General features: G+C 48.1%; 1 protein-coding gene across 3 annotated transcripts; it reads left to right on the top strand.

Annotated features, from left to right (window-relative positions):
• Positions 1-9,158: 9,158 nt before the first annotated feature.
• On the top strand, positions 9,159-117,027 carry ILDR1 (immunoglobulin like domain containing receptor 1). Of its 3 annotated transcripts, none has more exons than XM_063956723.1 (8): positions 9,159-9,486; positions 63,238-63,408; positions 64,489-64,638; positions 107,728-107,847; positions 109,071-109,217; positions 110,704-110,835; positions 112,020-112,798; positions 115,451-117,027. In XM_063956723.1, exons 1-8 carry the CDS (start codon positions 9,441-9,443, stop codon positions 115,490-115,492), a joined length of 1,587 nt encoding a protein of 528 aa, XP_063812793.1. In that variant the 5' UTR covers positions 9,159-9,440; the 3' UTR covers positions 115,493-117,027. The 3 variants fall into 3 exon arrangements, with proteins under 3 accessions (XP_063812793.1, XP_063812794.1, XP_063812792.1); XM_063956724.1 differs by lacking the exon at positions 9,159-9,486 and adding an exon at positions 9,646-9,655; XM_063956722.1 differs by lacking the exon at positions 9,159-9,486 and adding an exon at positions 9,975-10,041.
• Positions 117,028-122,330: the final 5,303 nt, after the last annotated feature.

Below are 122,330 nucleotides of genomic sequence, written 5' to 3'. Positions count from 1 at the left end.
CCGAGCAGGCTGAATGAAAGTCTTTTTCATAGATCTTTAAAGGAGGTTCCACAGGTGCCCTAGCTGTTTACTTGTTAGAGCGGTTGCGTCGGCAGGACCTGTACGTCTGTGGACGAACGTCTGGCGGAAACCCGGATAGGAAGACTGTAGACTGGGGTAACTGAGACTCGCTGAGAGGGATGGTGACTCGGAGAGGTCAGCATGCGAGGAGAAATAACCGGGTGTAGATCCAGCAATCCAGGTGAGAACTCAGGAAACAGGATGCTTTAGAAGCAATGCTGTGGAGCACAGGGAACTAGCACACACAAGGCTGTGTGAGAGACGTTGCACTGGCAATTTGCTTATCCAGAAATCCCTAGATTTATACCTGCAGACTGTTTCCCATTGGTTTTGCAAACCTTGCAGGTGACTGAGTGTTTTAGATTAGCTGACCCTTCCAAGGCGGCGACGCCCATCCCGGACCTCTGCAGCTGGAAGCTGCACAAACGTTTGCTGCTGCCTCTGAGACCTCTCCTCCCAGACATGCCTGCAAGTTGTGCCCCTCGCCAGCAGCCCGCACCCCCACCGGAGGGACCGCGCCAGAGCATCCGGACAGGTAAATACCGCTGGTCCCGGAACCCGATCCGCCGGACCGTGACAGTATGGACAGAATTTGTCTATATAACCAAGTGGTAATCATTCGGCCAATCACGTTTTACCATCTTTGATAATCAGATCTTGGAAAATGAGACTACAGACAGTTCAACAATGAGGCTCAGCCTGTATGTAATATCACTGTAGCTGGTTAGTACATTAATGCTGACATTCTGTCTAATGCGCAGCTTTCATATTAATTCCGTCCAAGTGTTCCACTCAATTTGGATCAAGAAAAATAAAGCTCTTTATACCACTTAACAACTGAGCGAAACATAAAAGAATTGTCAAGTTTTTTTTATGACAGCAATTATTGCAAAGTCATTTCCATTCAAACAGCTCCCGTAACAGTAATAGCTTCATGTCTGGGAATGGGCAACACTTTACAGTAGTTTGGTAGGGAGCTGGTCTGACTGACGTCAAAGGCAGCGGTGACTCTTTGCGGGTTCCTGACCTCACAGAGGACTGCTGATGTTCCAACAGAGCTGTAACTAGACAATTTTGTGCTCTGTGACAAAAAGAGAATTTGTGCCCCCCATATTTGTAAAAGGGATGTGGCTTTGTACACATTACGCCACACAGTAGAGCCCCTTAAACACATTACGCTAAATAGTAGAGTCCCTTATAAACGTTACACCACACAGTAGTACCCCTTATACATGTTACACCACACAGTAGTATCCCTTATACATGTTATGCCACACAGTAAAGCCCCATATACACATTACATAATAGTAGAACCCCTAATACATATTATGCCAAACAGCAAAGCCTCTTATACATGTTACGCCACACAGTAGAGCCCCTTATACATGGTACACCACACAGTAGTACCCCTTATGAATGGGACATTTTGTTTCAAGGACAAAATACTACGGAGAAATGGGAGGGATTAAAATCACTCGCAAATTTATTCCCATGGGCAGCAAATTTATTCCCATGGGCAGCAAACAAAGGACTAAAAATTCCAAACCAATGTGGCTTAACAAAAATATTAAGGAACTAATGGGCAAAAAGAGGCGAGCATTCAAAAAATACAAATCAGACGGGAATGCGGTATCATTCCAGCAATATAAGGATTGTAACAAAATATGCAAAAAAGAAATACGAGCGGCTAAAGTAGAAACTAAAAGCAAATCAAACCCCATTTTTTTTTAAATATATCAACAGCAAAAGATTTAAAAAAGGAGAGTATAGACCAGTGGTTCCCAAACTTTTTTGAATAACGGCGCTCTAGAGTATCAGAATTGTTTTCATGGCACCCCTATGCCAAAACTTTTTTATTGAGAGATTTAGAATAAATATTAAATAAAGTAAATTGTGTTTATATGTCATCCTTAGGTTCAATTGTGTGGTGTGGGACAGGATTTGCTTCTGTTTGTCCACATATTGTCTGATTGGCAGCTACCAGCACTGGTTTTGCCTATTACACTGATCATAAATAATTTACATTTGTCCTGGACCACCAATCCAAGGCACCCCTGCAAGTGTCCTGAGGCACCCCAGGGTGCCTAGGCACACAGTTTGGGAACTACTGGTATAGACCCTTTAAAGGACAAGCTGGGAGTCTTAGTCAAAAAACGATAGTGACATAGCGGACAAATTAAATGAGTTTTTCTCATCGGTCTTCACAAGAGAGGACCAGATGCAGGGATTAACACACAATTTCAACAAAGATAATGTCCCACTGCTAAGTGCTTATTTAAGTGAGGCGGTAGTCTGTGACCAATTAAAAAAAATTAAGATTAATAAGTCACCTGGTCCCAACGGAATTCACCCAAGGGTTCTCATGGAGCTTCACTCTGAACTAGCAAGACCACTATTATTGATCTTCAGTGACTCACTTATATCAGGCATGGTTCCCAAAGATTGGCATATAGCGTAAGTAGTGCCGATATTCAAAAAGGGAAGTAAAGCTGAACAGGGTAATTATAGACCAGTTAGTCTTACATCTATAGTGGGGAAAATACTGGAAGGTATTCTAAAGGACAGTACACAGAAGTTCCTTGAAGCCAATAAGGCTATTAATAGGAACCAACATGGATTTGTGAAGGATAGGTCATGTCAAACTAACTTACTAGGCTTTTATGAAACAGTTAGTGCGAACCTTGATCAGGGTAAAGAGGTGGATGTAATCTTTTTAGACTTTGCTAAAGCTTTCACCACAGTACCACACATGAGACTTATTTATAAGTTACAAGAACTAGGGCTAGGGAGTACAATATGCACTTGGGTCAGAAATTGGTTAGATAATAGGGAGCAGCGCGTTGTGGTAAATGGAACTTTTTCAAATTGGACTGAAGTACTAAGTGGTGTGCCGCAAGGTTCTGTACTAGGACCACTATTGTTCAACATTTTCATTAATGATCTAGCAGTAGATCTAGAGAGCATGGTGTCAATTTTTGCAGACGATACTAAACTGTGTAAAGTTATAAATACGGAGGGGGATGCTGAGTCTTTCCAGAACCACTTAGTTAAACTGGAAGCATGGGTAGCAAAATAGAGAATGAGCTTCAATACAGACAAGTGTAAGGTAATGCACTGTGGTAGAAAGAACAAAAATAACACCTACATACTAAATGGGCTAACATTAGGGGATTCTGTACTGGAAAAGGACTTAGGTGTCCTCATAGATAGCAAACTAAGTAGCAGTAACCAAAGTAGGATTGCAGCAAAGAAGGCTAACGAGGTATTAGCATGTATAAAGCGGGGAATTGATGCAAGGGACGAGAGTGTCATACTCCCATTATATAAATCACTAGTGAGGCCACATCTCGAATACTGTGTACAATTTTGGGCACCATACTACAAAAAGGATATCCTGGATCTAGAAAGGTTCAGAGGCGGGCGACCAAACTAATTAAGGGGATGGAAACGCTGGAATACGAGGAAAGGCTTGCAAGGCTAGGCATGTTCACATTGGAAAAGAGGAGACTAAGTAGGGACATGATCACGACACACGACAGTAGAGCCCCTTATACATGTTATGCCACACAGCAATACCCATTATACATGTTACGACACACAGTACAGCCCCCTATACACGTTACGCCACACAGTGGTACCCCTTATTCACATTACGCCAAATAGTAGAGCCCTTTATACACGTTATTCCACACAGTAGTGCTCCTTATACATGTTATGCCACACAGTAGAGTCCCTTATACACATAATGCCACACAGTAGATCAACTTATACACATTGCCCCACATAGTAGAGACGCATACACGTTATGCCACACAGTAGTGCCCCTTATACATGTTACGCCACACAGTAGAGCCCCTTATACACATTACATCACACATTACTACCTATTATACATGTTATACTACACAGTAGAACCCCTTATACACATTACACCACAGTAGAACCCCTTATACATGTTATGCCACACACAAAGCCCCTTATACACTTTACACCACACAGTAGATTCCCTTATCCACATTACGCCACACAGTAGTACCCCTTATACATATTACACCACAGTAGAGCCAACACATTACACCACAGTAAAGCACCTACTCCTCATTCCTCATCCACACTCCTTCCTCATTCATTATCATTCCTTCTCCACATTCCTAATCATCATTTCCCCTCATTAATCCTCCTCCTCATCATCATACCTCCTCATTTCTCCTCCTCGTCATCATCATTCATCCTCTACATTCCTCCTCATCATCGTACTCCCCCCTCCTCCCCCCCAAGGGAGCTGCTATGATGCTTATATTTTCAGTTCATCATGCCCGGCAGGAGTCACTCTGGATAGGGGTGTAGTACGGCTGACCGGTGGTCTCCTGACCGCCGGTCAGCTTACCGACGCCGGGATCCCGGCAGCATACCGACGCCGGGATGCCGGCGGGGAGGGGCGAGTGCAGCAAGCCCCTTGCGGGCTGGCTGCGCTCGCCACGCTGCGGGCTCGGTGGCGACCTGCGGTCGCCACAGGTTCTATTCCCACTCTGTGGGTGTCGTGGACACCCACAAGTGGAAATAGTCCCTGTTGGTCGGCATGCCGACCATCAGGATAGTGACCCGTCGGGCTGGTGGAGGAGGTCATGTGACTGTCGGTCAGCTGACCGGCGGTCACATGAATACCACCCCTGGATAGATGTCTTCATGTCTCTTCCTTCAGACTGCGGGGGTTGGGGGAGGCAAGGCTCACTCAGCACAGCCAGGACGGCTCACTGCACACATAAAGAGCCAGGCGCCTGCGCTGAGTTGTATATTAGTACTATACTTCACATCGGGTGCTCAACAGATTGTAGTGGCTGGTTTCACTAGCAGAGCATCTGCGCTCTGTGCAGGGGCACCGGCCACACCGCCTTAGTTACAGCCCTGTGATCCGACCTCTAATACCAGATTAGTGTTACCTGCAATTAAGAGATTGGAAGACATTTTTGTTTCTTAAATTATGGATTGCTGTTCCTAAGAATTATATCTCATTTTGTTGCATTTTCCCCAGTATTGTGTATGTTCTCATTTATGTCTGTTTTATCTTTTTTTTGCATTTCTACTACTTTTGTATTGTTATTTATCTTATTATAATTCTTGTACGATGTTGCATACACTTTGCGGCACCATATAAATATATAATAATAATAATAATAATAATAATCATGATGATAAATTGAAAATCATTGCACACTTAAAATAATAAGGTGCATGTCAACTGTAAAATGTAAATGTAACGGTCACCCCTTTTTTACATTTGTTTATTTTATAATTCATGCACCTGATCCCAATCCATATCGGCCAGCAAATTCAGGCACATAACCTCACAAACGAGCAGTTTTCTACTTTCTACAGTCCCTCACTATGGGCCTCATTCCGAGTTGATCGCTCGCTAGCGACTTTTTGCAGCGCTGCGATCAGATAGTCATCGCCTATGGGGTAGTGTATTTTCGCTTTGCAAGTCTGCAAACACTTTTGCAGCCGAGCGGTACAAATTTTCCCAAACACTCCCAGAAAACGGTCAGTTGACACCCATAAACGCCCTCTTTCTGTCAATCACCTTGCGATCGGCTGTGCGAATGGATTCTTCGTTAAATCCATCGCCCAGCACCAATCCTCTTTGTACCCGTACGATGCGCCTGCGCATTGCGGTGCATACGCATGCGCAGTTTTGCCGAGTTTTAACCTGATTGCAGCGCTGCAAAAAGTTGCTAGCGAGCGATCAACTCGGAATGAGGCCCTATCTCCATACATTTGCTTTTCTGACGCTGTCCTTATTAAACAGGCGATACTGTAGCCAGCTATCGCTGGAGATACTTCTGTCCTTTGATAAATATGCCGCTGGACAAAGCTTCTTCGGGAAGCGGCCTAAATATAAGCCCACGTCTATCCTTATATGGTGTTATGGAATAATAATTATCTACAAAATATACGTATCGGTCAGTGGAGTTACCTGAATCTGGGAAAGGGTGGTAAACGGCAATCTGCATATTACTACTACAGCAAGGAGAAGCAAACACTGGAAATCGACACAAATATAGAGCAATAAAGACAAATACATAAAGTGGACGCTCTGCAGAAGTGAAATGAGAATTGTCTGGAAAGTATAACTCCATTGGGTTCTCCTGGGAATAAACTATGATTTGGGAGCCTGCGTATGCAGTGCCGAGATTATCGGTCTGTATTGTGTCTTAATTTTTAACAGCAATATCCTCTATATACAGAAATCAACTCACAGGGACAGTGGTAGCGATAACCGCAGTCCCCAAGTTACATCCCGGGCACATCGGAGGAGTCCTTTACATCTTCGAAAATCTGACACTGCGAATGCGCACAGAGCTAGATGAGGCTGCGAAAATGCCTCCGTAGACAGAAATGGTCTACCGCCATCTGACTACATAGGGGTCTATTCAGAGGCGTCACCAGGTGTGGTGACACCCGGTGCACACCCCTGATGTACTGCCGCGATCGCGGCAAAAAAGGGGGCGTGGTCTTACAACTAGGGGGCGTGGCTTCGCGGGGATACTGGTATCGTCACTCTGGGGGCGTGCCCAGCATCTCCGGAGATGCTGGGCTTCCCCCAGAGACGGTCTCAGTGTGCTGTCGGCTCCTCTGCTATGACAGGAGCCGGGTGCTGTAGCGGAATTTCACACTGCAGCACCTGGCTCCTGTCACTACGGAGGAGCTGACATTTGGTGTCACCCCCTCCAGGTGTCACACCCGGGTGCGGGCCGCACCCCCCGCACCCGCCTTGTGACGCCACTGGGTCTATTCATGAAGCAGTGAAAACAGTGGAGAAGTGAGCCAGTGGAGAAGTTATATAGTATGCAAATTATAAATGTTACTTCAATGCTGATTGGTTGCCATGGGCTCCACTGGCTCACTTCTCCACACTTTTCACTGCTTCATGAATAGACCCCATTGGCTTAAACCAACAGGGGTTCATGGCACATAGGGGTAAGACCATAGCCCTCCCTTGATAATAATGAGGACTGCAGTCTGCAATGTTAATTAGTCTTTTGTAGGAGAGTTCTGTGAAATATCCTGCATTAGGCTCTTAGTACATAGGAACGAGACATACAATAATGCAGAAACTGCACTTTCTACACAAAGGGGGTCATTCCGAGTTGTTCGCTCGCAAGCTGCTTTTAGCAGCTTTTAGCAGCTTTGCACACGCTAAGCCGCCGCCTACTGGGAGTGAATCTTAGCTTATCAAAATTGCGAACGAAAGATTAGCAGAATTGCGAATAGACACTTCTTAGCAGTTTCTGAGTAGCTCCAGACTTACTCGGCATCTGCGATCAGTTCAGTGCTTGTCGTTCCTGGTTTGACGTCACAAACACACCCAGCGTTCGCCCAGACACTCCTCTGTTTCTCCAGCCACTCCCGCGTTTTTCCCAGAAACGGTAGCGTTTTTTCACACACTCCCATAAAACGGCCAGTTTCCGCCCAGAAACACCCATTTCCTGTCAATCACACTCCGATCTCCAGAACGAAGAAAAAACCTCGTAATGCCGTGAGTAAAATTCCTAACTGCATAGCAAATTTACTTGGCGCAGTCGCACTGCGGACATTGCGCATGCGCATTAGCGACTAATCGCTCCGTTGCGAGAAAAAAATACAGAGCGAACAACTCGGAATGACCCCCCATGGACCTAATTCAGAGTTGATTGCAGCAGCAAATTTGTTAGCAGTTGGGCAAAACCATGGGGGTCATTCCGAGTTGATCGCTTGCTGCCGTTTTTCGCAGTGCAGAGATCAGGTCTCTACTGCGCATGCGTATGCACCACAATGCGCATGCGCGTCATACGGGTACAAAGCGCATCGTTGCTGAGCGATGGATTTAACGAAGAATCCATTCGCATGGGCGATCGCAAGGAGATTGACAGGAAGAGGGCGTTTGTGGGTGTCAACTGACCATTTTCTGGGAGTGTTTTGGAAAACGCAGGCGTGTCCATGCGTTTGCAGGGCGGGTGTCTGACGCCAATTCCGGGACCAAAAACACTAAAGTGATCGCAAGGGCTGAGTAAGTCCAGACCCACTCAGAAACTGCACAAAATGTTTTTGCAGAGCTCGGCTGCACAGGCATTCGCACACTTTCAAAGCGAAAATACACTCCCCCGTGGGCGGCGACTATGCGTTTGCACGACTGCTAAAAGTAGCTAGTGAGCGATCAACTCGGAATGAGGGCCCATGTGCACTGAGATGCAGATGTAACATGTGCAGAGAGAGTTAGATTTGGGTGGGGTGTGCTCAAACTGAAATCTAAATTGCAGTGTAAAAATAAAGCAGCCAGTATTTACCCTGCACAGAAACAATATAACCCACCCACATCTAACTCTCTCTGCACATGTTACATCTGCCCCACCTTTAGGGGGTAATTCCAAGTTGATCGCAGCAGGAATTTTGTGAGCAGTTGGGCAAAACCATGTGCACTGCAGGGGAGGCAGATTTAACATGTGCAGAGAGAGTTAGATTTGGGTGGGGTGTGTTCAATCTGCAATCTAATTTGCAGTGTAAAAATAAAGCAGCCAGTATTTACCCTGCACAGAAATAAAATAACCCACCCAAATCTAACTCTTTCTGCACATGTTATATCTGCCTCCCCTGCAGTGCACATGGTTTTGCCCAACTGCTAACAAAATTCCTGCTGCGATCAACTTGGAATTACCCCCATAGTGCACATGGTTTTGGCCAACAGCTAACAAATTTGCTTCTGCGATCAACTCTGAATTACCCCCAATGTTATAAAAAAAAGCTTGGAAATCTGTTCCTGGGTCGCATAATAGGCAGAAACCGTCTGAATAACTAGTCTGAGGCTGATCAGTCCTTTGTCTTGCACACAAATAGCACAGACAGTAGGAAGGGGGATGGTGGAGCAACAGATTATTGTGTAGGGACAGAGGCCACAGTGTGTGAGGGAAGAAGTGGGAAAAGCAGAGGTCTGTCCCTAGCAGCAGGTGGTTGCTGTTACCTGGACAGGGAGCCAGTGATCTGCACCTATGACAGACTAGGGCTGCAATCCAGGAACTCTGAACATTGTGCAAGAACAGGTTGGAGCAGCAGAGGGAGAGGGAGGTGGTTCTGTGCTGGGAGGGGCAGAGGGTTACCCTCTGCTGCCAGTCACTGGGGGAGGGGGAGCAGGTTTCTGGATGGGACTGATGAAGTTTCAGTCTGGGTGTTTTGGTGTCTGAGCACCTCTGATGGTTAGGGGTCCCTGGAGGTCCCAGTCTGCTCTATACCTGGAAGGGGTGTGTGTGCCTATGGAGTGCTATATACTGCCAGGAGGGAACTCTCAGGTTTAATCAGAGGTGAAGGAGACGGATGCAACAGGCTGCCCTGCTATCATATGCTGCACCATGGCACTGCTGGGACTGCTGTTTGTGTCTACCTGCATGTACTCAGGTAAGGGTGGGGGTGCTGTTGCCGTCTACCTGCATGCATACAGGTAAGGGTGGGGGTGCTGTTGCTGTCTAACTGCGTGTACACAGGTAAGGGTGGGGGTGCTGTTGCTGTCTACCTGCGTGTACACAGGTAAGGGTGGGGGTACTGCTGCTTACCTGCATGTACACAGGTAAGGGTGGGGTTGCTGCTGCTTACCTGCTTGTACACAGGTAAAGGTGGGGGCGCAGAGGTGCAGGTCTCTTTTTTTTTTTTTTTGTATATATAAACATATCACCCCACTCCCTAAACCTGTATTTATCAGTGGGGGCCACAGAGACAAGGCGCAGGTGTAACGCAGGTGTGGTAGATGCTGCACTGAGACACCTGCAGCATGGTCACGTGTGACTGTCCCCCAGGCCAGAGCTGTGTCACGTTAGCACAAGGCTCTATGGGAGCAGCAGCTTCTATGTAATGTAATGTATCCTATTTCAGCTGTGAGCTGCAGGCGGTACAGCACTGAGACCATGTTATTGTACCTGGAGGGATATTATATGTCAGGTGCTGGGTATACTAAAGGTCAGCAGTGTGGGAGCATGAAACATATTTTATATAGCAAATGCAGGCTTACTACTGCTGGGGGATGTCATTGCCATGGATTGCTGTTCCGGGTTAGTTTATGTTTTTGGCTCAGGTATTATTTATCCAGGGCATGCTGGATTCTGTAGTTCCACAAGTCATGTATGGGCACAGGTTGTCCAAACGTAGGCACATAATAAACTCTGTAAACTGTTTGTAGCTGTTGGCGGAGGTGACAGAGTTCTCTTTCAGACAGGAAAAGTTGTATTTACGCTGCTACTCCCTTTTTTTGGATGAAAGGAGCCTTCACATAACCATGTCCTGTTACATCAGCAAAAGGAGTGATCCGCCTGAAAACAGCCCTGTGTGCTCCATTTCCAGCCTGTGTGCTCTATTTCCAGCCTGTGTGTGCCAGCCTGTAGCACCCTCATACCGCTTTGTCTTTCTGTTTATTCCCAGTCTTGTTTTATTACAGAGTTTGTTTCCATTTGTAGCTGGTGTGAGGAGGTCATTAAATTGGGCCTATAAAGTAAACACAGTGGAGGCCTCCATTTTGTGGGGGGATCCACCCTGGACATATGACATCATACAGCAAGTGTTGGGGGGGGGAACACAGGAAGATGGCTGCCGGGCATGTCCTATTCCCCACAGCTTTCCATGCAGAGGGGTACCTGTCCAAAAACGGGTGACAGATGCTTCTTCAGGTTCTGTCACCATAGCGACCATGCCGCCCCCTCAGCCTTGCACCCTGTGCAGCGGCACAGGCCACACACGCCTCTTGTTACGGCTCTGTAAACAGATAACTTATTTCTCCTCGCGTAACGTGCTGTGTTGTTTTTTAGCCACTTGAAGAGATTTAGGGATCTATGTACTAAGCCTTGGAGAGAGAGAAAGTAGATGGAGATAAAGGAATCTATTTACTAAGCCTAGGAGAGAGATAACGCACCAGCCAATCAGCTCCTAACAGTCATTTTTTTCAAACACAGCCCGTAACATGGCAGGTAGGAGCTGATTGGCTGGTACTTTATCTCTCTCCACTTGATCTCTTTCCACGGCTTAGTACATAGACCTGTTAGAATTGAGAAATGTGAATTTGTCGGGTATTGCTCAATTAGTGAGCAGTGCATTGGGTTTACATAGGATTTGCCGGCGGACTGGATGCCGGCTGTCAGAATCCCGACAGCGGCATCCCGCCCACCAGGATGCCAGCAGTGGGGCGGGCGCTACGAGTGGCTTTCTCCACTCGCCACAGGATCTGTTCCCATTCTCTGGGTGTCCACGAATGGGAATAGCCCTGTTGAGCCAGTACTCCGGCTGCTGGGATCCCCACATCGGTATCCCGACAGCCGGCAAATGAAACGCATCCTGTGCATTGAAGGGTTTGACAGTGTTCTTGGAGAACATTATTCCTGAAAGCAAAAAAGACATCGGATTCGCCTAGCGGCAGATATACCACTAGCTACAACTTTGATTCCACAATAGGACCTGATTATTTTCGACATAGGAAATGTGCCGCCCCTTTGTGGGACACTGTAAAACATTTCACATTTATTCTGTACATTAACGTCTCCCGTTGTTTTATAGCATGCATAGATATAATTTATAGTAACCATTCTCTTGTAATGACCTGTAAATGTAATAATGGGATCGCCAGTAATGTGCAGATGTGAATCGTTTTCATGCCTGGAGGAATTGCTGAGTGGACAGGTCTGTAGGAGCCATGTGCGCAGTTCTGATACACAGATTATAAGAATGCCAATCGCCTGAGAAAGGAAGAGATAGATCGTTTACTTATTTCATTAAACATAAGTCATCTCCTCCTGTCAGTTGTTATTAATAAGCTGGCCGGTTGGTTGTTTCATGTACATGAATTACACCTATAATTACGGAATAAGGGTCTTATTGGTGGCCCATAGTGATTATACCCTAGGAAGCCCCATTTTTGTGTCAACTGTGAGCACACATACTGTACTTTAAAAGGATTATACATGGAAGACATGCTGGTTTGTGTTCTGTGGTCAGAAATCCTGCCATGCTGAGCTGTGACTGGACCTTTTTGTACCCTGGGCAGAAGAGAACATTGGTTCCCCCTCATCTTAGAGTAGGTGTTGCCTGATTAAGCTTGGGAAGCATACTGTGGAGGTTGTGCTGTCTTATTGATCTCTTTGCTAGGCTGACCCCCTAACCTTCACCTTTAGCCCCTTCAAACACACTGCTGATCTCTCCTACCTGTCCTCGCAGATTGTCTGCTGGCGTTGCTGCTGGTGTTACGATCAGTTGCTGTTTGGTCAGATCTTGCAATATTGGGGCCCTGTTTGGAAAAGGGTTAGATGCTATTCACCTACACAGTACGGATGGTGTAATGGATCGCATTACTACCTTACAGCACTGAGGTCATGGGTTCGATTCCCACCATGACCCTAACTGTGTGGAGTTTGTATATTCTCCCTGTGATGAGTGGATTTCCTTCGGGTGCTCCGGTTTCCTCCCACAGTCCAAAAATATACTGGTAGGTGAATTGGCTCCCAACAAAATTAACCCTAGTGTGAATGTGTATGTGCGTATACATGTCAGAGGGAATATAGATTGTAAGCTCCACTGGGGCAGGGACTGATGTGAATGGGCAAATGTTCTCTGTAATGCGCTGCGGAATACTGTATGTGTGCGCTATATATTAATAACTGGTAATAATATTCAAATCCTGGATAGCTGAGTAAAAAGTGAAGCCGCCCTCGCCCAAACCAGCTCAACATTAAATCTATAACACCCATAATTAGACCACTCCCCCCTCAACCTTAAATTAATATCATCCCCATGTACTAAACATAGTTATTTTCCCCAATAGCCCCAACTTTAAATTAATAACATTCTCATTTAATTATTAGGCCTTTTTCCACCAACCCATTGTCAAGTTAGTAGTATTCACATTATTCCCAGTGAGTCCCCACTTCTTTAATAGAAACCCCTTATTGGGTTAATAGCCTCTACAATATATTAATACGTTTCCAGGGGAGGGAAAGGTTACGCAGCACATAGGCCCTCATTCCGAGTTGTTCGCTTGCTAGCTGCTTTTAGCAGCTTTGCACACGCTAAGCCGCCGCCTACTGGGAGTGAATATTAGCTGTGCAGAATTGCGAACGAAAGGTTCGCAGAATTGCGAATAGAATAGCGATTAGAAATTTCTTAGCAGTTTCTGAGTAGCTCGAGACTTCTTCCTACACTGCGATCAGTTCAGTCAGTTTCGTTCCTGGTTTGACGTCACACACACGCCCAGCGTTCGCCCAACCACTCCCCCGTTTCTCCAGACACTCCCGCGTTTTTCCCTGACACGCCTGCGTTTTTTCACACACACCCATAAAACGGCCAGTTTCCGCCCAGAAACACCCACTTCCTGTCAATCACACTCCGATCAGCAGAACGATGAAAAATCTTCGTTAAGCCGTGAGTAAAATACCAAACTTTTGTGCTAATTTACTTGGCGCAGACGCACTGCGAACATTGCGCATGCGCAGTTTGCGACTTATCGCACCGATGCAAAGAAAAAGAACGAGCGAACAACTCGAAATGAGGGCCATAGTTGGGGATGGGTCAGCCACCCGATGCACAGTGACCATTACAGTATGAGAAAAGAGAACTCTGGGAAAGAAATAACACAGGGGGACCCAGGACGTCACCTCCTGCAGTCCAGGGCCTCCGAACCACTCCGGCTGTTAAGGTTCATACTCACTGAGCCTTCACACTCCTTACTCACTGGGTCAGCGCCTCCATCAGGTTTGCACCCTGGTAAATAATGCCTGAGAATCTTACCTGACCCTGAACCTGTTGTGGATGCATGTTAGGGTCATAATTGCTGAGTACAGTTAAAATGTACACAAGCTGCACATGGGAACCCAACTCAGGATCACAATCTTGACCTATGACCTCCTGTAAACACACAGGAGGTCTTATATATGATGATTACAAAAACTTATAAACCTATTAGAATATAGGGGGAGATGTTCAAAACAGAGAGAGAGAGAGAGAGAGAGAGAAAGTACCAACCAATCAGCTTTTGACTGTCATTTTCCAAACTACCATGACAGTTACAAGCTGATCGGTACTTTATCTCCGTTCACTTTATCTTTCTCCAAGATTCGATACATCTCCCCCAAAATAATTGATGTAAAGTCTGGGAACCAGCGTAGGAGATCCCAGTATGAGGCTGCAGCATAATTTAAGCAAACATATTTGTTGTTAGTAAATCATAGTTGCCTACCCTCCCTCATTCTGCAGGAGACTCCCTGAAATAGTAGCAATCTCCCTGACTCCCTGAAAAGTCCCTCAATCTCCCTGAAAAAAAGAGAAATCAGAGAGACATACATTCAAATGGGATCATCAGTGCCATTTCCCTGCCCTGAGTATAAGGCACAATGATCCCTATGGCTACATGCATTTTAAAGGTTTATTGTGGCCACTTACAGTATATGGAACCTCTTGTAAAACACAATACACAAACAAATCCTGCAAAATATGAGTATTTTCTTCAACAAGTAGAGCTTACTAACTTTGGGGCTCATTTACATTTGGATGTAAGTAATTTTCATGACACGTCCCTCAGATGTAGCAGTACACGCCCGCGCTGATAGGTGTTACTTTCACAATCTCCCTGAAATGCTTTTTCAAAAGTAGGCAAGTGTGTAGTAAGTAAATACAATAATATTACTAATTACCAAGTAACTAAACTGCTCATCGCCATAAAGATAGTAACAAAACTAAAACTACCGGTAACAAAGTACTTTAATTGCACCTAGCAATAGAAAAGGGGGAAGTTATTATATGTATATATATATATATCTCCTATATAATAGCCCTATTCTGTGACTTTGTGATTCATTTGCTAACGCTGGGCGGAGTCACAAGACTGGGCGGAGTTGGTCAAATGAGTCGCAGATCTGGCCAAATCTACAGGAGACTAGGAGCAGAAGCAGATAGTATGGGCATGGCACAGGCAGGGGTGCATACCTCCCAGCTTTCTGCAGGAGCTGTCTTCAGGCAGAAGGAGGGACACACACACACACACACACACACTCGGCGAAAAGGGGGCGTGGCTTCACGGGAGGGCCCCGTTTTCGTCAATGAGGGGGCTTGCCCAGCGCTCTGTGAGCTGCTGGCATGCCCCCAGGGGCTGATTATGAGTCCGGGGGGCCCAGGGCACTTGAGACAGTGGAGCCCTATCTCATTGCTGTGCCTGCTGTGGGATTAGGGGCGTGGCCTAATCGCGGGACGCGCGGCCACGCCCCCTTATGCAAATTCCGATTTTTATTTTTATTTTTTAAATGGGATTTTGGCCCCTCAGCTAGGGCTAAATCCAGAGGGGGTGGTCGCTCCCCCCTACACACCCGCACAGGCAGAAGAAAGCAGGGAGACTGCTGCCTCCCTGTAACACCACAGACCTGCCAATACACAGCAGCGTGTGCTGACTGTAGCACAATGCTGCCGCTGTTACCGCTGTTGCTGGTAGGACGGGGGAGCTTCTGAGATGGGACAGAGCTACTCGAGCCGGGGGGCCCCCTAAAACTGTGGGGCCAACGGTACGTACCCCCTACACCCCCCCCTCCCTAATCCGGCTCTGCACCGGGGGGGCCCCCTAAAACTGTGGGGCCAACGGTACGTACCCCCTACACCCCCCCCCCTTAATCCGTACCCCCTGATGCCCCCTCTCCCTCTGTCTCCACTATTCACCGCTGCTCTGCTGCTCTGCTAAGCAGAACAACGAGTACAGGAGCTTTCCAACTGCCCCCCCACCGCGGGACACTGCGACCCGCGGGTGGGACAGCGGGACAGACCCCCAAAAATGGGACTGTCCCGCGAAAATCGGGACATTTGGGAGGTATGGGGGTGGGTGAGGGGTATGTCATACAGACAGACGGGCACCGGCTCACTGTGTGCTTGACCCCCCACATCGGCATACTCAGCAGGGTCTCTCTGGCGCGGAGGAGCGTCACTTTCTAGCACACTATACGCTTCTTAGCTGCAGTTTTGTGGGGCACCTGCCGCTGTGCAGGTTCCGTACTGCCTCTGTTATCTCCAGCCCCGGCAACCCCACCGCTAGCTGCAGCGCTGCCACCCGCAGTGAGGTGCGCCCAGCTCATTCACACACTTTAGCTGGCGGGTAGCGCTGCAGAAATCCAAGCTGCATGCTATGACCCCCTCCTCCCTCCAGCCGCAGCATCTCCTGGGGGCTAACCAGTCATTTCCAGTCTCACCTTACCACAGTGCCCGGCAGCTGCGCGAGGTCTGCGGTGTGTGACTGAGGAGCGGGGGAGGGATGCGGACGGGCAGAGGAAGCAGGACTCCAGCCTGAGAGAATCAACCATGCCAAGTCTCCAGCAGCAGCAGATCCCAACAGGTTGGAGTGGAACAGCAGCAGCCAGCAGCAGTGACTCCGGTAAGACACATCTGTCTGTCACCACTGTTTTGTCCCTAATACCAATCTCTCCCGTGCCCTGTGTTCTGTCATGTCCCTGTCACCCCTGGCCTTGCCCTGCCACCCTTATCCTGGCCCTTTCACCCTTATCCTGGCCCTGTCACCCTTATCCTGGCCCTGTTACCCCTATCCTGGCCCTGTCACCCCTGTGCTTGCCCTGTCAACCCTATACTGGCCCCGTCACCCCTGTCCTGGTCCTGCCGCCCCTACCCTGGCCCTGTCACCCCTATCCTGTCCCTGTCATTTCTGTCCTGGCCCCGTCGCCCCTGTCCTGGCCCCGTCGCCCCTGTCCTGGCCCCGTCGCCCCTGTCCTGGCCCCGTCGCCCCTGTCCTGGCCCCGTCACCCCTGTCCTGGCACCGTCACCCCTGTTCTGACCCTGTCACCCCTGTTCTGACCCTGTCACCCCTGTTCTGACCCTGTCACCCCTGTCCTGGCCCCGTCAACCCTGTTCTGACCCTGTCACCCCTGTCCTGGCCCTGTTACTGCATACCCTCCAACTACCTTTTATGGCATGTACAGTACCCGCAGCGCCTCCAGACCTCTCCCCAATGCACCACACCTCCGCACCTTCCCCTCCACCACATGCGGCACTCCACCCCTCCCCCACATGCTGTGCCTCCAGACCCCCTACACCACCCGCGGCTCCCACTCCTCCGCCCCTTCACCACCCACAGCACCTCCAGGCCCCCTCCACCATTCACCCCCCTTATATGTCTCCCCCCCACACCTGCCCCCCTCCACCCGCAGCATCTGCAGACACCCTCCTCCATCCGCGGTCCCCCCCTCACCCACCCCTCCCCCACCAATGGCACCCCCGCACCTGCCCCTCCACCACCTGCAGCACCTCCGGACCTCCTTTCCCATCCACCGCACCACCCGTACCTGCCCCTACCCTACCCATGGTGCCTGCGGTCCCCTACCCCACCCCCGGCACTCCCATCCCTTCCCATCCCACAGCACCTCCGGAACCCTTCACCCATCCACAGCATCCCCACACCTGCCCCTCTCCCACCTGTGGCACCCCTGCCCCTCCCCCACCTGCAGTGCCTCCGGACCCCTCCCCCATCTGCATCCCCCACTCCTCTGCCTCTCCCCCACCCGCAGTACCTCCCGAACCTTCCCCATCCGGGCCCCACCCCCACTTCTGCCCCCCCTCCACCCACAGCATCTACATACACCATCCGCAGTCCCCCCCGCACCCGCTACATTCTGTACATCGTGCCCTGCAGGTGCTGTTCACGCTGTCGCAATGGGCTGTGCCTCCTTCACCATCGCACGCCCTTTCATTGTGCAATATTTAATCACTAACAAAGGAATGCAGGTAATACTCCATATAATACAAATATTAAACCCCAGAAAGGCATGCAAGGGTTAAGGGGGCGTAGCCCCTTGCGACGGTGTGAAGAGCGCCCGTAGGGCGCGATGAAGCACCTAGTATATATATATATATATATATATATATATATATATATATATATATATATATATATATATATATATATATATATATATATAGAGAGAGAGAAAATGTCCACAAAGTGGGGATGCACTCTCGCTGTGTAGAAACCAATCAATCAGAACAGTCACATGTCACCGTAGTTTTTAATGTCGACGTTTCGGCCTGTTGACAGGCCTTTCTCAAGACCGGTGAAACAGCAGATCAAATATTCAATAGTAGTAGCAGAAAAGAGATAAATATCTGTAAGGACAATAATAACAATCAAAATCACAAGCCTCGCCGGTCCCTGGGAAACCACACACCACAATATTAAAACAATATAAAAATTGTCACCAATTAAAATAAGTGTACACTATATTAGATTGTCACCCATGTGAATATCCTCCACCTAATAAATTGCTGATAACCCATACCTGTCACATATCATCCAACCTCATACAATATCAACTTCATATGATATCATATAGGGACGTCTCAGACAAGCGACACAGAACTCACTGTCCATACCGCTGGGATACAAAAGGGGCATAGAACCTAATTAGAATTACCACTCTAACAGCACCAGCTGATGTGATGTCAACCTTATATGTAAACAAAGGAAGAAGGAGATTACATAATAAACAGTCATCCTCACACTTGGATGCAGCCAAAGCTGTAAATATTCACAATGCTGCAAAAAAAATCGAAGTCAATCTCAGACAAATATGTATAATCAGAGTTAACCATAAAGACAAGCTAAGGGATAATCACCAACTTACTCAGGACTGGAGACGTCATGTATGTGACTGCATGACTCTCCTGACTCCAGAGTGTGCTTAAATACCGCGCCGACCGGAAGTGACGCGGTACCAGGAACTTATTAACAAAACTCCAAACAAATCCTCCAGGGCAGATAAGACTATTATCTATAGTCACAGTGCCCATCAGCGGGATCAAATCCACAGCCAGCATGGGTCTCACGGTCCCCATAAATCATCTACAGCCGTGGGTAACAAACCCGCGGGTCAGGGACAGGAAGTCGCGTCATCGTGCGTTCCACCAAGGCGGAAGTGCCGAAAATCTTCTCGATAAAATAAAAAAATAGCTTAGTGTGTAGCTTAACAGTTCATGTTTTCTAGATGTCCTTGCTGGAGCACAGGTGTATTAATTACTGTGTGATAGATCTCCTCTCTTTTTCTTACATTGTTATCCAGATTGTATTTTTATGTAGTCGCATTGTCGCAGGATTGTGTGTGTGACAGCGACACAATGGAAGGCTGTGTAACTCCTAGGGCGAGACACAACGGTGGGAAAACTACAGGTTCCGACTTTGCAGATTTGCAGAAGTTCAGTGATTTTGGCATTGTAACCCCCCCTCCCCCCAACTGTCCTGTTATACCCCTTTCACACCGCACAAATAACCCGGTATTGACCCAGTATATTGCCGGGTCGACACGGGTCACTGTACGGTGTGAAAGGGCCTATAGCAAATTCCTGAGTCACCTGACTCGGTAATGCCACCTGGGGATAAAGCAATGTTAATTCCAGGTTGAATACCGGGTCAGTGGCGGCGTGAATGGGTTGCCGGGTTGATCCGACCTGGGACCCGTTCACTACATCGGAAGAGGCGGCACAGAGATGAGCTCATCTCCCAACACCACCTCCGCCCCCACTGCCGGCTCCGCCCCCCGACGCTATGCCGGGTCAGGAAGCCAGTTGTTAGGGTCCAATTCCCGGGTGGGATCCGGCCTTTGCGATGTGAAAGGGGTATTACTGTGGCACATTTGTGGTCAAGATAGACAAGAAGTTCCAGGCCCTTGGTAATAAGGGAGGCACCATGTCCCCTCCACACTGTGTTGCAAATATGAGGCACCGTCTGTAGAAGGGTTTTGCCCGTACCATCTTTGGCATGGCCGTGCCAGTTTGGGGGGACGTGTAACCTTGGACACCCCACCTACACGTTCTCTCCCCCTGATAATGGTAACGTGCCTGGTCTGTGGGGTAGTAAGGGATATTTGGGCCTGCACTTGTAGCTCGGCCCAGGAGCGGCCATCATTTTCCTGCCACGTGTCTGAAACCATCCGAATACATCGCAACAGCAGCTTTGTGCATAACGCATGCGTTGCAGGTTGTTCAGTCGCACATAACGCCTGAACTGTCTGCGCATCGGCACTGCGCTGGGATTGCGTGCGCCAGGCCGCTAATGTTTTCTTACACATATTATGGTTTTCTACACTCCTACAATGGGAGGATTATTAAATGATTTATCGGTGACGTCTTCAGGTCGTACAATATATTTGCTTTTCTCTATCGTCCTAGTGGATGCTGGGGTTCCTGAAAGGACCATGGGGAATAGCGGCTCCGCAGGAGACAGGGCACAAAAAGTAAAGCTTTAGGATCAGGTGGTGTGCACTGGCTCCTCCCCCTATGACCCTCCTCCAAGCCTCAGTTAGATTTTTGTGCCCGGCCGAGAAGGGTGCAATCTAGGTGGCTCTCCTAAAGAGCTGCTTAGAAAAGTTTAGCTTAGGTTTTTTATTTTACAGTGAGTCCTGCTGGCAACAGGATCACTGCAACGAGGGACTTAGGGGAGAAGAAGTGAACTCACCTGCGTGCAGGATGGATTGGCTTCTTGGCTACTGGACATTAGCTCCAGAGGGACGATCACAGGTACAGCCTGGATGGTCACCGGAGCCTCGCCGCCGGCCCCCTTGCAGATGCTGAAACGAGAAGAGGTCCAGAATCGGCGGCAGAAGACTCCTCAGTCTTCTTAAGGTAGCGCACAGCACTGCAGCTGTGCGCCATTTTCCTCTCAGCACACTTCACACGGCAGTCACTGAGGGTGCAGGGCGCTGGGAGGGGGGCGCCCTGGGAGGCAAATGAAAACCTTTTTTGGCTAAAAATACCTCACATATAGCCTCCGGGGGCTATATGGAGATATTTAACCCCTGCCAGAATCCACTAAAGAGCGGGAGACGAGCCCGCCGAAAAAGGGGCGGGGCCTATCTCCTCAGCACACAGCGCCATTTTCCCTCACAGAAAGGCTGGAGGGAAGGCTCCCAGGCTCTCCCCTGCACTGCACTACAGAAACAGGGTTAAAACAGAGAGGGGGGGCACTAATTTGGCGTTAGAAATATATAAAAAGATGCTATAAGGGAAAACACTTATATAAGGTTGTCCCTATATAATTATAGCGTTTTTGGTGTGTGCTGGCAAACTCTCCCTCTGTCTCTCCAAAGGGCTAGTGGGTCCTGTCCTCTATCAGAGCATTCCCTGTGTGTGTGCTGTGTGTCGGTACGTGTGTGTCGACATGTATGAGGACGATGTTGGTGAGGAGGCGGAGCAATTGCCTGTAATGGTGATGTCACTCTCTAGGGAGTCGACACCGGAATGGATGGCTTATTTAGGGAATTACGTGATAATGTCAACACGATGCAAGGTCGGTTGACGACATGAGACGGCCGACAAACAATTAGTACCGGTCCAGACGTCTCAAAAACACCGTCAGGGGTTTTTAAAACGCCCGTTTACTTTAGTCGGTCGACACAGACACAGACACGGACACTGAATCCAGTGTCGACGGTGAATAAACAAACGTATTCCTTATTAGGGCCACACGTTAAGGGCAATGAAGGAGATGTTACATATTTCTGATACTACAAGTACCACAAAAGAGGGTATTATGTGGGATGTGAAAAAACTACCGTAGTTTTTCCTGAATCAGATAAATTAAATGAAGTGTGTGATGATGCGTGGGTTCCCCCCGATAGAAAATTATGGGCGGTATACCTTTTCCCGCCAGAAGTTAGGGCGCGTTGGGAAACACCCCTTAGGGTGAATAAGGCGCTCACACGCTTATCAAAACAAGTGGCGGTACCGTCTATAGATAGGGCCGTCCTCAAGGAGCCAGCTGACAGGAGGCTGGAAAATATCATAAAAAGTATATACACACATACTGGTGTTATACTGCGACCAGCGATCGCCTCAGCCTGGATGTGCAGAGCTGGGGTGGCTTGGTCGGATTCCCTGACTTAAAATATTGATACCCTTGACAGGGACAGTATTTTATTGACTATAGAGCATTTAAAGGATGCATTTTCTATATATGCGAGATGCACAGAGGGATATTTGCACTCTGGCATCAAGAGTAAGTGCGATGTCCATATCTGCCAGAAGATGTTTATGGACACGACAGTGGTCAGGTGATGCAGATTCCAAACGGCACAAAGGTGTATTGCCGTATAAAGGAAGAGGAGTTATTTGGGGTCGGTCCATCGGACCTGGTGGCCACGGCAACTGCTGGAAAATCCACCGTTTTTACCCTAAGTCACATCTCTGCAGAAAAAGACACCGTCTTTTCAGCCTCAGTCCTTTCGTCCCTATAAGAGTCATATCTGTCCAGGGATAGAGGAAAGGGAAGAAGACTGCAGCAGGCAGCCCTTCCCCAGGAAAAGAAGCGTTCTACCGCTTCTGCCAAGCTCTCAACATGACGCTGGGACCGTACAGGACCCCTGGATCCTACAAGTAGTATCCCAGGGGTACAGGTTGGAATGTCGAGACGGTTCCCCTTCGCAGGCTCCTGGAGTCTGGTTTACCAAGGTCTCCCTCCGACAAGGAGGCAGTATGGGAAACAATTCACAAGCTGTATTCCCAGCAGGTGATAATCAAATTACCCCTCCTACAACAAGAAAAGGGGTATTATTCCACACTATATTGTGGTACTGAAGCCAGAAGGCTAGGTGAGACCTATTCTAAATCTAAAAAAAATTTGAACACTTACAAAGGTTCAAATCATGATGGAGTCACTCAGAGCAGTGATAACGAACCAGGAAGAAGAGGACTATATAGTGTCCCGAGACATGAGGGATGCTTACCTCCATGTCCCAAATTTGCCCTTCTCACTAAGGGTACCTCAGGTTCGTGGTACAGAACTGTCACTATCAGTTTCAGACGCTGCCGTTTGGATTGTCCACGGCACCCCGGGTCTTTACCAAGGTAATGGCCGAAATGATGATTCTTCTTCGAAGAAAAGGCGTCTAAATTATCCCTTACTTGGACGATCTCCTGATAAGGGCAAAGTCCAAGGAACAGTTGGAGGTCGGAGTAGCATTATCTCGGATACTGCTACAACAGCACGGGTGGATTCTAAATATTCCAAAATCGCAGCTGATCCCGACGACAAGTCTGCTGTGCCTAGGGATGATTCTGGACACAGTCCAGAAAAAGGTGTTTCTCCCGGAAGAGAAAGCCAGGGAGTTATCCGAGCTAGTCAGGAACCTCCTAAAATCAGTGCATCATTGCACAAGGGCCATGGTAAAAAAATGGTGACTTCCTTCGAAGCAATTCCAGTCGGCAGATTTCATGCAAGAACTTTTCAGTGGGATCTGCTGGACAAATGGTCCGGATCGCATCTTCAGATGCATCAGCGGATAACCCTATATCCAAGGACAAGGGTGTCTCTCCTGTGGTGGTTACAGAGTGCTCATCTTCTAGAGGGCCGCAGATTCGGCATTCAGTTTTGGATGTTGGTGACCACGGAGGCCAGCCCGAGAGGCTGGGGAGCAGTCACACAAGGAAAAAATTTCCAGGGAGTGTGATCAAGTCTGGAGACTTTTCTCCACATAAATATAGCTAAGGGTAAATTTATAATGCTCTACGCTTAGCAAGACCTCTGCTTCAAGGTCAGCCGGTATTGATCCAGTGGGATAAAACATCACGGCAGTCGCCCACGTAAATAGACAGGGCGGCACAAGAAGCAGGAGGGCAGTGGCAAAAACTGCAAGGACTTTTCGCTGGGCGGAAAATCATGTGATAGCACTGTCAGCAGTGTTTCATTCCGGGAATGGAAACTGGGAAGCAGACTTCCTCAGTAGGCACGACCTCCACCCGGCAGAGTGGGAACTTCATGGGGAAGTTTTCCACATGATTGTAAACCGTTGGGAATTACCAAAGGTGGACATGATGGCGTCCCGTCTGAACAAAAAACGGGACAGGTATTGCGCCAGGTTAAGAGACCCTCAGGCAATAGCTGTGGACGTTCTGGTAACACCGTGGGTGTACCAGTCGGTGTATGTGTTCCATCCTCTGCTTTTCATACCTAAGGTACTGAGAATTATAAGACGTAGAGGAGTAAGAACTATACTCATGGCTCCGGATTGGCCAAGAAGGACTTGGTACCCGGAACTTCAAGAGATGCTCACAGAGGACTTATGGCCTCTGCCGCTAAGAAGGGACTTTTTTCAGCAAGTACCATGTCTGTTCCAAGACTTACCGCAGCTGCGTTTGACGGCATGGCGGTGGAACGCCGGATCCTAAGGGAAAAGGCATTCAGGAAGAGGTCATTCCTACCCTGGTCAAAGCCAGAAAGGAGGTGACCGCACAACATTATCACCACATGTGGCGAAAATATGTTGCGTGGTGTGAGGCCAGGAAGGCCCCACGAAGAAATTTCAACTCGGTCGATTCCTGCATTTCCTGCAAACAGGGGTGTCTATGGGCCTCAAATTGGGGTCCATTAAGGTTCAAATTTCGGCCCTGTCGATTTTTCTTCCAGAAAGAATTGGCTTCAGTTCCTGAAGTCCAGAAGTTTGTCAAGGGAGTATTGCATATACAACCCCCTTTTGTGCCTCCAGTGGCACTGTGGGATCTCAACGTAGTTCTGGGATTCCTCAAAACACATTGGTTTAAAACCAGTCAAATCTGTGGATTTGAAGCATCTAACATGAAAAGTGAACATGCTCTTGGACCTGGCCTGGACCAGGCGAGTGTAAAATTGGTGGTTTTTTTCTCAAAAAAGCCCATATCTGTTTGTCCATTCGGACAGGGCAGAGCTGCGGACTCGTCCCCAGTTCTCTCCCTAAGGTGGTGTCAGTGTTTCACCTGAACCAGCTTATTGTGGTGTCTTGCGCCTACTAGGGACTTGGAGGACTCCAAGTTGCTAGATGTGGTCAGGGCCCTGAAAATATAGGTTCCAGGACGGCTGGAGTCAGGAAAACTGACTTGCTGTTATCCTGTATGCACCCAACAAACTGGGTGCTCTTGCTTCTAAGCAGACTTTTGCTAGTTGGATGTGTAATACAATTCAGCTTGCACATTCTGTGGCAGGCCTGCCACAGCCAAAATATGTAAATGCCCATTCCACAAGGAAGGTGGGCTCATCTTGGGCGGCTGCCCGAGGGGTCTCGGCTTTACAACTTTGCCGAGCGGCTATTTAGTCAGGGGCAAACACGTTTGTAAAATCCTACAAATTTGATAACCTGGCTAAGGAGGACCTGGAGTTCTCTCATTCGGTGCTGCAGAGTCATCCGCACTCTCCCGCCCGTTTGGGAGCTTTGGTATAATCCCCATGGTCCTGACGGAGTCCCCAGCATCCACTAGGACGTCAGAGAAAATAAGAATTTACTTACCGATAATTCTATTTCTCGGAGTCCGTAGTGGATGCTGGGCGCCCATCCCAAGTGCGGATTATCTGCAATACTTGTACATAGTTACAAAAATCGGGTTATTATTGTTGTGAGCCATCTTTCAGAGGCTCCGCTGTTATCATACTGTTAACTGGGTTCAGATCACAAGTTGTACGGTGTGATTGGTGTGGCTGGTATGAGTCTTACCCGGGATTCATAAATCCTTCCTTATTGTGTACGCTCGTCCGGGCACAGTATCCTAACTGAGGCTTGGAGGAGGGTCATAGGGGGAGGAGCCAGTGCACACCACCTGATCGGAAAGCTTTACTTTTTGTGCCCTGTCTCCTGCGGAGCCGCTATTCCCCATGGTCCTTTCAGGAACCCCAGCATCCACTACGGACTCCGAGAAATAGAATTATCGGTAAGTAAATTCTTATTTTTTGTATTTACATTTGGATGCCTTTCCTAATGGATAAGGAATGGATTACGTGCGTTAGTTCTGCCACATTGCGGCGTACGCCTGCGGTGTGTTCCTCGCTGCAGTAACCATCTCCTGGCTGTGAGCTATAGATTGTACCTGGACCTCGTACAGTGCATCCATTACTGTGACGCTACGCGCTCGGGTCAGGTGACTATTATGTAAGTTGTGAAGCCAAATCTGGGGGTGATTACTTCTGCATGGAAGACATTGCTCCAGTCTGTGGGGTTTCTGTACACCCCTGTCATAGCCTTATGTCATTCCCTGTGACAGATACCTCCTAGAAAGACATGCTACTGTACAAGAGTCCTGTTCCGCTGTCTAATTAGTCAGGGGGTGAAATGCATTAAATACAAAAATGAGGTGCATAAAGGATTGGCGCAGCCTTTCATCCAGAGTATATGTTGTGTGTAGCTACAGGAATCTGTGTTATAATGAGCTATTCTAGCACCCACTGTGCTAATTAGCTTGGAATGAATCCTGAATGTGTCGCACTCAGGTCAGAATGCAGCTGCATTGTACAGGTTGAGTATCCCATATCCAAATATTCCGAAATACGGAATATTCCGAAATACGGAATATTCCGAAATACGGACTTTTTTGAGTGAGAGTGAAATAGTGAAACCTTTGTTTTCTGATGGCTCAATGTACACAAACTTTGTTTAATACACAAAGTTATTAAAAATATTGTATTTAATGACCTTCAGGCTGTGTGTATAAGGTGTATATGAAACATAAATGAATTGTGTGAATGTACACACACTTTGTTTAATGCACAAAGTTATAAAATATATTGGCTAAAATGACCTTCAGGCTGTGTGTATAAGGTGTATATGTAACATAAATGCATTCTGTGCTTAGATTTAGGTCCCATCGCCATGATATCTCATTATGGTATGCAATTATTCCAAAATACGGAAAAATCCGATATCCAAAATACCTCTGGTCCCAAGCATTTTGGATAAGGGAGACTCAACCTGTATTTGTATTAATGAACTGCGCTGTAGCCACCATAATACACCTTTGCATATGTCCACGTGACTCTGGGTTCACTGCACCTCACATTGGGGGTAATTCAGACCTGATCGTAGCAGCAAATTTGTTAGCAGTTGGGCAAAACCATGTGCACTGCAGGAGGAGGAGGGGGGGGGGGGGGGGCGGCGCAGATATAACGTGCAGAGAGAGTTATATTTGGGTGGGTTATATTGTTTCTGTGCAGGGTAAATACTGGCTGCTTTATTTTTACACTGCAATTTAGCTTTCAGTTTGAACACACCCCACCCAAATCGAACTCTCTCTGCACGTGTGATTCAGACCCGATCGCACGCTGCATTTTTTCGCAGCCGTGCTATCGGGTCTGAAAACTGCACATACATGTGACCCGCAATGCGCAGGCACGTCGGCCGCCGGCGCCGGCCGTCACCGGGCATCAACAAATCTTACGAAGAAAGCGATCGCACCGGTGATCGCAAGAAGATGGACAGGCAGAAGGCGTTCATGGGCGGCAACTCACCATTTCCGGCCGTTTCCAGGGAGGGTTCCTGACGTCAGAGTAAGTTATGGGCTGTGCACAAACTTTTGTTTTAGTGCAGTCCACTGCACAGCCAATTGCACCCCTGCAAAGCGTTCACCCCCTTCCCTGTAGGTAATCGCCGCCTACAGGGGGGGGGGGTAAACGCTTTGCAGCAGTGCAAAAAATAGCCTGCGTGCGACCAGGTCGGAATTAGGCCCATGGTTTTGCCCAACTGCTAGCAAATTTGCTGCTGCGATCAACTCGGAGTTACCCTCATTAAGTGAAAAAAGTGGGAGATTCTTGGGGGGGTATTCAGTTGTTTGAAAAGTCGGCTAGGTGTCTGTTTTTTCCTATCTAATAGATAGGGAAAAAAAGGAACCTAGCCGACTTTTCAAACAATTGCATTCCCCCTTAGAGTTGGCAGGACTGAGGCATTTCAGGAGTGTTGCGGCTGTCTAGCAAGAGTTGTCTCCTATTCTGAGTCATTAGTCCGCCAAAGGGGACGCCTGTTCAGTGGGACCTCTTACACCCAGTAAAAGCGCACGGGAAAAAAAAAATCTGCTAGCCTTACTCAGCATTTACTGGACTACATTTGTAAGCCCTCACGCAATCCTTTCCCCCTTACACCTCTAACCTCCCTGCATATGCTTGTTCTGCCAATGACAGCCTGTCCCTGCCTCCAGGTTTTCTCCTGCGCCGCTCCTCACCGCTGGAACTCTCTCCCTAGCTAATTCTACAGCTCTCTCAAAAGCTTCAAACAGGCTCTCAAAACTTATTTATTTAACCATGCCTTTTGGTGCCTCACACGCTGACTCCTCTGCATCACCTGTGTTATATCATTGTGTATCTATCTATTCCCCGTCCTCTCAATAGACCCTGGGCCTAACCAAGCAACCTGAGTAACCTCTATCTGAAAGTACATCAAAGAATGATCAGACTCTGCAGAGGTCACATTTCCTGTACGTTGCGGATGACCTTTGTGTTGCGGGATAAATAATAAAAAATTGTGTTAAATATCAATAAGAGGTCTGACATGTCCCATAGCGGAATGTAGTCATGTGACCGTAAACTATACCCAACCCTCCATATCTCTGCATTTACATTTGGTAACAGGGATTGTCACCTGTGTTTTTATGTGGCGTGTTCTGACTAATGGATAATGTGTGTGTTGTGTTTTATCCAGCACATCTGTCTATTCGCGTATATTGTACTTTATTCCGAGCGTGCCCCGTTCCACGTATTATTGGGGCAAATTCATAAAGTTTAACGCTGATACCTCCCCGCTCCATGTAACAAGCTCCGAAGAAGCTTTGCTATCATTACAGTATTGTGCAAAAGTTTTAGGCAGGTTTGGAAAAAAATGCTGCAAAATAAGAATGCTTTAAATTTTCATCAATTAACAAAATGCAAAGTGAATGAACAGAAGATACATCTAAACAAAATCAATATTTAGTGTGACCACCCTTGGCCTTCAAAACAGCATCAATTCTTCTAGGTACACTTGCACACAGTTTTTGAAGGAACTGAGCAGGAGGTTGTTCCAAACATCTTGGGAGAACTAACCACAGTTCTTCGGTGGATGTAGGCTTGCTCAAATCCTTGAGTCTGTTTGGGATTACGACAGGATGTTGAGATCAGGGCTCTGTGGGGGCCATATCATCAATTCCAGGACTCCTTGTTCTTCTTTACACTGAAGATAGTTCTTAATGACATTGGCTGTGTGTTTGGGGTCGCTGTCCTGCTGCCGAATAACTTTGGAGCCAATCAGATGCCTCTGTGATGGTATTGCATGATGGATAAGTACCTGCACAGGTTGTGACCGGTGTAGGGTACTAGAATGAACACTAAATAAGGCCATGGAAGTAGTGATTGGTGCACCTCCGCAGTATTTTTATGCCTTCATTCTTTGGTTCTTTTGCATAATGCTGGATATAAACTAGTTTTGAGCATGTGAATATCTTCTGTTATCATACCTTTCAACTTTTGGTACTGTAGATGGAGATTGTGCAAAAGGGGTCGTGCCCTTGTTGCAAACGCTGTGCCCTATTTTTGTCATGCTGTGGACATGCCCCTACTCAATCTCTCCACTGAACAGAAGCTTTACATGCGCATGGCATCTATTCACTGCAGTAGGTAAGAGGGGAAACTCCCCAGAACCACGACCGCAGGAGACCGTGTCCCACGGTTTGTACAACGAGACAGTGCCCGAAAAGTGTGACTGACTCCCCAAAATGGTGACTGTTGTGAGGTATGTATTATAAACCTCTTACTGCAGATCTGTCTCACAAGCACAAATTTGTCCCCACATATCTTGACCCATGCAGCATACAGAGGCCTATTGGTGAAGGAGATTGGGTCCATTATACATGTGGACCCTTGGAGGCAGAGAACCTACCTCTGGTGGCCGACAAGGGAACTGCAGGCTCTGGGACCTAGATTCCGAGCGGACGTCTCCTCTCCTCCTTGTGCTGTTTGGCAAAATAAAACCCTGGTTATACACCCGTGGCGCACACAGGGGGGGGGGGGGGGGGTTCCGAGCACCCAGAAACCCCCCTCCACCCAAAAATTTTTGTTGTTGTTGCTGCTGCAAGAGTATTTTTAATGGCTGTCTAGCGTCCTCTGCAGCCTGCTGTCTTCCTGGTGGCACTTGTAAGTGATTAATAAAAGTTTACTTTATTTTAAATATCTCCTATATATTTGCCTTAATCTGTGACTCTGTGCCCGTAACGCTGGGCGGAGTCACAGAGCTGGGCGGAGTCAACTGCATCTGCTGCAGGGAGCTACCCCATACCCAGCGCCAGCAGCAGTCAGGTGCAAGACCCTACCTTACAGTATAGGAGATGAGGATGGCCACTAGCTGCCGGCTGCTGTGCCTGTCCTCCCCCCCCCCCCCCCCCCCCCCCCCCCCCCCCCCAATCACCTGTGACAGCGGGCTGTGTGCTGTGCAGTGTGGGTCCCGAAAAGGGGGCGGCGCTACGGCGTCACGAAGGGGAGGAGCTACACGGAATAGAGGGGCGGAGCTACACGGGACCAGACAGCTGAACAGTGGTGGAATCCGCATTGCAGTGACGGCCAGCCAGACTTGGTAAGTGGAGGGTGAGAGAGAAATGTGTGTGCGTGTGTGTATATATGGTGGGGTGTGTGTGTTTGTATATATGTGTGAATTGTGTTTGTGTGAGGTATGTCTGTGTGTGCGCACTTTATGGACGCCACTGCTGGGGGGGCCATTACATGCAAGGACGCTACTAATATAGGGGGGGCATTACGTATAAGGACGCTACTAATACAGGGGGGGCATTACGTATAAGGACGCTACTAATATAGGGGGGGCATTACGTATAAGGACGCTACTACTATAGGGGGGCATTACGTATAAGGATGCTACTACTATAGGGGGGGCATTACGTATAAGGACGCTACTAATATAGGGGGGGGCATTACGTATAAGGACGCTACTAATATAGGGGGGGGGCATTACGTATAAGGACGCTACTACTATAGGGGGGGCATTACGTATAAGGACGCTACTAATATAGGGGGGGCATTACGTATAAGGACGCTACTAATATAGGGGGGGCATTACGTATAAGGACGCTACTAATATGGGGGGGCATTACGTATAAGGACGCTACTAATACAGGGGGGGGGCATTACGTATGAGGACGCTACTAATATAGGGGGGGCATTACGTATAAGGACGCTACTACTATAGGGGGGGCATTACGTATAAGGACGCTACTAATATAGGGGGGGCATTACGTATAAGGACGCTACTAATATGGGGGGGCATTACGTATAAGGACGCTACTAATACAGGGGGGGGCATTACGTATAAGGACGCTACTACTATAGGGGGGCATTACGTATAAGGACGTTACTACTATAGGGGGGCATTACGTATAAGGAGGCTACTAATACTCGGAGGGCATTACATATAAGGACGCTACTACTGGGAGGGCATTACATGTAAGGATGCTACTACTACATGGGGGGCATTATGTATAAGGACGGTACTACTACTGGGGGCACATTATGTATAAGGATGCTACTACTACAGGGGTGGCATTCCGTATAAGGACGCTACTATTACTGTTGTGGGGCATTACATATAACTGCTACTACTACTGGGGGGCATTACGTATAAGGACACTACTACTATTGGGGGGGCATTATGTATAAGGACGCTACTACTACTGGGGGGCATTATGTATAAGGACGCTACTACTACGGGTGGGGCATTACGTATAAGGATGCTACTATAACTGTTGGGGAGCATTACATATAACTGCTACTACTACTGGGGGGGCATTACGTATAAGGACACTACTACTATTGGGGGGGCATTATGTATAAGGACGCTACTACTACTGGGGGGCATTATGTATAAGGACGCTACTACTACGGGTGGGGCATTACGTATAAGGATGCTACTATAACTGTTGGGGAGCATTACATATAACTGCTACTACTACTGGGGGGGCATTATGTATAAGGACACTACTACTATTGGGGGGGCATTACGTATATGGACGCTACTACTACGGGTGGGGCATTACGTATAAGGATGCTACTACTACGGGTGGGGCATTACGTATATGGACGCTACTACTACGGGTGGGGCATTACGTATAAGGACGCTACTACTACGGGTGGGGCATTACGTATAAGATGAATAAGATTGTGCTACATTGTGGCGTAATTTTAAATGGGGGTACTATTGTGTGGCCATGCCCCTTAGTTGTGAGACCACACCACTTTTCCCGATGCACAACAAAGGAATATTGGAGGGCGCAAAATTCATAGTTTGCAGGGGGGCGCCGAACACCCTAGCACCGGCACAGACCACCAGTAGCAAAAGTACACCACGGCCACTGACACTATCTGCAGGGAGGGGAACAGCGCTGATATGGAGGGTACTTGCAGGCAGCGAGTCGCCGCCCGCAGCTCCTCTCCCACCTACACACCATACCTGCCGCCTGACACCCACACCCCAGGGAGAGGGCGCTAGCTCAGGCACCGCTAGATCAGCATCTGCAGCATACACACAAGGGCTGCCATGCTCAGCGGCAAGCGGTGCGGAGCATGTGCAGCGGGACAGCGCCAGGACGGGACACGCACTAATCAAAATTGCTGCTGGGCCGGAGCTCCCCTCCGTCTGCAGCCTAAGGACGCGCGCCGCACCTCTCCAGGGAAACACCATGCCTGCCCGCCCACAGGGCTCCGGACGCTTACCTATGCTCCGCGATCACAGCAGCTGACGCTGCCATGCAGGATGGAGGAATGACGCCCGTCAGACGGGGCGGACAGTGTGCGGCGGAACGGGGCCAGGAAGGAATGCTGACCACGACCCATTGCTGCTGGGTCGGAGTTCCCTCCCTCTGCAGTCACCATCTCACAGCAGCAGCCTGGACGTTAGTGGCCACCACGACCCGCACATCCTTTCCTCACACATACCTCACACATACCTCACATATACCTCACATATACCTCATATACCTCACACATGACAGCAAAGGTACACACACTGTGACATCACACCTGTAGCCCACCCCTATATCTGCTAAGTACTCCCCCGTCACTATGCCCTGTCACCCTCATCCTGCTCTCTAACTGCCTGTCTGTGTACTGGCCTTCACCCCTCTTACACCATCACCAACCCTCACTAACTACCACAGAGACTATGTGCACTGATATCTGCTCCTCCACCACCTGCAGCGCCCCTGGACCCCTCCCCATCCCCCGCACCTGCCCCTCCACCACCCGTGGCACCCCCACCCACTGCGCCTTCGGACCCCCTACCCCACCCGCAGTGTCTTCCAAACCCCTCCCCCATCTGCAGCAGCCCCTCCCCCATCCGCTGCACCCCCCGACCCATCCCCTGCACCCCCACCCCTCCAGCAACCGCAACACTTTCGGTCCCACTACCCCACCCGCAGCACTCACCCCACCACCAACCACTCCACCTGCGGACCCCCTCCACCACCTGCTCCTCCACCACCTACAGCCCCTCCCGATCCACCGCACCCTCACCCCTCTCCCTACCTCCCCCACCCGCAGCGCCTCCAGGCCCCCTACCTCACCCGCAACACCTGCACCCTTCTCCACCAGCAGCGCCTCTGGAACCCCTCCCCCATCCGCAACAGCCCCTCCCCCGCCTCCCCCACCCACAGCACCCCCACCCCTCCCGCATCCCCTGACCCCCTCCCCACCTCTCCAGCAACCGCAACACCTTCGGACCCACTACCCCACCCTCAGCACCCACCCCTCCACCACCCACTGCACCTCCGGACCTCCTCCACCACCCGCTCCTCCACCACCTGCAGCCCCTCCCCATCCACCGCACCCCCACCCGCAGCGCCTCCAGGCCCCCTACCTCACCCGCAACACCTGCACCCTTCCACCCTGCAGCGCCTCCGGAACCCCTCCCTCATCCACAACAGCTCCTCACCCGCCTCTCCCCCACCCACAGCACCTCACCTCTCCCACACTCCCGGACCACCTCCACCATCCGCTGCACCCCCGCACCCACACCCTATCCCACCCGCACACACACCCCTCCACCACCTGCAGCACCTCCAGACCCCCTCCCCCATCCACCGCAAATCCACACACCTGTCCCTCCACCACCCGTGGCACCCCCACCCACAGCGCCTACGGACCCCACACCTCAACACACACGGACCCTCCCTCCTCCGGTCCCCTAACCCCATTCACTGCACTCCCACCCGCAACACCTCCTACCCACCCGCCACACCCTTTCCCACCCGCAGTACCTCTGGAACCCCTCCCCCATCCAGCCCAGCATCTGCCCCTCCCCCACCTGCCCCTCCCCCACACACAACGCCCCCCCGGCCCCCTCCCCGGTACCCACCCACGGCGCCTCCAGACCCCCTATGCCACCCGCCCCTCCACCACCTACATCACCTCCGGACCCCATCCGCCACACCCCGCATCTGGCTCTTCCCCGCCCGCTGCACCTTTGGATCCCCTACCCCACCCACGCAGCAGGCCCTTCCCAATCCGCATCGCCTACACCATTCGCAACAGCACCGCACCCGCCGCTTCCCCACCCACGTTACCCCCGCATCCACCCCTCCCACACCCACCGCGCCCCCTGGACACCTCCCCCATCCACTGCACACCCGCACCCACCCCTTCCCCATCTGCAGCGCCTTTGGAACCCCTCCTCCATCCGCAACAGCCCTGCAGCTGCCATCCCCCACCTGCGACACCCCTGCTCCTACCCCACCCACAGCGCCTTCATACCCCCTCCCCCATCCGCGGTCCCCACTCCTCAAACCCCTTCCTGTTGCAAGGGACTACGCCCCTTTCACCATCGGAAGGCCTTTCATTGTGCAATATTCAAACACTAACAAAACTAGGAATGCAGGGAATACTCCATATATTGAACCCCAGAAAGGCGTGCAGGGGTTAAAGGGGCGTAGCCCCTTCCGACGGTGTGAAGAGTGCCCGTATATGTGATGAGCGTTGTTCGGTTCCTCTGGATCCGAACCCCCCCGAACTTCACCCATTTTACACGGTTACGAGGCAGACTCTAATCTTCCTGCCTTGCTCGGTTAACCCGAGCGCACCCGAACGTCATCATCCCGCTGTCGGAATCTCGCGAGATTCATATTCTATATAAGGAGCCGCGCGTCGCCGCCATTTTCACTCGTGCATTGAAGATGATAGCGAGAGGACGTGCAGCGTTTTCTCAGTTTCTGTGCTCAGTGTGCTGCAAATATCTGTGCTCAGTGTGCTGCAAATATCTGTGCTCAGTGTGCTGCAAATATCTGTGCTCAGTGTGCTGCAAATATCTGTGCTCAGTGTGCTTGCAAATATCTGTGCTCAGTGTGCTTGCAAATATCTGTGCTCAGTGTGCTGAAAATATCTACGTTCTCTGCCTGAAAAATGCTCCATATCTGTGCTGCATTGTAGTATATAGTAGGAGGACAGTGCAGAATGTTGGCCGTACGGTACAATAGTCAACTGCTCTACCTACCTCTGTGTCGTCAAGTATACTATGCATCCATACCTGTGCTGCATTTTAGTTGTGCGCAGTATATAGTAGGAGGGGACAGTGCAGAATGTTGCTGTAACCACTGGCCACCAGTATATAATATATATGGCAGTACGGTACAGTAGTCCACTGCTCTACCTACCTCTGTGTCGTCAAGTATACTATGCATCCATTCCATACCTGTGCTGCATTTTAGTTGTGCGCAGTATATAGTAGGAGGGGACAGTGCAGAATGTTGCTGTGACCACTGACCACCAGTATATAATATATATGGCAGTACGGTACAGTAGTCCACTGCTCTACCTACCTCTGTGTCGTCAAGTATACTATGCATCCATTCCATACCTGTGCGGCATTTTAGTTGTGCGCAGTATATAGTAGGAGGGGACAGTGCAGAATGTTGCTGTGACCACTGACCACCAGTATATAATATATATGGCAGTACGGTACAGTAGTCCACTGCTCTACCTACCTCTGTGTCATCAAGTATACTATGCATCCATTCCATACCTGTGCGGCATTTTAATTGTGCGCAGTATATAATAGGAGGGGACAGTGCAGAATGTTGCTGTGACCACTGACCACCAGTATATAATATATATAGCAGTACGGTACAGTAGTCCACTGCTCTACCTACCTCTGTGTCGTCAAGTATACTAGTAGGAGGGGACAGTGCAGAGTTTTGCTGTGACCACCAGTATATATATATAGCAGTACGGTACAGTAGTCCATTGCTCTACCTCTGTGTCGTCAAGTATACTACAAAAGTTCAGTAAAATGACCCAAAAATCAAAATTAAAAGCGTCTGATGAGAAGCGTAAACTTGCCAATTTACGACACGGAGTGGCAAGGAACGGCTGAGGCCCTGGCCTATGTTCATGGCTAGTGGTTCAGATTCACATGAGGATGGAAGCACTCATCCTTTCGCTAGAAAACTGCATTGCCACTCCTAGAATGGCCAGGTGTTTGTGTCGGCCACTTGGGTCGCTTAGCTTAGTCACACAGCTACCTCATTGCACCTCTTTTTTTCTTTGCATCATGTGCTGTTTGGGGACTATTTTTTTTAAATCTGCCATACTGTCTGACACTGCAGTGCCACTCCTAGATGGGCCAGGTGTTTGTGTCGGCCACTTGGGTCGCTTAGCTTAGTCACACAGCTACCTCATTGCACCTCCTTTTTTTCTTTGCATCATGTGCTGTTTGGGGACTATTTTTTAAATCTGCCATCCTGTCTGACACTGCAGTGCCACTCCTAGATGGGCCAGGTGTTTGTGTCGGCCACTTGGGTCGCTTAGCTTAGCCATCCAGCGACCTCGGTGCAAATTTTAGTACTAAAAATAATATTGTGAGGTGTTCAGAATAGACTGGAAATGAGTGGAAATTATGTTTATTGAGGTTAATAATACTATGGGATCAAAATGACCCCCAAATTCTATGATTTAAGCTGTTTTTGAGGGTGTTTTGTAAAAAAACACCCGAATCCAAAACACACCCGAAAAATTTCAGGGAGGTTTTGCCAAAACGCGTCCGAATCCAAAACGCGGCCGTGGAACCAAAACCAAACCACAAAACCCGAAAAATTTCCGGTGCACATCACTATATATATATATATATATATATATATATATATATATATATATATATATATATATATATATATATATATATATATATATATATATATATATATATATATATATATATATATATATATATACACACACACACACACACACACACACACACACACACACACACACACACACACACACACACACACACACACACACACACGGGGGGGGGGGGATATAGCGACCAATGGTGTCTTGAAAAGATAAAAGCTCACAATGCATGAGGTCACTGCCAGGTTATCCAACGCGTTTCGTCACTCAGACTTCATCAAGGGGTATTCTGAGTGACGAAACGTGTTGGGAAAACCTGGCAGTGACCTCATACCCAGTTAAGCCAAAATCTTCTTACTGAGCTGGATGGCCTTAGTGTGGCGTTCCAGCGCCCGGAAGTGACGCACCAAGTGCGTTCCACCGGCCGGGGGAGACCAAGTGGAACGCACTTGGTGCGTCACTTCCGGGCGCTGGAACGCACGCCGCTCGGATGAGCGACGGCTCCTAGTTTGTACCTATTGGTTTTGGTTATTGTGACATTGGATACATAGGTGCTAGACCCACGGAGCAGTGAATTGTTGGGGACCCTATTTAGTATTTAATCAGGGTGACCGGCCTATTATCATGTGTTTATTGTGTGTTGATTGCACTTACGGTAGTGTACCCTTATAAGGCGCCCAGTGCTCATTATGAACACACAGTCACACTGAATGGACGTCCAGCATTAACCTCCAGTGGTAAGAGCTATTTTCCTTTTTTCCCTGCAGTCTGCCTATATATACCAGGTCCATTTTTCTTGAAATGTGTCATGATTTACCCTTTATGTTTCAGAGGGCTCATTGACTGTTGTATCCCTTTATGGATTATTCCTTTTGAAAGCCAGTGTGTAGTAAGTAAAGCACACATTAGTCCATTTCTTTGATTCACCTTGATGTATTTTTCAGATTTAAATTATTGGGAAACTATAATACGTTTTATTCCATTAATAGGGCTCATATGCTGATCTGGTTGTCTGTTTACTACAGTGTGACACTGTTGAATTATTTGATTCTAGTAAGTAGGTTGACAGTTTCCTTCGGTGATGGGTCCTCGTTAGGATACCTTAAATTACTTTCCCTTGCTGTACTTGGCATCTAGGGTGTATATGTATATGTCTGGTTACACTCCCCCTGGTAATTTGTCACTTTATTGGCATATTGCACTCAGTGGTGTTTTCTGATTGGGCCCGTGAGACTGATTGTATTTATGTGTTTTACTTATTTTATGTATCTGTTATTTGGACAGGTTATGACTGTTTTGCAACATGAAATTGTATATGGCTTGTCTTGATAAAGGCTCTGACTGTTGAGCCGAAACATCGACCCAATAAAGCCGATTATGACCTTAGAGAACCCGATTGGACTTTATTTGTGACGGAGAGTGCCCCCCGGGAAACTGGAACTATGACTCTATGTGTGGACCCACTGTGAAAGTGTGGATTCTACTGGGTGCACCCCAGGGACGTGCGGTGAGCCCCACTGTTGACCTCACATTGATGTGAGTACAGGACTTCCCTGGATATATATATATATATATATATATATATATATATATACACATATATGATTTATATATCTCCTATATAATAGCCCAGATCTGTGACTTTGTGCTTCATTTGCTAACGCTGGGCGGAGTCAAAACAGTGGGCGGAGTTAGTCAAATGAGTCACAGATCTGGGCAAATCTATAGGAGACTTGGAGCAGGAGCAGATAGTATGGGCATGGCACAGGCAGGGGTGCATACCTCCCAACTTTCTTCAGGCAGGAGGGACACACGCACAGCAAAAAGGGGGCATGGCTAACGGAAAAGGGGGCGTGGCTTTGCGGGTGGATGCACGATCGCGAGCCACGCCCCTGTTTTCGTCAGTGAGGGGGCATGCCCAGCGCTGTGAGCTGCTGGCATGCACCCAGCGGCGGATTATGAGTACGGGGGGCCCAGGGCACTTGAGACAGGAACCCTATCTCATTGCTGTGCCTGCTGTGGGTTTGGGGGCGTGGCCTAATTGCGCCCTCGTGGCCACGCCCCCTTATGCAAATACCGGGATTTTTTTTTTTTAAATGGGATTTTGGCCCCTCAGCTAGGGGTAAATCCAGATGGGGTGGTTGCTCCCCCATACACACCCGCACAGGCAGAAGAAAGGGAGGCTGCTGCCTCCCTGCAACACCACCGACCTGCCACAGACCTGCCAACACGCAGTAGCACAATGCTGCCGCTGTTACTGGCAGGACGGGGGAGCTTCAGAGCTGGGACAGAGCTACTCCAGCCGAGGGGCCCCCTAAAACTGTGAGGCCCGGGGTAGGTACCCCCTGGGCCCACCCTTAATCCGTACCCCCTGATGCCCCCTCTCCCTCTGTCTCCACTAAATAGACGCTGTGTGCATGCTAAGCAGAACAGCGAGTACAGGAGCTTCCCAACTGCCCCCCACCCCCACCCACTACGGGACACTGCGGCCCGCGGGTGGATAGTGGGACAGACCCCAAAAAATGGGACTGTCCCGCTAAAATCGGGACAGTTGGGAGGTATGGGGGTGTGTGAGGGGGTATGCCATACAGACAGACGGGCACCGGCTCACTGTCTGTGTACTTGACCCCCCCCCACATCAGCATACTCAGCAGGGTCTCTCTGACGCGGAGGAGCGTCACTTTCTGGCACACTCCACGCAACTTAGCTGCAGTTTTGTGGGGCACCTGCCGCTGTGCAGGTTCCGTACTGCCTCTGTTATCTCCAGCCCCGGCAACCCTAACGCTAGCTGCTGCGCTGCCGCCCGCAGTGAGGTGCGCCCAGCTCCTTCACACACTTTAGCCGGCGGGCAGCACTGCAGAAGTCTGCGCTGCTTTCAGGCTCCAACCCCCTCCTCCCTCCAGCCGCAGCATCTCCTGGGGGCTAACCAGTCACTCCCAGTCTCCCCTTACCACAGTGCCAGGCAGCCGCGAGGTCCGCGCCGCATGCATGCTATGACCCCCTCCTCCCTCCAGCCTCAGCGTCTCCTGGGGGCTAACCAGTCACTCCCAGTCTCCCCTTACCACAGTGCCCGGCAGCCGCGCGAGGTCCGCGGTGTGTGACTGAGGAGTGGGGGGGAGGGATGCGGACGGGCAGAGGAAGCAGGACTCCAGCCTGAGAGCGTCAGCCATGCCAAGTCTCCACCAGCAGCAGATCCCAACAGGTTGGAGCGGAATAGCAGCAGCCAGCAGCAGTGACTCCGGTAAGACACATCTGTCTGTCACCACTGTTTTGTCCCTAATACCAATCTCTCCAGTGCCCTGTGTTCTGTTATGTCCCTGTCACCCCTGGCCTTGCCCTGTCACCCCTGGCCTTGCCCTGTCACCCCTGGCCTTGCCCTGTCACCCCTGGCCTTGCCCTGTCACCCCTGGCCTTGCCCCTTCACCCTTATCCTGGCCCTTTCACCCTTATCCTGGCCCTGTTACCCCTATCCTGGCCCTGTCACCCTTATCCTGGCCCTGTCAACCAAATCCTGGTCCTGCCACCCCTATCCTGGCCCTGTCACCCCTATCCTGTCCCTGTCATTTCTGTCCTGGCCCCGTCACCCCTGTCCTGGCCCCGTCACCCCTGTCCTGGCCCCGTCACCCCTGTCCTGGCCCCGTCACCCCTGTTCTGAACCTGTCACCCCTGTCCTGGCCCTGTTACTGCATACCCTCCAACTACCTTTTTGGCAGGTACAGTACCCGCAGCGCCTCCAGACCCCTCCCCAATGCACCACACCTCCGCACCTTCCCCTCCACCACATGCGACACTCCACCCCTCCCCCACACGCTGTGCCTCCTGACCTCCTACACCACCAGCGCCTCCCACTCCCCCACCACCCACAGCACCTCCAGACCCCCTCCACCATCCACCCCCATATATGTCTCCCCCCACACCTGCCCCCCTCCACCCACAGCATCTGCAGACACCCTCCTCCATTCACGGTCCCCCCCCTCACCACCCACGGCACCTCCGCACCTGCCTCTCCACCACCTGCAGCGCCTCCGGACCCCCTTCCCCGTCCGCCGCACCACCCGCACCTGCCTCTCCCCCACCGCGGTGCCTCCGGACCCCCTACCCCACCCCCGGCACCCCCGCCCCTTCCCATCCCACAGCACCTCCGGAACCCTTCACCTATCCGCAACATCCCTGCACCTGCCCCTCACCAGTGGCACCCCTGCCCCTCCCCCACCTGCAGTGCATTCGGACCCCTCCCCCATCTACAGCCCCCACTCTTCTGTCTCTCCCCCACCCGCAGCACGTCCCAACCCTTCCCCATCCGCCCCCCCCCCCCGCATCTGCCCCCCCTCCACCTGCAGCATCTACAGACACCCTTCCCCATCCGCAATCCCCCCCGCACCCGCTCATTCTGTACATCGTGCCCTGCAGGTGCTGTTCACGCCGTCGCAAGGGGCTGCGCCTCCTTCACCATCGCACGCCCTTTCATTGTGCAATATTTAACCACTAACAAAGGAATGCAGGTAATACTCCATATAATACAAATATTGAACCCCATATAGGCATGCAAGGGTTAAAGGGGCGTAGCCCCTTGCGACGGTGTGAAGAGCGCCCGTAGGGCGCAATGAATCACCTAGTATATATATATATATATATATATATATATATATATATATATATATATATATATATATATATATATATATATCCAGAATTGGTCGCACTCACATCTTCAGGGGGGACAACAACTGGGGTGATCACTCCAAATGCCAGGCATTTAAATTATAGAGAAAAAGGTAGAGGCACTCTCCAGATTTAATAAAGATGCAAAAAGTAAATTTATTGATACGTTACACAGTACACCCGAACGGTGTTCCTTGAAATGTCCTCAAGCGCTTTCGGCCCACAAAGGGCCTTCCTCAGGAGGCAGTATACAGCAATAATTTCATCAGAACATAAGACCAAACGCAGGGTCTACCCAGATATCCAGCAGTAAGCTGGGTCATGCCTGACAGGCTCTATATACACCAGTGGTCAATTAGGCTTTGGCGCCAAACACGCCCCTAATGTGACCTCATATCGAATGCGACATTGTTATGCAGACTAACATCTAAAACAATCACAACAAACAGTGCATCAGGATTTCCCAAACAAGAAAAGGAATGTAGGGCACACTTATTTCAAATAGACAGGTTCCATGTTCCCAGACGAGCAGCAGCCGCTGATCGTGTACATACTTCATTCACGGCAACTGACTTATAGACGGACCTAGGTAGCGTGCGTAACTAAGCAACAAGCCGCACTTCCTGTCTGTGGAACGCACGCGTCACAGACACGGAAGTCTAGCTGGAACGCATATCGGGACTCTCCTAAATAGAATCAAAACATCCAGTCTATCAAATCCACAGTAATGTTGTATAAATTCACTCCACCACAGGGTCTGTGTTAGCATGTTCAAATTAGGGAGCATGGAACCTCGCCTAACAAGTGTGTCCCTCATTGTCCGGTGTCAAGAGCCAATCAGTTACAGTTAAAAAAACCCCAAAATTAAGTAGCTAAAAACCCAATACAAGACATAAGAGAATTACACTAGAGAATTTAGTATTGGCCAGACCAAACAAGGGTGAACTGCTATGACTATTAGATTCCGTATACATATACTGCTATATTAAATCTATACATTACTTTAGACATATATATATATATATATATATATAAGAGATATAAGAGGAGCACCTCTCTACTCCAAAAAGGGGGAATCCTCTAGATCAAATAGCAGTTAACCCCGGCAGGTCAATACATAAAATAAAAAACGACATACTTAAATATTTCTAAACCAAAAAACATAAACATATACATATATATATATATATATACACACATGTAGGTGTCGGTCAGACTATATTCCACCCATCCAGTGGAATATTAAATGGAAAATATAGGTCCAAAGTACTATTACACAGTCTGTGTCCATCGTTGTCAACGCAGAAAAAAGCTTAGAGGGTTAGATTCATTAAGTCCATAAGGAGCCACTGAACCCAGTCTGTGGATCCACCTCGCTTCCAATTTCTTTAGTAAGAGTGATCGATCCCCACCCCTCTTAGGAACTGGAACCCAGTCAATGATCCGGCATTTCAAAGACGCCACTTGATGTCCTACCGTCAGGAAATGTTGAGCCACCGGTTTGTCAGTCTGCCCTGTCAGCAGCGCCTTGTGGATTGAACTCCGGTGGTTCGCCATCCTCTCCCTAAAGGTGCATGTGGTCATCCCCACATAAGGGAGGCCACAAGGGCAGAGGAGCATGTAAATTACATGATCGAGACGGCAATGCAGCCGAAATCTGATGTAAATCATTTTCCCACTTCGGGGATGCGGGAATCTGTCTCCGGCCAGCATAGAACGACATGTCACACATCCCAGACATTTCACACAACCCTTCTTTTGTGGTTGCAGCCAACCACTCTCTTCCTTAGTCGGTTGTTTTGCTGGGTGCATGAGGAGCTGTTTCAGACTACGGCCACGTCTGTATGCCATCATGGGCGGTTGTTCGAACAGTCCCTTCAGTTTAGGGTCAGACTTTAATATTGGCCAGTGTCGTTTTAATGATGATCCAATGTCAGTGGATTTACCATCATACTGTGTAACGTATATCATTCGTGCCTCCTTTGATGTTACAGACTTTTTGCATTTTGTTCGAGCCCTCATCAGGCAATTATCAATTGTACTCTTTTTGTACCCCCTCTCCAAGAAGCGGCTCTTCATCTCCAGAATTTGGGTTTCAGCATTTGCTGGGTCAGTATTATTCCTCAATACCCGCATGAACTGGGAGAGGGGTAAGCTTGATTTCAATGCCGGTGGGTGATTACTTGTTGCGTGTAAGATCGTATTCCGATCCGTCTCCTTTCTATATAGAGTAGTTCCTAATTTAGTTCCAATACGGAAGATTGTGAGGTCCAAAAAATTAATAGAATCCCCACTAATCTGACCAGTGAAACGTACTGTGGACTCCAGACTGTTCAACTGTTCCAACATACAGAAAAACTCAGACTCAGTGCCGTCCCATAGCACAAATATATCGTCTATAAAACGCTTATAGTAAATGATCTTACTGCCATATATGGGTAAGATGTTAGACATCTCGTAACGATGCCCAAGGTACATAAATCCTTGAGCAGCCCCCCTGGCAGGCCTATCATATCAGCCAGAGGGTCCCTTCTACAACCACTGGCGATGTTTGTAGATTCCTTTTTACAGGAATTGACCCCATTTATCTCTAGCTATCTGAAGGATACGGGGGATTTCCTTACTAAAATTATGGAACTTGGTGACATAGACGAAGGAACTATGTTGGCAACACTTGATGTGTCATCGTTATACACCATAATCCCTCATGATTTGGGACTGGAAGCAGTAAGGGAGTTACTTATCACTGCTGGGACTCTGGCAATCCCCATTGAGGGGTTGCTGGAATTCTTGGAGTTGATTTTGACGAATAATCACTTCATGTATCAGAATGAATATTTTATGCAGTGCTCAGGGACGGCCATGGGCTCGAATGTGGCCCCTATATATGCAGGCATCTTTATGCATCGTTACGAGATGTCTAACATCTTACCCATATATGGCAGTAAGATCATTTACTATAAGCGTTTTATAGACGATATATTTGATATATTAGGAACTACTCTATATAGAAAGGAGACGGATCGGAATACGATCTTACACGCAACAAGTAATCACCCACCGGCATTGAAATCAAGCTTACCCCTCTCCCAGTTCATGCGGGTATTGAGGAATAATACTGACCCAGCAAATGCTGAAACCCAAATTCTGGAGATGAAGAGCCGCTTCTTGGAGAGGGGGTACAAAAAGAGTACAATTGATAATTGCCTGATGAGGGCTCGAACAAAATGCAAAAAGTCTGTAACATCAAAGGAGGCACGAATGATATACGTTACACAGTATGATGGTAAATCCACTGACATTGGATCATCATTAAAACGACACTGGCCAATATTAAAGTCTGACCCTAAACTGAAGGGACTGTTCGAACAACCGCCCATGATGGCATACAGACGTGGCCGTAGTCTGAAACAGCTCCTCATGCACCCAGCAAAACAACCGACTAAGGAAGAGAGTGGTTGGCTGCAACCACAAAAGAAGGGTTGTGTGAAATGTCTGGGATGTGTGACATGTCGTTCTATGCTGGCCGGAGACAGATTCCCGCATCCCCGAAGTGGGAAAATGATTTACATCAGATTTCGGCTGCATTGCCGTCTCGATCATGTAATTTACATGCTCCTCTGCCCTTGTGGCCTCCCTTATGTGGGGATGACCACATGCACCTTTAGGGAGAGGATGGCGAACCACCGGAGTTCAATCCACAAGGCGCTGCTGACAGGGCAGACTGACAAACCGGTGGCTCAACATTTCCTGACGGTAGGACATCAAGTGGCGTCTTTGAAATGCCGGATCATTGACTGGGTTCCAGTTCCTAAGAGGGGTGGGGATCGATCACTCTTACTAAAGAAATTGGAAGCGAGGTGGATCCACAGACTGGGTTCAGTGGCTCCTTATGGACTTAATGAATCTAACCCTCTAAGCTTTTTTCTGCGTTGACAACGATGGACACAGACTGTGTAATAGTACTTTGGACCTATATTTTCCATTTAATATTCCACTGGATGGGTGGAATATAGTCTGACCGACACCTACATGTGTGTGTATATATATATATATATGTATATGTTTATGTTTTTTGGTTTAGAAATATTTAAGTATGTCGTTTTTTATTTTATGTATTGACCTGCCGGGGGCTATTTGATCTAGAGGATTCCCCCTTTTTGGAGTAGAGAGGTGCTCCTCTTATATCTCTTATATATATATATATATATATATATATATATATATATGTCTAAAGTAATGTATAGATTTAATATAGCAGTATATGTATACGGAATCTAATAGTCATAGCAGTTCACCCTTGTTTGGTCTGGCCAATACTAAATTCTCTAGTGTAATTCTCTTATGTCTTGTATTGGGTTTTTAGCTACTTAATTTTGGGGTTTTTTTAACTGTAACTGATTGGCTCTTGACACCGGACAATGAGGGACACACTTGTTAGGCGAGGTTCCATGCTCCCTAATTTGAACATGCTAACACAGACCCTGTGGTGGAGTGAATTTATACAACATTACTGTGGATTTGATAGACTGGATGTTTTGATTCTATTTAGGAGAGTCCCGATATGCGTTCCAGCTAGACTTCCGTGTCTGTGACGCGTGCGTTCCACAGACAGGAAGTGCGGCTTGTTGCTTAGTTACGCACGCTACCTAGGTCCGTCTATAAGTCAGTTGCCGTGAATGAAGTATGTACACGATCAGCGGCTGCTGCTCGTCTGGGAACATGGAACCTGTCTATTTGAAATAAGTGTGCCCTACATTCCTTTTCTTGTTTGGGAAATCCTGATGCACTGTTTGTTGTGATTGTTTTAGATGTTAGTCTGCATAACAATGTCGCATTCGATATGAGGTCACATTAGGGGCGTGTTTGGCGCCAAAGCCTAATTGACCACTGGTGTATATAGAGCCTGTCAGGCATGACCCAGCTTACTGCTGGATATCTGGGTAGACCCTGCGTTTGGTCTTATGTTCTGATGAAATTATTGCTGTATACTGCCTCCTGAGGAAGGCCCTTTGTGGGCCGAAAGCGCTTGAGGACATTTCAAGGAACACCGTTCGGGTGTACTGTGTAACGTATCAATAAATTTACTTTTTGCATCTTTATTAAATCTGGAGAGTGCCTCTACCTTTTTCTCTATATATATATATATATATATATATATATATATATATATATATATATATATATATATATATATATACATGCGTATATATACGTGTACTGTATGTGTGTGTGTGTGTGTGTGTGTGTGTATATATATATATATATATATATATATACACACACACACACACACACACACACACACACACACACACTGCTCAAAAAAATAAAGGGGACACTAAAATAACACATCCTAGATCTGAATGAATGAAATATTCTTATTAAATACTTTGTTCTTTATATCGTTGAATGTGCTTACAACAAAATCACACAAAAATTATCAATGGAAATCAAATTTATTAACCCATGGAGGTCTGGATTTGGAGTCGCACTCAAAATGAAAGTGGAAAACACACTACAGGCTGATCCAACTTTGATGTAATGTCCTTAAAACAAGTCAAAATTAAGCTCAGTAGTGTGTGTGGCCTCCACGTGCCTGTATGACCTCCCTACAATGCCTGGGCATGCTCCTGATGAGGTGGCGGATGGTCTCCTGAGGGATCTCCTCCCAGACCTGGACTAAAGCATCCGCCAACTCCTGGACAGTCTGTGGTGCAACGTGGCATTGGTGGATGGAGCGAGACATGATGTCCCAGATGTGCTCAATTGGATTTAGGTCTGGGGAACAGGCGGGCCAGTCCATAGCATCAATGCCTTCGTCTTGCAGGAACTGCTGACACATTCCAGCCACATGAGGTCTAGCATTGTCTTGCATTAGGAGGAACCTAGGGCCAACCGCACCAGCATATGGTCTCACAAGGGGTCTGAGGATCTCATCTCGGTACCTAATGGCAGTCAGGCTACCTCTGGCGATCACATGGAGGGCTGTGCGGCCCCCCAAAGAAATGCCACCCCACACCATCACTGACCCACTGCCAACCCGGTCATGCTTGAGGATGTTGCAGGCAGCAGAACGTTCTCCTTGGCGTCTCCAGACTCTGTCACGTCTGTCACATGTGCTCAGTAAGAACCTGCTTTCATCTGTGAAGAGCACAGGGTACCAGTGGCGAATTTGCCAATCTCGGTGTTCTCTGGCAAATGCCAAACGTCCTGCACGGTGTTGGGCTGTAAGCACAATCCCCACCTGTGGACGTCGGGCCCTCATACCACCCTCATGGAGTCTGTTTCTGATCATTTGAGTAGACACATGCACATTTGTGGCTTGCTGGAGGTCATTTTGCAGGGCTCTGGCAGTGCTCCTCCTGTTCCTCCTTGCACAAAGGCGGAGGTAGCGGTCCTGCTGCTGGGTTGTTGCCCTCCTACGGCCTGCTCCACGTCTCCTGATGTACTGGCCTGTCTCCTGGTAGCGCCTCCATGCTCTGGACACTACGCTGACAGACACAGCAAACCTTCTTGCCACAGCTCGCATTGATGTGCCATCCTGGATGAGCTGCACTACCTGAGCCACTTGTGTGGGTTGTAGACTCCGTCTCATGCTACCACTAGAGTGAAAGCACCCCCAGCTTTCAAAAGTGACCAAAACATCAGCCAGAAAGCATAGGAGCTGAGAAGTGGTCTGTGGTCACCACCTGCAGAACAACTCCTTTATTGGGAGTATCTTGCTAATTGCCTATAATTTCCACCTGTTGTCTATTCCATTTGCACAAAAGCATGTGAAATTGATTGTCAATCAGTGTTGCTTCCCAAGTGGACAGTTTGATTTCACAGAAGTGCGATTGACTTGGAGTTACATTGTGTTGTTTAAGTGTTCCCTTTATTTTTTTGAGCAGTGTGTGTGTGTATATGTATGTGTGTATATGTGTATATATATATATATATATATATATATATATAATGTATATATATATATATATATATAATGTATATACACACACACACACACGTTTTACGGACCCAGCATATATATACTGGGACACCTCAGTCCCCACCTCTGTGCTTGGCTCCACCCAGTTCTGGAACCCCCCCACCACCACCCCCATGCAAATCCTGCGTATGCCACTGTGCACAGAATAATTTTTCTTCCTCTTCCCTTATTACGCATGAAGTCTAAACCTCGCTAATCCAAGGCCGACTGCACCTCTGCTTCCATGGGCGCAATGAATAACAAATAGCCTAACGCTTCATCTACTGTGTCTGCTGATTAATTTAGCAATGTCCTGCTGACTGTGAGTCGTCACAATGACCTTGACGTGTCCAAGGGTTGGGGACTGTTACAGACGTGGCTCGTAAGTATTGTAAGTTCGGTTTCTCATACTTGTCTACTATTGAAAAAAGCATTTCCGGGAGATTGAGAAATCAGTGCTTCTGTGGTGGTGTACAAGTGGGACTTGTACCGCACCTGCTGAGAGGCATGCATAATAGTGACCTACGTCCAATAGCAAATGAGCCCCAAAGCAGTTACATCGTTTGGTACATAATGTATTTTCCAAGTTGCATCACATTCTGGGTAATGGAGGTAAGGCTTCAGTTTTGCAAATTATGTGCAGTTGTAACAGTGAGCACAAAAATCAGCATTGGTCAGAGCCTACACAAATAGTCTGCTCTGTACACAATAACATGATGTGTTTTTGCCATAGGTGTGACTGCATTAAAATGTGCTGCATTGTAATATTTCCTGGCAAATGACCCCCTCGGTCTCTTTCGCTTCCATCAATTCGTCACACATGCCCTGTAATGCCCCACATCTCCAGTAAATTAGCACATGGGCACAAATCACCTGTCATTCATGTAGCCCATCAGAGTGCTGCATAGTGGCAGCCATTTTCTTGTAGCACACAGCCAGATTAACAATGGGGCAGATGGAGCTCCAGCGTCAGGCATCCACATAAAAATAGTCCCAGGTACGCACCTACATGGCAGTGACCACACCCATGTAGAATTGGTAATAGCTCCTCCCCTTCTCACTATTGGCCCGTAAAACATTTTCACCCTCAGGTGGCCCTTCATCCAGCCCTGCCAATTTGCAAAATGCAGTAAACCTTTGGGTATAGTCTTCACTCTTCTCACCTTCAAAAATGTTGGATGTTGCCTCTCCGGCAAATATACTACTTGCAATCACCGCCTGGCCGAATTGGGATAAACTATCCCGTTCTGCAGTAATTAGTTGTTTGTGATGGCCTGGTGTGGTGTGAACTGTACTGTCCTTTAACATTGCAGCGCCTGACACTAGGAAGTTGAACAGTGGTTTCCAGCTCCATCTTTCCCACTGCTGCTGGAAATGGAAGTGACAAACATGGCCGCAGTAACAGGAAGGAAATGCACCTTGCAGCTCCGCGGTACTTTGTGTGAGGTTGGGTGCAATAAGCTGCTTTTGTCAGCAGTATCTGACCAATCCATTGTATGAGAAATACCAGCTCCTTAAGGAAACAGGAGACGTCAAAGGCTGCATGTCTCAATATGAATATAGAATGCAGAATAAGCAGCTTTTATCATAGTAGCTCTGGGGCATATTTATTAAACAATATTTGTTTCTGGGCGTCATCTGCAAATATGTAGGGTCTCCGATATCTGCCTCAGTTCCTCAATTTCCGACGGCAAGCAGCCCTAGCTGCTAGGTTATTGGATTTACCAGGATCCGGAATGCCTCTGGGCTGCTGTAATGCTGTTATTGCTTTGCTTCCAGAGCCTGTTATTGCCCTGCTTCCAGAGCCTGTTATTGCTCTGTCTGCTTCCAGAGCCTGTTATTGCTCTGTCTGCTTCCAGAGCCTGTTATTGCTCTGTCTGCTTCCAGAGCCTGTTATTGCCCTGCTTCCAGAGCCTGTTATTGCCCTGCTTCCAGAGCCTGTTATTGCCCTGCTTCCAGAGCCTGTTATTGCCCTGCTTCCAGAGCCTGTTATTGCCCTGCTTCCAGAGCCTGGTATTGCCCTGCTTCCAGAGCCTGGTATTGCCCTGCTTCCAGAGCCTGTTATTGCCCTGCTTCCAGAGCCTGTTATTGCCCTGCTTCCAGAGCCTGTTATTGCCCTGCTTCCAGAGCCTGTTATTGCCCTGCTTCCAGAGCCTGTTATTGCCCTGCTTCCAGAGCCTGTTATTGCCCTGCTTCCAGAGCCTGTTATTGCCCTGCTTCCAGAGCCTGTTATTGCCCTGCTTCCAGAGCCTGTTATTGCCCTGCTTCCAGAGCCTGTTATTGCCCTGCTTCCAGAGCCTGTTATTGCCCTGCTTCCAGAGCCTGTTATTGCCCTGCTTCCAGAGCCTGTTATTGCCCTGTCTGCTTCCAGAGCCTGTTATTGCCCTGCTTCCAGAGCCTGTTATTGTTTTGCTTCCAGAGCCTGTTATTGTTTTGCTTCCAGAGCCTGTTATTGCTTTGCTTCCAGAGCCTGTTATTGCCCTGCTTCCAGAGCATGTTATTGCTCTGTCTGCTTCCAGAGCCTGTTATTGCTCTGTCTGCTTCCAGAGCCTGTTATTGCCCTGCTTCCAGAGCCTGTTATTGCTCGGTCTGCTTCCAGAGCCTGTTATTGCCCTGCTTCCAGAGCCTGTTATTGCCCTGCTTCCAGAGCCTGTTATTGCTTTGCTTCCAGAGCCTGTTATTGCTCTGTCTGCTTCCAGAGCCTGTTATTGCCCTGCTTCCAGAGCCTGTTATTGCTCTGTCTGCTTCCAGAGCCTGTTATTGTTTTGCTTCCAGAGCCTGTTATTGTTTTGCTTCCAGAGCCTGTTATTGTTTTGCTTCCAGAGCCTGTTATTGTTTTGCTTCCAGAGCCTGTTATTGTTTTGCTTCCAGAGCCCGTTATTGCTTTGCTTCCAGAGCCTGTTATTGCTTTGCTTCCAGAGCCTGTTATTGCTTTGCTTCCAGAGCCTGTTATTGCCCTGCTTCCAGAGCCTGTTATTGCCCTGCTTCCAGAGCCTGTTATTGCCCTGCTTCCAGAGCCTGTTATTGCTCTGTCTGCTTCCAGAGCCTGTTATTGCTCTGTCTGCTTCCAGAGCCTGTTATTGCCCTGCTTCCAGAGCCTGTTATTGCCCTGCTTCCAGAGCCTGTTATTGCTCTGTCTGCTTCAAGAGCCTGTTATTGCCCTGTCTGCTTCCAGAGCCTGTTATTGCTCTGTCTCCTTGCAGAGCCTGTCTTCGCTCTGCTTCCAGAGCCTGTTATTGTTTTGCTTCCAGAGCCTGTTATTGTTTTGCTTCCAGAGCCTGTTATTGTTTTGCTTCCAGAGCCCGTTATTGCTCTGTCTGCTTCCAGAGCCTGTTATTGCTTTGCTTCCAGAGCCTGTTATTGCCCTGCTTCCAGAGCCTGTTATTGCCCTGCTTCCAGAGCCTGTTATTGCCCTGCTTCCAGAGCCTGTTATTGCTCTGTCTGCTTCCAGAGCCTGTTATTGCTCTGTCTGCTTGCAGAGCCTGTTATTGCCCTGCTTCCAGAGCCTGTTATTGCCCTGCTTCCAGAGCCTGTTATTGCTCTGTCTGCTTCAAGAGCCTGTTATTGCCCTGTCTGCTTCCAGAGCCTGTTATTGCCCTGTCTGCTTCCAGAGCCTGTTATTGCTCTGTCTCCTTGCAGAGCCTGTCTTCGCTCTGCTTGCAGAGCCTGTTATTGGAGCCTGTGTCCAGGCAAGGATTCTTTGCTAAATTTGCGTAAACCATTTATTTTCTTTTTGTGAATCTAAGTAATAGTCACATCTTCATTAAAAACCCGGATTGTGATAAATAGGCCCCACAGAGACCTCTCACATATGCAGGAACATGTACTTAGGAAAAACAAAATGTGCACTGAAAGCAATTTGCATTCATTATAACCAGCAAAACCATGCTGTAATTAATGCTAATTTGCCAATGCGATGTAAGATGCTGATTTTTCAGCGCACATCCTTGTTAAAGTAGGATTTCTGCTCATGTTACTCCAGGAAAAGAAAAATAAGCACTTACTGTAGTAACTTTAAAGAGGCGCATTAACCCATTCATACATTCTCAGCGCATATTTATATGACTTTAGCCTAGGTCTGTGTGATCATCAGTATGAGAGAGGGCTTGAGGGGGCTCTGAAAAGACAAGAAGAAGGAGTTGATTTTTGCATTAGGCCCTGACCATTCCCTCGGAGCTAGTAGGGCTGTTTCCTGTGCGGTAGGTTATTGTATCTGCAGCAGCAGCTGACTGACGTCTGACGTTCCCTGCCAGGTTACCCTGTGACTGCAATGCAGGCTGCTCGGCCAGTGTGGCTGCAGTGATTCCGTGCAGTCTGAGGATGCACTGAGCTGCAGCCAATTTAATTTGGCTTCACCCTGATTGGTCACGGGTCCTCTGACCCCATAAATATAAATACAGACATACCTGATCCCACGCCTGCGCTACAAACCTACCAACATCAGTGTCCCTGATCTTAAAGCTGGGCCTTATGCCATTCGGGCTTTTTTTTTCTTTTTAATTAATACATTTAGTGTTTGGATGCATTACTTTATAATGTATCACACTGCTGGCAATCCAGCATAACTCATTTCTACTCCATGCATACAGACAGTGGGAGCACGTTAGTGTAAAACCATTTCCGTGTGCGCGTATAAGTTGAAGGAGTTAATATGAAAAACTACAAACCCTGGATATTCCATTCACTGTGGGGGAATTACCTTGTTTTTGGACGCCCCTAAGAGTAATGGCCGCCTGACAGGAGAGATTACATTTTTTGACGATGGGTGCGAGTGCCACTATCCCTTGTCACGCACAAATGCACCGGGTATAGATGTGTAAAGTGTTAAACTGGTGTAAAGTAGAGAGGTGCCGGGCCGTACCCTCTGTAATAGGTCTAGTTAAGCGTCGAAAAATGGTTTTGTCTGCCCCAAATGATGGCTGAAGGCTTGATCGACACATTTTCCTAGTCGACAAAGGGTTAACGCCTTGCCCTACTGCGCTTCACGAGGTATACACAGAACTCTACTGAGGCGGCGCCTTTGGTCAGTGTCCTTTGTTCCCAGCAATGGCGACATGTGAAGCCTGAGAGGTTTCGCTGGATCCCTGCCGGGTCAATATTCTATGCTCTGGCATATCAGTCTAACCCTTTGCCAGCATCCGTAGCAGCCAATCAGCATTGACGTAACATTTATCATTTGCATACTATACAATTATACAGAGCTGCTGATTGGTTGCCATGGGCAACTTCTCCACTGGTTCACTTCTCCACTCTTTTCACTGCTTCATGAATAGACCCCTTAGTGAGCAGAGGACGCAGGTTTTTGCTGGGTCTCTCAGATGTAAGTGTTGGGGCCCCCGAATCGCTGGCTGGGATATTTGGGCCACTGTCCCTGTAAATTTATCATTCATGCAAATGTCAGATTGGGATCATTATAGTCAATGATGAGAATCTGGCGAACGTCACATACCGTACATTGTATATTTGTTTCCTTTGAGCGGAATTAGCCTTTAAAATCGAAGCAAAATATAAACGACTTTCATTAACAAATTGAGCAAAACTTTAGGCAATGGGAGAATAAGTGTGAAGACTGGAATTGGCAGTGGATTGTTCCTGTGTTTGTACTTTCTGTTATCAAGGAGTCTTATCATTGTTCGATAAAGCAAAGTTATTTCATGTTTGTCTGTGATTTCACGTCAATGGGATTATTTACTTTCTCTATCAGTCTGTAGAAACCTATTGTCACCTTACATATACAGAGAACCAGCCAATGATATCACGGCTCTGTTACCGTTATTTCACCAGTAGGTTCTATAATCCCCCTTTTCCACTGCCGCAGTGACGCAATAACCCAAGCGCCGGTAGAACAGAAACACACTGCACATCTGGGTCTAGGCGGCGGTGTAAACTGGGTCTGCACCAGGTCACCCCCCCTCATAATCTGGACCTGGTGTCCGTCATTTTGATGTACAGATGTGTGTTATGGATGGTTTAATACAGATGTAGCCATGATCATCTCACCGCAATGCGGCAAGCTGCATGGTATACCGGGCTGTGACTATTCACAGCCGGCGATCGCGCCATTAATTCCATTATAATAACATATTAATAGTGCGATCGCCGGCTGTGAGTAGTCACAGCACGGTATGCCATGCAGCAAAGATGAGCATGGCTACATCTATATTATTATATTTAATATTTAAAATATTGATGGTGTCCATGACAACGTAAGAAAAGCTATAAATAGCACTGAGGCAGAGACCATGTGGCGGTGATGGTTGGTCTGAGGTAAATGACTGGACAGGAAGAGGCCTGCTGGCTCCCTACATCTGGTGCGGGGAAAGAGGGAGCAGCTCCTGAGGGAATGGTCTGCAGCACTGGGGGGGGCTCAGTATGATTTGCCGATGGACGGGATGCCGGCTGTCGGAATCCCGACGGAACCCCATTAATCCCCCTAACCCTCACCTATTCCCTGCCCTAATCCTCCCTTGTGGGTGCCTAACCCTCCCCGGTGGTGCCTAAACCTAACCTCCCTGCCTGGTGCTTAACCCTAACCCTCCCTTCCCCGCTGCCTAAACCTAACCCTCCCTGCTTGATGCCTAAACCTAACCTCCCTGCCTGGTGCTTAACCCTAACCCTCCCTTCCCCGCTGCCTAAACCTAACCCTCCCTGCTTGATGCCTAAGCCTAACCTCCTCTGCTAAGTGCCTAAGCCTAACCTCCTCTGCTAAGTGCCTAAACCTAACCTCCCTGCCTGGTGCTTAACCCTAACCCTCCCCGCTGCCTAAACCTAACTAGAGATGAGCGGGTTCGGTTTCTTTGAATCCGAACCCGCACGAACTTCACTTTTTTTTTCACGGGTCCGAGCGACTCGGATCTTCCCGCCTTGCTCGGTTCGGATTCTCGCGAGACTCGGATTCTATATAAGGAGCCGCGCGTCGCCGCCATTTTCACACGTGCATTGAGATTGATAGGGAGAGGACGTGGCTGGCGTCCTCTCCATTTAGATTAGATTTAGAAGAGAGAGAGAGAGAGATTGCTGTGATACTGTAGATTAGAAGAGAGTGCAGAGTGCAGACAGAGTTTAGTGACTGACGACCACAGTGACCAGTGACCACCAGAGACAGTGCAGTTGTTTGTTTTATTTAATATATCCGTTCTCTGCCTGAAAAAAACGATACACAGTCACACAGTGACTCAGTCTGTGTGCACTGCTCAGCCCAGTGTGCTGCACATCAATGTATTGTATATAAAGCTTATAATTGTGGGGGAGACTGGGGAGCACTGCAGGTTGTTATAGCAGGAGCCAGGAGTACATGATAAATAATATTATATTAAAATTAAACAGTGCACACTTTTGCTGCAGGAGTGCCACTGCCAGTGTGACTAGTGGTGACCAGTGCCTGACCACCAGTATATTAGTAGTATTGTATACTATCTCTTTATCAACCAGTCTATATTAGCAGCAGACACAGTACAGTGCGGTAGTTCACGGCTGTGGCTACCTCTGTGTCTGCACTCGGCAGGCAGTCCGTCCATCCATAATTGTATTATTTACCACCTAACCGTGGTTTTTTTTTTCTTTCTTTATACCGTCGTCATAGTCATACTAGTTGTTACGAGTATACTACTATCTCTTTATCAACCAGTGTACAGTGCGGTAGTTCACGGCTGTGGCTACCTCTGTGTCGGAACTCGGCAGGCAGTCCGTCCATCCATAATTGTATTATAATATATACCACCTAACCGTGGTTTTTTTTTCGTTCTTTATACCGTCGTCATACTAGTTGTTACGAGTATACTACTATCTCTTTATCAACCAGTGTACAGTGCGGTAGTTCACGGCTGTGGCTACCTCTGTGTCGGAACTCGGCAGGCAGTCCGTCCATCCATAATTGTATTATAATATATACCACCTAACCGTGTTTTTTTTTTCGTTCTTTATACCGTCGTCATACTAGTTGTTACGAGTATACTACTATCTCTTTATCAACCAGTGTACAGTGCGGTAGTTCACGGCTGTGGCTACCTCTGTGTCGGCACTCGGCAGGCAGTCCGTCCAACCATATTTGTATTATATACCACCTAACCGTGGTTTTTTTTTTCATTCTTTATACCGTCGTCATACTAGTTGTTACGAGTATACTACTATCTCTTTATCAACCAGTGTACAGTGCGGTAGTTCACGGCTGTGGCTACCTCTGTGTCGGCACTCGGCAGGCAGTCCGTCCAACCATAATTGTATTATATACCACCTAACCGTGGTTTTTTTTTCATTCTTTATACCGTCGTCATACTAGTTGTTACGAGTATACTACTATCTCTTTATCAACCAGTGTACAGTGCGGTAGTTCACGGCTGTGGCTACCTCTGTGTCGGCACTCGGCAGCCCGTCCATAATTGTATATACCAGTGACCTAACCGTGGTTTTTTTTTCTTTCTTTATACATACATACTAGTTACGAGTATACTATCTCTTTATCAACCAGTCTATATATTAGCAGCAGACACAGTACAGTGAGGTAGTTCACGGCTGTGGCTACCTCTGTGTCGGCACTCGGCAGCCCGTCCATAATTGTATATACCAGTGACCTAACCGTGGTTTTTTTTTCTTTCTTTATACATACATACTAGTTACGAGTATACTATCTCTTTATCAACCAGTCTATATATTAGCAGCAGACACAGTACAGTGCGGTAGTTCACGGCTGTGGCTACCTCTGTGTCGGCACTCGGCAGCCCGTCCATAATTGTATACTAGTATCCAATCCATCCATCTGCATTGTTTACCTGAGGTGCCTTTTAGTTGTGCCTATTAAAATATGGAGAACAAAAATGTTGAGGTTCCAAAATTAGGGAAAGATCAAGATCCACTTCCACCTCGTGCTGAAGCTGCTGCCACTAGTCATGGCCGAGACGATGAAATGCCAGCAACGTCGTCTGCCAAGGCCGATGCCCAATGGCATAGTACAGAGCATGTCAAAACCAAAACACCAAATATCAGTAAAAAAAGGACTCCAAAACCTAAAATAAAATTGTCGGAGGAGAAGCGTAAACTTGCCAATATGCCATTTACCACACGGAGTGGCAAGGAACGGCTGAGGCCCTGGCCTATGTTCATGGCTAGTGGTTCAGCTTCACATGAGGATGGAAGCACTCAGCCTCTCGCTAGAAAAATGAAAAGACTCAAGCTGGCAAAAGCAGCACAGCAAAGAACTGTGCATTCTTCGAAATCCCAAATCCACAAGGAGAGTCCAATTGTGTCGGTTGCGATGCCTGACCTTCCCAACACTGGACGTGAAGAGCATGCGCCTTCCACCATTTGCACGCCCCCTGCAATTGCTGGAAGGAGCACCCGCAGTCCAGTTCCTGATAGTCAGATTGAAGATGTCAGTGTTGAAGTACACCAGGATGAGGAGGATATGGGTGTTGCTGGCGCTGGGGAGGAAATTGACCAGGAGGATTCTGATGGTGAGGTGGTTTGTTTAAGTCAGGCACCCGGGGAGACACCTGTTGTCCGTGGGAGGAATATGGCCGTTGACATGCCTGGTGAAAATACCAAAAAAATCAGCTCTTCGGTGTGGAGGTATTTCACCAGAAATGCGGACAACAGGTGTCAAGCCGTGTGTTCCCTTTGTCAAGCTGTAATAAGTAGGGGTAAGGACGTTAACCACCTCGGAACATCCTCCCTTATACGTCACCTGCAGCGCATTCATAATAAGTCAGTGACAAGTTCAAAAACTTTGGGTGACAGCGGAAGCAGTCCACTGACCAGTAAATCCCTTCCTCTTGTAACCAAGCTCACGCAAACCACCCCACCAACTCCCTCAGTGTCAATTTCCTCCTTCCCCAGGAATGCCAATAGTCCTGCAGGCCATGTCACTGGAAATTCTGACGAGTCCTCTCCTGCCTGGGATTCCTCCGATGCATCCTTGCGTGTAACGCCTACTGCTGCTGGCGCTGCTGTTGTTGCCGCTGGGAGTCGATGGTCATCCCAGAGGGGAAGTCGTAAGCCCACTTGTACTACTTCCAGTAAGCAATTGACTGTTCAACAGTCCTTTGCGAGGAAGATGAAATATCACAGCAGTCATCCTACTGCAAAGCGGATAACTGAGTCCTTGACAACTATGTTGGTGTTAGACGTGCGTCCGGTATCCGCCGTTAGTTCACAGGGAACTAGACAATTTATTGAGGCAGTGTGCCCCCGTTACCAAATACCATCTAGGTTCCACTTCTCTAGGCAGGCGATACCGAGAATGTACACGGACGTCAGAAAAAGACTCACCAGTCTCCTAAAAAATGCAGTTGTACCCAATGTCCACTTAACCACGGACATGTGGACAAGTGGAGCAGGGCAGGGTCAGGACTATATGACTGTGACAGCCCACTGGGTAGATGTATGGACTCCCGCCGCAAGAACAGCAGCGGCGGCACCAGTAGCAGCATCTCGCAAACGCCAACTCTTTCCTAGGCAGGCTACGCTTTGTATCACCGCTTTCCAGAATACGCACACAGCTGAAAACCTCTTACGGCAACTGAGGAAGATCATCGCGGAATGGCTTACCCCAATTGGACTCTCCTGTGGATTTGTGGCATCGGACAACGCCAGCAATATTGTGTGTGCATTAAATATGGGCAAATTCCAGCACGTCCCATGTTTTGCACATACCTTGAATTTGGTGGTGCAGAATTTTTTTAAAAACGACAGGGGCGTGCAAGAGATGCTGTCGGTGGCCAGAAAAATTGCGGGACACTTTCGGCGTACAGGCACCACGTACAGAAGACTGGAGCACCACCAAAAACTACTGAACCTGCCCTGCCATCATCTGAAGCAAGAAGTGGTAACGAGGTGGAATTCAACCCTCTATATGCTTCAGAGGTTGGAGGAGCAGCAAAAGGCCATTCAAGCCTATACAATTGAGCACGATATAGGAGATGGAATGCACCTGTCTCAAGTGCAGTGGAGAATGATTTCAACGTTGTGCAAGGTTCTGATGCCCTTTGAACTTGCCACACGTGAAGTCAGTTCAGACACTGCCAGCCTGAGTCTGGTCATTCCCCTCATCAGGCTTTTGCAGAAGAAGCTGGAGGCATTGAAGAAGGAGCTAAAAGGGAGCGATTCCGCTAGGCATGTGGGACTTGTGGATGCAGCCCTTAATTCGCTTAACAAGGATTCACGGGTGGTCAATCTGTTGAAATCAGAGCACTACATTTTGGCCACCGTGCTCGATCCTAGATTTAAAGCCTACCTTGGATCTCTCTTTCCGGCAGACACAGGTCTGCTGGGGTTGAAAGACCTGCTGGTGACAAAATTGTCAAGTCAAGCGGAACGCGACCTGTCAACATCTCCTCCTTCACATTCTCCCGCAACTGGGGGTGCGAGGAAAAGGCTCAGAATTCCGAGCCCACCCGCTGGCGGTGATGCAGGGCAGTCTGGAGCGACTGCTGATGCTGACATCTGGTCCGGACTGAAGGACCTGACAACGATTACGGACATGTCGTCTACTGTCACTGCATATGATTCTCTCAACATTGATAGAATGGTGGAGGATTATATGAGTGACCGCATCCAAGTAGGCACGTCACACAGTCCGTACTTATACTGGCAGGAAAAAGAGGCAATTTGGAGGCCCTTGCACAAACTGGCTTTATTCTACCTAAGTTGCCCTCCCACAAGTGTGTACTCCGAAAGAGTGTTTAGTGCCGCCGCTCACCTTGTCAGCAATCGGCGTACGAGGTTACATCCAGAAAATGTGGAGAAGATGATGTTCATTAAAATGAATTATAATCAATTCCTCCGCGGAGACATTGACCAGCAGCAATTGCCTCCACAAAGTACACAGGGAGCTGAGATGGTGGATTCCAGTGGGGACGAATTGATAATCTGTGAGGAGGGGGATGTACACGGTGATATATCGGAGGGTGAAGATGAGGTGGACATCTTGCCTCTGTAGAGCCAGTTTGTGCAAGGAGAGATTAATTGCTTCTTTTTTGGGGGGGGTCCAAACCAACCCGTCATATCAGTCACAGTCGTGTGGCAGACCCTGTCACTGAAATGATGGGTTGGTTAAAGTGTGCATGTCCTGTTTTGTTTATACAACATAAGGGTGGGTGGGAGGGCCCAAGGATAATTCCATCTTGCACCTCTTTTTTCTTTTCTTTTTCTTTGCATCATGTGCTGATTGGGGAGGGTTTTTTGGAAGGGACATCCTGCGTGACACTGCAGTGCCACTCCTAAATGGGCCCGGTGTTTGTGTCGGCCACTAGGGTCGCTAATCTTACTCACACAGTCAGCTACCTCATTGCGCCTCTTTTTTTCTTTGCGTCATGTGCTGTTTGGGGAGGGTTTTTTGGAAGGGACATCCTGCGTGACACTGCAGTGCCACTCCTAGATGGGCCCGGTGTTTGTGTCGGCCACTAGGGTCGCTAATCTTACTCACACAGCTACCTCATTGCGCCTCTTTTTTTCTTTGCGTCATGTGCTGTTTGGGGAGGGTTTTTTGGAAGGGACATCCTGCGTGACACTGCAGTGCCACTCCTAGATGGGCCCGGTGTTTGTGTCGGCCACTAGGGTCGCTAATCTTACTCACACAGTCAGCTACCTCATTGCGCCTCTTTTTTTCTTTGCGTCATGTGCTGTTTGGGGAGGGTTTTTTGGAAGGGCCATCCTGCGTGACACTGCAGTGCCACTCCTAGATGGGCCCGGTGTTTGTGTCGGCCACTAGGGTCGCTAATCTTACTCACACAGCTACCTCATTGCGCCTCTTTTTTTCTTTGCGTCATGTGCTGTTTGGGGAGGGTTTTTTGGAAGGGACATCCTGCGTGACACTGCAGTGCCACTCCTAGATGGGCCCGGTGTTTGTGTCGGCCACTAGGGTCGCTTATCTTACTCACACAGCGACCTCGGTGCAAATTTTAGGACTAAAAATAATATTGTGAGGTATTCAGAATAGACTGAAAATGAGTGTAAATTATGGTTTTTGAGGTTAATAATACTTTGGGATCAAAATGACCCCCAAATTCTATGATTTAAGCTGTTTTTTAGTGTTTTTGGAAAAAAACACCCGAATCCAAAACACACCCGAATCCGACAAAAATAATTCGGTGAGGTTTTGCCAAAACGCGTTCGAACCCAAAACACGGCCGCGGAACCGAACCCAAAACCAAAACACAAAACCCGAAAAATTTCAGGCGCTCATCTCTAAACCTAACCCTCCCTGCTTGATGCCTAAGCCTAACCTCCTCTGCTAAGTGCCTAAACCTAACCCTCCCTCCCCGTTCCTGCACCTTAACCCCCCTTCTCCTGCCTAAACTTAACCTCTCCCCCCCCCCCCCTTACCGCTCCAGGACGCCCGCTGTAAGGACGATCGGGATGCTGGCTGTCGGTAATGTGATGCCGGCATCCCAAGCGGCGTCAGTATGTAGATGCCGGCACTGCTTCCTCCTCCAGGATCCCGGCGTCGGTATATTGACCGCCGGGATCCCATCCTTCGGGAAGCTAACTGCATATCCTCCAACATTTTACACATAAAAATCGGTACAAAGCCGAAAAAGGGGCGTGGACATGCCCCTTTTCCTATACTTTCAATGGAAGTTTGCAGAGCCTAAAATTGGTACAGACCATAAAAAAAGGTACTGCACCTATTAAAAAGGTCCAGCTGGAGGGTATGTAACTGCTTCCCGCACTGGGGGAAGCAGACATCACTGAGTAAGGGGAGAGGACCAGAGGATCAGCGTACAGCCTCTGGCTATAAGAACTGAGCCTGCCACCAATACCTGCAGGTGGGTGTATTTGGGGGAGCGGGCAGAGAAAGGTGCTGACTGGAAGAAGTCTGGAGAGCAGGGCACTACCCGCACCACTGATTTCAGCAGTTACTTACATCCTTATAACTGCTGGCAAATTAGGACATCAGCCATAAAAATCTATATATCCCTTCAACCTAAGGTGGCCTATTTATCAATGAGTTAATGGTGCTTCAGCCAATCAGCTCCCAACTGTCATTTTTCAAACCTTATTTCAAGTATCGCAGGACTAAGGGTTCCTGAGTAATAAAACAGTTTTTGCGTAATTCATATTTTATACTTGCGCTACTGTAATTGCGGTTACATGATATCTGCCTGATCATTTGGTACAGTGTATTGACTCCTCTCAGGGGATTGTCCTAGGGCTGGCTTACTCCTGAGAACATGACCTGTGAGGCTTGGGTGGTGGCACTATTATAGCTGTACAGTACTGTTATTCCATTTCTATCAGGGATAACCACCGCTACAGTATGGACCCGTGCCGCGCTTGGTAGCTGGCAGACTGGCCAGTCCTGAATTAGCTAAAACCCACCAGGATGTGCTGCAGCAGGGCGACCACACCTGTCCGGAAGTGAGCAGCTCCAGGTGCTGATGTAGTAGCCCTGCGGTGGCAGAACGTTACCCTCCTGCAACGCTCCGGTAGGAACCGGAAGCAGCCACTTAATAACACGGTGCCTCGATGTACCATAACCGGTAGCTGCCAATGATCTATCCGCCTTTAGCTAATCTCTCGCTACAATGTTCTTCTTGCACCATTTTATTAAACAGCTCTGACATGTCATGGTTTGGCCTGATGGACTCCTGCATTATGGAAACCTTATGTCTATTACCCCTCCTTTGTATTTCAGGATGCCAGGCATTGCAAGTCACTGTGCAGTACGCCGAGCGGTACACCATGTTATTCTCCAACGTCATTCTCAAGTGTGATTACAGCACCTCGGCGCAGGTGCAGGACATAACCGTCACCTGGCTGTACAAGTCCTTCTGCAAAGATCCCATCTTCGACTACTACTCGGCCTGTAAGTCACCTTCTACATAATAATCTGCAGAATTTAAGCCGTGACCGTTTCTTCCAATAGGGTAAGGGCAGATTGCCTGGTATTACGCACATGAGTCTCGCTACAATCCGCAACATCTGCAGGCTGTAAGTTACAAGTCCGCTATACAGTGCAGACACACGGGAGTGGCCACAGAGACTCCTCCTAGCTGTCCAGACCCCGCCCACTGCATCCATACAGATCGCTGCCTGTACAGTGCTGCAGCCTTTGCGGTGCTGAACCACCAGTCATCATATTATGTCACGGACGGCCAGGAATCATTAATAACATGTTCCGCTCAAGTTCCAATACTTGTTACTCTATATCGTGCAGTAGACCATATGTGGTCCTTTATGACCTAGCTCATTTGTTTATCATGTGAGCGTCTTGTACGCATTCAGGGCACAATACAAAGCACTTAAATATTTTATTTTATATCACAGAGCTTCGCAACCGCAACCCTCAAGATTTCCCAACAGGCCATGTTTTTGGGATTTCTGTCCGTGGCAGCAGGTGGGATAAGTCCTGAAATCCACAAAACATGACCTGTTGAGAACAACTGTTTTATATGTATGTCCATCTTCTTCCTCCCCCACTTTGTGAGTGAGTTACCGAGAACACGTCACCCGCTGAGATGCTTGCGGTCACCCTATGCTGGGAAGATGGTGTAGAAGAAAGCGCACTCTGTAAGTGAATGTGTTGCGCTAACTTCGCTCCTGGGTGGGTGCCTTGTATGGCACAGTTCCCCGAATGCACAATTATTTATATAGCGCACACATTCTGCAGCCCTGTACAGACAATATTTGACATCAATCCCTGTGCCAGAGGAGCTTACACTCAGGGGCAGCAGCTATATAGGGGAGCCATAGGAGTTCCTTCTTGATCTGAGGGTGACACTCCCACTTATATATGTAAATGATCCCTTGGTTGGGTATCACGGATGTACACACGTGACTGGTTATATATAAAGCATTACGTTAGAAATATAGGTGTATAAATCCACAAAAAAACAAAGTCACCCCGCACACCCACATTATTGCGTATGTTCATTTATCTCTACAGCCTATCAGGCGGCTTTGAGTTTGGGACAAGACCCTTCCATTGACTGTAATGACAACCAGCGTGAAGTGCGTATCGTCATCCAAAAACGCGGGCAGAATGAGCCTGTACTGGGCACTGATTACAGACAGCGCAAGATCACTATTCAGAACAGTAAGTAGCGCCCGTGCACAATGCGAGGTAACTGGATCGGTGTAACGTGCACAATGCGGGGTAACTGGATCGGTGTAACGTGCACACTGCGGGGTAACTGGATCGGTGTGACGTGCACACTGCGGGGTAACTGGATCGGTGTGACGTGCACACTGCGGGGTAACTGGATCGGTGTAACGTGCACACTGCGGGGTAACTGGATCGGTGTAACGTGCACACTGCGGGGTAACTGGATCGGTGTGACGTGCACACTGCGGGGTAACTGGATCGGTGTAACGTGCACACTGCGGGGTAACTGGATCGGTGTAACGTGCACACTGCGGGGTAACTGGATCGGTGTGACGTGCACACTGCGGGGTAACTGGATCGGTGTGACGTGCACACTGCGGGGTAACTGGATCGGTGTGACGTGCACACTGCGGGGTAACTGGATCGGTGTAACGTGCACACTGCGGGGTAACTGGATCGGTGTTACGTGCACACTTCGGGGTAACTGGATCGGTGTAACGTGCACACTGCGGGGTAACTGGATCGGTGTAACGTGCACACTGCGGGGTAACTGGATCGGTGTAACGTGCACACTGCGGGGTAACTGGATCGGTGTAACGTGCACACTGCGGGGTAACTGGATCGGTGTAACGTGCACACTGCGGGGTAACTGGATCGGTGTAACATGCACACTGCGGGGTAACTGGATCGGTGTAACGTGCACACAGTGGGGTAACTGGATCGGTGTAACGTGCACACAGTGGGGTAACTGGATCGGTGTAACGTGCACACTGCGGGGTAACTGGATTGGTCACTGCTGCACGTGTTTTGTATCCAGTGTTTTTTAATATTAAATGTGGATCTTATGTGACATGAAGTTTGTCAGTTGGGACATGCTGCACACCGTTCCTCAAAGTGATTGCTCGAATCTGAACAAATAAAATGTAATGCTTTTCCAGAAGTTTTTAAAATTTTCATTACAATGAAAAAAATAAAGGCCCAGATTTATCAAGCCATGGAGAGTGATAATTTGCACGGTGATAAAGTACCAACCAATCAGCTCCTAACAGTCATTTTACAAGCTGTGTTTGAAAAATGACAGTTAGGAGCTGATTGGTTGGTACTTTATCACCTTGCAATTTATAACTCTCCAAGGCTTGATAAATATGGGCCAAAGTCTGGAAGTTTTTAACATGTGCTAGAATAAATTGACCCAGGATGACGTTTTTTTATTTGCAGACCTCGAATACGAACTGTGAATAATGCATACATTTTTTATTATTTAAAAAGTATTTAAACCCTGGTAAATGGTTTAAAAAGAATCTCGAATGCTATTGAGAAAAGATATGAATTTTGTATTTGCAATTATTCTGTGAACCTGTTATTTTGGGCAACTTTAATGATTTCTATATGGGAGCTGCGATGTTTATATAGGTGTTTACATTCTTCACTCCATTAACACGTTGTGTATGAGAAGACGCTGAGGTTTTGGTTTTGGCCATTATCTATTTCCATGTAACGTTCTCCTGGCGAGTCTGCAAATTGCGCCTGTCTATTGTAATGTGACTGGTTGAGTTTTGCTTTGGTAAAGACAATCTTAAATAACGCCGTGCACTAGGATTAGGGGGTTAGGTGACCAGACAGGAGCTTTCAACATTTATGTGAGCAGTTAAGAATCTTATCAAAGCTGTTATTAGAATATAGAATAAGGGAGGAGGGGGTATTTATCAAAGCTTGGAGATCAATAAAATACAAACCAATCTGCTTCCAACTGTCACTTTACAGGCTGTGCTTAAAAAAATGTCAGAAGCTGAATAATTTGTACTTTGTCTCTTTCCACTTTGTCTCTCCTAACTTTAATACATATCCACCATGGTCTCCTATAAATCCATAGGAGACGACAGTACAGCTGGGGTAACCGTTGCTTAGCTTGTGGAATTGTGGTTTTCGGTATGTGGAATAGTGGAGTCTCGTGTACTGAAAACTGCACAATATATTTTTAACTGCTCTGTAGCCCGGTATAACATAGTGGACTAAATAACTGGGCTCCTCAGGACCTTCCCAGAATAGAACTAGATGATGCATATACTAGATTATACTTTCTACAAACTTGAGTACTGTTTGCATTGGGCGCCTCGCGCTCTCCTAATTACTTATTATTTCTCTGACGTCCTAAGTGGATGCTGGGGACTCCGTCAGGACCATGGGGAATAGCGGCTCCGCAGGAGACAGGGCACAAAAGTAAAAGCTTTAGGATCAGGTGGTGTGCACTGGCTCCTCCCCCTATGACCCTCCTCCAAGCCTCAGTTAGGTTTTTGTGCCCGGCCGAGAAGGGTACAATCTAGGTGGCTCTCCTAAAGAGCTGCTTAGAGTAAAAGTTTTATTAGGTTTTTTATTTTCAGTGAGTCCTGCTGGCAACAGGCTCACTGCAACGAGGGACTTAGGGGAGAAGAAGTGAACTCACCTGCGTGCAGGATGGATTGGCTTCTTAGGCTACTGGACACTAGCTCCAGAGGGACGATCACAGGTACAGCCTGGATGGGTCACCGGAGCCGCGCCGCCGACCCCCTTGCAGATGCTGAAGAGAGAAGAGGTCCAGAAATCGGCGGCTGAAGACTTCTCAGTCTTCATGAGGTAGCGCACAGCACTGCAGCTGTGCGCCATTGCTCTCAGCACACTTCACACCAACGGTCACTGAGGGTGCAGGGCGCTGGGGGGGGCGCCCTGGGCAGCAATGAAAGTACCTATACTGGCTAAAAATACATCACATATAGCCTCTGGGGCTATATGGATGTATTTAACCCCTGCCAGGTTGTCAGAAAAACGGGAGAAGAAGCCCGCCGAAAAGGGGGCGGGGCCTATTCTCCTCAGCACACAGCGCCATTTTCCCTCACAGAACTGCTGGAGGGAAGGCTCCCAGGCTCTCCCCTGCACTGCACTACAGAAACAGGGTTAAAACAGAGAGGGGGGGCACTTATTTGGCGATATGATTATATATTAAGATGCTATAAGGGAAAACACTTATATAAAGGTTGTCCCTGTATAATTATAGCGTTTTGGTGTGTGCTGGCAAACTCTCCCTCTGTCTCCCCAAAGGGCTAGTGGGGTCCTGTCCTCTATCAGAGCATTCCCTGTGTGTGTGCTGTGTGTCGGTACGTGTGTGTCGACATGTATGAGGACGATGTTGGTGAGGAGGCGGAGCAATTGCCTGTAATGGTGATGTCACTCTCTAGGGAGTCGACACCGGAATGGATGGCTTATTTAGGGAATTACGTGATAATGTCAACACGCTGCAAGGTCGGTTGACGACATGAGACGGCCGGCAAACAAATTAGTACCTGTCCAGGCGTCTCAAACACCGCCAGGGGCTTTAAAACGCCCATTTACCTCAGTCGGTCGACACAGACACAGACACGGACACTGACTCCAGTGTCGACGGTGAAGAAACAAACGTATTTTCCTTTAGGGCCACACGTTACATGTTAAGGGCAATGAAGGAGGTGTTACATATTTCTGATACTACAAGTACCACAAAAAAGGGTATTATGTGGGGTGTGAAAAAACTACCTGTAGTTTTTCCTGAATCAGATAAATTAAATGAAGTGTGTGATGATGCGTGGGTTTCCCCCGATAGAAAATTATTGGCGGTATACCTTTTCCCGCCAGAAGTTAGGACGCGTTGGGAAACACCCCTTAGGGTGGATAAGGCGCTCACACGCTTATCACAAGTGGCGTTACAGTCTCCAGATACGGCCGCCCTCAAGGAGCCAGCTGATAGGAGGCTGGAAAATATCCTAAAAAGTATATACACACATACTGGTGTTATACTGCGACCAGCGATCGCCTCAGCCTGGATGTGCAGCGCTGGGGTGGCTTGGTCGGATTCCCTGACTGAAAATATTGATACCCTTGACAGGGACAGTATTTTATTGACTATAGAGCATTTAAAGGATGCATTTCTATATATGCGAGATGCACAGAGGGATATTTGCACTCTGGCATCAAGAGTAAGTGCGATGTCCATATCTGCCAGAAGATGTTTATGGACACGACAGTGGTCAGGTGATGCAGATTCCAAACGGCACATGGAAGTATTGCCGTATAAAGGGGAGGAGTTATTTGGGGTCGGTCCATCGGACCTGGTGGCCACGGCAACAGCTGGAAAATCCACCTTTTTTACCCCAAGTCACATCTCAGCAGAAAAAGACACCGTCTTTTCAGCCTCAGTCCTTCGTCCCCATAAGGGCAAGCGGGCAAAAGGCCAGTCATATCTGCCCAGGGATAGAGGAAAGGGAAGAAGACTGCAGCAGGCAGCCCATTCCCAGGAACAGAAGCCCTCCACCGCTTCTACCAAGTCCTCAGCATGACGCTGGGGCCGTACAAGCGGACTCAGGTGCGGTGGGGGGTCGTCTCAAGAGTTTCAGCACGCAGTGGGCTCACTCGCAAGTGGACCCCTGGAGCCTACAAGTAGTATCCCAGGGGTACAGATTGGAAATTCGAGACGTCTCCCCCTCGCAGGTTCCTGAAGTCTGCTTTACCAACGTCTCCCTCCGACAGGGAGGCAGTATTGGAAACAATTCACAAGCTGTATTCCCAGCAGGTGATAATCAAAGTACCCCTCCTACAACAAGGAAAGGGGTATTATTCCACACTATATTGTGGTACTGAAGTCAGACGGCTCGGTGAGACCTATTCTAAATCTGAAATATTTGAACACTTACATACAAAGGTTCAAATCAAGATGGAGTCACTCAGAGCAGTGATAGCGAACCAGGAAGAAGGGGACTATATGGTGTCCCTGGACATCAGGGATGCTTACCTCCATGTCCCAAATTTGCCCTTCTCACCAAGGGTACCTCAGGTTCGTGGTACAGAACTGTCACTATCAGTTTCAGACGCTGCCGTTTGGATTGTCCACGGCACCCCGGGTCTTTACCAAGGTAATGGCCGAAATGATGATTCTTCTTCAAAGAAAATGGACGATCTCCTGATAAGGGCAAGGTCCAGAGAACAGTTGGAGGTCGGAGTAGCACTATCTCAAGTAGTTCTACGACAGCACGGGTGGATTCTAAATATTCCAAAATCGCAGCTGTTTCCGACGACACGTCTACTGTTCCTAGGGATGGTTCTGGACACAGTCCAGAAAAGGGTGTTTCTCCCGGAGAAGAAAGCCAGGGAGTTATCCGAGCTAGTCAGGAACCTCCTAAAACCAGGAAAAGTGTCAGTGCATCATTGCACAAGGGTCCTGGGAAAAATGGTGGCTTCTTACGAAGCGATTCCATTCGGCAGATTTCACGCAAGAACTTTTCAGTGGGATCTGCTGGAAAAATGGTCCGGATCGCATCTTCAGATGCATCAGCGGATAACCCTGTCTCCAAGGACAAGGGTGTTTCTTCTGCGGTGGCTGCAGAGTGCTCATCTATTAAAGGGCCGCAGATTCGGCATTCAGGACTGGGTCCTGGTGACCACGGATGCCAGCCTGAGAGGCTGGGGAGCAGTCACACAGGGAAAAAATTTCCAGGGAGTGTGATATAGTCTGGAGACTTCTCTCCATATAAATATACTGGAGCTAAGGGCAATTTACAATGCTCTAAGCTTAGCAAGACCTCTGCTTCAAGGTCAGCCGGTATTGATCCAGTGGGACAACATCACGGCAGTCGCCCACGTAAACAGACAGGGCGGCACAAGAAGCAGGAGGGCAATGGCAGAAACTGCAAGGATTCTTCGCTGGGCGGAAAATCATGTGATAACACTGTCAGCAGTGTTCATTCCGGGAGTGGACAACTGGGAAGCAGACTTCCTCAGCAGGCACGACCTCCACCCGGGAGAGTGGGGACTTCATCGGGAAGTCTTCCACATGATTGTGAACCGTTGGGAAAGACCAAAGGTGGACATGATGGCGTCCCGCCTGAACAAAAAACTGGACAAGTATTGCGCCAGGTCAAGAGACCCTCAGGCAATAGCTGTGGACGTTCTGGTAACACCGTGGGTGTACCAGTCGGTGTATGTGTTCCCTCCTCTGCTTCTCATACCCAAGGTACTGAGAATTATAAGACGTAGAGGAGTAAGAACTATACTCGTGGCTCCGGATTGGCCAAGAAGGACTTGGTACCCGGAACTTCAAGAAATGCTCACAGAGGACTCATGGCCTCTGCCGCTAAGAAGGGACTTGCTTCAGCAAGTACCATGTCTGTTCCAAGACTTACCGCGGCTGCGTTTGACGGCATGGCGGTGGAACGCCGGATCCTAAGGGAAAAAGGCATTCCGGAAGAGGTCATTCCTACCCTGGTCAAAGCCAGGAAGGAGGTGACCGCACAACATTATCACCACATGTGGCGAAAATATGTTGCGTGGTGTGAGGCCAGGAAGGCCCCACGAAGAAATTTCAACTCGGTCGATTCCTGCATTTCCTGCAAACAGGAGTGTCTATGGGCCTCAAATTGGGGTCCATTAAGGTTCAAATTTCGGCCCTGTCAATTTTCTTCCAGAAAAAATTGTCTTCGGTTCCTGAAGTCCAGAAGTTTTGTCAAGGGAGTACTGCATATACAACCCCCTTTTGTGCCTCCAGTGGCACTGTGGGATCTCAACGTAGTTCTGGGATTCCTCAAATCACATTGGTTTAAACCGCTCAAATCTGTGGATTTGAATTATCTCACATGGAAAGTGACCATGCTGTTGGCCCTGGCCTCGGCCAGGCGAGTGTCAAAATTGGCGGCTTTGTCTCACAAAGCCCATATCTGATTGTCCATTCGGACAGGGCAGAGCTGCGGACTCGTCCCCAGTTTCTCCCTAAGGTGGTGTCAGCGTTTCACCTGCACCAGCTTATTGTGGTACCTGCGGCTACTAGGGACTTGGAGGACTCCAAGTTGCTAGATGTTGTCAGGGCCCTGAAAATATAGGTTTCCAGGACGGCTGGAGTCAGGAAAACTGACTTGCTGTTATCCTGTAGGCACCCAAAAAACTGGGTGCTCTTGCTTCTAAGCAGACGATTGCTAGTTGGATGTGTAGTACAATTCAGCTTGCACATTCTGTGGCAGGCCTGCCACAGCCAAAATATGTAAATGCCCATTCCACAAGGAAGGTGGGCTCATCTTGGGCGGCTGCCCGAGGGGTCTCGGCTTTACAACTTTGCCGAGCTGCTACTTGGTCAGGGGCACACCCTGGCTGAGGAGGACCTGGAGTTCTCTCATTCGGTGCTGCAGAGTCATCCGCACTCTCCCGCCCATTTGGGAGCTTTGGTATAATCCCCATGGTCCTGACGGAGTCCCCAGCATCCACTAGGACGTCAGAGAAAATAAGAATTTACTTACCGATAATTCTATTTCTCGTAGTCCGTAGTGGATGCTGGGCGCCCATCCCAAGTGCGGATTGTCTGCAATACTTGTACATAGTTATTGTTACAAAAATCGGGTTATTATTGTTGTGAGCCATCTTTTCAGAGGCTCCGCTGTTATCATGCTGTTAACTGGGTTCAGATCACAGGTTGTACAGTGTGATTGGTGTGGCTGGTATGAGTCTTACCCGGGATTCAAAATCCTTCCTTATTGTGTACGCTCGTCCGGGCACAGTATCCTAACTGAGGCTTGGAGGAGGGTCATAGGGGGAGGAGCCAGTGCACACCACCTGATCCTAAAGCTTTTACTTTTGTGCCCTGTCTCCTGCGGAGCCGCTATTCCCCATGGTCCTGACGGAGTCCCCAGCATCCACTACGGACTACGAGAAATAGAATTATCGGTAAGTAAATTCTTATTTTCTCTAACATCCTAGTGGATGCTGGGGACTCCGTAAGGACCATGGGGAATAGACGGGCTCCGCAGGAGACAGGGCACTTTAAGAAAGAATTTGGATACTGGTGTGCTCTGGCTCCTCCCTCTATGTCCCTCCTCCAGACCCCAGTTTGAATCTGTGCCCAGACGAGCTGGGTGCTACTTAGTGAGCTCTCCTGAGCTTGCTATAAAAGAAAGTATTTTGTTAGGTTTTTTTTATTTTCAGAGAGATCTGCTGGCAACAGACTCTCTGCTACGTGGGACTGAGGGGAGAGAAGCAGCTCTACTCACTGAAGATAGGTCCTGCTTCTTAGGCTACTGGACACCATTAGCTCCAGAGGGATCGTACACAGGATCTCACCCTTTGTCGTCCGATCCCGGAGCCGCGCCGCCGTCCCCCTCGCAGAGCCGGAAGACAGAAGCCGGTGAAAGAAGCAAGAAGACTTCGAAATCGGCGGCAGAAGACTCCAGTCTTCATACTGAGGTAGCACACAGCACTGCAGCTGTGCGCCATTGCTCCCACACTACACCCACATACTCCGGTCACTGTAGGTTCAGGGCGCAGGGGGGGGCGCCCTGGGCAGCAATTAGAGACCTCTTGGCAAAAGTGGGCATATATACAGTTGGGCACTGTATATATGCATGGGCCCCCGCCATATTTTTACACAGAAACGCGCGACAGAAGCCCGCCGCTGAGGGGGCGGGGCTTCTTCCTCAGCACTCACCAGCGCCATTTTCTCTCCACAGCTCTGCTGAGAGGAAGCTCCCCAGGCTCTCCCCTGCAGAATCACGGTAGAAGAGGGTAAAAAGAGAGGGGGGGCACATGAATTAGGTGCAAAAACAGTATATACAGCAGCTATTGGGTTAACACTAAGTTACTGTGTGATTCCTGGGACATATAGCGCTGGGGTGTGTGCTGGCATACTCTCTCTCTGTCTCTCCAAAAGGCCTTGTGGGGGAACTGTCTTCAAAAAGAGCATCCCCTGTGTGTGTGGTGTGTCGGTACGCTTGTGTCGGCATGTTTGACGAGGAAGGCTATGTGGAAGCAGAGCGGGAACAAATGAATGTGGGGTCGCCGCCGACACCCGATTGGATGGATATGTGGAAGGTTTTAAATGATAATGTTACTTCCTTGCATAAAAGGTTGGATAAAGCTGAAGCCTTAGGATAGCCGGGGTCTCAGCCCGTGCCTGATCCTATGTCGTCAGGGTCTCAGAAGTGCCCACTATCCCAAATTGTTGACACAGATATCGGCACTGATTCTGACTCCAGTGTCGATTGCGATGATGCAAAGTTACAGCCTAAATTGGCTAAAGCCATCCGTTATATGATTATAGCAATGAAGGATGTGTTGCACATCAGAGGAAACCCCAGTCCCTGACAAGAGGGTCCATATGTATGGGGAAAAAAGGCAGGAGGTAACCTTTCCCCCTTCACATGAGCTAAATGAGTTATGTGAAAAGGCTTGGGAATCTCCAGATAAAAATCTGCAGATTTCCAAACGGATGCTTATGGCGTATCCTTTCCCGCCAACGGACAGGTTACGCTGGGAATCCTCCCCTAGGGTAGACAAAGCTTTAACACGCTTATCCAAGAGGGTAGCCCTGCCGTCACAGGATACGGCCACACTAAAAGATGCTGTGGATAGAAAGCAGGAGGGTACCCTGAAGTCCATTTATACACATTCATACCTTACCAAGGCCGGCGATTGCGTCGGCCTGGATGTGTAGTGCTGTAGCAGCATGGACAGATACCTTATCTGAGGAACTTGATACCTTGGACAAGGATACTATATTGCTGACCCTGGGGCATATAAAAGACGCTGTCCTGTATATGAGAGATGCTCAAAGAGACATTAGCCTACTAGGCTCTAGAATAAATGCAATGTCGATTTCTGCCAGAAGGGTCCTGTGGACTCGGCAATGGACAGGCGATGCCGACTCAAAAAGGCACATGGAGGTTTTACCTTACAAGGGTGAGGAGTTGTTTGGGGAGGGTCTCTCGGACCTGGTCTCCACAGCTACGGCTGGAAAGTCAATTTTTTTGCCATATGTTCCCTCACAACCTAAGAAAGCACCGTATTACCAGATGCAGTCCTTTCGATCACAAAAAGGCAAGAAAGTCCGAGGTGCGTCCTTTCTTGCCAGAGGCAGGGGTAGAGGAAAGAAGCTGCACAATACAGCTAGTTCCCAGGAACAGAAGTCCTCCCCGGCTTCCACTAAATCCACCGCATGACGCTGGGGCTCCACAGGCGGAGCTAGGCCCGGTGGGGGCGCCTCTCCGAAATTTCAGCCACAAGTGAGTTCACTCCCAGGTGGATCCCTGGGCTATAGATATTGTGTCTCAGGGATACAAGCTGGAATTCGAAGAGATGCCCCCTCACCGTTACCTCAAATCGGCCCTGCCAGCTTCCCCCTTAGAGAGGGAAATAGTGTTAGCTGCAATTCACAAATTGTATCTTCAGCAGGTGGTGGTCAAGGTTCCCCTCCTTCAACAAGGAAGGGGTTACTATTCGACCATGTTTGTGGTACCAAAACCGGACGGTTCGGTCAGACCCATATTGAATTTAAAATCCCTGAACATATACCTGAAAAGGTTCAAGTTCAAGATGGAATCGCTCAGAGCGGTCATCGCAAGCCTGGAAGGGGGGGATTTTATGGTGTCTCTGGACATAAAGGATGCTTACCTTCATGTCCCCATTTATCCACCTCATCAGGAGTACCTCAGATTTGTGGTACAGGATTGTCATTACCAATTCCAGACGTTGCCGTTTGGTCTCTCCACGGCACCGAGAATATTTACCAAGGTAATGGCGGAAATGATGGTGCTCCTGCGACGGCAAGGAGTCACAATTATCCCATACTTGGACGATCTCCTCATAAAGGCGAGGTCCAGAGAGCAGTTGCTGATCAGCGTAGCACGCTCTCGGGAAGTGTTACAACAGCACGGCTGGATTCTAAATATTCCAAAGTCGCAGTTGATTCCTACGACTCGTCTGCCCTTCCTGGGCATGATTCTGGACACAGGCCAGAAGAGGGTTTATCTCCCAATGGAGAAGGCTCAGGAGCTCATGACACTGGTCAGAGACCTATTAAAACCAAAACAGGTGTCGGTGCATCACTGCACGCGAGTCCTGGGAAAGATGGTGGCATCATACGAGGCCATTCCCTTCGGCAGGTTCCATGCGAGGACCTTCCAATGGGACCTACTGGACAAGTGGTCCGGGTCACATCTACAGATTCATCAGTTGATCACCCTATCCCCCAGGGCCAGGGTGTCTCTCCTGTGGTGGCTGCAGAGTGCTCACCTTCTCGAGGGCCGCAAATTCGGCATTCAGGACTGGGTCCTGGTGACCACGGACGCAAGCCTCCGAGGGTGGGGAGCAGTCACACAGGGAAGAAATTTCCAAGGTCTGTGGTCAAGTCAGGAGACTTGCCTTCACATCAATATCCTGGAACTAAGGGCCATATACAACGCCCTACGTCAAGCGGAGACCCTGCTTCGCGACCGATCGGTGCTGATTCAGTCAGACAACATCACCGCAGTGGCTCATGTAAACCGCCAAGGCGGCACAAGGAGCAGGGTGGCGATGGCGGAAGCCACCAGAATTCTTCGCTGGGCGGAGAGTCACGTAAGAGCACTGTCAGCAGTGTTCATTCCGGGAGTGGACAACTGGGAAGCAGACTTCCTCAGCAGGCACGACCTCCACCCGGGAGAGTGGGGACTTCATCAAGAAGTCTTCACGCAGATTGCAAGTCGGTGGGAACTGCCACAAGTAGATATGATAGCATCCCGCCTCAACAAAAAGCTAAAGAGGTATTGCGCCAGGTCAAGAGACCCTCAGGCGATAGCTGTAGACGCACTAGTGACACCGTGGGTGTTCCAGTCGGTCTGTGTATTTCCTCCTCTTCTTCTCATACCCAAGGTGCTGAGAATCATAAAAAGAAGAGGAGTGAGAACAATACTCATTGTTCCGGATTGGCCAAGAAGGACTTTGTTTCCAGAGCTGCAAGAAATGCTCACAGAGGACCAATGGCCTCTGCCTCTAAGACAGGACTTGTTGCAACAGGGGCCCTGTCTGTTCCAAGACTTACCGCGGCTGCGTTTGACGGCATGGCGGTTGAACGCCGGATCCTAGCAGAAAAAGGCATTCCGAATGAGGTTATTCCTACGCTGATAAAGGCTAGGAAGGACGTGACGGCTAAACATTATCACCGTATATGGCGAAAATATGTTGCTTGGCGTGAGGCCAGGAATGCCCCTACGGAGGAATTCCAGCTGGGCCATTTCCTTCACTTCCTACAGTCGGGAGTGACTTTGGGCCTAAAATTGGGTTCCATTAAGGTCCAGATTTCGGCCCTATCCATTTTCTTTCAAAAAGAACTGGCTTCTCTACCTGAAGTTCAGACGTTTGTAAAGGGAGTGCTGCATATTCAACCCCCTTTTGTGCCTCCAGTGGCACCTTGGGATCTTAACGTGGTGTTGAGTTTACTGAAGTCACACTGGTTTGAGCCACTTAAAACCGTGGAGTTAAAATTTCTCACGTGGAAGGTGGTCATGCTATTAGCCTTGGCTTCAGCTAGGCGTGTGTCAGAATTAGCGGCTTTGTCACATAAAAGCCCCTATCTGGTTTTCCATATGGACAGGGCAGAATTGCGGACCCGTCCCCAATTTCTGCCAAAGGTGGTGTCATCTTTTCATATGAACCAACCTATTGGCTACTCGTGACTTGGAGGATTCCGAGTTACTAGATGTGGTCAGGGCTTTGAAGGTTTATGTAGCCAGAACGGCTAGAGTCAGGAAAACTGAGTCGCTGTTTATCCTGTATGCACCCAACAAGCTGGGTGCTCCTGCTTCAAAGCAAACTATTGCTCGCTGGATCTGTAACATGATTCAGCAGGCTCATTCTGCGGCTGGATTGCCGCTGCCAAAATCAGTAAAAGCCCATTCCACAAGGAAGGTGGGCTCTTCTTGGGCGGCTGCCCGAGGGGTCTCTGCATTACAGCTTTGCCGAGCAGCTACTTGGTCGGGTTCAAACACTTTTGCAAAGTTCTACAAGTTTGATACCCTGGCTGAGGAGGACCTTGTGTTTGCTCATTCGGTGCTGCAGAGTCATCCGCACTCTCCCGCCCGTTTGGGAGCTTTGGTATAATCCCCATGGTCCTTACGGAGTCCCCAGCATCCACTAGGACGTTAGAGAAAATAAGATTTTACTTACCGGTAAATCTATTTCTCGTAGTCCGTAGTGGATGCTGGGCGCCCGTCCCAAGTGCGGACTTCTTCTGCAATGTTTGTATATAGTTATTGCTTACATAAGAGTTATGTTATAGTTGCATCAGGGTTGATCTGATGCTCCGTTGTTGTTCATACTGTTAACTGGGTATGGTTATCACAAGTTATACGGTGTGATTGGTGTGGCTGGTATGAGTCTTACCCTGGATTCCAAAATCCTTTCCTTGTACTGTCAGCTCTTCCGGGCACAGTTTCTCTAACTGAGGTCTGGAGGAAGGACATAGAGGGAGGAGCCAGTGCACACCAGAATCCAAATTCTTTCTTAAAGTGCCCTGTCCTCTGCGGAGCCCGTCTATTCCCCATGGTCCTTACGGAGTCCCCAGCATCCACTACGGACTACGAAAAATAGATTTACCGGTAAGTAAAATCTTATTTTAACTGCTCTGTAGCCTGGTATAACATAGTGGACTGAGTAACGGGGCTCCTCAGGACCTTCTCAGAATAGAACTAGATGATGCATATACTAGATTATACTTTCTACAAACTGGAGTACTGTTTGCATTGGGCGCCTCGCGCTCTCCTAATTACTTATTGGCCCTCATTCCGAGTTGATCGGTTGGTATTTTTCATCGCATCGCAATGAAAATCCGCTTAGTACGCATGCGCAATATTCGCACTGCGACTGCGCCAAGTAATTTAACAATGAAGATAGTATTTTTACTCACGGCTTTTTCATCGCTCCGGCGATCGTAATGTGATTGACAGGAAATGGGTGTTACTGGGCGGAAACACGGCGTTTTATGGGCGTGTGGATGAAAACGCTACCGTTTCCGGAAAAAACGCAGGAGTGGCTGGAGAAACGGGGGAGTGTCTGAGCGAACGCTGGGTGTGTTTGTGACGTCAAACCAGGAACGACAAGCACTGAACTGATCGCACAGGCAGAGTAAGGTTGAAGTTACTCAGAAACTGCAAAGTAGTTTGTAATCGCAATATTGCGAATACATCGGTCGCAATTTTAAGAAGCTAAGATACACTCCCAGTAGGCGTAGGCTTAGCGTGTGTAACTCTGCTAAATTCGCCTTGCGACCGATCAACTCGGAATGAGGGCCATTATTTTTGTTTGTTGGTGGATGTCACTAAGAAGATATAAGAATCCGATGGAGCTTATGCCGGTATAGAACCACTACTCCCAGCTGGTACAGTCAGTAGAGGGGCTGTTAGTTAATAAACAGGATGCACAGTCCTGCTGTACCGTGTTCTGGAGCGAATCTCCTCCTTCGTCTTAGTGGAAACTGATGAGAGAGGTTCAGGAATCGCTGTCACTGCACAATGCATATATTAGCCTCTGATATATTACCAGGCGGATGCAATGTAACACAATTTCTTCAGCGAAATGTAACTGAGCCTCGGAGCATTCATAAATCAGGATGTGTCATTCCAGCTGCTGACCGTACCGGCTGTCCCTGTCGTGTGATCAGGGGAGGGGGGGAGGGGGGGGGGACAGGTAAAGCACCAACCAATCAGCTCCTGTCATTTTTCAAACACACAGCCTGTAATATGGGGCAGTTGTGCGCTGTGTGCTTGGTACGTTATCTGTCTCCAAGGTTTGATACAGCTCCCCCTTATTAGTGCGGAAGACTAAACCACAAATTGTATCTTTGCATAGGGGATAAACATTTACGTATTCTTATATATCCATAAATAATATTGGTGAGCGTATTGAATGCTCATAGGTGTGTGTTCACTAGGGTCATTGCGTTTTTTTCTTTAAAGCTGTACAGGTATGTGTGAGCAGAAGATAAGTGGGCAGGAAAAGGGCAACATGCCACCCAACAGAGCATTTGAGTGTTCACAGCTGCACAGAGTATTTCAGCACATGCAAGATGGGGGAACCGCAGCACGTATCTCCGATCCCTCCATTTCTGACAGCAGCCGCCGCCCCCCGTAGGTATCTATAGGGGCTGTGAAGCTGTCGGATTTACCAAGATCCAGAACGAGAAGGCGATCCCCCTGTAGTAGAATATGGGCTACCAATTCGCCTCCGGCTCCCTCCCCGTCGCCCGGTGACGCATGCGCCGGCCGGAGACAGTCTCCTGGCGAGAGAGTGTTAGTAAATTTGAGTGAAAATATTTATTTCTATTTAAGATGGTGTGTTGCCCATAGCAACCAATTAGATTCTACTTCTCATTTAATTAGCACCTTCTAGAAGATAATACCTGGCATCTGATTGGTTGCGATGGGCAACAACCCACCTTTAAATAGAACTCCCATCTTAATAAATAAATAAATAAATAAATAAAGTTACCCCATTTACCAGACACTTCAGCTGGGTAATCCTGCCGATAGTACATTATGAGAAAATGTGTTTTACAATGGAATATTATAGCCCTCAGGAATGTGTACTGCCTGTGCTTGTATGAGAAACGGTTGTAGAAATATCATATATAGAATATTATTGCGTGTTTTTCTAATAGTTTCTTATTTTATCCCTCTGAATAATGCCTGTAGGAGTCAATGTATAAGGGGCGATGGCCCCTTTTTCTGTGTTTCTGTAACACAATGCCGCTCAATGAGAAAGTAACGTCACTGAGGCGACGTGTGTCAGCATCTTATCTAGCAATGATAAGCTGAGCCTTCTGTCACTTGTCCAGTTATGCAAAAGGGCCGATTCATTTGTTGTGTGCGTCCCCTGCTGGACGTCTATATAAATGGGCGTCTATCGGAGCTATGCAGTTGTTGCTCCGATCAGACGACCATTAGCCGCGGCAGTTACATATTTTTCTTGCAGCCTCTGGAGGTGCGAGAAAACGTGGATTAAAAAGTCCGTAGTCTGGGCGCCCAATCAAGCACAGGGTTTTTCTGAACATTCAATAATTTATTTGTCTGTAATCCCATCTGTCCAGAAGACTTGGTGAAATGTCGACATGTTAGAATGTCAACATTAGGGGGCAGCAGGGTTACTGGCCCAGCGGTGACTTACCTGCTCCCGGCAGCAGCTCCAGCTGCGTTGCCTGGGTCCCGGCGGTCATGTGACCGTCACTTCTGGCTCAGGTTTATGATAATCCAGCGTTCGGATAAGTATTTCTCTGTTATTCTTAAACACCCCCCCCAGTACTTAATACTCCCCCTAGTGCCTAACCATGCTGCCTCCTATTGTCGACATTCTGACAGTGTTGACACATTGCCTGTCAACATTTTAGCAGTGTTAACATTATTGTCGACACAACATTGTTATTGTCGACTGTATCCTGGGGAAAACCGCCCGTACCTGGCGTTTGCAGGTAAGATGTACAGCCCTTCCGCAGAGCCTCCGTTCTCCCAGAATCCCTTTGATCTTTGTTTTTCATCGTCATTTTTCGGTCTTCTGCTGCGGAACCTCTTGGTTGAGGATCATTCTTGTTCTATGCCAGTTTACGGACCTTCTGCAGCGGCTGCAGACCTCCTGCCCTTACCACATGGCAATTCTACCATTAGTGCCCCAAATGACGCTTATTTCACTGGAAAGCTTACTGAAAATTCCCAGCTACGCTAATGGGGCAGAATAAAATAATAAAGGATTTACAGAATTACAGCAGCTTTGATATCAGGGTGCACAAGTCAGGTATATATTAAGACGGCGTACAGGAACCTTTCACAGGTACATTAAGCCAATGGCGACACCCTGAGGACTGATAAGGAACTGCAGTCTCTGGAACATGACTTTGAAGCATTTAAAATGTATCCTGCAAAGCTACACCATGGGGGTTTAAGCTTTGGCATTCTGAGAATGCCAACATCATAACTCGACACTGTGATGTCAACAATATTGTGGTGTCGACAAATGTCGGCCTTATTACTACATCCCGCTTTCCTTTACAAAGGACGGTCACTGCTGCATGTACAGTACCAGTGGGAAATGGGCGCAGCAACAGGACTATATCTCACAATTTTATGAGCGTTGATTCAAAGTTACCCAAGGTCAGACGGCCACTCAGGGACCTAAATCAGGACAGTTGAGGTGTGTATGTGTGTGAGTGTATATACATATATGTGTAAGTAGATAGGAGACTGGGCGGCACTCAGGAGACTGTTCAATCAATTTTCTTTATTGCAAAGACATCCAATTGTTTCGGGCGTCCGCCCGTCGTCAGGGATGTACAACATAGAATAAACCAACATTAAATACCCTCACAGAGACTTCCCACAAACATAATTTAAAATTAACTCACCCCACCTGCGTGTCAGCCCTCCGATCTGCACACCACGCTGACCGCTGCTCTCACACACTGTGCAGCGGCTTCCATGCGGCGGGTGACGTCATCGGAAGGCGCCCGCAAGCAGGGACGAGCATAACAACACGTTGCCGAGGCAACCAAACTAAACAAAAAACAACTTCATGCGCACGGAGCATCTCATCTATGAAAAAAAACAGAACATAGATTTTACGATGCTACCAAATCATATGACCAAATAATAACAATGCAAATAAGCAAAAGAGTTATACAAAAATACAAAAAATAAAGAAAGAAAACATATATTATAAAAAACATGTATATAAAACATGAGACACTGCAGACAAAATAAGATCCACCACCTAATAAAAAATATATTAGCATCATTATATGTCCAGAACCCTCCCCAGGTAGTTTCATTATAGCTATTTGCTTATAATAATTTATTTATATTGCCATTCAACACAAACAGCATATGCCAAACACCCATATTTAGTTAGACATTAATTTATGGTATACTAAGAACGCCTCAATGGACTTACAAAAAACTATGCAGACCATGCTGTTCATTCAGCCCTTTCGGGGACAATGTGTCCAACCTGAAAATCCACTGACTTTCTAACTGAAGCAATTTCCTACCTCTATTACCACCACGAATAGACGGTGGTACATGATCTATTATCTTACTTCTAATGCTAGCAATACTGTGCGACCGTTGCGCACAGTGGCGAGCCATGGGTTGGTCACTAGAACCTGACTCAAGGGCAGCCCTGATTGCAGACCTATGGTTTGCCATCCTTTCTTTAAATTGACATTCTGTCTTACCCACATAGAAAAGACCACATGGGCAAGACAGAACATACACAACGTACCGTGAGGTACATGTGAGTGGAAAATTGATAGAATATTTTTTACCTGATCTAGGATGGCAAATAAAATCCCCCACCAGCATAGAGCGACAGGTAACACATCCTATGCACCTGAAGCATCCAGGTTTACGTGATAAGAAATGCGGAACAGATTTTACTTTCGTCAACTCCGTTACATCAACCTTGACTAGTAGATCTTTCAAGTTTTTTCCCTGGAGTATGCAGGCATAATCCTAGCATTATGAAGGCTTGGAAGATCCTTATCAGTGTTTACAATAGGCCAGATTTTTTTAATTTCTTTATTAGTTTTTTGACTGGCCTCTGTGTACCTATTTACCCAAGGAATCCTTTGCTGGTCACCATCTACAATAACTTTACCTTTAAGAGAAACCTCCCTGGGGATTTGCAAAACCCTCTGTTTGGTGGCCAATAATAATTTGTTATCATAGCCCCTTTGCTTGAACTTAGCCACCATACCATCCAGTGCACCATCTATTTTAGAAGGATCACTTGTGATCCGTCGTGTTCTAAGCATCTGGGAATATGGTAATCCATATTTTAATGAGGGAGGGTGGAAACTATCAGCTTTAAGGACAGTGTTACGATCCGTCTCCTTAACATATAAGGATGTACAAATTTGGCCATCCCTGCATGAGATGGTGACGTCTAGAAAATTGACATTAGTGGTACTCATATCATAGGTAAATTTTACAACACTGGAGGATACATTATGACCATCCAAAAGATCACGTAAACTTTCCTGAGAACCACCCCATACAATCAGCAAGTCATCAATGTATCTAACATACATGATGACCTGATGACTGAAGGGGCTGTCCAAAAGAAGGGGTTTTTCAATCCAACACATGAACGCATTGGCGTACGACGGGGCCACATTGGACCCCATCGCACAGCCCAGGCGCTGCAGATAGAAATCACCATTGAAGAAAAAGTAGTTTCTTGTTAACACCAGAGTTAGTAATTCTAGAAAAAATTCCTTAGGCGGACCAACATAATGGGGGTTATTCTCAATCAGTGCTGCTACCGCCATTATCCCCAGTTCGTGGGGTATACACGTATACAGTCCAACCACATCTGCACTGCAAAGTACTGTACCTGTTGGAAGTGAGCCTAAAGCATTCAACCGTAACAATAATTCATTAGTATCTTTGAGATATGAAACAGTATGTTGGATGCATGGATTTAGTAAAGCATCCAAATAAACTGAAACTGTTTGAAATAAAGAACCCCTGGCAGAGATGATTGGTCTGCCAGGGGGCCTCTGACTATTCTTATGGAGTTTGGGCAAGGTATAAAATAGGGGCACCACAGGATATGTTGTTTTTAATGCTGTAAATAATTCATTAGATATCCATGAATTAGTGACCGCCCTAGATAACACCCTGTCCAACTCCATTTTGAACTCATTCGTAGGATCCTGTGTCAATTTTTCATAGATGTCAACATTTGATAATTGCCTATTACATTCAGCAATATAATCTGGCAGGTCCTGTACGACTATCGCCCCACCTTTATCAGCACTTCTGATTATAATATCAGAACGAGATTGTAGATTCTTTAGTGCCTGTCGTTCAGGACCCGTCAGATTATTATGACCACTACCATCCTGTTCATAATCATTTCCCAGCCTCTCCATGAGCCGTGAAAACGTTTTAATGGAGGGGTTATTTGACACAGGGTCAAATTTAGACTTAGGCTGTATACTCTTAAGCTGTTTAGGTACATCAGTAATAGTTGTAGTTAATACTGCCGGAACAGTTTTAAAATGTTCTCGTAATTTTAGTGTCCTGTTGAATTTAAATGATTCAACCTTCCACTGAAATGGATCGTGGCGGACAGTGGGAATAAAAGAGAGTCCCTTCGCTAACACCTGATATTCAAAATCATCAAGTGGAGTTCTAGAAAGGTTAAAGACAAGGTCCCTTACTTGCGAGCCTTTGTTTTTGTCTTGTCTTTTGCTTTGGCCACCTCTCCTCGTCCTTTTGGCGGTTTGCCATACGTGGCCCGGGTTTTTACCCCTAAAGGGTGTTCCTGGCGAGATGTTGTTGCAACTTGTACGTCGTTATCACTTGCGGAGGTGCTTGATCCTTCATAGTCGGTGAATTGTGCCCTTGCTCTCCGGTTACGATTGAATGGCCTCTGTTGTTGACGTGCCCCTGGAGCATTCAACCAAACATAGACCCTGTTTTGATCATAATCCTGTTGGACCACACGTTTTTTATCACGTTTAAACTTGATTAGGTCTTTTTTATATTGGTCCAACTGTGCAGACAATTTCTCCAGCCAGTTTGTTTGAGTGTCCTGTATTAACACCGGCTTATGTTTTGATTCAAACTCAGAGATTTTAGCTTTTACAGCTGTAAGCTCCTTAGATGATTCTTCAATGACCAATAGGAGCAGGTCCATGGAACATTTATTGAGAATGCCGACCCATTTCTTACAGAAAAGCACATTATATCGCCCAATTGTAGGGGTGTTTCTCACCCTGAAACCCCTAGGGATTTGCTTATCTTTGTAATAGTCAGACAGGGTCAGTGCATGATACGTATAATCTAATTCACGTTTCTTCAGAAAATAAAGGTCTTTGTACAGATCGGCATTATCAGGCTCCGAGGAATCAATCTGCACTTTACAGGTGTTGAGGATATGTTCAGCCTCTGCATCAGAGTAACTGAAAAATTCCCTTGTATTTAGCTGGGCGATAGCACACCCTAATTCAGGAACATCCTCCATGACGTACAGCGTTCTTTAATATAAATGATGCCACAAAATGTCAGTGTCCCATGTGTTTAAAAAGAGAAGCATCCACTGCGAATATAGAAAGACACTAGCGTGGGGTGCCCTGCTATAAGATTTGCCCAAACAGCATATCTCAAATACAATATCATCCAAACAGCCGGCACTCCCCTTGCTTACATATCAGCTGCTCCGGTGCTCTCCCTAGGAACGAATTCCAATTGTATGTGTAAGTATGTATGTATGTGTGTATGTATATATATATATATATATATATATATATATATATATATATATATATATATATATATATATATATATATATATATATACAATGTATGTGTGTGTATGTATGTATATGTGCGTATATAAACTGTAATTAACTTTTACAGAGAGTTATGGGGGAACGGGGGGGGGGTAGAAAACACGCGCTGACCCCAATACAATTTAGATAGAGGCTGATTTACCTGCCTATATGTATAGAAATGGTTTCAGTTCAGGTTAGTAAATGTTAGCCGTCAATTTGTAAGGGGGGATATTTATCAAGCAACAATAATATTTTGTTTTCTACCATTTTCACCACAGGAAGCACTTATTGCCTTTTCTCCAAATTGATCAAGAGGCATACCGTAACGACATCTCTGATTTCTCCAGTGGCTCCCTGTTTTATTACCAAAATATCAATTTATCTTAGGATGGTGCTATGCCGTCTTACCTGCTGCCTAAGTGCCAGGTGACCTACCTCCCCTGTATCCTCTCCGTTGGCTGCATCGCACACGCGCCATATGGCCTCAGACAAACAAGGGGGTAAAGCATCCGCATAATAGTGATGTCAAACCTTTGGAAAAATACATTGCCAGAGACACGAGCTAGCCCAGCTCCTCTCTGATGGTTGAAATATTGATAAATATGGTGCTGTGTAAATAAGCGATACAAGGGCCCATTTATTAACGAGTGATAAAACTAATTTGTGGATGATAAAACTCGTTGTGTAAGATAAATGGTGCTTCAGCCAATCAGCTCACAACTGTCCCCCCCCCCCCCCCCCCCCCCCGAAAAAAAAAAACACATGACAGTTGTGAGCTGATTGTTTGGGCACCTTTTATCATATGCAATGAGTTTCATCGTTCACAAAGAGTTTTAACACTCATTGATAAACAGGCCCCATACTGTGACAATTAATCCACACTCGTATGTTAACAATGGAGGTCATTCCAGCCCGTTCGCACGCAGCGGTTTGTCGCTGCGGTGCGAACGGGTCCAGAATGCACTTGCGCGGCGACCGCACTGTGGATGTGCAACATTGCTCGCTGGGTTACGTCGCAACCTACGAAAAAAGTGGTCGCAGAGCCGACCGCAAGAAGATTGACAGACAGAAGGCGTTCCTGGGCCGATCCGGACCGTTGGCTGGCGTTTTCGGGGAGTGGTAAGGAAAATGCAGGCGTGTCCAGGAGAACGGAGGGCGTATGTCTGACGTCAGAGCCGGCTCCAGCTTTGCAGGGATCGTCGCACAGGGTAAGTATGTCCAGGGCTAGTCTTGTTTTACTTGAAATTATTTTAGCTTAGCAGGGCTGCACAAGCAATCGCAGCCCTGCTAAGCTAAAATACACTCCCCCATAGGTGTGCACTAGTTGATCGCAGCAGCAGCAGCAAAAAGTTGCTGGCTGCGATCAACTCGGAATGACCACCAATAAATATATCTTCAAGTTGCACGCAAACGGATTTCATTTTGATTTCTAGTGCCCTCTAATGGTGTGCATGTAATATTACAATCTGGATTCTGTACTGTATGAGAGACATTGTGGATGCTGTAGAAATAATGGCTAATCAACTCACCGACTAGCAATTAGTTTAATTATTTTCTGTTATGAATCTTGGAAAACTCTAAAAGCCTCATGAGTGGAAATGGCTAGTTTTTATTGTTAAGCACCAATCACTAAATCCTCTGCTCCTTGTCTAAACCAGTTGTCACTTCCTGCAGGAAAATGAGGGTGATAACTGATAACGGGTGATAGTTGATGAATAGAAATATACCGGCTAGACAGAAGTAATCAACTATTGAACTTGACCGGGACTCTAACTGTTTGGATTGCACAAAATGCATTATGGATGTAGTGATACCATGAATGGCATCTTACAACATACTGTAAATCAAAGACCAATATATAACTGTACAGAAATAAACTGGCGCCATAGGCCTCTTAATAAGCACTGACATATGGAATGTTTCTGGTAGCTCCTGTTCTCCTGTAACCCAGCGATAGACTCCCAAAAGGCATGCTGGAACTTCTAGTTCATCATAATCTGAAGCTTCTTTCAGCTTCCCTTTTCGTGAACACTTATTTCCTCTAACAAGGGCTTGTCTTTAGTTCATTAATCACCATCTAAGTGGACTGCATTCTTTAGCTTTGCAGTTCGTTTAACCCTGTCTGGGGAGGATTGGCAATTAGGATGTTGATACCGCAAAATAATCTAGGTAATAAGTAATTTAATAAATTAGAGCCAATAAATCTCTATCCTACTGGATGAAGCCATGGCAACACGGTTGATTAGTAATTAAATTACCAGCTTTAACTAGATCTCAGCAGTTGCTTTTAGCCCGTTGTTAATAGTCGGGCAAGGTTTATGCTTTTACAGATTAGTGACGGCTCATGAAACCTGCCTCCAAGCCCTGCCAGGCACCCATCCATCAGGGAGGAGTCTATGAATATGGCGGATGAATATGGTTATTTTGCATATTTAAAGTGATATGCCCATTTTTTAAGCACTGTAGTTTGCGAGTTCTGATGTCCTATTGGTCAATTTTCACAGTCAAATTAAAACCATATAGTTGTCCTTTATTAATATGGAGCCATTGTGATGTGCGTAGCACCTCACAGAGAAACCATGACATTTAAAACGTAACCGCTTCAATAAAAAATAAATATACGTTATGGTAAGAACTTACCGTTGATAACGGTATTTCTCCTAAGTCCACAGGTTCCACAGGATAACAATGGGATATGATGGAGCGTCAGCGGATTGGCACCAATCGATCAAAGCTTTCTGGCCTCCCAGGATGAAATGGGCCGGTCCATATAGCCCCGCCCACTGGCCCAGGCAAATCAGTTGTATTCCAAAGCACTAGGCAGGAGCATCGTGTAGAGCCCTAATCAGGTGAGAAGAACACATATGCACACCCTTCCGTACAAGAAGGAAGAGGTTAGTGAGTATACAGATTCTGAAATCAGGTGCGTCAGGGTGGGATCCCTGTGGAACCTGTGGACTTAGGAGAAATACCGTTATCAACGGTAAGTTCTTACCATAACCTATATTTCTCTGGCAGGGTCCACAGGTTATCCACAGGATAACAATAGGATTTCCCAAAGCAATTTAGTGGTGGGGACGCTCCTGATTGGCCAGGAGAACCCTTCGCCCGAATTCAGCATCATGAGAGGCAAAAGTATCCAAGGCATAATGTCTAATGAATGTGGTAATGGAAGACCATGTGGCTGCCTTACAAATCTGTTCTGCTGAAGCACCACGCTGTGCTGCCCATGAAGGACCTACCTTACGCGTAGAGTGAGCAGAGACATTAGCCGGAACAGGGAGATCAGCCTGCGAATATGCTTCTGAAATCATCACCCGAAGCCACCTTGCCAGCATCTGCTTACTAGCAGGCCATCCTAACTTGTGAAATCCGTAGAGAATGAAGAGAATCTGTCTTTCTGATGGCAATGGTCCGGTCCACGTAGATCCGTAATGCACGGACCACATCCAGTGATGCATCTCCCGCAGAAAGTCCTGATACCTGAAAAGCCGGGACTACAATTTCTTCATTAAGATGGAATTTAGACACCACCTTAGGAAGATACCCAGATCTAGTTCTGAGAACTGCTTTATCTGAGTAGAAAATCAGAAAAGGGGAACGACATGACAGCGCTCCTAAATCTGATACTCTTCTAGCTGATGTTATAGTCAGCAGAAAGAGTACTTTAGCTGTCAACCATTTAAGATCCACTTTATGGTTCAAATGGGGCAACTTGAAGGGCTTTCAGGACTACACATAAGTCCCACGGCACTGTAGGCGGAACAAACGGAGGTTGAATGTGCAGCATTCCTTGGAAGAAAGTACGCACATCCTGCAAATTGGCAATTTTCTTTTGGAACCATACAGTCAATGCCGATACTTGCACTCTCAAGGAAGCCACCTTCAAACCTTTATCCATTCCTGCCTGAAGGAATGCTAAGACCCTGGAAACTCTGAGAGATTTCGGGTCCACATTTCTTTCACTGCACCAATGAATATAGGCTTGCCATATTCGGTGATAAATACAAGCTGAGGAAGGTTTCCTTGCTCTTAGCATTGTTTGAATTACCTGTTGTGAGAATCCTCTTGACTTCAGGATAGAGGTTTCAAGAGCCACGCCATCAAAGACAGTCGGTCCAGATGTCTGTGATAACAAGAACCTTGCATCAATAGATCTGGACGTTGAGGGAGCAGAAGTGGAACCTCCATTGACATTCTCTGCAGATCTGTGTACCAATATCTTCTGGGCCAAGCCGGAGCTATTCGTATCACGGCACCCTTTCCTTGTTTTATTTTTCTCACCACCCTGGGTAACAGGGTGATCGGAGGAAACACATAAGCAAGATGAAATTTCCATCTCACCGACAAGGCATCCACAATGATTGCTCTGGGGTCCTTTGTTCTTGACCCGTATGCGGGCACTTTGTTGTTCAGACGGGACACCATGAGATCTATCTCTGGCAACTCCCATTTGTCTACTACAGTCTGGAAGACCTCCGGGTGTAGAGCCCATTTGCTTGCTTGAATGGTGTGTCGACTGAGAAAGTCCGCTTCCCAGTTTAGGACTCCCGGAATGAATACTGCGGACAAGGCTGGATGAAGTTCTGCCCACTTTAGTATGTGACTTACCTCCTTCATTGCTTTTTGGCTGCAAGTTCCTTCCTGATGGTTGAGGTACGCTACTGCTGTTGCATTGTCCGAGCGGGTCTGGACTGGTTTTCTTTGAAGAATGTCCTTTGCCTGAATCGGTGCCATGCATATGGCCCGAAGTTCCAACACATTTATTGGCAGGCAACTTTCTTCTTTGGTCCATAGTCCCTGGAGGCACAATCTTCCGGACACTGCTCCCCAGCCCTGAAGACTGGCATCTGTTGTTAGAATCTCCCAATCTGATATCCAAAAGGGTCTCCCCTTGTCCAGATGGGATGTCTGTAACCACCAGGCTAATGACCTTGCTGCTTTTACCGAAAGTACCATAGTTTGTTTCTTTATTGTCTGATGTAATCCATTCCATTTGGCAAGAATCAGATGCTGCAGAGGCCTCGAGCGGAATTGGGCATACTCCACCATGTCGAATGTTGACACCATCAATCCCATCACTCTCATTGCTGTGTGAATGGATACTGTTTGACTGTGTAGCAAGTCTTGAATCCTTGACTTTACCTTGGATATCTTGTTCCGAGGTAAAATTACTCTCTGCAGACCTGAATCCAGTACAGCCCCCAGGTGAGTCATCCACTGTGATGGAACTAAGGACGATTTTGCCCAATTTATGAGCCACCCATGTCTCTGCATTCAAGTTATTGTCTGTTGGAGATGACATAAGAGCAACTCCTGTGACTGTGCCAGGATTAAAAGATCATCGAGATATGGGAAAATTCTTATCCCCCTTCTGGTGGAGATATGTTGCCATAACTACCATAATCTTGGTAAATTCTCTGGGGGCTGTGGCTAATCCAAAGGGTAGGGCCTGGAACTGAAAATGCTGTTGGAGGATAGAGAACCTGAGATAACACTGATGGGACAGTGCTATAGGAACATGTAGGTAAGTATCCTGTATATCCAGGGATACCATATAAATCTCCTAGCTCCATGGCCAAGATTATGGAACGCAACGTCTCCATGTGAAACCGAGGTACCCAAATGTATTTGTTCAGCATTTTGAGATTGAGAATGGGCCGAAATTATCCATTTGGCTTCTGAACCAAAAATAGGTTGGAGTAAAGACCCTGTCCTCGTTATGCAGGGGGAACTGGAATAATTACTCCTGACTGAAGCAATTTCTGAACTGCTTCTTGCAAAGCCCTGGCCTTTGCCTTGACTCGAGACGGGCTGGTACAGAAAAACCTTTGAGGAGGATGCTTCTTGAAGAGAAAAGCATAACCTAGAGACACCGCTTCCTGCACCCAGGCATCTGTTGTAGATTGTTGCCAAATCTGTGCAAACTGAAGAAGTCGGCCCCCTACCCTGGGGTCCCCCAGGTGGAGGCTCGCACCATCAGGCTGATGGCTTATCCTTCTGATTTGGAAGCCGGCCCTCTGGTAGCCCAATGTTTCTTAGACTTACCAGACTTGTTGTATTGGGGCTTGCAATCACTTTTTCCCTTACTCTTTCCTTGATACCAAAAGGGCAGAAAAAAATTGAATTTTAGGTTTGTATTTGAATGTGGAAGGAAACTTTACCTTTTTGGAGTTTTGTATTTGAATGTGGAAGGAAACTTTACCTTTTTGGAGTCTGTTTCTGACTCCAAAATATCTGTCAATTCTTTACCAGAGAGAATATTTCCAGAAAAAGGCAAAGATTCCAAATCCTTCTTGGACTCTGAATCAGCTTTCCATGTACGTAACCAAAGTGCTCTGCGAGCAGCTATTGCTGAAGCCCTGGAGGCAATAGTACCCATATCTAATGCTGCTTCTTCCAAGAATATTGCAGCCTGTTTTATATGTGCTACATGGGATTTTTGCTCTCTAGAGGATACTGGAAAATCCCCCTCCAATGTCTCAGCCCAGGCAGCCACTGCCTTTGCCATCCAAGCTCAAGCCATGGCTGGCCTTATGACTGCCCCAAACAGGGGAAAAACGTTTTTTAAAAACCCATCTACTCTCCTATCCGTAACATCATTTAATGATGTTGAAGGCAAAGGTAAAATAGATTTTCGCACTAATCGAATCACATGCATATCTACTTTAGGAGCCACCTCCCTTTTTAAACAATCCCCAGCTGGAAGAGGATAATTGGAATCTCATTTCTTTGGAATTCTAAACCTCTTATTGGGCATTGCCCAAGCCTCTTCCATGATTTCCGTCAGTTGATCTGACCCTGGAAACTCAGTCTTAACTGTTTTGGGATGTTTAAACACAGGTGCCTTGGTTTTTAACACAGGCTCTGCTGAATCCTCTAAGGAAAAAATGGCTTTCATAGCTCTAATTAACTCGGCTATATCAACTGAGCTGAGACCTTCCTCCTCCTCTTCGTATGCCGAAGTAGCATTATCAGAGCTCTCATCTTCCGATGAATCTTCCTCTGCTTCATGTGTAGTCTGTGAAAGTGAAGATTTACTTACCCTCAGTTTATCCACCTGTTTCTTTTGAGAAGGTGCTGGTGGAAATGATATACCATAGGTAGGGAGCTGCATGTAAGGGTTAATAGTGTAACCTATTCCCGGTACAGATGGGGTAGGAATTATCCGTTCCGCTATACTCTATAAGGTCTGTGCAAACATAGCCCAAGGTGGATCCCTTTGTACCTGACATTGTACCGGGATCTGCCTTGTATTTTGCTGAAAACGAAAGCAATTTTTACACAAACCATCCTGAACCAGATCCTGAGAGGATATTACATTTTTGCAAGACAAACTTAAAATGAGTGTTGGTGTACCTTCCTCACCTATGCCGCTCTTAGACATGATAAATAATCAGCACTTTCACAGTGTACTACACAATTTGTGATTGTAATCACTTTAAAGTATTTAAAGTGACATACAATCTGACCCTACCCGTGCACCAGCATTGAGGATCTGAAAGGACAATTAACAGACATATAATAAATTCAGCAATCACACTAGCAGTCAATCACGTTATACATTAGTATAATTAGCAATATGAGCATATCATCAACTACAAACATATCTTTTAAGTATGTAGGAGAACAAATTACTGATCATGTTTAAACTGATTTAGCGTATTCAGCCGCAATGCAAGAGAAACAACAGTAAATGTATACAGCCTCATATAGTGCAATAGGCACTTATCGAACTATTCATACTCAAACCAGGTAGATAGAGATTTTAGTGCTGTATGACCCGTACTCAGTAGAGTGTGATACAGGGAGACTCACCCCGCTTCTAGGATCGATCAATACGTTAGCGAACGCTGAGTGGATCCAGACGCTACTAGTGTACACTGCCGCTCCAAGGACCTATAGTGAACACAGACGCTCAGTGAACACAGACGCACCAGTCACACAGCCGCCAATGCTGCGACCTGGTCCCCTCGTGGTAGCGCCTGAGACTGAAGAGAGGAAACAGTTCATAGCGGGAGACTCGGCGGAAACTGGTCATGAACCGGGGGGGGGGGGCGACCAGGAGAGCGTCTCACTCCCCCTGCTGACATCAACCCTAGGGATCGCGGCCTCATGCTATTCCTAACGTCCCTAAGGCCTAGCGCTGGAGCACCCGCGGTGGCGGTGAGTCAGCTACTGTTTGGTAGTCTCTTCCCAAAACAGTGCGGCTGTGTCCGTATTCCATCTACCTAAGCGGAACTTAGCCTTACCTTCTCCCCGTGCTCCGGCCACAGCCTGGTAACATCTGATGGACCTGCTAGTATATCCGACACAGACGCCCACCGAAACAGCACTGTATTCGTTGGTAAGCGTTGTCACGACCCGACAGAGAGAGTTGTTGGAGCGACTCTTTCTAATATGCGTATAAGACGCTGTTTAGAAAGATCACTCAAAAAAAATAGTTAGACTATAAAAATTAAAATAAGAAAGCTTAGGGCTGCTAAAAAAACTGCCGCACCAAACTGATTTGCTTGAGCCAGTGGGCGGGGATATATGGATGGGCCCATTGCATCCTGAGAGGCCAGAAAGCTTTGATCGATTGGTGCCAATCCGCTGACGCTCCATCATATCCCATTGTTATCCTGTGGATAACCTGTGGACCCTGCCGGAGAAAATACAAATAAAGTATATGGGTATAGACTAAACCATGAAGATAGTGCTCTGGCTTGGATGAACAGAAAGAATTATAGGAAAAAAATAAAAGGTTGGAGGACCCTTGTAGATGTGTAACAACAAAATCAGGACAACACTTGCAGCATCAGTGTAATACAGGTCTTTACTCAGCATGAGCCAGACACCAAGTGGAAGTAACAGGAGACAAACAGGAAGTGAGTCACCTCGGCATGACATCATCTCCCCTTTCAAACTGGAAGGATGCGGAACATAGATGAAATAAATGCAACAATGTGACAATGTTAGGCATGAACAAAAGAAAAGACATTATACAGTAAAGTCTTGGAACGTTGGGTTGGGTTTGGATACACGTCCCGATCTGGGAATGGTACACTGGGAACCTATAGGCATGTCCGTTGTGACACCAGAGGGCTCTATTACTTCAGAAGTAGTCTCTGAGGAAGGACTGTCCATGCAATACGAATTATCTCTGACATTGGTTGCAGCTGTGGTAGAAGCTGATGAGTCAGGCTGTGTAGCGCTTCTTCAGGTACACTAAACAGATGGCGGCGGTTGCGTTCATAGAGGGCATTATTAGACTGTACCACGTAGCTATTTGGACGACCTGCAGGATGCTGAACCACTGCCAATCTGTCAAATCCTTGCTCGGTTTGCATGCGGACAGGCTGGCCTGGAGACAGTGGTGGCAGGCGGTATGCAGATCTGTCATAAGAAGCTTTGGGAGCCATTCTGCGCTTGCTGATGTTCTCCCGTACCTGTGGCTCTACTCTGGGTTGCAAAAGCTGCTTTGCCATTGGGATGCCTGTGCGGGTACGCCGTGCTAATAGGCACTGTGCAGGGGATGGAAGTCCATCTTGGGGCGTGTTTCTCAAGTTTAACAGTGCCAAGTATATGTCCGATCCATCTCGTGCACACTTCTCCATTAGGTGCTTTGCAGAGTGGACTGCACGCTCTGCCAATCCATTTGACTGTTGGTAGTGTGGACTACTAATGATGTGCTGGAAGTTCTGTGTATTCGCAAAGTCCTTGAACTCTCTACTCTTGAATTGCATGGCATTATCAGTGATCAGCTGCTGTGGGGTGCCATGTGCTGCAAAGTGTCTCTTCAGCTTTGCAATGACCATGTGACTTGTAGTGCTGGGCAAGTAGTTTATCTCGAACCATCCTGAATAGGAGTCAGCTAGTACCAGGTACTCCTTCCCCCTCCATTCGAATAGATCAGCCGCAAGAATGGGCCACGGAAGATCAGGAATGTAATAGAGCAGCATGGGCTCCTGTGGCAGGTGTGGACGCAAGGTATTGCAGGGTCACCATACATGAAGGGTCAGAACGTGGTTTCACGGGCCCTACGCTTGCTAGCCTCCAGGCCGGGATGGCCCTGGTGCATCTGCTAGGTGTAGAACGTCTGAAGGGCAGCTGGAATCACAATGCGATGACCCCGCAGGATGACACCATCAGACACGGTGAGCTCATATGTCATACAGTAGTAGGAGTGAAGGCAGTGCGGCAGTTACTTGGAAGAGGATGGCCAATCATTGAGAATTACAGCAGAGAGACGCTGGCAAAGATCATTCGCAAGTGTAGCAGCACGCAGCTCTTCCAGCCGCTTGGTAGGGAGCACCTCCACACCCATGACCTCATAGTCATCCTCAGCAGTGTTCATGTCAGTAGTCGAAAGGAAGGCTCGAGACAGAGCATCAGCAACGTACATTTCTTTGCCTCGCTTATATATGACATCCAGGTTTGTACCGCTGCAGCTCGAGCATCATGCCCTGAATACGGGAAGAAGCAGAGTGGATGGGCTTCTTCAGTATGGTGACAAGAGGCTGATGGTCGGTTTCCACCGTGACAGGACGGCCATAGATAAAGTAATGGAAACGGTTGCAGGTGAACACCAGTGCCAACAGTTTTCTCAATTTGTGCATACCTGGTTTCAGTGTCAGTGAGAGCCCTGGAAGCAAAAGCCACCGGTCTGCGGTGTTGGAGGCACATGGCCCCTAGACCACTCTGTGAAGCGTCGGCAGAGAGGACTACCGGATCATGCATGTTGAAGTATTGCAGGACTGGTGGATTTGTCAGCATGGTCTTCAATCGATCAACAGCAGCCGTGTGTGCGTCCAGCCAGCACCATTCGGAGTCTTGGTGGAGTAGCTGCCGCAAAGGTGCCGGTGGTTTCACTGTATTGCTGAACAAATTTAGACAGGTAGTTGGTCATCCACAGGAAGCGCTGCAGTGCCTGTTGGTCAGCCGGAAGCTGCATTTGCTGGATGGCAGTGATTTTATTCAGATCCGGTTTGACGCCTTGACTAGTAAGCACGTGGCCCACATACGCCACTTCTGTAATTCTTAACTTGCATTTGTCTGGGTTGAGCTTGAGGTTCAAAGCACGGGCCCGTTCAAGTACCTGGCGCAGTCGTTGGTCATGTTCTTCCTTGGTGCGGCCCAACACCAGGATGTCATAGACAATGATTTCACAGGGATAGCCTTCAAACAGTTGCTCCATGCAACGCTGGAAGACCTCACTGCCCATAGTGATTCCATAGGGCATGCAAAGGAAGACATACTGCCCTATTGGGGTCATGAAAGCGGTGAGCAGGGACGAAGCTCTGTCCAAAGGGATTTGCCAGAATCTGCACTTTGCATCCAGGGTACTGAAAACTGTGGCACCTGGCATGTCGGCAATCACTTGCTCGATGGTGCGGAGATGGTGATATGGACGCAGCAGTGCTTTGTTCAAGTCTACTGGATCAATACAAAGATGTACAGTCCCATCCTTTTTTGATGCGGCCACCATGTCGGACACCCACTGTGTTGCTTCCTCTATGGGGGCAATGACACCCAATTGAGTCATTCTGTGGATCTCTTTAACGATTTTGTCTTTTTCATTGCGATAGGAACCCTCTGGGGGCACAGACAGTAGGTACAATGGAGTCATCCAGCCTCATATGGTACACAACAGGGAGCTTGCCAAGTGTACTGCAATCAAATAAATCCTGAAAGTTTTTTATCTCTGAGACAGTCATCTGTATTGCGTATACCTCGGGCCCCAATTTGAGAAGGCCTAGCTTCATACTGTCAGGGAGGCCTAGCAGTGGTTTAACCTTTTGATCCACAATGTGGAATAGCAAATCGGCATGGGTAAACTTTAGCTTTGTGGTACCCAGTGTGGTGGTGATCAGGCCACCATAAGCTATCAAGTTGATCTTGTCTCGTTTATCTGTGCAGTTGGATCTATTTCACGTAGTTGTTCGTAGGATATGACATTGCACTTCGCTCCTGAGTCTGTTTTGACTATGGCCACCTTGTTCGTATGCTTTGTTCTCAGTTTGATAAATATTTCGCCCTTTTCATCCAAGTGGTCTACCCTATCACAAACTGTCATGCAAACCGATTCACACCCTGGCTCCGTTTCAACCTGCTTAATCCGCTGGGGTGAGCGGCTGTAGCGCGACTCAGACTGTCGCTTTATGGAAGTTTGATCTTTGGAGCGGCAGCACCTTGCAAAATTATTCCATTTGCCACATGCATTTCATCATTTATCATATGCGGGGAAGCTTTGTTTGTCAGGAGGGTGCTCTGCCGCGCAGTTCCCACACGTGGAGGATCAGCGTGGAATGGCTGCCATGACACACACCACAGCGTCCTTTTTTAGTTCCCTTGTGCCCTTTTCAGACTGCTCATTTAACATACAGATATTTATGGCAGTTTCTAATGTGAGGCCCTTCTCCCGCAGCAGCTGTGCACGTAGCTTGTCGCTGCGTATGCCGCATACGGTTCTATCACGGATTAGCTCCTCTGTGAGGATACCAAAATTGCACTTCTTTGCCAGCAGCTTTAGCGTGGAGACGCAGGACTGTATAGTGTCATCACCCTTTTGGTTTGTGCTGTTGAAAACATGCCTGTCCATAATTACATTCTTTACTGGCATGCAGATCTCTTCAAACTTTGCAATTAGGATGTCAGGATCCTCTCTGTCTTCTCTGTCAGCGTATACAAAAGCATCTGATTTGTCCACAGCATCGGTGCCTGCAAGGTTCAGCAGTGTGTATGCCTGGACTTTTTTTGATTTGTCTGAAAGGCCTGCTATGGAGCATACGTGCCATTCCCTTTTAAACCTCAGCCAGTTGTCAGCCACGTTTTCATCAAATATCAGCGGATTCTCCTGAGACTTTGTGCCATGGCATCCCACTTCTGACACCATGTAGATGTGTAACAACAAAATCAGGATGACACTTGCAGCATCAGTGTAATACAGGTCTTTACTCAGCATGAGCCATATACCAAGTGGAAGTAACAGGAGACAAACAGGAAGTGAGTCACCTTGGCATGACATCATCTCCCATGATGCACAGCATGCATTTACGACCCTGCTCGTGTGAGCTTACAGACTAGGAGAGTCGGGGTATAACTGGGAGGTGAATGGTCAAGATTGAGGTGGGAGGGCAGAGAGATGAGAGCTAAGAGGGTGAAGAAAGCGGATAGACTTTCAAGGCAGCGTTTGGTGTCACGCAAGTTGGTAGAACATCTGGTAGGGGTGAGGGGAGCGAGTTCCAGAGAAGGGGAGCAGTGTGGGTGAAATGTTGGACGTGAGAATGTGAAGCTGTAACAAGGACAGAGGTGGGGCGACAGAGGAAGAGTGGCAGGGAAAGGTGGTAACAAGCAGTGAGAGAGAGGGTGCAGAGGAGGTGGAAGGGAAAGGGGTCCAGGGGGCAAGAGGAATGAGAAGCGGATGAGGAGGAAGCTGACTTCATCGCCCATTTCATGGAGAAGATGTAAAGGGTGGATAGTCAGCATTAGAGTCAAAAGGAAGAACAAGAAAAGGATTGTGAAAGGAAATATCCTGTCATATACAGTAGCTATAGTACAGGGCTGTGAGTGAGGACAGAGGGAGGATTTAAAGGTGGCAAAGAGGGTTAGTGTCACAACTGAGGGTTTAGGCTGACAGGAGGAAGCCTCAGTTGTAGGGGCTGAAATGAAATTAAACTTGGGAGGTTTAATCAGACCCCTGGACATGTAAGTGTAGAAGGATTACCCGAAGGTGTGACCATGACAACCAGGTTAAAAGTCAATAAAAGCTTTATTAACAGGCTCCGTATTGAAACAACAGTATTCACAGTTGATAATAATCAGTGGCAAATAATACAGTTCCTGGATCACTATAACCGTAGAAGGTATCACAGAGCACTGGTAGGTTGAGGAACAGATGTTAGAGTCCTTAGATGGAATAACCTTACCAGGCCTGGCTGTAGCAGTGAAGGTAGCCGAGGAACACGCCAGTAGATGTATTAGATGAAGCTGGTAACTTGAATAGACTGTTGTAGATACTGGATGGAACCAGCCAGATGGTAAAGACACGGAGTGGATGCTGAATGGAATCAGCCAGGTGATGAAGACACGGAGTGGATGCTGGATGGAACCAGCCAGGTGATGAAGACACGGAGTGGATACTGTAAGATGCTAGGGAGCGTGGAAACAGAAGAGTTGAAAAGAGGTTACCGGTGGTTGTGGATACTGCTGGTAAGTAGGGATCCGCTGGAACAACACCGGCACTTTAAGGAAACTGGATACTGCTGGAAGCTGACCGCTGGAAGCAGATGGGTTAATAGCTGGAAGCTGGAATAGCCACGGAGGACTGCAGAGTCAGGCTGCACCGCAGGATGGAAGGCAGGTGCGGGTCTCTTTAGTGGATGCTGGAGACAGGAGCTGGAACCTGGAGAAACAACCACAGGAGAGAGAGACTGGAACTAGGTTTGACAATCAAAGCACTGACCCTTTCCTGGTTCAGGCACAGGATACTTATACCTGCTGCAGGGCAGGCATTGGCTGGCCAATCATGCAGATTCACAGTGCAGCGGATTTGGGGAGATTGAACATGTGACTGGAACAAACATAGCTGCGCCCATGTTAGTACTGGAGGGAAAGTTGGTTTGGAAAACCATGTGGAAACATAGCAGCAATGGCGGCGCCAGCCGCGGAGGACAGGAGACGCCAAACTGACAACTGCACACTGAGACACATAGATGACAGCGGAGGCCGCGGCAGGCATGGGGCACCACTCTGACAACCTGCATACTGGAACACAGGAGCGGCGGCGGAGGCCGCGGAGGACGGGAGACGCCATACTAGATTCAAACATGGCGCCGCTGTGACAGCGTCTCAGAGTGACAGGAGGGATATGCAGAGTGTGGACATCAGTAACACAGATGAGATCCGGCCCTGGAACCCTGAGCCAGCTTCAGGAGGCATCTAAAAGGCAAGTAATGGCGTCCAGATACCCGGATCGTGACAGTTAGTGGATATGCAGGAGAAGTGACAAATAAGAGTGTTTGGTGAGAGAGCAGAGTTGTAAGAGGAGATCATGAACCTGAAGTGGAGGAAGTCTGAGGGTGAACAAGAGTTTCTGCAGTACCGCTCCGCAGTGTACTGTAGGTACATCTTTAAAAGTAGCAGCTACAGTAAGTCTAGAGCTCCAGGGTTGGATGGGGGGGGGAGAGAATAAGCACAGATTGAGAGATACTGCCAGAGTCAAGGATGGAAGTAAGGGTAGAGTTATAGAGGTTAGTAGCCCTGTCCAGGGAAGAGATTGGGGACAAGAGAGAGTCAAGGGATGTAGATAACGAGTTAGGGTCAAGGTTGCATTTGAGTAAAGTTTTAATTATTTGTTTTATTAAAAAAAACTCAATATTTAAGTAAACTGTGGCCGGAGAGGCCCCAGCCACGTTTAAAATGGCCGCTGCGGCACTGAAGGGGTTAACCCCTAGTGCCCGGCGCCATTATAAAGACAATGGGCGCTTGGCGCCAGGTTTAAAATGTATTGGGCGCTAGGCGCCGTGTGATTTAAAAATGTATTTTCAATGTGTGCCGTGGTCCCGGACCTCTCCGGAGACCACGGCAGTGAGGGCAGCCCCCGGCGCGCTGAGCAGTGTGTGCGCGCCGGGGGAGAGGGGAGCCGCCGACCGCCGGAGTCCGGGAGCTCCGCTCCCGGCAGCGGTCAGTGCAGCCCCGGGCGCACTAACTGTGTGCGCGCCGGGGAGAAGGGAGAGCCGCCGCTGGGGGCCGGGAGCTCTGCTCCCGGCGCCTCAGCCCATCACAGGTGGCCAGCCGCGGCAGCCGGGACGAACGTCCCGGGCTGCTGGGCGGCAAGGGGGGTGCTAGCTGTGCATGTGACCAAGGCATGCACAGCTCATAGGTAAACATTGATTGGTTGTACACCACAGGGCAGGCTTACCCCCTGTGGTAATGGGTATTGGAGTGGGATAAAAGGAGGGCAGTTGGCCCATAGGATTGTATTGTACCATCTTTATTCTGCTGAAACATCTGATTGTATGCTGTTGCCCCTAGCAATAGGGAGGAGCCTTTTTAAAGGTTATTATTGAGCAAATAAACATCATTGCCTCAAGAAGATTGCTTCATCTTGTGACCTACAGGGTTGTGCCAAACATAGCCCCGTCCTCCGGCTGTCCAGGGAAGCACCTAACGTCTCCAAGTTCCGCCTTCCGCCAGCTACCGGTAGAGGCCTAGCAAGTGGCTAGTGGGGATTCGTCACCACCACACAGGTGTGGTAAGGCAGTGCGTCGGCACATACAGAGCAGAACCGTGGTTCCAAACGCCACGGCAGGTTAGGAGTTTGGTGGTGGCAGCAAAAACCCGCCCACAACGCAGTGGGTGGAGTCAGTAACAGGCGGTTACTGACGGTAAGCGGGAATCCCCTATGTGGTCAGGCCTCAAGTGACTTGACCTTCCAATCTGTGCGCAGGAGACGGGACGCGAAAGCGGCGAGTGCTTTCGTACGGGACCGTCCTGTCACAGAAATTGGTGGCAGTGATGGGATCATTGATGGACATTTGCAAGTTTTTGAAAGGACTTGTAAACTACACGATCTACCCAAGTCAGAGTGGGTGAGACACCTTGTGCCCACTCTGCATGGAGAGGCATTGGAGGCCTATCGAGGAGTGGCCACGGAGGACTGCGGGGATTACGACGAAGTTGCGAAGGCCCTCCTCCAGCGATTCTTCATCACTCCAGAGTCTTACAGGAAGAAGTTCAGAGACTTGCCCAAGAATCCTAGCAGCACCCATGAGCAGTTCGCCAACCAGCTGCGGCAGTACGTGGTGAAGTCGGTGAAGGATTCGGAAGCCACAACATGGGACGCACTGATTGACCTGATCTGCAGGGAGCAGTTCTACCGCAGGTGCGCCCCAGAAGTGAAGGAGTGGGTGCTAGATCGGGAGCCACCCAGCTTAAAGATGGCTGCCCAGTTAGCAGACAAGTATGTGGCAATTCGGCCACAGGGCCAGAAGCGCCCAGCCAGCAGCCAGCTCCAAAAGACTGTACCACCAAGGGGACACCCCTCTTCAACTCATCACCCCCAAAGACAAGCATCTTCCAACCCGGGTGCTCTTGGCCAGCAACCGCACCGCAGCGTCCCTGCAACTGATCAGAGATCATCGGTGCCACGACTGGAGAAGAAGTGCTACGGCTGTGGGAAAATCGGACATCTGAGGATGAACTGTCCTGCATCCCAAGCACCCCAGACTCGTGCCCCAAATCCGAGTGCTGGAGCCCGGCTCGCTTGTTTGACGAGAGGAGATGAGCCTACAGAGACTGTTCCCCCTCCAGTCAGTCCGATGGAGTGTGGCGAGAGACAGGTGCACTCTGCGGAGAGAGTCACCTGCATGGCCAAACAGCCCCTACACAATATGTGGAGGCACCTGCAGCCGGTCCACGTGGGATCCCTGCAGGGAGAAGGCCTAAGAGACTCTGGGGCCTCAATCACTGTTGTGAGCCCCCACCTTATAGATCCTGCTGCAGTATTGCAGGGTCGCACTGCCAAGGTCACCCTGGCAGATGGAATGGAGAAAGCGGTTCCCATGGCAAGAGTCTACCTGGACTGGGGAGCTGGACCAGAGTTGCGAGAAGTTGCCGTCATGGATGGTCTCCCAACTGATGTGGTCCTAGGAAATGACCTGGGTGGTGGGATCGTCACCACGTTTGCTGGCGCCATTCCCCGGAGTCAAGTTCCAAAACCACCATTGACATCAGCTACTCCAGCACAGCCCAGCCCAGAGGAAAAGACTACAGCTGCTAGACAACTGCCAGCACAGCCAACCACAGCATCAACCTGCCCAGAGGAAAAGATTACAGCGGCTAGATCAGTACATCGACCCCGCATGCCTTTTGCCTCTGGTATGCCTACGTCCCCTAGCAACGCAGAGGATGTCGGTTCCAGCTCGTTTGATCCTGTGGGGGTGCCCACTGATGCTCCTGACCCCAGTGGTTTGCCAACTCCGGCGGTGAGTATGAGAAACCACACTGACTTTTCCATGACTGACCCCTACCAGACTGACCCTAGTAGTCCCCACCTAGATCCCCCTGTAGAGTGTCCCAATTTAGGAGAGATTGAGGGCCACAGGCAGGAGTTTAGGGAGGCTCAACTCTCTGACCCATCCCCGAAAGGCATGAGGCGCCACTCTGGCAGCGGCTTTGACAGGGTTGGGGCGGGAAGTTTGACCTGGCGGGAAGGGTTAAGGTACAGGGTAGCCAGGAAAGTGGGAGGGGATAGACCAGATAGGGAATGTGTCCAACTGGTCCCCCCAGGGAACTTTCCTGCGCAACCGGTGTCGGTTGCCAGCGAAACCCCTTTGGACAGTAACCCTGAGATAGACCGTACCCTGAAGTGCCTGACACAGTGCTTACCCTGGTCTGGAATGTCGGATGATGCCCAGACCAACTGTAAGGCTGGTGCCATGTGTTGGCAGCTGGGGCACTCCAGCGGTTGTGTTGTCTCTGGGCCTCTGCCCATAGGAGAACCCTTGCAGCAAGTTACTGTGGACATAGCAGGTCCCTTGCCTGTGCTCAGTAGATCGGGGAAGACACGCAGCCTCCCTGTAGTGGATGCCACACAGGATCCAGAGGCTGGTGGTCTGGCCGCCATCACTGTGGCACAGGTAGCGGACGAGGAGGGAAGAGTAGGCCTAGGTGACAGGGTAGGTTTCCCGAGTCATAGGTCGACAGAAGAGGATTGGAGGGCAGGTCTGACAGTTAGGGCAGACAGTTGCCAGATAGGTATGACGGAGGTGCAGTGCCTGGGGAACCATGTGGGAGGAGACAGGGGTAGGCCCAAACCAGAGGGGGTGGAGGCAACCAGAGGCTGTCCCCGACCCACATCACCCAGACCGGCACTGACCTTAGAACCTGTAAGGCCCTACGGACATGTTGTCATTGACTTTAGTCCTGTATTGAACCCCTTGACAGAGATGGCTAGGAAGGGCATTCCCAAGTCAGTGGACTTTGCACCCGCTTGCGAGTTGGCATGCCAGTCATTGAAGGAGGCTCAGGTACCCGCTCCAGTGCTGATGGCGCACATTCTTGACCAGGACTGTGTGTTACGAACTACTGCGCCACTGCACGGACTGGGAGCAGTACCGAGCCAGAAAGAGCCATATGGGTAGGAGCACCCTGTGGCCTGGTTGAGCAGTATATTGCTATTGTGGGAGGTGGGGTATGCCACAATTGGGACACCTTGGGTGGCACTTGTTTGCAACTGGCCCCCCACCGTGGTGACTTACCACCTACCTGTTAGGTGGCTGCAACCTACCTTGGGGAAATTGGACAGACTTTTGTGGTGGAGCCTTGAACTTGGACTTCAGGTGGACTATTTGAACATTGTGCACCCACGAAGAGAGGCCCACTACACTATGGATGAACTGTCTAGGCCAGAGCCTACACCCCCCAGGTAGCGTCCCCTTCACCCCAACGGACTGCGGGACCAGGACCCAAATCGTTGGGACATGGGTCCCTGGTTGACCCGCTTGAATGGGGGGGGAGGAGTGTGGCCGGAGAGGCCCCAGCCACGTTTAAAATGGCCGCTGCGGCACTGAAGGGGTTAACCCCTAGTGCCCGGCGCCATTATAAAGACAAGGGGCGCTTAGCGCCAGGTTTAAAATGTATTGGGCGCTAGGCGCCGTGTGATTTGAAAATGTATTTTCAATGTGTGCCGTGGTCCCGGACCTCTGCGGAGACCACGGCAGTGAGGGCAGCCCCCGGCGCGCTGAGCAGTGTGTGCGCGCCGGGGGAGAGGGGAGCCGCCGGAGTCCGGGAGCTCCGCTCCCGGCAGCGGTCAGTGCAGCCCCGGGCGCACTAACTGTGTGCGCGCCGGGGAGAAGGGAGAGCCGCCGCTGGGGGCCGGGAGCTCTGCTCCCGGCGCCTCAGCCCATCACTAGTGGCCAGCCGTGGCAGCCGGGACGAACGTCCCGGGCTGCTGGGCGGCAAGGGGGGTGCGCCGCAGCCCGGCTCCCCGCCGGACGCTGCGGCGAGGCCACAAGTCAGCGCCGCTCATGGGGGATCGGGCTAGCCGGCTCCCTAGCGGCGTGGCTGTAATTAGGCTGGTGAGCGCTGGGGTCCGGGAGCTACGCTCCCGGCACCTCAGCGCTGCCACAGACTCAGAGCCATGGTGGCTGGGACAAGTGTCCCGGGCTGCCGGGCTTCGGCTCAGGGGGGTGCGCCGCACCGTGCGGTGGGGCCAGTGAAATAGTGCCACACTGGGGAGACGGAGAGCCAGCTCCCTGGACCCCAGTGGCAGGCAGGTAGGCTGGAGGATGGGGGAAGCCAGCCCCATACCTCCAGCACAGAGAGAGAGAGAGCCCTAGCAGCCAGGCTGCAGGGCTAGGGGAGCCAGCGCTGGGCACAGTATTTAAAAACAAGACATTGTGTTAAATATAATAAAAAGTACAGTGTGTTGTAAGGCACTGCAGTGCCTGAGTATGTAGAGTCTGTGCAGGGCACAGACTCAGTGTATATTTAAAGGGAAACACATGTATTTAAATGTGATGTATTTAAAGGTAAATTGCACTTACTTGGTTGTGTGTCCCAGGAGGGGGGAATCCATGGCTGTGCAGGCTGATGGATTCTCCCAGACCTTTTCCCCAAAAATGGAATGCTTTCCCATCCAGCCTCACACTTTAAAGGGGCATTGGGAGAAAGAGAAGAAGCTCAGCTTTGAAACAAGCTGAGTGGTTTCTTGGAGCTCCATGGAGATCACCCGTGGTGGCCTGGAAACCTGGACCGGGGAGCCAGGCTGCCCAGCTCTGCAGCCCAAATCCAGGCTGCAGGCAGTGGGCTAGGTCCCGGGCAGTTTTCTGGAAGTCAGTTTAGGAGGGAAAACTTCCCCCCAGCCTAGACTGAACGGCACCGGGGCGTATCCTGATCCTCAAGGATGGGACAGTCAAAGGAGAACGACCACTCCCCACTGTCCATAGGGAACAATGTTAGCTGTGCATGTGACCAAGGCATGCACAGCTCATGGGTAAACATTGATTGGTTGTACACCACAGGGCGGGTTTACCCCCTGTGGTAATGGGTATTGGAGTGGGATAAAAGGAGGGCAGTTGGCCCATAGGATTGTATTGTACCATCTTTATTCTGCTGAAACATCTGATTGTATGCTGTTGCCCCTAGCAATAGGGAGGAGCCTTTTTAAAGGTTATTATTGAGCAAATAAACATCATTGCCTCAAGAAGATTGCTTCATCTTGTGACCTACAGGGTTATGCCAAACATAGCCCCGTCCTCCCGCTGTCCAGGGAAGCACCTAACGTCTCCAAGTTCTGCCTTCCGCCAGCTACCGGTAGAGGCCTAGCAAGTGGCTAGTGGGGATTCGTCACCACCACACAGGTGTGGTAAGGCAGTGCGTCGGCACATACAGAGCAGAACCGTGGTTCCAAACGCCACGGCAGGTTAGGAGTTTGGTGGTGGCAGCAAAAACCCGCCCACAACGCAGTGGGTGGAGTCAGTAACAGGCGGTTACTGACGGTAAGCGGGAATCCCCTATGTGGTCAGGCCTCGTGTGACTTGACCTTCCAATCTGTGCGCAGGAGACGGGACGCGAAAGCGGCGAGTGCTTTCGTACGGGACCGTCCTGTCACATAAACTAATTTTAATGTGATTTATGATAGGTTAATGTTGGATGCAATTGGTGAACCTCAAACCCCCAAGTGAAGTCGGGGTTAATTTGTAGTTGTGGCATGAACAGGATTGTGGCCATCGAACCCGTGAAATTCAGTCAAATTGGAAACAGTTGGACATTATCAAGCATCTTTAGCTAGATGTAGCGCTATATTCATGGCCACTTTCTCCGATGGTGTCACCATAGTGACCATGGTCTGTTGAAGCAGCTCTTGTAAGGCGGATAATGCATGTCCATGTCTTCTGCCTATTGAGTGAGTGCAGTAATAAAGCTTTATGAGATGAATAGATGACCAGTGATTGTTCCCCTTATGTCTTCAGAAGCCGACTTGGTCATCAGTGAAGTCATGTGGTGGGATCACGGTGTCTATTACTGCACTGTGGAGGCTCAGGGAGACACGTCCGGGGATCCCGACAAGGAAATCAAGCTGATTGTGCTGCGTAAGTTACTTACTTTACCTCTTACCAGGTCATTGGCCACATTATTCCATTCCTGTATTGTCACGATTTCCTGTCTTTGTAGTTTGTCTGAGAGAATCGCTCGTAACCTTTTTCAGAACTGAAGAAAACTAAAAAAACAAAACAAAAGAACAAGACAATATTATTACAATTATTTATGGCGCACATATTCCACAACGCTCTACAGGGAATATTCCCATTAGTCCCTGCCCCATTGGAGCTTACACTCTGAGGGAGATGTACGTAGCAGTGAAAAGAGTGGAGAAGTGAGCGAGCCATTGGAGAAGTTGCCCATGGTAACTAATCAGCTTTGAATTAACATTTAGCAAGCACATTCTATACAATTATAGGTAGCAGCTGATTGGTTGCCATGGGCAACTTCTCCACTCTGCTTCATACACCTACCCCAATGTTTTCTATCACATGGACGCACATTCACACTAGGGTTAGTTTCTTGACAGCAGCTAATTTACCTACCATTATGTGTTTTGGCTTATGGGAGGAAACCAGAGCACCCGGATGAAACCCACACAAACATGGCAAAAGCATACAAACTCCACACAGATAGTACCTTGGTCAGGAATTGAACTCTTGACCTCAGGGCTATGAAGCAGTAATGCTAATCCATACGCCAGCCTGTTCAAAGGTAACAACTGAAATTATAGTTTTCTTTGTAGTTCAGTTAATTCTGCATGATTCTGCTTACATGGTGCCCAGCATTCTAGGTCCCGCTGGTCTATCGATGCTGTACTTATTACTTATGTACAGTGGTGGTGTTGGGACCCTTCCCCCATAAGTTTCCCTTTTACTTGAATGGGAAGTTCTTGGAGGAGGAGTCTTGACAACCTTGCTGCCTGCTTGAAGCAAAGAAGTGGCAGTTGGAGAGAAGAGAATGGGAAGAAGTTGAAACAAGGAAGTGGCAGTTGGAGAGAAGAGACCAGGAAGTGGTGTAGGGAGATATTTATCAAAGCTTGGAGAGAGATAAGGTACCAACCAATCAGCTCCTAACTCTTATTTTTCAAACACTGCCTCCGACATGGCAGTTAGGAGCTGATTGGCTGGTATTTTATCTCTCTCCAAACTTTGATAAATCTTCCCCTTAACGTTGAGTGACGTCAGACAGGAGTGATGCAGAGATCTCTGGCTGTGTGCAAGTGATGTGGAGTCTATGGCAACTGGGTTTAATCTCTGTTTTTGTTCCGCAGATTGGCTTACCGTGCTGCTCATTGTTCTGGGGGGGCTATTGCTAATAATGCTCTTTGGGATCTGTTGCTGCCAGTGCTGTCCCCAATGTTGCTGCTGCTACGTCCAGTGCCCATGTTGCCCGGCCAAATGCTGCTGCCCGGAGGAAGGTAAGAGTGACCCCCGGTCTCGTTCATCTCTGCTGGGGCATTTGACTCCATCCTGGCGAGCTTGTTTAAAAAAAGTTAGAAGAGTGGACACACTAGAGACTGTGGATGAGATCATTTGGAAATACAGCCTAGTTGGAAGGGTCGGTCATTGCAAATACATTAAAGCTCTTTGACATGGCACCGCCATGCACACGCCCGTCTCTGCGTATAATTGCTAAGGTAGTATACGCACTTACATGAGATTTCACAAGGACACCCTTATGTCATATCTGTACATCACCCTTCCTGTAATGTTAAAGTTATTGTGTACACAAAGCTCAGTGATTATTATTGCAATTACTTATATGGCGACACAAGTCCCCATGACTCCATGAAGATGAGTAGAAATGTAACTTAACAAAGGACAAAATAAATAAACGGCAGCAAAGTTCAGAAGGGAGATGGTGACAATCGCTGAGCATACCAGCATGATACAAGGAGACATAGGGGTGAAATTATCCGCAATGTGCGGCTGCGCAAATCACAGATAATTACAGGAGGGCCAACATGGTGCACTTTACTGCGCACCGTAAGGAGTGATGTTATGCCTGCCACGTGCTACCATCGTGAACGTTCCCTTGCCGCTCTCTCACAGAGCGTGTCTGACATATTTGTGCAGGTGGACAGGGTGGGATAGGTGTAGACCAGAAAAGAGTGAAGGCAGCCCTGTCTATGTAGAGGAGAGGGGCAGACACACAAGACGGTGACACAGAGCTGGTGACCTGGTGAGAGCGGGCATTAGGAAATGAGTTAGCAGAATGGCCTGGTAGATGCAAAGATAAGCCTTTCAGTGAGTGTTCCAAAGTTGGGGAGCAACTTGGGAAAGGTCTTGGAGACAGGATGAAGAAGAGGTTGGAGATGTGAGGGGGGAAGAGAAGTGGTTGAGGGCTGTATAGGTGAGGAGTTTGAACTGGATCCTGCAGAAGACGGGTAGCAACTGGCAGAGAGCGGAGGCAGTGTGGAGAGAGGGAAAGACGTCAGGCAGCGGCATTGAGGATGGGTGGAAGTGGGAACAGGCCAGACAGGAGGAGTGACCCGGGCCAAATGCATTTACAGTCAGAATGATTGCTTACAACCAGTGTAATGTGCGGTAGTATTTACTATGTATGCTTTGGACATAATTAAAAATTACAGGTGCAAATGTACTGTTAAACCTTAATAACTGTCATCAATTTGAAGACGTGTCTTACCAGAAGATAAGCAGTGTAGCTATCATATAGGAGTAATGTGCCTAATGAGGTGGTGCCAGATTTATTGTTGCCTGTGGAACTGCGTCTGGACATGCAATAGAATCTCGGGCGGCCATCTTTGCTGTGACATTTGTAGATACATAGGCATAGTTATACATATGCATAGTTATACATGCTGTTCTGTATCGTGCTACACTAATTACATGACCAATGCTATGCCTTCCTCCCATCGTCTATGTGTCACGTTTATCTTGCAGCCATTGCCCGCCACCGATACATGAAGCAGATGCAAGGTCTTGTTCCCTGGATGGTGGAGAAACCTTTTTACGCTGGAGCTGACCGGAATTCTCAGCACTCCTCCTATCAACTCAACCCGTTACTTCAGAGAGGTGGGAACTGCAGTGTCTGCGACCGCTACATCTCATGCACTTCATAACTGTGGTGCTCAAGTATTTTTTTTTATAGGTATCTGCAGTACCTAGTTACAGCCTGTAGAGGTGCTATGTACACTTTATTCATGACATTGCAACAGATTGCACTGCTCCAGCAATACCATGAATAGTGCATCTCCATAGATACCACAGTGACCATAATATCTTGACTACTGTTAATACTAATAGATTTTGATTGAAAAATGTATATTTATATGCATTAATATACAAAAACAAGTGTATTGTGTCGCCGCACAGCCAGACCGTAATACACCGTAAAACATAGATCCGTCATACTTTATAGCACAATACTAAACCTAAAATGTTGCTTGGTTTAACCTTATTTGGCTTAAATAAATGAGAATGAGGGACTATTTTTATTACATCCCCTTTTTCGTGTGTGAAGATTGTTGTTTGACTAGATGCAAGCTCTTGTGGAAATTGAGCCTTGTCCTAATATAGCTTTTTTTTTTTTTTTTAAATCACACCCCAGCGCACTGCCACCCCACCCAGGGATGACCTTTGACTGGCCACCCAATCACTAGAGGCCAGTATGGAAAACATTTCTGTGTGGCTAGCTATTTTGGACTTTGAAAATGATCTCTGTTATATACTGCGATCACTGGATTACATGTTACTGATCACGATGAGGCCGCATAGCCACTGCTATTTTACTTGAATTTTTAACACTACAAAACATTTTAGCAGCGTTTTAGTACTACCTGTAGGTTCCCCGATGCTTTTATATTTGGTTAATGCAAAAATGGAACAGTTGTAAATAAAATGCATGTGGTTGGTACGAGGCCTAAGAAACTTAGGAGGAGACATCTCAAGCCTTGGAGAGAGAGAGAGTGTCATATATCTAGCAGGCTGTGAAGTGACAGTTGGAGTCTGTTTGCTTTGGGCAACGGTTCCTCTTTATCTCACTCCAAGGCTTGACACATCTCCCCTTTTTATCATGGCTTTCCCAGTCACTAAAAGTAAAACCGTACCAATCACCTGCTTTTCCCTTCCGCATGTATGACCATGCATCCACCAACATCTTATGATGTTTTTCAGTTTATTTTGCTGTCTTTCTAAAAAAAGATGTCTTGTAGCAGCACGTTGGTTTTACTCTATTGTCTGGCCCTTTTGTTTTACAGACTTCTCATTGCAGAACAGCCAGCCGATGGTCAGGCAGCCGAGCTACCCGCAAAGCAACAACAAAGTGCTTGATTTTCTGGAGACCGAAATTAAAAACCTGAACACAACGCAGCCACTGGCACGGGGCCCTCACCGTAGCGCAGCCAGCCACCACCCCAGCTTGTTGTCTTCCCTGGGCGAGACTGGGGTGGTAGAGCGTAGAGTCATCCAGCTTCCGCCCATTGTAGAGCACGTCGTCAACTCTCACAGGAGTAGCAACTCCTCCCAACACCGAAGACAGAACTCATGGGACCCGCTGGAGAGTGACAGAGACAGACGGAGGAATAGGTCGCTGGAAGACTCCTACTCCACTGACAGTGATTGGAGAGACCGGCCGAGAGGCGACAGACCTCATGGATACAGGAGGGACCTGCCAAGTGATGGCCGCTCAAGAAGAGATCTCTCCCCACCTCGCAGGCATGAACGAGGCAGTCCCAGCGGGGATTTTGCTTACGATGACTATCGCGATCGTTTCTCTGGCAGAAGACGTTCTCCTGAGAGAGAGCAGCGGTCCAGGAGAAGAGGAAGCCCAGAACGCTACACGCGGCGGCGGAGTCACTCTCCGCCGTATGAACGGAACTCGTTGAGTTCGGACGATGACAGCCAGCCTGCCAGGGGCAGGAGGGAGAGGCGCCCGCAGTCTAATGAGTGGCCGGAGGATAGACCGCCCAGCTACAAGTCTATTGACATCACTGTAGGAAAGAACAAAAAGCGGCAAGGGTCTGCTGGGAGGCCGTCGGTGAGTTAGCAAGACACTGCCAATGGCCAGCACTCTGCGACTGTTGTATGTCATCTTGACTATTGCCTCAAGCTTAAGTTAAATATTAAGGGGTCTATTCATGTAAGAATGCGATGTTTATGTTTAACTTATCACTAAACATCGCATTCTTATTTCAGGGTTTTTTTCAGATTTTTAACGCAATTCATTAATACTTACCAGTTCCCTGATGCGATGCGGTATCCGGCTGTTCCGCGATCCCGGCTTCCCCAGTCTTCTCTCTTCATACCGCGGCTGGGATCTTCTGCACATGCGCAGTGTCCCCCCCCCCCCCCTCCCCGCCTCCAGGTGTCATCTGCGCATGCGCCGGGGAAACGAGACCTCCAGCGGCGGGCAAGGGCAGCAAGGAGGAGGTGACCCGGCATATGCAAATGTATATGCCCTGGGCTCCTCTGATTGGCCCTTGTCACGGAAGGGGGCGGGGAGAAGGCAGGAGACGGACGTCTTCACTGCTCTTCTCCTGTACAAGCCTCCCCATCGCCTGTCTGAGATGGCGATGGGGTTTTGCGAAGGGTAACGGAAAGCTGGGCTTTCCGTTCCTACATAGATTGCAGTCACCATACAAACGTATGGTGATGCGATTCAGCCACAGAGCGGGGGTGCCGCTGGGGAAGTCAGGGACTTCTCCACGGTAACCCGCTCTGTGAATTGCGGTAAGCAGAGAAAAGCCCTGTTTACCGCAAAACAGGGCTTTTCTCTGCTGCATGAATAGACCCCTAAAAGAGAGGCCAGACACATTCAGAGATGAGGGTCAGAAGTCCTTGTAAAAAAAAAAAAGAGAAAATAAATGTTTGGGGGGCTATTCAGAGTTGTTAGCAAACCAAAAAAGTTAGCAATTAGGCAAAACCATGTTGCACTGGAGGTGGGGCAGATGTAACATGTGCAGAGAGAGTTAGATTTGGGTGGGTTATATTGTTTCTGGGCAGGGTAAATACTGGCTGCTTTATTTTTACACTGCAATTTAGATTTCAGTTTGAACACACCCCACCCAAATCTAACTCTCTCTGCACATGTTACATCTGCCCCACCTGCAGTGCAACATGGCTTTGCCCAATTGCTAGCTTTTTTAGCTTGCTAAGAACTCTGAATAACCCCCTTGGAGCTTAATAAGTTACAGACAACTTTAACAACTTTTGTATACTATAAATATATGGTGGAAGCAGGGGTGTAAGTTCATACCAGGTGACTTGATGCAAAATTGACGGTGTGACCCCCTCCCCCCATTGGCCCAGGTAGCACAGCTGCGAGGGGGAAAGGAGGTAGTAATGTGCCAGTTTTCCTGCAAGTCGTGGATAATCTCCAGCCACTACTCCCCGCCCCCCCCTATATACCTTCAGTCTCTCCCCCTCTTGTGTCTCTGTCTTTCCAGCAAGCCCCATTCTGTCCTTCCAGCCCCCAGAGACTCGGCGGCTTCATTCCAGCCCCCTTCTGTAGCTCCAGTCCCTTCTGTGTCTCCAGCTCCAGCCAGCTTCCCCCTTCTGTGTCTCCAGCTCCAGCCAGCTTCCCCCTTCTGCGTCTCCAGCTCCAGCCAGCTCCCCCCTTCTGCGTCTCCAGCCATCTCCCTCCTTCTGTCTCTTCAGCCATCTCCCCCCTCCTGTCTCTTCATCACAAGCCCCCGCATCCCTCCAACTGCAGCTCACAGACAATTACATGCATCTGTGTCTTCTGGGCATCTGCTCCTCTTTGCGTTGTGGCTTCTCGGTGTCAAAAAATAAATAAAAATCAACTTTTAAACTTTTTTTTTACCAACCAGCCGCCAGCAGGCAACAATAGCTCTCTGGATCCCACGGATAGGTCCATCTATATCCTTGGCTTGTGCTGCTGCAGTGATTAGCAGAGCACAGACATAGGTTATAGATTGATTTATCTGTGCCCTTCTGACAGCTGGCACCCGGAGGCCTATGCCTCCATTGCCTCCCGGAGTTACGCCACTGTGAGGAAGCGCAAAAAAGAATGATTTCAAATGTTGGCTTGCGTGTGCCCTCGTGCAACTTTTACTAAGCCAAGTAGTCTGAAGGCCCCCATGTGACTATAATACAACAGGCGGAGGAATATAGTAAAGTACAATAAGCTATTATACAGCTCTACTCTGGCATCTGTATTAATAAAGGCAATAGCAGCAGACTTCTAGACCGGGAGGCACCTAGGGGCTGATTCTGCGTCTGATGATCTCTGTACATATACATGTGTATATAAAAGTATAAAATATTTATTTCATAATATTCCTCAAATACTGGGTATTAGGGAGCTACTGATTGATTCGATTTTATTTCAGTTGTCGGCAACCCGTTAAGTTTTAATGATAATCTGATAAGTAACCCCCAATGCGCAGCCAAAAGTGACCCCAAAGAGGTGGGACCTCCCCCCCCCACAATGTAGGTAAGGGGCTGGTAGGTATTTTTCATCAACTTAAAGGTATTTTTGAAGGCATGTATCTATCCTTTTATCATGGCCTGGTTTTGTCTATAATACATGTTTCCAGAAATGTTATATTTGTGCCACGTACAATGTGTTCTGTTTGTGACATTTGTGCTGTCCAGCTTTTAATAACAATACATGTTATTATTTGTTGTTTCTGAATATTCATCATAAATCCCAATTCTTCTTCCCCAGGACCGGGCCAGTTCCAGAAGCGGCAGGAGCATGGTCATTTAGCCGCAGAACCTGCGATGAGAAACATCCAGAGGCAACGCTACGGAACTGTGATAATGTTCTGCGTCATGAAAATATTTGTCCTGACGAGGACGGCACACCGGGAGTCTAGACAGCTGCTATGGCCAGGCATCACCGCGGAGCCAGGCTTAGACATGAACAAGTCCAGGGAATGGATAGAAGTTCCGGCACTGCAAGTTTACCCATAACGAAGAGGCCAGTAAAATACCGCAGCTGCTTCTCATTAGAGCGGAAACATTCTAAAAAATGACACTTATGACGAACTGTAATTGGGGCCCTTGCAGGATTGGAGCCTGATGATTACTGATGCTTTAAGCAACTGGGCCTCAAGCCGTTGATAAAAGCAGACCCAACAAATACACGTTTAAAGTAAACCTTTTCTACAGTAGACCGATGACTGAGATGTTCCCTGCTCAGTGACTGTTTCACAGCGCAACCTAGAAGTTTGATCACTGGTGGCATTTAATAGAAAAGAGAAGGTGGAGGCAGGTAGAGCAGCATTCTATTAGTATAAAAAGACCTGTTGCCAAATTATAATAGCCCACGAGTTGCAGAAAGTGCTGTTTGTTCAACTTAACCGTAAGATTTAAAGCACTGATTTAAAAAAAAATTTTTTTTAAGGCAAAATCAATCTGATTTTGCAGTGATTCAGTGCAAAGATCTTCGGAACCCTGGCATTTTCGCCACCCACAGTTGTTTTTGGCCAATGTAGCTTTATAGATTTAACTAAAAAGGTACCAGAGTCTGTTCAAATACTGTAACCTTCAAAATACCATCACTTAGTCCATGGGTCTTCAACCTGCGGCCCTCCAGCTGCTGTGAAACTGCACATCCCAGCATGCCCTGCCACAGTTTTGCTATTACGGCATGCTAAAACTGAGCAGGGCATGCTGGTCTGTGTAGTTCTACAACAGCTGGAGGGCCACAGGTTGAAGACCCATGACTTAGACAAACACTCACCTATGACCACTCCAGTGAACGAATGAGTTACTTTTTTTCATTCTACATGACTGCAAACAAGCATTAGTGCGTTCTATGGAAAAACTGCACGTGCGGAATCTGCAACTACTGTAGAAGTTATATCATTTGTCTGTAGAACAAGATGATGTCTCGTACTGCAAATAATTACCAGGGCTCATTCATGAATGCCGCATATTGGTGCTAAAATTGTACTGAACCACAGCAGCCTATCAGGAATCTGCTTTTGGGTGTCTAGTGCAAGCTAGAAGATCAAAGAAGGTATCTCATTGGTTGCTGTATGACTTTCCACCCAAATGAAATGTTAGTAAATCAGCACTTCTGTGTTTACATGTAGAAGTGTAGGGAGTTTATATTTTGTCGTTTTTATTTGCAGACACTCTTCCCTCCATACATTTGTATTACTTTGTGGACTTTTTAAACGCCATTGGCCATATATGACCTTTGTAAATACTGACTGTAATCATAGATTGCAATAATATCTCTGTGATATCAGGTTATGTACAGTACGTGTAATGTAAATAAATGAGCTGACTTTAGAGATGACTCTTTTTATTTTCATTTTTTACCATCACAAAATTCAGTTGTGTTTTTCTGTTCGAGGCAGAAAGTATAGAAATTGTACATAGTCTGCCCAAAAATATTGGGGAAGGTGCAATTACAATAAATTCTGTTTATCAGGGACGGAATAAGAGGCACATAGGACCGAGACTGAAAATGATTAAAGATCTGGTGTGAGATGTGAGGGAGCTGTGGCCAGTGATGTGTGGGTGTGGCCAGTGATGTGTGGGGGTGTGGCCAGCACTATGTGGGTGTGGTTAGTGCTGTCTGGGTGTGACTCATGCTGTGTGGGTGTGGCCAGTGCCATGTGGGTGGGCGTGGACACCCGTTACACCATGGTCCTCAATGTCTCCCTAAATCTGGAAAAGCAGAAATATATTGAATCTTTTTGTAAGGATAATAGGAATACAATTGTAATAAGTATGGTTTATGGCCCTGTAGCCAGCTGGATGGTTAATCATCCTAATGCGGTCATGATGCTGGGCCTATATTTATGTGTGGGCCTGGTAATGTAGTCCCGTTCATCGCGTGTTTTAATCTGGCCCTGGGAGTGTATTTATAGTATTTGTAGCTGTCGTAATTCATCTGAAATGTTGTAACATCAATGGCGGTTCTTGTCTCTGCTAATTAGGCAGTGAAAGCAAGTGTCTGATAGGCCTCAGTATAGATTTGCATATTTGATTGATGTTGGTAAATAACACCAAGGTGGAGCTGTATCAAATCTTTTAATGAGGACAGATGGAGCAGAGTTGCCTATAGCAACCAATCAATCGGCTTCTAATTATCATTTTATAGACGTTCCTAGATAAATGCTAAAATCTGAATGGTGGTTATTTGCCAACACCTCCTCTTTAGAAGGTTTGATACATCACCCCCTTACATGTTACTGATATTTAATTCCTGAATAGTAAATTGTTTTTCATAGAGATGAGCCGAACTGAAAATCAACTAGGACGGGAACGGCAGCAAAAGTAAGGGGTAAATCTAACTAACAGACACACTTGTATTTGTCGTAAAACTCTCGAAGCGTCCGGTGTGTATTGAACACTTCCCGGAGTCCTCTGCCAGGACTCTCTATCTTATTCCTAGACCCATATCCAGATTATGTGGGGAAGGGGGGGGAGAGCGCAGGAGATACTTTACCCCGGGCCCCCCTCTGTCAGGGGGCCCACTCAGCCAGAGCGCACTGACATCACTAGCTCTCCCTCTTGTGCAGCAGCAGAACCAGGCATCCAGAATGTTAGAAAGACAGTATGCAGTGCAGACAGAGACACAGGAGTATCAGGTTTCATGACCTACTAATAGAGCTTCCCGAACAGAGGAGAGATAGGAAGGGGGAGAGAGCTGTAAGTGACTCCGATATCCCAGCTCCTCTTCTGTATTGAAATACCTTTCTCATCAATTAAATAGTTCAACACAGGCGACGTCCATCATATACTAAGAGGGAAGTCCAGGAGCAGAACATTTTGTTCATCCTGGAATGGGTCATGTTGGGAGGTATGCACAATCGAATACTCCCTCCTTTCCCAGAGCCTCTTTGTCTTAAGTGCCCTGTACCCCCCAAGCCTTAATTCGGCCCTGCCTATACCTGTACTAGGACCATCCAAACTTCAACCAAAATACATACAGTACCATAAATGATTCATTATGTGAATTAAACTTCAAAATATTTTCATTAATGAACCAAACTCACATTAAACACTGCAAAGCCAACCGGAAACAAATGACAACCCTATATATAGTTAGGTTACACTAAAGCTACAGTTATAATGCACATTCTTATAAAAGATTTTGTTTATATACACTGTGTATATTATTAACATTGTAGATAATAAGATTAATCCCACGTACGTCTTTACCAAAGCCAGTTAAATGATTTACCCCATGCAGACAAAGGATCACAATGAAACAGAAACAAGGCTTTGAGTACAAAATATTACTAGAGCGGTTATTAATGCCACCTAATTAGATCAGGTTACATGGCAGTGCTGCAATGTTCCAGTGATACAACGTAAGTCTAGCATGCTGCACCATAACCTCCCAAAGAGCATATGTACGTTCAGCGGGATCTATAATACATTAGAAGATTGCAGATGAGGACCATTCGTTCGTTCTTCTCTCTGGTGTGGTGGGGACCCGGCTTGGACTACTGGATGGAACAAAAACAATGGGGGTATTTATGCGGTATCCGGACTCCAGGTCGACAACAAAAAGGTCGACACACCTTAGGTCGACGCCAATTGGTCGACACACCTTAGGTCGACATGGACAAAATGTCGACACGGAAAAAGGTCGACATGAGTTTTTCACAATTTTTTTCATTTTTGGAACTTTTTCATACTTAACGATCCATGTGGACTACGATTGGAATGGTAATCTGTGCCAAGCGGAGCGGAGCGAAGGCACCATGCCCGAAGCATGGCGAGCGAAGCGGTGCACTAATTGGGGTTCCCGGTCACTCTACGAAGAAAACGACACCAAAAAAACATAAACTCATGTCGACCTTTTTCCATGTCGACCTTGTTCCTGTCGACCTTCTGTCCACGTCGACCTAAGGTGTGTCGACCAATTGGCGTCGACCTAAGGCGTGTCGACCTTTTTGTTGTCGACCTGGAGTCCCAGACCCATTTATGCATAGGAAACTAAAGGCCAATTTCTGGAGGAGAAACTTCCAAAGTTCCTGGATGCAGCATGAGGTGAATACTCTGCAGAGCAGCTTTGAAAACATCAATAGTCTCTGTTTAGAGGGAAGTGTAATACTGTACGTATCATTCAATGGCCTACTCAAAAATTGGTAGCACTTATTGTGGTGCATTTTGTTTCTACTTCATAAATGTGCCTCACAGCACTGAGGTTATACATTCCATTCCCGGTCAGCAATCTATGTGAGGTTTGCATGTTCTCTCTGTGCTTACCAGGGTTTCGTCTGTGTGCTCCTGTTTCCTCCCACACTCTTAAGAAAAATAAACAGAATGGTAGCTGAATTGGCTACTGGTAAAATAACCCTAATGCAGAGGTTCTCAAACGCGGTCCTCAAGGTCCAGGTTTTACGTATATACCTGCTTGGCCACAGGTGACTTAATTAGCACCTTTGATTTAACCATCTTTGCTGAGCTATGGATATACTTAAAACCTGGCCCGTTTGGGGTACCTTGAGGACCCTGCCATAATGGGTTTATGTATTTACATTTGATAATATGCTGATACATGCTCTATGCGCTAAGAATACTAATAGTCAAAATAATTTGGAGAAGCCCTTATAATTAACCTGAGTAAGTGAAGTTCTTAGCACATATTTGGTAAAATATGTGGGCCCATCCACTGCGTCCTGGTGACTTCATTAGATGGGTCCCTAACATCTCTAACACATTCTATAAATCACAGGTTCTCACACAGTGCATGTTTTGCAGGTCTCCTCACAAAATCACGAGTGAAATAATTAGCTTCACCTGTGGACCTTTTAAAATATGTCAGTGAGTAATTAATACACCTGTGCACCTGCTGGGTTACCTGCAAAACATGCACTGTGTGGGGTCCTGAGGACCGAGTTTGAGAACCACTGCTATAAATATATCCAGGTCTTACCTTTAAGTAGAGCCCATTCTAAAATGTGCTCAGCAATGCAGGAACCTGCGCTAATCATATCACCTGAGGGTAGATGGGAGGGGTGCCAATACCAGAATGCAGTCAAGCATCCAAAAATGCAGTTTTTGGAGGTTTATCTGCTTATTGCACATGACCTCAAGAATGTGATAGATTTTTTTCGCTTGGATGCTGTGGGCAGGCCCGACGCTACCCGCCCAGCAAAGGGATGCAGAGCAGGTAGGCACCAGGCCAGCAGAGGTGCTGTCTCTGCTCTGCATCCCCGCTGCTGCGCCAGCCTGTCGTCCCCCCCCCCCCCCATCCCTGCTGCTGCTGCCGGCTGCTTTGCCTGTCACGCTATATGACAGGCAGCAGCGCCGGTAGCTTGGAGCCTCCTCTCCCCCTCACCTGTGACAGATGGGTTGGTCTGGGCCAAGAAGGGGGCGTGGCTACACAGGAATGCGGGGGGCGGGGCGGAGCTACACGGGACCAGGCTGCTGCTGCCTCTGCTGCTATGGCTAGCCAGACTGTTAGGTAAGTGAAGGGAAAGAGAGAGAGAGTGTGTGTGTGTGTGTGTGTGTGTGGGGGGGGGGGTTTGTTTCTATAAGTGCCATTTCTATGGACATTACATATAAGCGTCACTACCACTATGGGCATTACATATAAGCGTCACTACCACTATGGGCATTACATATAAGCGTCACTACCACTATGGGCATTACGTATAAGCGGCACTACTACTATGGACATTACGTAAAAGCAGCATTGCTACTATGGGCATTATGTAAAAGCGGCACTACTATGGGTATTATGTAAAAGCGGCACTATTATGGGCATTATGTAAAAGCGGCACTACTATGGGCATTACGTAAAAGCGGCGCTGCTACTATCTGCATTAGATATAAGCGGTGCTACTACTGTGGGCCTTATGTTTAAACAGCGCTACTACTATGGACATTACGCGTAAGAGGCACTACTACAATGGGCATTACATATAAGGGGCGCTAATACTATCGGTGTTATGTATAAGTGGCGCTACTACTATGGGCAGGGCCGGTGCAAGGTATCTCGGCACCCTAGGCAAAACTTCAGCCTAACCCCCCACCCCCCACCCCAAAAAACAAACAAACACTTGCTCTCCTTAGTGTCTGAAGGCCTGTGTCTCTCACCATTACTTACTCCTCGCATTTTGCCTGCTACCCATTCGGCTCCTTCTTCCCTCTCAACCCCTGCCCCCCCCCCCCCCCCCTCATTCCCTGCACCTCTCATTGCTTGTTTCACTCCCTGCCTGCATCCTTGCCCCACTGCCTACCTGATTCCTTCTCTCAGCCCCACACCTCTCACTAGCTTTCTTTTCTTTAACCCTTAGCCCCTCTCCCCAATGCAATTTCTCATCCAATGCAGCTCCTTTCCCAACATAAACATCTCAAATCAGGAGCACCACGGCAGATATGGTGGCAATTTAAACTTAGCACAGTCACTCACACAGGAGTCACCCACTGTCGCACACATTCACACACAGCAGTCACCCAATGTCACCCACACACAGCAGTCATTCACTGGCACCCATATACAGCATTCACCCAATGTAACCCACAATGTCACCCACACACAAACAATGCACCCAGTAGTGCTCACCTAGTGCCACCTTGCACTGCGCAGCTGGCTGGGAGGAGCCCGGGAGGCAGCTGTCATCCGC

The sequence above is a fragment of the Pseudophryne corroboree genome, chromosome 2 (assembly GCF_028390025.1).
Source record: "Pseudophryne corroboree isolate aPseCor3 chromosome 2, aPseCor3.hap2, whole genome shotgun sequence".
NCBI lineage: Eukaryota > Metazoa > Chordata > Amphibia > Anura > Myobatrachidae > Pseudophryne > Pseudophryne corroboree.
Note: the sequence above shows the minus strand (reverse complement) of the source record. Positions and strands in the feature narration are given on the sequence as shown.

What these genes read in the sequence shown, in the direction of transcription:
- ILDR1 (XM_063956722.1), top strand. Translation starts at nt 9,990, where the DNA reads ATGTTATTGTACCTGGAGGGATATTATATGTCAGGTGCTGGGTATACT. An exon ending in CAAGATCACTATTCAGAACA is followed by an intron (nt 64,639 to 107,727) that starts GTAAGTAGCGCC and finishes TTATGTCTTCAG; the next exon opens with AAGCCGACTTGGTCATCAGT. An exon ending in AATCAAGCTGATTGTGCTGC is followed by an intron (nt 107,848 to 109,070) that starts GTAAGTTACTTA and finishes TTTGTTCCGCAG; the next exon opens with ATTGGCTTACCGTGCTGCTC.